General features: G+C 42.0%; 1 protein-coding gene across 2 annotated transcripts; it reads right to left on the bottom strand.

Moving 5' to 3' along the window:
- Nucleotides 1-2,537: 2,537 nt before the first annotated feature.
- On the bottom strand, nucleotides 2,538-102,838 carry LOC137648912 (glucosidase 2 subunit beta-like). Of its 2 annotated transcripts, XM_068382099.1 has the most exons (11): nucleotides 102,666-102,838; nucleotides 91,099-91,236; nucleotides 83,571-83,821; nucleotides 66,669-66,971; nucleotides 65,858-66,019; nucleotides 64,625-64,690; nucleotides 46,345-46,389; nucleotides 25,793-25,931; nucleotides 24,705-24,895; nucleotides 24,394-24,537; nucleotides 2,538-3,398 (listed from the first exon to the last, which is right to left on the bottom strand). In XM_068382099.1, the coding sequence occupies exons 1-11, from the start codon at nucleotides 102,760-102,762 to the stop codon at nucleotides 3,243-3,245; spliced, it is 1,692 nt and encodes a 563-aa protein (XP_068238200.1). In that variant the 5' UTR covers nucleotides 102,763-102,838; the 3' UTR covers nucleotides 2,538-3,242. The 2 variants fall into 2 exon arrangements, with proteins under 2 accessions (XP_068238200.1, XP_068238201.1); XM_068382100.1 differs by lacking the exon at nucleotides 46,345-46,389.
- Nucleotides 102,839-120,000: the final 17,162 nt, after the last annotated feature.

Genomic DNA, 120,000 nt, shown 5'->3' with positions numbered 1-120,000 from the left:
CTTTCGGATGCATCAAAAGAAGGGTGGGAGCTTACATGCCACACCTCACGAGCTCCAGGCTCTTGTCAGAGTCCGAAAGGTACCAGCACATAGATCTCCTAGAGATGAGGGCAGCATTCCTAGCACTTCAGCAGTACCATCAGTTCCTGGCGGGTCACTCGGTGGTGTTAATGAGTGGCAACACCACAGTAGTGGCTTGAATAAACAAACAAGACGGTACTTTTTCTTAGTACCTTTGCCTTTTAGTAGTGGATATGCTAAGATGGGCAGAAAACTTGTCGCTGCTTGTTGGCGATTCTACCTGTAAGCGAGAATATTGCTACTGTAATTTTCAAAGGAGGGCAACTTTACCTCGGAAGGTTGTGTTGCAAGCTGAGCGGCGCTGTGACACTGAATAGTGTCACAATTCTAGGAGTAATGACGATCAGGCCAGCAGACAAGACGGAAACTTGGATGCGATCTGGAGACTGGTCACGAGCTGGTCTGCGCTCTCTCCTCATTAAGTCCTGAAGGGCGATAGAGAACAGAAGGGAAATCACATGAAGAGGAATCATCAGGTGCTGAAAGTGATTGCTGGAACTCCAGAACCTGGCAGGACCTGGCAGGCAATCGCAAGCTGACAGGAGATTGTAAGCTGATGGGCGATTGTAAGCTGAGGGGCGATCACAAGCTGACAAGAGTTCGCGAGATGATGGGAGATTGCAAGCTGAGGGGCAATCACAAGCTGACGGGCAATCGCAAACTGCAGCAAGGCTGCTATCAGGTAGCCTAGATGGTGAAGAATCCCAAGACGTGTAGGAATGAGATGGTGATGAGTCACTCGCTGACACCCACTCATGAGCAGGGGGTTGTTCTCGTTCTGGCAGGTGATGGTGAGCAGCTGGGTCACACGTTGCCTGGATGCTTGCTGGAATCCGCTGGCAAGCAGGAGACTGCTTGATTGCTGATGCGTGGTGGTGAGCTGGGCTGGTTCACGCAGTGAAGCACTCCTGGACCAGGAACACAGAGATTTCCCTGGATCGCAGAGATCGCCCTAGGTGATGCTTCTGACTGCGCTGCATGACAAGGGTGGAGAGCGCTGGGTGCAAGGGGCAGACTGCGCTCAGACGATGATGGTCTGGATTCCCCGGGGGGAACGGCTAGCACTCCTAGACTCGGCAACAGGAACAGGACAAGGCAAGGCTGGAGCACGTCAAACTTGCAGGGCTAGTAACATTTTCTTTATGTTTTGACGGACCACACTCTGAGGGATTAAAGAAAGGCATGGACAAGTCCTTAACTATCTTAGTTCCGTGTGGAGAAGACTACTACAGGGAGGACCGAACCCAGGAATGGGAAAGGTGTCCACCATGAGTAGCAAGAACAATCTTTGGACTTTGCCCTTCCTCCGCCAGCTAAGCAAGCTCAGAACAAGGGAGAGCGCTGTCATCACCATGATGATCAGGAACTGGCGCAGGCTACGAAGGCGGTGACAGGGCAGGAGCAGCAACTTCCACAGGAACGAACATGCTTCCGACTCCTGCCTTAGCTGAACAATGGAGTGTGACGTTAGCGCTTTAGTAAACCACTCGGTAGAAAAACCTAGCTCGTGAATGGGAAAGAGGTCCCCCAAGAGACACAGAAACATGCTTTAGACTTCGCACTCGCTCCACCGGCTGCCATTACAGAACAAGAGAGTGCTTTATCGTCAGCTCTGAAGAAAACCAATAGAAAACCTAACCCGCGAATGGGAAAGGCGTCCCTCGAGAGGCACAGGAACAAGCTTTAGACTGCACTTCCTCTGCCAGCTGCCATTGCTGAGCGAGGGAGTGCGTCGTCATCCGCATAGGGGAACAAGACCTAAATCAAGCTCTGGTTATTGCTATCGAGCTCGCTGAGAGCGAACATCTACTTTATACGATGGAGGTGCACCCACATGGAGAACGACTCCCGAGGAGGAGGACTGAGCTGCTGCACTAGGGGAAGCAGGGAAGTCATCCAGCCTAAGTGTTGTCTGGCATCAAAGGGGAAGAGATCAAAAGAAAGGTTTCTCCGCCCTCGAAGCAAACCCTGCACTAAGCCGTCAAAGGCCAGTCAAATAAGGTTGGGTGGTAGAGAGAGACGAACATCCACACTCTACCGAGCCAAAAGTAAAAGTGACGATAGAACACAGGTGTGTGTGTGTGTGTGTGAACCGGGTAGCCGGTACTACCCCCCCCCCCCCCCCAACTCGCAGTCGGGTAGTTACACCTCGCTAAAAGTCTTATGGCTAGTCCTCCAGCTTCGCCCAAAGTATATTCCCTAATAATAAGCGAAATGGTTTGCACTTTCTTTCAGAACAAACATTAAAATTGAATTTTATTATGGTTCTTTACGTCTATACATAATTCCGTATTTCAACAGCAACACAACTAAAAAAAAGATTGACATCTAGTTTTACGTATGGCTGTCTAGTTTATATACATACTGTATGAACACTGTAATATCCCCACCATCACCCATACAAAGACTATACCAATAAACCAGAAGAAGAAATGGAGGTAAAATGAAAAGACTAATTCTTCATACAAAAGTTTATTAACCATTTCTTAAATCCCTAGGGATGATTTTCAAGGAATGTAATGATAATCACAGGTGCCATGTGTCAAAAAAAAAAAGTGTGGGCATGAATCCATTTCCTCTTTTATCAAAAAGTTCTCACCCAGATTGAAAAAGAACAGGTGAAATAGATGCTATCTTAAAAGATTATCTAGGCGTCATCAGAAGATCATACCAATATGATATATGTTCTGATTTACTAACATTCATACAATAAATTGTGCCAACAACTTTCAAGCAATGTAACAAACTATACACTATTATGTCTTCTTATTTATAAATATATGTCAACATACCTTGGATAAATAAGTTTATCTGGTGATACACACGCACAAACACATACAGCACTGACTTGACTACCAAAGAGCTTTGAACTGTTTGAGCCTTTGTATAAACAATCACATCAACCACGGGGATGGGAAATCCTTCACCTATATTAATAAACCTCAAAATAGAATGTTTCAAGATTGAGAGACATAACAGTATAAAAATAAATTAAAAACTGGGTCCACATCAATAAGAGAAAATGTTCCCTACATTCTGCACAATAGCATGGCAAGAGGCCACTATATAAATCAACAAAAAAAATCAAATAAAAAATACTATTAACATTACCTTATTGTAAACATCTACAAGTTATTTTCTAATAATTTTATTAATGAACCCTACAATTCACTGTGACTATGCTCAAATCCTTCATCACCGCTCGCATCTTCTGGTTTCGAGCAAACGGCCGGAGTGCTCATTACAAATAGATATTCACACCTATTAGGCTCGGTAACACTCATCAACCTTGTTTCCGTACCACAGGTGAGACGTACCTGAAATAAAAAGAAAAAGCAAGAAATTATGTATTGTTCATCCGCCATGCAAGTTTACACATTCATATCAATGACTAATCAGGATAAACAAAAAAGGTTGTCGTTAGTGTTAATACTCCTATGTATAAAAATGACAAAATGATATTTTGATTATAAAATAAATTTTTGAATATACTTACCCGGTGAATATATAATAGCTGACGTCTCCGACGGCTCGACAGAATTCAAAAACTCGCGAGCGATCGCCATGAAGGTAGCGGGTGTGCCCACCAGCGCCGACTATCGGCCAGATACCGCATATACATGTAAAAAGCTCCAGTTCTTCTCATCCCACTGGGTCTCTATCGGGGAGGAAGGGGGGGCCTTTAATTTATATATTCACCGGGTAAGTATATTCAAAAATTTATTTTATAATCAAAATATCATTTATAAATATTAAACTTAGCCGGTGAATATATAATAGCTGATTCACACCCATGGTGGTGGGTAGAGACCAGTATTAATACAATATAGGCGTATATGCTTAGAGTTTTTGACAGTTATATCTAACAAAACCCAAATAAATATAGGTACCTGGTAAGGAAGCTGACTCTAACGATTACTCTGCCTTGTTAGTCCGCTTTCCTCACGAAGCCCAGCGATCCTCTTAGGATGCTGAAAGACTCCCAGGAGCTGAAGTATCCAGGGCGACAACCCATACAACAGGACCTCATCAAAACCCTTAATCTGGGCGCTCTCAAGAAATGACATTTGACCACCCGCCAAATCAAAAAGGATGCGAAAGGCTTCTTAGCCTTCCGTACAACCCAATTAAAAACATTTCAAGAGAAGATTAAAAGGATATTGGAATTAAGGGAATGTAGTGGTAGAACCCTTACCCACTACTGCACTCGCTGCAACGAATGGACCCAGTGTGTAGCAGTCCTCATAAAGAGTCTGGACATCTTTTAAGTAAAATGACGCGAATACCGACTTGCTTCTCCAAACGGTCGCGTCCATAATACTTCGCAGAGATCTGTTTTGCTTAAAGGCCACGGAAGTTGCTATAGCTCTTACTTCGTGCGTCTTAACCTTAAGCAAGCAACGATCTTTTTCACTCAAGTGAGAATGAGCCTCTCGGATTAAAAATCTAATAAAATATGACAAAGCATTCTTTGACATAGGCAATGAAGGCTTCTTAACTGAGCACCACAAGGCCTCAGATCCACCTCGTAAGGATTTAGTCCGAGCTAAATAAAACTTCAGAGCTCTAACTGGACACAGCACTCTTCCAAGCTCGTTGCCTACGATCTCTGACAGGCAAGGTATATCAAATGACTTAGGCCAAGGACGAGAAGGCAGCTCATTTTTTGGCCAAGAAAAACCAAGCTGAAGTGAACATGTGGCTTTATCTGTAGAAAAGCCGATGTTCCTACTGAAGGCATGGATCTCACTGACCCTTTTAGTCGAAGCCAAGCACACTAAGAAAAGCGTCTTGAGGGTGAGATCCTTCAGGGAGGCTGAATGTAATGGCTCAAACCTGTCGGACATTAGGAACCTTAGGACCACGTCTAAGTTCCATCCAGGAGTTGCCATACGACGCTCCTTAGAGGTCTCGATGGACTTAAGGAGATCTTGGAGATCTTTATTATTGGACAGATCTAAGCCTCTATGTCTGAACACAGACGCCAACATGCTCCTGTAGCCCTTAATAGTGGGCGCTGAGAGGGAGCGAACATTTCTCAGATGTAGGAGAAAGTCTGCAATTTGGGCTACAGAGGTACGGGAAGAGGAAATGGATGATGACTTGCACCAGTCTCTAAAGACTTCCCACTTCGACTGATAGACCTTGATGGTAGATGCTCTCCTAGCTCTCGCAATCGTTCTGGCTGCCTCCTTCGAAAATCCTCGAGCTCTTGAGAGTCTATCGATAGTCTGAAGGCAGTCAGACGAAGCGCGGGGAGGCTTTGATGAAGACTCCTTACGTGGGGCTGCCGTAAGAGATCCATCCTTAAAGGTAGACTCCTTGGAACGTCTACCAGCCATTGAAGTACCTCTGTGACCCACTCTCTCGCGGGCCAGAGTGGAGCAACCAATGTCAACCTGGTCCCTTCGTGAGAGGTGAACTTCTGCAGCACCTTGTCTAGGATCTTGAAAGGTGGAAAGGCATAAACGTCCAGGTGAGACCAGTCCAGCAGGAAAGCGTCTATGTGAGCTGCCTCTGGATCTGGAACTGGAAAGCAGTAAGCCGAGAGCCTCTTTGTCAGAGTAGCAAAAAGATCTATGGTGGGTAGACCCCATGTCATCCATAGCTTCTCGCACACAGTCTTATGCAACGTCCACTCCATGGAGATGACTTGTCCTCTTCTGCTGAGGCCGTCCGCCAAGACATTCATTTCTGCACAAATCTCGCCAAAGGAGAGATGTTACTGCCTTAAATGGAGTTCCTTCTGATCCGTGGATCAAAGAACCGAGCCTTCCAGACTGTCCAGTGGAGCTCTCTAACCCAAATCCGCTGCATCTGAAAACAACACATGGTTTGGGTTCTTGATCGCAAGAGAAAGACCTTCTCGAAGTCTGATGTTGCTGTCCCACCAAGTCAGACATGTCTAGACTGAGTTGGAGATTGGGAAAGAGATACTCACTAAGCCCTTCTCCTTGTTCCAATGTTTTAGGTGAAATAGGAAAGGGCATAGGTTGAGTCTCCCCAGAGAGATAAACTACTCCAGCGATGAAAGAGTTCCCACGAGGCCAGTTCAAACTCTTACAGAGCAACTGTTTTTCTCTTGCAAGTGAAGGACTTTAACAGAGCTTGTTCCATTCTTGCGGGAGACGAAAAGGGCCGAAAAATCAGACACTATCTCCATTCCCCCCAAAAAAAATGTTCTAGGATGGGATACTGTAAGTTACGACTTCTCTACGTTCACTATGAGACCTAGCTCCTTGGTTAGGTCTAATGTCCATTAGAGGCTCTCCAGACAGCGATATAATGACGACGCCCTGATTAGCCAGTAGTCAAAATAAAGGGAGGCTCTGAATCCTCAAAAAAAAGTAGAAAGCTTGCTACATTTTGCAAGGGCCTTGTAAAAACAAGAGGAGCAGGAATGAGTTCGGAGTACAGTGCTCGACAGTGGTACATTACTTTCCCGTCCACAAACCTCAGATGTAGTTGAAAGTTTGGATGAATCGGGATGTGGAAGTATGCATCCTGAAGGTCGAGAGAGACCATCCAGTCGCCTTCCCTTAATGCTGTCAAGACAGCTTGGTAGTCTTCATCGTGAAGTTTGTCTTGACAATGAACACATTGAGCGCACTTACATCTTAAGTACTCCTGCAGTGAACGTGGCTGCCAGATCATTGGAGCCATCCCTGATAGTCTTGTTCCTGCAGAGAACGTGGCTGTCAGATCATTGGAGCCATCCCTGATAGCCTTGTTTATGCATGACATAATTGTACAGCAAAACTTCAAACGCTCAAAAAACTCCTAACAGGAGATGGTCTAGCTCTGAAGCCGACCATAAAATCTTGGAGCGTCTCATGGCCAGGCGCCAGGGAGAGTCTATGAGGCTTGAGAAGTCTCTCTAGGCAAAGGCAGGAACTCCCAAGCCGAGAACTTCTCCCGTGTCATACCAGACGCTCGCTCTATAAGCCAGTTTAAAAGGAGGGAAAGCAAAGGCTGTCTCCCCCAAACTCCTCCTGGTGATCAACCAGTCGCCTAGCAAACGTAAAGCTCTCTTAGAAGAGCGAGAGAGCACTAGCTTAGAAAACAACGGCTTCGAAGTAGCTAGGCCTAGTGTAAACTCTGACGTTTAGGCGAACGAGGAGCAGCAGTTACAAAATGGTCTGGACAAAGATCCTTAAAAATCAGCATGATTTATTTAAAGTCCATAGAGGGCTGAGTAGCTTTAGGCTCCTCTCCGTCTGACAAAGTCCCCAAGGGAATATCAGTAGGAGGGGGATCAGCAACTTCCTCATCTGAAGGAACCTCGTCCGACAATTGCTGAGTCTCAAGCAAGGGAGAGACCTGCCGTGGTGGCAATGCTTGACAAGCAGAGTCCACACGCAAAGGAGCATCAGTAGCAGTCAAGGACGCTACGTCATGTAACTGCTTAAAGGACTGACCAGCAACAACAACAGGTGCGGGAGGACGCTCGACGTCAACTCGAGACTGCCTTGACTGCCTAGATAGAGCAGTTAGAACAACTCTTGACTGCGGTGCTTGACGTTCAACGTCAAAACAAGGCAATTGAGCTGGTTGGCGAACGTCCTGAACGTCAACACGAGACTGCGGCAGCGGCTGAACGTCAACACGAGGCTGCGGCAGCGGCTGAAAGTCAACACGGGACTGCAGCGAGTGAGGATCCAAGTCGCGTGACTGACGTGACAAACTACCGACATCACGTTTCATAACGTCAAAATGACGAGTAAATGCTCATTTGGGCGGCTGACGGCCAGAGTCTCGTTTAGTGTAACGGCGACTCGAAAGCGAAGGTTCATCGTGAACCTGCTCAACGTCATACTTCTCCATAAGGGAGGCAAGCTTAGTCTGCATGTCCTGCAGGACAACCCATTTAGGATCAACAGGAGTCGAAACGGGCCGAGACGACGGTAACGTCTGTGTTGGCAAAACATTGCCTTTACCGCGACCCTCGGACCCCGTGTTACGCTTGCGTTTAATAGGCGAACCGTCTTCCGACGACTGCAAAGGGTCAGAGCTGTCCCCATGGCTACAGCCAGGACGCTGGACCTGTCCTGAAGGGACTGACTTCCACTTTAAGGGTCTAGAAACTTTGCTCCAAGTTTCTTTTGCGAGAAGCCTTCGGATGACGAGGAGAAAAACAGCCTCGCTCGTCTTATAGTAGGGGCGATCTTGCTAGACACGCCCGATACCATAGAGGGAACGTTTGTTCGTTGGTTAAAGCCTCTCGTCCCCATAAGTCCTACGACATTACTTCTCCCTGGTAGCATGGGAGCCTGAAAGAGGTCTCGGACTAGGTGAACGACAAGCACGAACAGACGAACCCTCGGTCGCAACACTAAAAAAAACACTTTGCGCAATTATCACTATCACTACGATTTTCTGTTTTTGCACTTACTTCACTGATATCGTATTTTTCAATAATTTCACATTAGGCATGAATAAAACTGATTTCTACCTGAAGCACGCAATTCTCCCTTACATCAAAAGGTTATAATTGCGAAATGAGTCGTATAATGTAAGCACATTAGTACAAGCAAAAATCAGTAAACATATATATCGAATAAAACGGAAATATATAAAGTTAAAAGGATCAGTGACTGGGGAGGAGACTAAACACTAGTTCATTAAAGACTACGTTTTCAATCTCTCACCGTACAGTGCCTTGGGACGAGAATAAAAACTAAAAACGTTTTATCCTTTCTCCCCGTACAGAGACTAGGGACGAGAGTAAAAAACTGAATCGAGAACAACGTTACTCGCTTGGGACGAGAATAAAGATCGGAACGTTCTCTCTTCCTCTCTCTCTCTCTCTCTCTCTCTCTCTCTCTCTCTCTCTTGATTTCAAACAGAAGAGAAATGCCCACTCACCCTTCGTCAATAAACAGGTTATTTGACCAAAGGAAAAAACTGAAAGGACTAAGAAATTGAAAATTAACAAGTTCCTTTAAATTAGTATTTAAAACACTTCAGTTTGAAAGAAGAATGAACAAAACGTCAAAATCGATTTACTCTTTCTGCAAAGTGAAACCGTGATTCTCTCTTTCTCTATCGTAACGATAGAGCGCAAACTGCGTAGCATAAATAAACCAAACGTTAGTACATCTTTGAAACAGCACGAAGACTATTCAAAGAAAATCTTTCATAAAATATCTACTAAAAAATATTCATTTCATAATGGAAAAAAGCAGAGATAAAAGAGCAAGGGAAAACACTTTTACTCTCCTTTCAAAAGCATTTCTTTTGAGGATAGTATTGAATAATCCAACACGGCGAAAGCAATAAAACCAAAACCAAGTACTTCACCAATTCGGTAGAAAACTCGAGTGGAATCGACTTGTCGATGAAACCGACAGAGAAGAACTGGAGCTGTTTACATGTATATGCGGTATCTGGCCGATAGTCGGCGCTGGTGGGCACACCCGCTACCTTCATGGCGATCGCTCGCGAGTATTTGAATTCTGTCGAGCCGTCGGAGACGTCAGCTATTATATATTCACCGGCTAAGTTTAATATTTAAAATTTGGAATTTGTATTTTTACTAATGATACAAACCTGTAGCTATTTATAGGGATTTATACTTTTGGACCAAATTACAAACCCTTGCTATTTATAGGGATTGACTCACTCCTTAGGAGGGTTTTAATCCAGATCAACTGGCTGGTCTTTGACCCAGGGTTTTCCCGTATGTGCTCCGCATGTAACAGTGAGAAACCCTGACACCTTGCTTACTAGCAGTGTTGCTAGTCTAGGTAAACATTCTCAGAAACATAGGAATCTTAGAATCAACCATAGACGTTACCCAATCACACCTTGCCAGGGGGTATAACAAGTATATCTCACTATACCAGATTACACAAGGGAAATGGGTAACCTGCAGACAGTGGAGGTCAGCTTTGCAGAGTACTGTAGGAGCTGTTGTCCTGTAGAGGGATGAAAGAGTCTGAGGTGTTATAAACCATTTTTGGGCTCAGCCATGACATCTTGATGGAAGGTTCCTTTAGCTAGCTTTCTAAGTGATTTTTGGCTACAGTGATACTCCCAGAGAATTAATCACAGGTTCTCAGAATTCTAACTCCTGGCGCAAGTATCTTTAATATAACTTTTAAGGATATCGCATAATATCAGGGGACGTATTTCTTGATACAACACATGGCAATCTTCACCTCGAATAGATTTTACGCTTTGAGGGGGAAGAGTGGCGAAATTGAAGGGGAGCCGTTATCAAGGTTACCTGGTGGATCCCCTCCCAGTACTACTACGGCGTATTATTCCTTTAAACGTAGCCAATTAAGCACGGTGTTTCTCCCACTTGCTCTCGGTGTTGTTACTGTTTTCAAGGAATATTACCAAGCAATCTCCAGCATCTTCATCCTCTGGAAAGTTGAGTATTTAATCTTTCCTGTGTATAATTTTTGGCTCCCTTCTCACAGTTAAATTAACATAATTTAGGTGTGTTAAGCGGAGCAATGCCATCACCGGAGGCGGCTATTTCAGAACCGCTGTCGTAATAAATGCTTTATTTAGTTAGTAGTACGACGTTCCCGGTATATAGCTATAAAGAAATTCTAGCTAGTTAGGCAAAATTATACTAGTGAAGATAAGATTTACACATTACAATTTTCTCTTCCGAATAAACGTTTCTTTCGTATACGATAGGGCCTCGTTGGTACTAACGTAGCCGAGATCCCGACTCAAGTTAGGCTAGCCTAACGCGTTTTAGTATACTTTAGTTACGTTATCCCCGTTTAACCTCTAGTATCGTTTTATCAATTCGGTCGGAGATATAGATATCTCCTAGAATTACTAGCATAATTCGATACTCTTCTCCTAAACCCCCCCCCCCCCCCCACCCCACCCCTGAGTGCCGCCAGCCAGGCGACAACCCTATCTTGTCATTGCCATCGAGTAGTGTACTTCGGCGTGACTGGGATAGTGTTTTCTGTCGATCTTCTTTGCCGGTGAGTAGCCGGGCTTTTAAATACCACAGTAACTCAGGGTATTCTGTCTTGATGCCGACACCGCAACCGGTGGGGGAATAGTCAATCTCCCGCCGGTTACACCGTTGTCGACATAGGAAGTTCAGCTTCTCTAGTCCACAGCCAAAAGTGGGTAGCATAATTGCCGCCACCTTTTTCCCTGGCGGACTAAAAGACATGTCTCATATCCGACAATGTCTCAGGCTAGGGAATCGTTATTCCTCTGCCGCCCAAGATGGTGCCGGTATAGGAACTATGTTTCCTTAATTTACAGCCGAAAGTAGGAGGCATACCTGCCGCCACCTTTCTCTGTAAAATATAAGACCCTTTCCCTTCCCCTCCTGTCCTTTAGTGACGGCTTAGCCAACACGATTCCTGTGGCCGGTATTCTACAATCAACCCGCTTGTCGGGCTGACTTAGTTACCGGCCGGGCTCCTACAAAGGCGGTTAGGTTGCCGCTTCGACCCTCTCCCTAACGGAAGCAAAGCTCCGGGAAAGGTTGAGCCGGCCCTGGCGGTTGCCGATGGGAAACCCATTACGCTTTGAGTATTCTTCAGTCCTTCCTTGGACTGCCATCCACTAACCCTGTAACTGGCAGTATAGCCAGCAACAGAAATTGTGGCTGGATGGAAGCTAGAATCAATGCATTCTCTCCCCTTCCATTTGAATCCTCATTCTGGAAAGCATGCAGCAGAGACAGTAGTCTCTACAACCCTAATTATTGTACTAAACTATAATTATACAGTAGTTCTTCTCTCCATTCTTTCTCTCTCTCTGTCTGCTAGTGCCGCCAGGTGCTAGCCTAACCCGGTAGCATACCGGAAAAACTACAGTATATAAAGATACAGTAGTATGAAATTTCTAACATACTGTACTCTGTGTATCCATTCACAGTCCATTGTTAAGACCGTTTAGAAAATGTTGAGGTGAAGTATTCCTTCAACATTCTGATGTATCCTAGATCATCGGGACACCAATGATTACCCTTCAGTATTAATATTCTACAAGTGGTGGAGTTAGTGTTAGTATACACTGACTCCGGCTCTGCGTACGAGTTATTCCCCTCTGTATTTTCCCTAAGAGGGAAATGAAAAATATTAATATTGTAGGAGGTCACAGCAATTGCCTGGAGGGGGAACACAGACATGTGTCTTTCCTATTTCCTTTCTAGCTTACTATCCTAGGCTATAATAATAATAGTAATGTATACTATTTTAAGCATGTGAAAATTTATCAGTGAGATAAATTACCCAATACTCATTTCACTCTTTCTTTCCTTACAGGAGGAGGCTAAGGTGAAGTGTGCAGTCCTGTTCTCCAACCACGAAAGTAAGGACTCTTGTGGTCACAAGATGTGCAGGTCTCATGCCCCCTGCTCCATTGCAACTGAAACCCTGAGGTATTGGAATCCGAAGGGTTGCACCGTCTGCTCGGCCTTGATGACCGATGGTTTCGGTGATCCTGAGACGACAGAGTCGAGGGATACTGCGAGGGAAACGCTCGGAAATGGGTAAGAGGGTTCCAGAAGAACTCTCCGGGACCTTACCTGCTAAAAGAAGTTATGAGATGCCTTCTGTTCCCTAAAGCCCAATTCGACGCGGTTGTCCCTCAGGCACAGGTCAAGCCTCCATTCATCCAGCTGACGATAGAGGCTGACATCAATAAGGCTCTTGAAGGCATGGACATCCATCAAGAACGGATGTTAACCCTGGATAGGTACGCTCCTCGGACACCCCTTTAAGGGTATACTCGGTCGTGCTTGACCCCGACTCCGAAAAAAATTCAGGAAAAATTTAGTTATGCATGAATCTGTATTGTTTGACTTGCTAAAAATACTTCAAAGAATGCTAAAAACTATTGAAAATATAAATGATACCCATCTACAAAATAACTATTTATTGGAAATATATTAAAAATTTAAGTATACAAAAAAAAAGACTTGATGTAAATATTCACAAAAAATAGAAATATACATATCCACATAAATCCCTTTAGGGACACCTTCTTAGATGGCAAAGCAACAGCGTGAAATTGCTGGAAATGAGTTGGACCCATAGAAGTCGAGATCTGAAATGAGAAAAAAAGGGTAACTTTTTTTGGCCAAAAAAATTTGTCCAAATTTCATGAATTTTTTTGGGTACCCAAATGAAATAGGAAGAGGCTAATTTTTTTATAGAATAAACTCATATTATCCTAGAACAGAAATACATAATAAAATGTGCACTAAGATGTAATTTACTGTTATATCAGGGGCGAAATCTAAAGGTCATTTTTTGACGGCCTAGTTTCACAATGTAAATTTCTTATGAAAATCATTGTATCTCCTATAGAATATGATATTTATGCATTAAAATATACCAAAATATCACGAATTCTATACAGAACAAGAATATATAGAGATATGCCAACTTACCTTTCGGTTATGTCAACAAAATGGCCGCAGACCGCAACAACTCTTACAGCCCAATCTACCACTTGAAATGAAGAATGGGGTTGCAAACTCCATATTATCATCAACGTCTCTTTTTAACTCCAATAGAAGTGTGTTGATGACATCCATGCCGAGGGAATACTGCCTGCTGGCCATTATTGAAGATAAATTCAAAATAAATAGAAAAAAATCAAATTTGCAAAAAATAAGAAAAATTCAGAAATTAGCATTTGAGGGAAAATGGACCTCATGGCAATATATGGCATCTAAGCCAAAACCAATGTCATGCAAGTGGTAGACACACCATCCATCCACACTTTCTAACTATAAAGAACCAAACAAGTATCAACACTGTTCGACAATTTATAATTATGTAATAACTTTGCTGTTTGATCACTTACCCCTATAAAGGTATGTCAGGGTCGAGGTCGCCCCCTGGGGGGTAAAAAAATGGGGAAGGAGGGAAGTTAGACGAAAATCAGTCCTAAAGCAGACAATGGCATGTAGACTAGTCACCCCTTGCAGGTCAATCACTTCCATATTCGAGACAGCTGATGATTTATGGGGAAAAAACAGGTTTTGAAAATGCTGTAGGGGTCGCATACGACCCATCATACCTTTCCAGGGTTAAAGGTGTCCTCAGACAACGAAAAGGATCTTCTGCAAGATCCTGAAGAAGAGGTGGCCCAGCCACCCGCGAAGGAAGAAGGATCCGTATCAACGATAACGGAAGACCCTCAGGTCTCTGTGACGGCTTATCAACCTGTGCCGTCAACCTCTTCGGCCCCAACTCCTCATTTGGACCCGCTGATAACCAAGAGCGAGGCACTCCTTGAGCAGCTGCAACAGATGATGAAACCGTTCCACAAGGAACAACAAGAGAGGAGGAGGGAAGTCAGAGAAGCGAAACGCTTGGGAGTTCTCAGAGGCTCTCACAAACCTATCAAAGTCTCCGATTACCTCAATGCTCTGAAACCAACCCCCTGGAGGTATGCGGAGTATGTGACCATGATGAATGGGAAACTGTACATCTCCGAAAGGATGGGGGCCAAACCCATCGAAGATCTCCAATTATGGCCTAACATTTCGGCTTACCCAGAATGTTACGTGAGATTGCGGGATGAACCAGCATCTCGAGAGGAGACAGAACCTAAGGAGGTCATGATCTTTGAATATGACAAGGCACAGGCGCTCTTGACTAGTACCCTACAGAAAGCCGGCTATACCAACTTGAAGGTTTCAGCTTTGAGCAAGAGGCACCCTACCTTCCTTGCTCCTTCCTCCAGAGCTTTACCGTTTTCGGCCAAAGCTCTCAACTGCGTACTGAAAGCAGTTGACGCGGGCAAACCATGCCCTATGCTAGAGGAGTGCAAACCATTGTCTCTAGCTCTGCCTACCTGCGAGAAGGATTGGAACGAGGTTCATCTAACCTTCTCAGTCTTGAAACTGGATCCAGAGATAACAGGACAACAGTTCAACGAGAACCTTCCAAAGTTGTCGGAACATCTTCTGAGAAGGGAACAAGAGACAAAAGAGAGACTAGCTGCCTCTTTGTCTCTCCAGAACTGTACGGAGATGTGTGCAGGCCTTTCAAATACCCTAGATATGTACATGGTCCTAGCCAAGATGCACATGGCTACCCTTGTTAAGGACATGTACACTTTCGTAAAGGCCAGGAGGGCCTGTAGAGAGCATGTGTTTGCCAATGTAACGGTCAAACACGAGCCCAGGAAGTTGATCACTTCATGCATCTGGGGCAAGGCCCTCTTCCCAAAAAAGTGGTCCAGGAGGTCATTGCTAAAGCCGCCACAGAGAATAGGAACCTTCTCCAGAAGTGGGGCATGTCTTCCAAGAGGAAATCATCCTCTGACGCTGGTCCCCAACCCAAGAACAGGAAGACAAAGAAGCCACAGACCTGTACAACATCCAACTGTCACCATGACCATAGTGCCCCAAATGGTTGCCCAGCCGCAAACCACCTTCCAAATGGTGCCCCAGCAGCTGGTAGCTCAGTCGCCGGTATTTAACCCAGGCTTTGAGTGGCACACCACTACCTTTCGCCCTAAAGGCAGAGGCTCCTCAAGAAACCCCTAAAGGGGTAGAGGAGGATGTGGTCAGGGTAACAAACCCTCTGGAACATCTCAGCAATGAGATGCTCCAGGTAGGAGGAAGACTCTTCCACTTTCGGGATCGTTGGACCTTCGATCCCTGGGCCCACAACCTAATCAAGAATGGACTCGGGTGGAAATGGAACAAAACTCCAACCCCTTTTCCTCAATTCTTCAAACACTCCACCCCCTTATTAGAAGAATATACCTTAGAACTCTTGAACAAAAAGGTAATAAGGAAAACGAAGGCCATCAAATTCCAGGGAAGGCTGTTTTGTGTTCCCAAGAAAGACTCGGACAAACTCAGAGTCATTCTAGACTTGTCTCCACTCAACAAGTTCATTGAGAACAACAAATTCCGGATGCTAACCCTACAACACATAAGGACCCTGTTACAAAAAGGGGCGTACACAGTCTCAATAAGCCTTGCAGATCTTATTGGCACCTACCAGTCAGCCGCCCCCTCTCTTCCTGCCTAGGATTCAGGCTACAGAAGATAAATGGTCTTCACAGCCATGCCCTTTGGACTAAACATAGCCCCAAGGATATTCACAAAACTTGCGGACACAGTCGTCCAACAGATACACTTAGAAGGCATTCAGGTAGCGGCATACCTGGACAACTGGCTGGTGTGGGCAGCATCCAAGACAGCTTGTCTGCAGGCAGCCTCAAAGGTGATTCAGTTCCCTGGATCATCTGGGCTTCAAGATCAACTACAAGAAGTCTCGCCTCTCTCCAGCTCAGGAGTTTCAATGGTTAGGAATCCATTGGAACTTGCAGTCACACCGCCTCTCCATTCCACCGAAGAAGAGGAGAGAGAATACGGGATCTGTCAGGAGACTACTGAAATTCAACAAGATTTCAAGATGCCAACGGGAAAGAGTACTGGGCTCTCTCCAGTTTGCAGCAGTGACAGACCCAGAGCTAAAAGCACAACTAAAGGATGTGTCAGGAGTCTGGAGAAGCTATGCATCAAACGCCTGAAGAGATCAACAGAGATTGGCACTGACCTTACTGCGATCGCTTCTAAGGCCATGGTCAAAGGTCAAGAGCCTGACAAGGACAATTCCCTTACAACCACCTCAACCTTCAGTGGTCATCCACACAGATGCCTCACCGGAAGGATGGGGAGACCATTCCCATCAAAGGAAAGTGCAAGGGAACTGGTCGCACCAGTTCAAGACCTTTCACATCAACATTCTGGAAGCCATGGCAGTCTAACAAATGTGGAAGAAACTATCCCCTCACAGATCAGCCCACATCAGGCTGATCTTGGACAGCAAAGTAATAGTGAAATGTCTGAACCAACAAGGCTCGAGATCGCTTCACATCAATCACGTGATGTTGGCTATCTTTCGCTTGGCAAGGAAGAAAAGATGGCACTTACCAGCAGTTCACCTGCAATGGTTCCGCAATGTGACGGCGGACGCCCTATCCAGGCAAATGCCAATAGAGACAGAATGGTCCCTGGATGCAGACTCATTCTCCTTCATCTTGGAAAAAGTACTAGAACTGCAGATCGACCTCTTCGCAACGAACGACAAAAAGAAACTACCTCGATATGCGGCCCCTTATGAGGACCCTCGAGCAGAAGCGACAGACGTCATGTCCCTCAATTGGAACAGATGGAATCATATCTATCTGTTCCCACCAACAAATCTCCTGCTGAAGGTCCTCAACAAGCTGAGATCCTTCAGGGGAACAGCAGCAGTAGTGGACCCCAAATGGCCCAGGAGCAATTGGTTCCCTCTAATTATAGATCTGAAGCTGAAGCTGTTTCCTCTACCGAATCCAGTTCTATCCCAGCTGGTTCAGAAGTCGACTGTCTACGCTTCATCACTGAAAACCCAAAACCTACAACTCATGATTTTCTCGCCTTAGCAGCCAAGAAAAGGTTCGGGATCTCAAAAGACAACATCGACTTTATAGATGAATACAAGTCAAAGTCAACCAGAAGACAATACGAATCGTCTTGGATGAAGTGGGTTTCCTTGGAGAAAACAAAGAAACCAACAGAAATCTCAATAGACTTCTGCCTTTCCTTCTTCATCTACCTTCATGAACAAGGCCTGGCTTCCACCACAATAACTACGAGTAAGTCAGCTTTGACTAGACCTCTTCTTTATGCCTTCTAGGTGGACCTGTCAAATGAAATCTTCAACAAGATTCCAAAGCATGCGCCAGACTCAAACCAGCAACCCCTCCAAGCCCATATCATGGTCCTTGGACAAAGTCTTTCAATATGCTTTGAATTTGAACAACGAAGATTGTACCCTAAAGGATCTAACACAGAAAGTGTATTTTTGTTCGATATAGCCTCAGGGGCTAGAGTTAGTGAAACTGAATCTTTTCCCCGATCCTACCTTTCTTGCCAAAAACGAGCTTCCCACCAAAAGGTGGGGTCCTTGGAGAATCTGCCCTCTGAAGGAAGATGACTCTCTATGTCCATTAAAGTGTCTTAAGGTCTATCTTTGAAGAACTTCAGACTTCAAGAAGGGAAAGCTCTCCCTAGGCAAAACCTCAGGATCAAACTTATCCCTAAAACAACTGAGGGCAAAACTCACCTACTTTATTCGCAGACCTGACAGTACACCCGCAGGTCACGATCCTAGAAAAGTTGCTTCCTCGTTGAACTTCTTTCAACATATGGACTTTGATAGACTCCGCTCATGTACGGGGTGGAAATCATCTAGAGTTTTCTATAAACTTTACGCGAAGCAAGTGCATGAAATAAAACACTTTGTGGTGGCAGCAGGTAGTGTTATAAAACCTGTCGTTTAGTACTGCGATGAACAGTGGACTGTTTTGGGACTTGACAGTGTATTGGGTGAACAGGTATTAGCACCTTCGAGTGTAATACCTTTTAATGAAAATCACTATGGTGATTTTTGGACTGTTCTATAGGTGTAGAATCTAACCAAAAACACCAGTGCCGTGTGAACATTTGTACAGTGTTGAAACATATCCAACATCTCGGTGAAATCAATCAAGTAATTTCACAATAGTGAGTGGCATTTATGGATGATCTAACACATATGTATTTCTTCCCTTACAGGTTAAAAATATATATACCCAGAGATGTAGATATGTTACAAAGATTCTTTTTATGATACATTTTGCTTTTTGTATTTTTATGTTTATCTATAAAAATAAAATACATATAAATGTATCTGCGTCTTATTCGCCCTTCATGAATACGAATAAATGATCCAGAGCCTTTTACTTTTTCCTAAAATAATATGCTTGAGAGTAAAACCTCTGAAAGAACTACCTGGTAATCTTTACAAGTTCCACATTGTTCCTACAGAAAACAAACTTTAATGCCTTAATAGTCGATATCAACAATTTCACAGCAGAGGGAAGGAAGCCCAAGTTAGTTCCAAACTTAGTGGATATGACAAATAATGGTAATGTCATATATGTGAGGTCTGGGAGACCATTTAATGAATTAAGTCAAGTAAAGGCACTTATAATACAAACCCACAGATATAGTACTTTCAAGTAATTTTCTGGTAAGCTTCCATCAGGATGACATGGTTGAGCCCCAAAAACGGATTTTAAGCAAAGCGAAAAATCTATTTTTGGGTGATATGGCCATGTCGTCCTGATGGACCCTCCCTTCTTTCAAAAGGAGTAAAACAACTATGTAATGAAAAACCCCACCCGAAACTACTCTATCTGCGGCTATCCATGCTTAAATGCAATAAGGAATAATACGCCGTAGTAGTACTGGGAGGGGATCCACCGTGTAGCCTTGATAACGGCTCCCCTTCAATTTTGCCACTCTTCCCCCTCAAAGTGTAAAATCTATCTGGGGTGAAGATTGCAATGTGTCGTATCAAGAAATATGTCCCCTGATATGCGATATCCTTAAAAGTTATATTAAGGATACTTGTGCCAGGAGTTAGAATTCTGGGAACTTGTGGTTAATTCTCTGGGAGTATGACTGTAGCCAAATATCCCTTAGAAAGCTGCCTAAAGGAACCTTCCATCAGGACGACATGGCCCTATCACCCAAAAATAGATTTTTCGCTTTGCTCAAAATCCATTTTATTGTGTATCCACTACAGGGACAATGGAGAATGTCTCCATGTTCCTCTGGGTCGCGTCTTCCATGAAGTGGCCTCGGGATTTAGTGTCTTGTCCATGACCTTGCAAAACCCAACCAAGAACTTATTCTTGGTGACCCTTCTTTGACCTTTCCCGGGCTGAGGAAGAGTGCCGAACACTTGGGGACGAGCTACTGTAGCTTCCTTAAGGTAGAACCTCAAGTTAATCACTGGAATAGTAGCCATTTATGTGGACCATAGACATGCTATGAAGAACTTCCAATCCTTAGAGCTTGAACCCGGGGTCCCAGGTCCGAGCTGTCAGGAAAGAAGCTGAGTGTTACTCGGTTCGTTATCATGGAAGAGACGTTGAGGGTGACCCAAAGTGAAGGGAGACCTGCCCTCAAGGTCAGGCAAAGACCTGCTGCTAGGAGTTCTGGGTTATCGGTGGGTGCCCCCAGGGCCGAAGGAAGCGCATTTTCATGCCCCATGGAGGGGATTTCCTCTCCGACTATGGGCAGGTAGACTTGAAACGCTGAATTAAGAGAGAATGGCGACGTAGAAGAAAGTTAAAACCTTTCGGTCTGAAGGTGGGTCTCAAGGATGAGCAGTGGCCTCTCATCGCCTGAGAGAGCGGCCTTACTCCCACAAGCAAAATGAGGAACTACTGGAATAGTGGCCTTGAGGGAAGAGAAAACCCTTACACGATAGAAAACCAGTCCACTTGGCCTGGGAGACCAAAGCTGAAGAAAACGCGGGTATCCAGCCATCCTCTTCCAATTAGTTGAAGATTGGGTACTCCTTTCTGGAACTGGATAGTCTCCGGGCATGGAACCACAGCAAAGCTACGTTTTGTGAAAGATGTTTACACGTGGCTGTCATAGATCGTGTCGTAAGGGTACTGTCGGGAGTTGGAAACGCGTCTGATGGGCATGAGGAGTGTTGCTGGTGAGGCTAGGCAAGCCCAGTAACTAGACCATTTCCCTTTGGAGGAATCTCCCGAAGGGAGCCTAACAGGTGAAGCAAGTCTTTTCACACGGACGGGAGACGAGACCAACGCCTGTCGCCATTATCAGGAAATCCTCCTGCAAGTAGGGGGACCGCTGAACAGAGGCTGGAGGAGGGGGTCTCCCACAGAAGGGGAGTGGATATATCTCAATTCCGTCTTAAGGTAGAACCTCAAGTTAATCACTGGAATAGTAGCCATTTATGTGGACCATAGACATGCTATGAAGAGCTTCCAATCCTTAGAGCTTGAACCCGGGGTCCCAGGTCCGAGCTGTCAGGAAAGAAGCTGAGTGTTACTCGGTTCGTTATCATGGAAGAGACGTTGAGGGTGACCCAAAGTGAAGGGAGACCTGCCCTCAAGGTCAGGCAAAGACCTGCTGCTAGGAGTTCTGGGTTATCGGTGGGTGCCCCCAGGGCCGAAGGAAGCGCATTTTCATGCCCCATGGAGGGGATTTCCTCTCCGACTATGGGCAGGTAGACTTGAAACGCTGAATTAAGAGAGAATGGCGACGTAGAAGAAAGTTAAAACCTTTCGGTCTGAAGGTGGGTCTCAAGGATGAGCAGTGGCCTCTCATCGCCTGAGAGAGCGGCCTTACTCCCACAAGCAAAATGAGGAACTACTGGAATAGTGGCCTTGAGGGAAGAGAAAACCCTTACACGATAGAAAACCAGTCCACTTGGCCTGGAAGACCAAAGCTGAAGAAAACGCGGGTATCCAGCCATCCTCTTCCAATTAGTTGAAGATTGGGTACTCCTTTCTGGAACTGGATAGTCTCCGGGCATGGAACCACAGCAAAGCTACGTTTTGTGAAAGATGTTTACACGTGGCTGTCATAGATCGTGTCGTAAGGGTACTGTCGGGAGTTGGAAACGCGTCTGATGGGCATGAGGAGTGTTGCTGGTGAGGCTAGGCGAGCCCAGTAACTAGACCATTTCCCTTTGGAGGAATCTCCCGAAGGGAGCCTAACAGGTGAAGCAAGTCTTTTCACACGGACAGGAGACGAGACCAACGCCTGTCGCCATTATCAGGAAATCCTCCTGCAAGTAGGGGGACCGCTGAACAGAGGCTGGAGGAGGGGGTCTCCCACAGAAGGGGAGTGGATATATCTCAATTCCGTCAGGAATTCCTCGAAAGGGAGAACAAAATAGGTGAAGGAAGTCTTCCCGTGGACGGGGAAAGAGACCAACACCTGCTGCCAATTTAGGCGATTCTTCCCGAAAGAAGGAAGATTGCATCTTAGTGAAAAGAGGAGTACTCCAAGCTCATAGGAGGGGTTTATCCACTACTGGAAAAAACTCACTCGAGGACGATAAAGGAAGCGATCCTTAGCGAACAACCTTAGACGAAAGGAGACCTCCGGCTACGGAAGAGAGTCATTGTCCGAGGGTTGACGAACAAGACCGAGTCCAGTGAAAGGTTGGGTATATGTGTCTCTCCGGGAAAGAATTCCGCAGATGGAGGCTGAAGATGCTTGTACAAAGCTCCAAGGATGCATGGGCTGACGGAGACCGGGAGCACGCAAGATGCCACCAATCTCTGGTGTTCTTAGGAGGTCACCCATCCAAGGGTTGACCGGATCCTCCGATGCATACAGAGGATCTGAACACCTAAATTGTTATAGCTGTTGCGCCGGACACCGCTGAATTCAATCCCTTAGAACCGAGGGAATGAAAGAGAGAGTACCCCCACGAGCTTATGTCTCCTAACGCGAAGGAGTACATTAGAGGAATCTTCCTCTACAAACCACGTCTGAGATCCGATTTGCTGCAGGTGCCTGCGCAACTATCACAAGTTCTATCCATGCAGAATCAGGTTGTAAAGGTAGTCATATACCATAACTTGAAACAAGGGAGGTGGTAGCAGCAGACTCATCTGAGGCACATGGTACATAAGCCACTGCATAGTAGGAACAAAGTGTAGGCAAAGAACATACGTTCATCAGGGACGAACGTCCGCGCTGACTAGGATCAATGAAGAATCCTAGCCACGTGTATGCAGGTTCTCCGAACTTTGGAGGAGATGAAAACCTCGGGAACCGAAGAAACTCTTGCTTGTGAAAACAAAAAAAACCAAGAGGTAAGAGAGGTATTAAGCACCAAGGTTTTAACCCTTGTGGATTACCCCGGCTGTTGATGGAGAGTGCTGTGTTAAGTTCCAAGAAGTAAATTCATGCTAAACTTCAACTCCATGCAAAAGGGCTACTGAAACAGCACAAACCAAAGAGAGTTGGGGAAGACGATCTATATTGGCTAGTTGAGGGTACTTTCTGATAAGTAAAAGTGTCTCTCAAGAAGCAGAAGCTTCAATGAAGCGAGGGTCTCAAGTTAGAACAGATCGTAACTACTGGGGACTACGCACTCCATCTGACGGCTGCCGTCGCTGGAACAAAGGAGTGCGGCTTGAAAGAGCTGTATAGACATCAAATCAAATTTCCGAAGAAAACATTTGGTAGAATAACCTAACCCGCAAGCGGGAAGGGTATACCCCACAAAGGATCAGACACTGCCCACGGCACTGAAGGAAAGCGGCAATATCAGCGAGAAGGCGGCAAACGGTCTCCCTCTAAGGAACTCACAAAGGCGGCAGCGATGTCAGCGAGAAGGCGGCAAATGGCCTCCCTCTAAGGAAATTACCGAGGAGGCCCCCCAGCCTACGGAAAGTACAGCGTCAAAAGGGGGAGAGACCAAGGAGAAAGGACTTTGTCCTTCAGAAGACGCCCGCTGACTAAAGACATACTGTAAAAATAGAAGAACTCATAAAGACAAGTAAAAAACATAAGTCAAATACTAGGAAAAAGTCGGGGAGGAGAGAGAGATAGATGTCTACTCAAGCCAAACCAAAAGTATAGTGTCTAGACAACACAGGTCTGTTTGAGCGGCGTGGCCAGTTACTGTGACTACCCCCTGGTAACAGCGGTAAGGTACTTTATACCTCACTAAAAAGTCCCATGGCTTGTTTCAGCTTTGCCAAAATAATAAATCCCTATAAATAGCGAGGGATTGTATTTAGTGTTGGAACAAATTTCAGATTGGTAATGCTTGACAATTTTTTTTTCTTTTTTTTTTTTACAGCAGACAAGATATACCTGAAAAAGAGCAATTAATGAAATATATAGTACTGTTAATCTGTCTGGTGGGTTTACATACTTGGACCAATGCTAAACTGGATTCAATAAGAATAATTGTGCATATGGTTGAGAATCCTAGCTAAAAAAATAAAGGAATTGAAGGAAAAATTTGTTATAATGTGCCAGAAACATCAGCAGTCTGGTAAAAACAGGAATGAGTTATAACAAAGCCAAAATATCAGCAATTTTTTCTATTATTTTTGTCATACAGTACAGTGTATGACAAAAATTTAACACTTTAACACCAACTACATTATATTATTGGGCACCCAAAAAAAATTTTTCCTAACTTAAAAACTTTAGTGAAATTACACTAAATAATTTCAGGAATAAAAGATGTTCAGATGTAAATTAGTATCAAGTTTTACGGTCTAATGTCTGATAGACCAAATCAAAGTACAGTACTGTACAGACAATGAGAATGAACGGACCACAAATTATTAGCTTGTTATAAGCATTTAATTATATTAAGTGAGGCTAGTTTATTCTTTGCTAGGTAAACCTTTACGGCAAATTTTTTAAAACTTCCCTTAAAAAACCAATGGTGGAAAAACCTAAAATTACCACCACAAGAAATACTATTTACAAAAGCAGAGAACAAAATGTCAACTTACATCTGCCGACCTCGTTGGGCCATTCCAGCAAGCCTGGCCATTACTATACATCATTCTGCTATATCTGTCAGTTTCTGGACCACTCCATTCACCCCACTGACCAAGCCTTGTCTCCCCATGTCCTGCTTTTGGTTTTTGAATTGCCTGTAATGATGACAGAAATTAAGTCTTCCTGAGAACATCCACTACTATAACAGCAAACAAGTACAGAATTTTAATATACATTCAGAGCATGCAATAACTTCTAATATTTCCAAATCAGACTCAAACAATACAACTCGATGAGATATTCCAGAAATGAATGAACCAACCTTGTCAAATGGGCAGAGGCGATAAATGTATTCCCTATCGCTGTACTCAAAGCAATTTCCCTCAAGGATACGAAATTCTTCTTCTGGTCCATAATCTTTTTCTTGGGTTTCCTCTAAACTACGGAGTTCCCGCACAAGGTCTCGGACCTCCCTATCTGCTTCGTCATATTCAGCACGAGCGGCATTGGCAGCTGTGGGAAAAAATGATTGACAAATGTTACTAAACTTACCCATATGGCTCTCAAGTCAGGAATGTAAAAGCAGAAAATGCTTATACGATATGGAAATAATTTTAACATGCAATTCCTTCCAAAATTAATTCCGCAGAAAGGAAATTAAATATTCTGTCTAGAAATTAGCTACAGCTTTTAAAATTGTCTAAAATTTGTATAATGTGATATGTTTACCCAGTAGAATATTCAATTAAATTTTTCAAGCTTCAATGAAATTTTATAAAAAAAAAAAAATTCTTTTACAGTAAACACAAAAAAAGTACTGTACAGTATATGGTTTGAGAACAGGTCTTTACAAAACTACTTATCTCTAACACAACTTCAGATAAAACACTCCAATGATAATTGTTCCAAATAAGAGAATAAACTTTGAAAGTACAGTACCAAATTGGAGGTAGCTAATGCTCAACATGGGCAATAGACAAGTCGATGCATGCACTGAACATGCACTACAGTTTGACCAGCACCTTCCCACTCAAGAAAGACCTGGAGAGCCTAGGCATTGGCAACTAAGTCTCAGTAGCTAGACCTATGCAACACCTATCACTCATCTCTAGCTCAAGGAAACAGCAAGGTAGTGTGCCAGTGAAAATTTATCATGACGTAGACTGTTCATACAAAACCTTTTCTTTAAACAGATGAAAACTTTCCCAATAAATAAGAAAGGCTTTTGATGGTTGTGCTGTTTTCAGAAATATTAACAATTGTCTCTTGGACATACAAATATTACAGGTGACATTCGGTGACTAAAAGAGCCACATTATACTTCCAACATATTCATTGAAAACCTTGACAATCAAGTCTTTCAAGGGAAAGAATTTTGTTGTTGTGAAATTTAAGATAAAAGCTACTTACTATCAACCAATTTTTGGGTTTCCTCATCATATTTTGGTTCTTCTTCCTCGTTCTGAGTATCCTCGGCATCTCCATTTGCGTCAAAGTCATCTTCAAGTCCTTCCTCTTCTTCTTCTTCCTCCTCCTCCTCATCTTCATCCTATAATTACAAAATAACATTTTATTAAAAAAAAAAAAAAAAAAAAAAAAAAAAAACTTTTTAATATTTTAGTAGACAGTGCTGTTCATAAAATCACCATGTGTTGAATAACAAAACCCAGTAATTTTAAAATACATAAAAAAAAAAAAATTTACTCCGTAAGTGCTGCATGCACAAGACCTCCGGGTGAATTGAATCATGACAACCAAGCTGTCTGTCAACATACCAGATACTTCAAAAGTCTGATTCTTGATAAGTAACAGACACTATATAAAGTACACATCAAATTTTGGTTCACATATAATAACATACACTTGAACACTCAGACAACACACAACTAAATTACATACATTTTACAAAATTTTTAGACTCAACAGTGCCTTACATGTCATTATTCAAATAGAGGTTTATTGGAAAACTGCATCATTTATGGGAAGGACAAAACCAGAAAAACCATCATTATAACACGTAATTTAATCAATACAAAGAGGCCTGATGGAAAGAATATATAACTACCGCACCAGCATCAAAGGTTGAATACAAATTGTTATTGTGGTCTATGATACTTCAATGCAGGGGGGGGCAATAGTTCCCCTTGCAATGGAAGGTTGCACACCTTGATATCATTATAAATGTCATTTATATCATTAGGTAGTTTAAGCAGACCACCCGATCAAAATAGTCAACTCTCAAAGGGCTAGCTTTAAGGGTTTGTCTCAATACTTAATAAATAAATCATATTTAACCAAATTTGTTTTCTTTTTATAATTACATATGGCATCGATAAATTTGAGAATAGCAGTAACTGAAAAATCTTTTCGTAGCTTTGCAATACAGTATTTATAACTTTTTACATTATGAATTTTTGTGTTTTGTTAATGATATTCTTGATGAATTATATAATTTCAACATGAATACTTTAATATAAGTTGTAATAGATGAAGCTATTAATATGGATACAGCATGTACTTTGATTCCCTTACCCCTTAGGATAAAATCACAAATTTCAAAGTAATTTGTATTTTTCATAATTATAAAAACATATTCTTTAATAGGAGTATTGCTTCAGTGAAGCTGGAATAAACAAGTAAATTTTTAACAAGGTATTAGTAGTAGTAGCTGGTGGGTATAGCCCACCTGCCTGAATCAATGGACAGTGGAGAAGCTCCAACTGGAGCATAAGAAGTTCTTCAGGTTGGTAGGATTTGTCCTTCAGAAAAAAATGGCAAGCAAGAACTGTGACTACAGTGGAACCTCTACATCCGAATTTTCCAACATCCGAAGTAAAATTCGAGCAAATTTTTTACTCTACACCCGAATTTTATTTCGACACACGAAGTAAGCAATTTTCGTCGTACCGGTTGTATCCGAATTTTTCGACACGCGAAGTACAATTCGAACACGTTCCGACTCTACACCCGAATGTTTTTTTCGACACCCGAAGTAAACAATACTCGTACGCGTAGTCGGTGCTCATAGCGCCTGAAGTGTTTTTTATTTCCGCCGATAGAGGGCAGCACATCGACCTCGGAGGGACGCTCAATTAGCGCGGCTTGGGTCAGTCCTCTGTTCTCGTCGGCTTCTTGCGGTTGTGCACTGTGCGTTCTGATATTAACTGTGTTTTAATCGTGATTTTTTACGTGCATCCATTAACGATAATTTACGTAAAGTATGGGTCCCAAGAGGCTTAGTTTTGCTAGTGGTAGTGGTAGTGGTGAGAAAAGGAAGAAGGAAATGCTTTCTATAGAAATTAAGCAGGAAATTATTGAAAAACATGAGCGTGGCATCCGCGTGAGTGAACTTGCTAAACAGTATGGCCGTCATATGTCGACGATCTCGACAATCCTTAAACAGAAGGAAGCTATTAAAGCAGTGAAACCTTCTAAGGGGATCACTATAATTTCCAAACGCCGTACCCCTATCATAGAAGAGATGGAACGACTTCTACTAGTGTGGATTAAGGATAGAGAGATCGTTGGCGACACCATCACCGAAACCGTTATCTGCGAGAAGGCGCACGCCATCTTTACGGACTTGAAGGAGGAGAGCTCTGGGGGTGATGCTTGGGAGAGTTCAACCGAGCCTTCCTCAGATGATTTCAAGGCATCTCGTGGCTGGTTCGAGAAATTTAAGAAACGGTCCGGGATTCATTCAGTTGTTCGCCACGGAGAGGCTGCTAGTGCGGACACAAAGGCTGCAGCTGACTTTGTTAAGAACTTCGAAAAGATCGTGCAGGAAGAAGGCTACGTAGAGCAGCAGGTGTTCAATTGTGATGAAACCGGGCTGTTTTGGAAGAAGATGCCGAGTCGAACCTACATCACTGCCGAAGAGAAGAAATTGCCTGGGCATAAGCCAATGAAGGATCGGTTGACTCTTGCTCTATGTGCCAACGCTAGCGGGGACTTTAAAGTCAAGCCCTTGCTTGTTTACCATTCGGAGAACCCTAGGGCCTTTAAAGCACACAACGTCGATAAGGATCAGCTTTATGTTTTCTGGCGATCCAACTCGAAGGCCTGGGTCACTAGGCAATTCTTTGTGCAATGGGTAAACCAAGTTTTCGGTCCTTCTGTGAAGAAGTATCTTCATGAGCAGAAATTGCCTTTAAAGTGCCTGCTATGCCTTGACAATGCACCCGCTCACCCCCCCAGACTTGAAGATGATATCTTCGATGAATTTAAGTTCATAAAGGTGCTGTATCTTCCACCAAATACCACCTCTATCCTCCAGCCCATGGACCAGCAAGTCATCTCTAATTTTAAGAAGCTGTACACCAAGCACTTATTCAAGCAGTGCTTTAATGTCACGCAAAGCACCAACTTAACTTTGCGTGAAGATCATAGATCAGGCTTGGGTGGGATTAACTCGACGGACCCTCAATTCTGCATGGAAGAAGCTGTGGCCTGATGCAGTTTCTCCCCGAGATTTCGAGGGTTTTAACCCCGAACCTGTTCCCGTGGTCGGTGCAGCGGAAGCCGTAGAGGAAATCGTCTCCCTTGGCAAGTCCATGGGTCTGGAGGTAGACGCAGATGACGTTACGGAACTCGTCGCCGAACATCACGACGAACTGACGACGGATGAGCTCAAGGAACTCCATGCTATGTCGGAGCACATGAGTGATGACGAGGAAGAGAGCGAGGAGGTAGAACATGTGTTAGGTTCAGCGCAAATAAAAGAGGTGTTAGGAAAATATCAAGACGTGGTCGGCTTCATCGACAAATACCATCCAAAGAAATTGCAGGTTTGTCGTGTAGTTTCTCAATTCGATGATGTTTGCCTAACTCACTTTTGAAACATTCTGAAAAGCCGTACCAAGCAATTATCTATCGATGCTTTCTTTAAAAAAAACTGCGAAGCGAACTCGCGATGAAGAGGCTGTAAGTGAACCAAAGAAAACGGCAAAGAGTGAAGTGGAAGAAAGTGAAACACAGAAAACGGAAAAGAGTGAAGCAAAAGAAATTCAGTCAATTTTAAATGTAAGTGATAGTGATTAAAATTACGTAATCATCAAAGAGAAAAAAAGAAAATGTAAAAAAAAAAATATAAAATATAAAAATAAAAAAAAATAAGCTAAGTTATGTTAAAGTTCACTTAGTGTAAGTTAGAATAAGTTACGGTAGTGTTACGTTTATCGTAGTTAACCTCTCTACCTCCTCGCCGTCCGTCCGTCTCCTCTCTCCTCTCTGCGTAGCAAAGACGAACAACACCTGCGCTGGAGTTTCTAAGGTAAAGTGACGCTAAAAACCCGTTTCTTATTTATCATTTTTTTGCTAATTCTTCTTATTTACATGTCTATTCTTCTTATTTACATGTCTATTATCTAATTTAGTGTTCATTATTCTCATGGGAAAATTATGTGTAGTAGTTTATTAAGAAGTTATCATAGGTTTTTGGGCTAAACCACGGATTATTCCTATTTCAATGTATTCTTATGGGAAAATTCGTTTCGACATCCGAACAATTTCTACATCCGAAGTTGGTTCTGGAACGGATTAAATTCGTATGTAGAGGTTCCACTGTATAAGGTTTTGTTAGATGTTTATGGGGTGCCAAAGTGCCATTAGATGGACGTAGGCCCTGCCCTGATAGGCATTACGGTCACCTCCGGAGGTCAATGCACTCATATGAATGCAAAGACTTAATTGATCATAGACTACGTCTTGAAGATCTTTGTCTTATTGGGTAATGGACTAAAGTCAGTTGTTGTAGGCCAATGATTGAACTTCTTCAAAAAATCATTCCTCTCTATAAGACATTTGTGAGCAGAAATAAAAATGAATGCTCTATGACTGGTCTTCTTCAATGAGTGAACTACTTCTGGCTTTAATGCTTTCCGAGGCTAAGGAGCAATAGGTGCCTTAGGCTTTAGAGAAAGAACGGGATTGTGTGGCACTGCGCAGCACGTAGCAGCGTCACTAGAGTGTCTGTCCTTGGTTGGAGAGGATCCATGCCTGCAGCTGGGCGAGCACGATGTGGTATCTCGATGCTTGTACGATTGCTGCCATCAAACCTGAGAAGTAGCTTGTTCCAACCCATATCACACAAACGAGTTGGAAGATCTTGGCATTAAGGAAAATTCTTGGATTGTGGGAAGATCTATTGTGAGTTGTGGAACAGTCTCGTCACGTCAGAATATCTCAACCATTGAAAAATTCATGTGTAGTGGGAGATCTCTGGGATGGGAAAGCTGGGAAGTAACATATGACTGGTGCACTAATTCCCAGGTGACTAGAAAGTAACAATCACCCGAAGAATAAGTTCTGATCATGTGGTTCCAGATAGCGGGGTTCCCAATCACATGGTTCCTGAACATGTGGTCCCCAATGGCATGATTCACAGTCGCCTGACCACCAATTGGATGGTTCTTGATCACGTGGCCAATCCCATGGGGAAATGTCACTCATGGATAACAAGTGTGCGATCTGACTTGCTGTGAAAAAAATTGGAATGTTCATGTAAAGATGAAACACAAAGGGAAAACCACAAGAAAACACTGGTGCTCATGAATGGAAGATCTTTAAGCCTGTACAAGCAATGAGAACGATCATAGGTTCCTCTTCCATTGGAATCATGGACTAGAAAAGTTGAAATAAAGCACGTCTGAAGTTCTGTGACCCGAAAACACTGAAAAACAGGCACGAGAGATACAAGCACAAAGTATCCGATCACATGGTGTCCAACAAGTTCGTAGAAGACTAATCACATAGTGCAGACAGCTCTCGATATTTACAGGTTTTATCTTCATGATACAGAGAACCGTATACCTATTGAATAAAAGATCACATTCACTGTTTCGCGATAAGTTTTCTTGCAGCTCGATGATTTCAAATCGACCGCATTCCTTTGCACCCGGCATGCTTCATGCCATCTTCCTCTCTACACAGCACAGCACCTTATCTCTCGCTCACTCGGCCTCGCTCTTGCATCGTCTGTCTTCGTGTGTGCATCTCCCGCCTCAGTCCCTTTTTTGCAGAATCTTGTTTAAAAAAAAAAAAAAAAAAAAATTTATGTTTAAAGGACAGTACACATCCAGTATGTTTATAGTGATTTTAGTATGAAATGTGATAGGTACATTATGCTACCCCACATGCCAAACCGTCTATGGCTCAAGTTACATTCATGCTTCAGACTTACTGCATAAAACTTCGTATGTAAACTGTTATTGGTGTTGTACCAATACTTTTCTTTTAATCTTTATTGTGTAAGTGTACAGTATTCATTGTATATTAGTGTTATTGTTATATTAACTACTGTGTACAGTACTATAAACGAAATACTGTACTATACAGTAGTAATGTAGATATATGCTACGTGTGTGGTGAGTTTGAACAGTGCGAGTTGAACCTACTGAAAACAGCCATAGTGTTTTGTTGTTACTGTACATACAGTACTGTAACTGGTAACACCGACCCTGTTCAATGGAACAAAATGCTTAAAAGGGTGAAACAAGAATGCATGAACGTGCACTTCAATTCCCCTGAGACCTTCATTTTCTTAAGAAACAGAGCACCAGTAGCAGTTGAGTGAGCACCTGTACAGCTTAACGATATGTCCAATCAGGGAAGGAACTGTTCCCGTTATATACACAGGTGACAATATGGAACAAACTGCATGGAGAGGTGAAGGGGAAGGCGAGCGCATACGCTTCAGTTCTCCAAAAACCTTTGATCTAATACGGAACAGAGCACAGCACATCTGCACTGCATACTGATACTCCAACTCAGGGAAGGGAAAGTTCCCAGTACGTACTACATATCTCACCTTGCAAATGATCTGAGAACGTCCTGGGATTGTCTTCCCGATTAGATGCATGCTTCATATGCACTCAACTATGATTTGTTCACCAAAGATAACAGTGTCTGTAGGAAAGACCAAGTTTCATATGGCGACATTTCTTCCCGCTATGGGATAACTTTCTGGTGAGCAGTGACATCATGGTGATCGTACAGCGGGGAAGAGATAGTCTGGTAACATCATGCTCATGCCGCTCATTGATCATACATTCTACCCCACACGTTCCGTTGAGTTGTTGTCTTCGGAACTCTCTGAATAACGAAGGGAACGAGGGCAGCACCTATCATCTCACACGAGGGTTCGCGTGTTCGGTTTCTTACGAGACAGATCAGAGGTTGCAGGTGTGTGAATGCCTGTACCACTTACCAAACATATTCTCTGGGAAAGAAGCATTCCCGATATGTAACCACTAAGTTTTGGTGTCACCAAAGTGTCCCGAGGCAGGAGAGGAAGAAAGGTGGCTGCCAACATACTGACCAGCAGTGCTTATGCTTGGTCTCGCTCTCAAATGAGCTCTGTCATTGGTAGCAAGAGCACGAGCTCCTGTATTGTACTGAAAAACCTTCCTGTTAGGAGGGTTGGGTTCTAGTACAGCAAGCTCCTCACATGAAACCATGCAGAGGAATTGGTCGATGTCTCATGAGACTCGGATACATTGCTCATCATGTACTTTGGCCGAAGGTTACGACAATACAGTGAGGATAAACCCTTACTAATATCTTCTTTGGCATGCACCACTTCATTCTCTCTCTCGAACTTGACCGGCAGTGCATGTGCTCAGTTTGTACGAGAGATGTAAGTACTGATGATTCTTCTCGCTATGGGACAACTTACGCCACTTACTCCTGGCACGAGAATGAGCACAGGCAAAAGGTATGAACTCCCATACTGAGTACCCAGACACCTCCCTAGTGTTGTGTGCTACTGTTTCTTCCCGCTACAAGACAACTCTCAGCAATCACTTAAAAAGGGAGGTTCCTGATACCACATAGTTTCTCCAATGAGGAGAGAAATGATTGGAGTCACTCATATGCGACTTCTATTGATCAGACTTTCTGGACTTCTTCAAAGACGTCTCCTAAAAGTTGCAGCAAAGACTTGAAAATGAGGCAGGGGAGAAGGGCGTATTAAATATTGGTAGGTAGCACAAAAAAACGTTTCACCATTACAATTATCATAACACACTATTTATACCTGTACTTAGCTTCTTACATTATCCCTCAAACAGGATGATCTGCTAGTATTTAATCAAAAGATTAAAACAGATAGATAAATAGGTAGCGCAGTAGTTCATCTATCTGAACTGCAGCCGAAGTCAAAGTGACTGTTACTGTGCCTGTTAAGTTGGCGAGGCCTACTGTCTACCCGCATTGTAATATTACTACCTCCTTAAAAGTTGAAACACATTTCAACTTCGCTAAAGTCATACTCCTAATAAGGGACCATGCTTTGTATTTGTGTGGGAACAAATTATAAATATTGCTAGTACAACCATACCATTCTTATTTGCAATATATTCTGAATAAAAAAGAAATAAAATTAAAACAGATACATTAATACTGTATAGTATAGTATTACAGTATACAAAACAAAAGAAATTTAACATATTTTTAACAGACACTTTAACAACCTAAACCCAGATTCTTTAGATATGGTGGCAAAAGGCCCTTTAAACATAAGACTGAAAGTGCAAGAGATCTCTCATTTAATGTATTTCCCTGCAATAAACTTTACAGTTAATTCAATGGCTTTTATCCTGTTCTCAAAGAATGAATGTACATCATACATATAGCATGATCATGACCATATTAATAATAATAAACCAAGAAAAAATATAAATACTGAAACCATAAAATATAGAATACATTGTATTCTGATTTCTTGCAAATTTATTTCATTTGGATTCAAATTTTAATTGGGTATCATTTAAAGGATTTTATTTAAATTTTATGTAACTCACTAAAGAGGTTTATACCTGGTTCTAGGAGAAAATGTCTTGTAATATAACTCAAATGGTACATAAATCAGTGAAAAACGTACAACAAAATCTGAAAATGGGAAAATACCCAAATCTTTTTAAAAAACATTACCTACGTCCTCACCCAATTACAAATTCCTAATTCATATAAGCAAATAAAAACCCCTTCTACACTTCCCTAAAAGAAATGAAGCTATAATACATTACAAACTTTATATATTTTCTTTTCCTGTTAATAAAATATGAACTTTCAAGTGAAATTTTAGAAGAATAAATAGTGAATTTGAATAAAAATAAGATTACCAGTAGAACTTTTGAAATGAACGATCACCCTTGGAATATTCTGAGGGTTCAACAATGACAACTACAGTACCGTTATGTCTACAAAGCAATGCTTTTCTATGCTATCAACCAGAAACTAGTTATCAGCACCATTTCACAAAGAAATTTTATCACAATGAAACAAAGTTATTTGTAATAGCATAAAATTTTAAAATAAACTATAACTTTCCCTTCAGACTATCAACTTTTCTTTCAAACTATAAACTTTCCCTTCCAGAATCAACTAGCTTGTGTAGTTATTTTTAATATGAAGCTGTATGTTACTGATATACTTAAGTACAATGTGTTAATGTCTTCTGACAAGTTTTACTTTACCGGATGGTTTATTTTAAGTAAAAGAAAAACGTACAGTATCAATGTACGTGTCAGTGAGAAATTATACAGATCCTCCAAAGACAAGCGTTCTTCCGTCAATGATCAAAAGGCTAAAAGTAAGAGAGGACCCCTTACCAAACTGAATTGTCCTTAATACAGTTATATAGTTTATTAACCTAGAAAACCCACCTCTTAACTGCTTGATCAGAATTTCTGTTCAAAATTCTAAACTTTCCACACACAAAAAACTAAGTGCTTCCCACAGCCAAACACTGCAACAATTATTCTAAACAATACTACAGTTAATCTATGGGAAATATTACCAAACATTCCATCACAATAAAACATACTGTACATGCTTTTTTTCCCCTTATGTGATATAACCTTCAGTAAACCATCTCTAACTTCATTTGCATGTTCCCTGAACTGTAATTCTAGAAAAAAAAGTCAAACCCACCCTAGATTCTTTGTTCCTATCATCATCGTAATATCTATGCTCAAGTTGGTAAAAGCAAGGGCTGAGATTAGCAACATATATATGTATTCATTATAACAGGCAAACTACAATATGTAATAAAGAAAAATCATCAAATTATCTAATACAATAACCAGCTTAAACAATTATTCGTAGGGAGACAGTTCATGCACTGAACTACACGATACAAAAACCACAAATTTTTAAGTAATTTGTATTTTTCCTAACATACTTACCTAGCAATACCTTCTTAGGAGTTACTGGTAACTTCTGTCAGTTAGGTAGTTACCAGTAACTCCTAAGAAGGTAGTTCTAGGTAAGTACCCTGTGTTGGAACAATTACAAATTATGATATCTTGAAAATATTGGAGAAATCAAAGTACTACTGTATACAGTTACCACCAACATCAACACCTACTATATAACAAGATAACGCATAGCAATGCAACATCTCTGTCAATCACATATTACATATAAACTTAATTTCATGCACTACACTGAGCAAAGACATTTAGGGAAACCACTATCAGTCCAGTAATTCAAAGAAAGAATGAAGAAAGTCATAGCACCTTACTCTCTTAATAAGGCTAAGAAAAAATGGGGAAAATTATAAATGTCCACTTATTAAAAAACTCAAAAACTCAAGCCATTTGATTATTTTTTTTCTAATAATATCTATACAGTAGTTTCTCTCTGATAATCATGGATAATAAATTCAGGGTAGGTAATCCAGTCAACAGTATTAAATGCACAAATTCTACTGATAATTTTCTTAAAGTTTTGTTTCCTGCTGTTTGATATTATCTGTTTTTCTCTATTCCAGCTGTGACTAAGTTGTGGAATGATCTACCTAATCAGGTAATTGAATCAGTAGAACTTCAAGTTTAAACGCAGCAAATGTTTTTATATTGAACAGGCTGAGTTTTTTTTTATAGTTTTTATAAGAAATATCTGTTTTGATGTTAATGTTTTTAAAATATTTTATTGTTAATTATATCTCACATCATTTATTTATTTCTTTTCCTCAATGGGTTATTTTTCCCTGTTGAAGCCCCCTTGGGCTTATGGTATCTTGCTTTTCCAACTAGGGTTGTAGCTTAGCTAATAAAAATAATATTCATTCTGTATATCCAACTAATGCTATATTTGTCATGTCACATTACATGAAATTAGAAGAATTCTTTTGTTTTCCCCAATGACTGAGTTTAATAAGTAAACCTCCCGTCTGAAGTTCTTTCAATCCTATCCCTCTTTGGTGCAAGAGAAACTCAATGTCTTACATCACGAGATATTTTACCTTCCGATCTAATAAGTTCGATGAATTCCTCCTCACCAGTACAATATTAAAAATACTTTTAGTTATTAATAAGCAAAACACAATGCTTTACTTTCATGATTTTTTAAAAAAAAATTCATTGATTTACTTTCAAATGGAAAATTTTGGTAAAATGAACAATGAAAAAACATAAAAAAGAAAGGGTCTGACAATGGGAATCATTTCTATTTTCGGTTACAAAAATTTAATTTATTCCTTTACTACGTTACGATTAAACTAATAATACAAGCAATGGTCACTGCAAAAAAATAGAAGATGAATTAAATTTATAATTCAATTATCCTCTCCAAAAGTAGGCTTAAACCTAACTTGTGGTGATTTACAAATTGGCAATGAAGAATTTCTAAATATAAATATAGTAAGGTAAGAATAAGTGTAGGAGGTAAATTGCTTGTCAATGGTTTTCTAAATTAAAAACTACTCTGACCTTATGAGGAACAACCTTTCCCTGTATAAGCTATGCAGCATACATAACACTTACCTTGGACAGACCAAAAGCAGGAAACACATTTCTACCGACAACAGGCTATAACAATGACAACAATAACCTGTGGCTAAGCAGTTATGTCAATTTCAGAATCTGAATTTGAAGCCAAGTGTTCTAATTCAATTAACCCTTTGACCCCCAGGCTATTTGGAACTTTCCAACCCTTAACCTCCAGGGGTTACTTTTTTTTCCAAGCACATTTTGCAGTACAGTATATTTTTTTTTTTATATTGCTCTAACAACCTTAATTTTCATCATAGAGAGGTCAGGTTGGTCTCATTCTCTTGGAAAATGCCTGAAGTTTCTCAAAAAATTCATCAAAAATATGCAAAAATACTTGTAAATAGCAGTTTTTTGCAAGGACGTACTGGTACGTCCATGGGGGTAAAGGGATGTGTTTTGTGAAATGTACCAGTACGTCCTTTGGGGGTAAAAGGGCTAATATTCAAAGGTAGACTTTTCGTAAACCTACAGTAATCTCTAATTCACTTCATTTGTCCATGAGCTTAATGTCATTATGTACTAGTAGTGACAGAATTTCCCACAGTATTTTTCACAAAACAACAATATTATACTAGAAACAATAATAATTGTTTGTTTTAGTATGCAAAAATATACAATAAGAAAGCTATATCAACAAGGTCCAACATCAAAGTTTCCATTAAAAAAGTAACAGGTCCCTCATTAAGCTAGGCCCCTCCTTCCAAGAAAACATAATTAATTTAAAAATAATTATCGCAGTGCTTATTGATTAGTCACTTGTGCTTACAATACAATACATGTCAAACAAGTTGAATCCTTTCATCAAAAAGAATTAAAACCAAAGAATGCAAAAGAACTTCAAGGAACTGCTACTGGGATAAAAAAAATTTCAGATCTAATTAAATGAAGCTCTTTCATCTAATCAAGACAAAGAATATGCAAGATCTACCAAAAGTTTTCAAAATACATACAGTAACCAAGTCATACCAACATCAAATTTAACACATGGGGTACGACCCAAACACAAGGTGATCTGAATTTAAACCATCATCTGCACGTTTTTAATCGGTAGAGAATCTAAAAGCAACTAGATTCAGTCATTGTTTTCTTTGAAAAAAAAAAATATTATGCTTGATAGAAAACCAGAAAGTAACTGATCATTTTGTAGAATTTGGGATACATGGTCTAGCAACAGGGGCTGGGTAAGCTATTTAGCACCGAGAAGCCACTGTGGGGAAATCTCAAGTTATACAATGAAGTATTTCATAGAATTTGGACAGGAAGATGGAAGGAAGGAAGCAGGAAGAGAATACTGCACGAGGAACACTTAGCAGTATTACACATCTACGGAATGAAACTGGCATTTGCAGCATGAAAACGGTAAGACAAAAAGCTGTTGTTGTGTGATTTATGAACACTTAAATAAAAAAGTTTTGTTCATACACAAAAGAATATTCTTAATCTCTTTAAACTACCATTTCACTATTATTTAAAGAAAGGTGCTTTAACAAACAAAACTCATCTACAACACAGTTAACCATAAAAATTCTTATATGAGATAGACTAGATATCATTTCTATCAGTTACATTAAAACTTCCGAAACGCTCAATACAATAATAGAATAATTCAGTGTTATTTGCTATGGAGACATTTATTACAATTGATTGTGCAGGACATTATTTATATTCAGGATTTAGATTATGAAGGGCAACAAAAAGTAATTGAAATTTAGGGTACTTCCAAGATTATAATAAGTGTACTCCTTTTCATGATTTTACTCATTCAATTGTACTTGCAGTTTTCCAGTGAACTCATCACATGTCAGTTATTTATTCCTTATAAAGTACTCAAAAGGATTTCCATGTTGTCACACTCACTCGAGGGAATATCTAATCAAGAGATACATCCACAACTCCATACTGTACTATACTTCATTTAATGGCCAAATGAAAAAATACGGAATCCAACATAGTCCCCTAAGTTCAATATGCTTAGTTACACAAATTTTATTTACACACAAGTACAATATTTCACTAATGTTTTCATGGGAGCTGTAACTGAAAATATGTGATGTAGGTTGTTGGAGGCAGCATGAGGAAGGGCAGTGAATGGTGGAATGAAGGAGTGAAGGTAAAAGTTGAAGAGAAAAAGAGGGCTTTTGAAGAATGGCTGCAGAGTAATAGTATAGAGAAGTATGAAAAATATAGAGAGAAAAATGTGGAAGTAAAGCGCAAGGTACGCGAGGCAAAGAGGGCAGTTGACCTGAGGTGGGGTCATGGATTGGGTCAGTCATATGAAGAGAATAAGAAGTAGTTTTGGAAAGAAGTCAAGAGAGTAAGGAAGGCTGGCGCAAGAATTGAAGAGACAGTGAAAGAAGGAAATGGAAGGTTGTTAAAAGGAGAGGAGGCAAGGAAAAGGTGGGCGGAATATTTTGAAAGTTTGCTGAATGTTGAGGATAATAGGGAGGCAGATATAATTGCTGTGCCAGGTGTTGAGGTGCCAGTGATGGGAGATGAGAATGAGAGAGATTACAATAGAGGAAGTGAGGAGAGCACTAGATGAAACGAGAGTAGGAAAAGCATCTGGTATGGATGGTGTGAAAGCTGAGATGTTGAAGGAAGGGGGTGTGACTGTACTTGAATGGTTGGTGAGATTGTTTAATATAGGTTTTGTGTTGTCAATGGTACCAGTAGATTGGGTTTGTGCATGTATTGTACCACCATATAAGGGTAAGGGAGATGTGCATGAGTGTTGTAATTCAAGAGGTATTAGTTTGTTGAGTGTAGTTGGAAAAGTGTATGGTAGAGTAATGATTAATAGGATTAAGGATAAAACAGAGAATGCAATCTTGGAAGTACAGGGTGGTTTTAGAAGAGGTAGGGGTTGTACGAATCAGATTTTTACAGTTAGGCAGATATGCGAGAAATATTTAGCAAAAGGTAAGGAGGTGTATGTTGCGTTTATGGATCTGGAGAAACCATATGATAGAGTTGATAGGGAAGCAATGTGGAATGTGATGAGGTTATATGGAGTTGGTGGAAGGTTGTTGCAAGCAGTGAAAAGTTTCTACAAAGGTAGTAAAGCATGTGTTAGAATAGGAAATGAAGTGAGTGATTGGTTGCCGGTGAGAGTGGGGCTGAGACAGGGATGTGTGATGTCGCCGTGGTTGTTTAACTTGTATGTTGATGGAGTGGTGAGAAAGGTGAATGCTCGAGTGCTTGGACGAGGATTAAAACTGGTAGGCGAGAATGACCATGAATGGGAGGTAAATCAGTTGTTGTTTGCGGATGATACTGTACTGGTAGCAGACACAGAAGAGAAGCTTGACCGACTAGTGACAGAATTTGGAAGGGTGTGTGAGAGAAGAAAGTTGAGAGTTAATGTGGGTAAGAGCAAGGTTATGAGATGTACGAGAAGGGAAGGTGGTGCAAGGTTGAATGTCATGTTGAATGGAGAGTTACTTGAGGAGGTGGATCAGTTTAAGTACTTGGGGTCTGTTGTTGCAGCAAATGGTGGGGTGGAAGCAGATGTACGTCAGAGAGAGAATGAAGGTTGCAAAGTGTTGGGGGCAGTTAAGGGAGTAGTAAAAAATTGAGGGTTGGGCATGAATGTAAAGAGAGTTCTATATGAGAAAGTGATTGTACCAACTGTGATGTATGGATCGGAGTTGTGGGGAATGAAAGTGATGGAGAGACAGAAATTGAATGTGTTTGAGATGAAGTGTCTAAGGAGTATGGCTGGTGTATCTCGAGTAGATAGGGTTAGGAACGAAGTGGTGAGGGAGAGAACGGGTGTAAGAAATGAGTTAGCGGCTAGAGTGGATATGAATGTGTTGAGGTGGTTTGGCCATGTTGAGAGAATGGAAAATGGTTGTCTGCTAAAGAAGGTGATGAATGCAAGAGTTGATGGGAGAAGTACAAGAGGAAGGCCAAGGTTTGGGTGGATGGATGGTGTGAAGAAAGCTCTGGGTGATAGGAGGATAGATGTGAGAGAGGCAAGAGAGCGTGCTAGAAATAGGAATGAATGGCGAGCGATTGTGACGCAGTTCCGGTAGGCCCTGCTGCTTCCTCCGGTGCCTTAGATGACCGCGGAGGTAGCAGCAGTAGGGGATTCAGCATTATGAACCTTCATCTGAGGTGGATAATGTGGGAGGTTGGGCTGTGGCACCCTAGCAGTACCAGCTGAACTCGGTTGAGTCCCTGGTTAGGCTGAAGGAACGTAGAGAGTAGAGGTCCCCTTTTTGTTTTGTTTCATTGTTGATGTCGGCTACCCCCCAAAATTGGGGGAAGTGCCTTTGGTATATGTATGTATGTAGTAATCTTGTAATCATCTTGACAACAAACAAGACAATAGAAAGATACATACATACATATACCATGGCACTTCCCCCAATTTTTGGGGGGTAGCCGACATCAACAAATAAAACAAAACAAAAAGGAGACCTCTACTCTCTACGTTCCTTCCAGCCTGACAAGGGACTCAACCAAGTTCGGCTGGTATTGCTAGGGTGGCACAGCCCACTCTCCCCCGTTATCCACCACAGATATTCTACAAAAATAGAGCAGTCTCTCAACATGACTAGACATTCTGTAAAAGCGTAAACAATCCGGCTTTTATAAATTCCAGCAAACAGAAAGGGCTTGTATGTTTCATTCTGCACCAATCCTGAGAGAGAGAGAGAGAGAGAGAGAGAGAGAGAGACAACCCCCCTGGCCATGAAGTCGTTAACTTGAATGTTTCCTTGTCACTCGATCCATTCATACAAAACAACTGACATTAATGCCAATCAGGTTACTTCTAATTGAGAGTTGCATATACACTTAAGATGCCAGATTAGATATTCATGGAAAGACACCTTCAATCTCTCGCCGCTTACAAGTATTTAAATGCTTACAAATTAAAGCCACCTCTTCCAGTTTCTAGTGTCTGACTTCATTCACTCTCTCCTGTCCAGGTCTATGTTGCTCAATGCTGGGTCCACCTGAATGGTTTGTGATATCACTCACCTGGTAACAGACCCGACTGTATTCTTTCCACCTCGTTAGAGGCTGGTAAATTAAGTAATTGCTTGAACTTGGCCTGGCTTTCACAGATAACTGTATACCTCTCCCAAGTCTCATTCACACTCATATTTACAAAGCTCCTGATGTTGAAAGTGTCTCCCAAGCTAGACCGTAGCTAGTGATGACATCATCGTCACAATCATAGCCTGGATCCAAAGTGACCAGAAGACATCCTAAGCTCAGATCAAAACAAACCCACCATCAATTGGATAACCATCTTGTATCTTTTGAACATTGTCTGGTTACACATTAATAAAAATGGAAACGGTAATGCAAAAATGCTCACTGTATTTTGTTGAATATGGTTAATTGAGCAGAAACAAGAGTAACATTGCATAACAGTAAATTATCAATTATGAAGTGATGAAGAATACAATAAAGGGGGAAATACCACGTAAAAAATGATGTATAATTTTAAAACACAAGTCCAGAAACAACAACCCATAGGAGATTCAAAAGGCTCCCCCACAAGATGATGATCTGATCAATCTTCCTGCAGCTCATTTGAATCTTTTCTCAACACCATAACTGAACATTACAATCTAGGTAAGGGATAGAAAGTCAAATTTATGTCTTTTGAATGAAAATTTTTTGAAGTAATTTGCATTTTTCCTAACTATACAAACCTTTATTCTTTACATAGGAGTATGACTTTAGTGAACCTGGAAACACTGCTGTTAAAATGGGGAAAAGGCGCAGCCATCGAGTGTCCCAAGGATGTCAAGGAACACCCTCTAAACGTCACCTTCGGTAATGTTACCGGGAATTTCCATGTGAGGGACAACGCAAAAGGTCTACCGTTGGGGAGCCCCCTAAAGCCAATGTGTTCTTGTCTAAGGATATAAGAACCACTTGGATCCTAACTATCTGAGTTTACCTGCCCAGATTGTCTGATAAGCTATTTTTTTTGCCCGAGATGAAGCCAGTTGACAGGGAGAGTGTTGCTCTCTATCCAAAGCCAGATCTTTACCCCTAGAAAGCAAAGCCGCACCTGCCAAGCATGCATCGTCCACTGCACGCTATACATGCACCGTCCCCTTCGCGCCGTAGACTCAACAAGTCTCGCAAGACAGTAGCGGCATGACGGGTGAACCACCAGTCGGCTGGATGATTGCTAGACAGATTCTCTGCAAGCTACGAAGGGGTCAGCTCTGCGACACAAAATAGTATTAACTCTAGCATGTTGATGTAGGCATTCCGATTTACTCCGGACCACTGACCTGACACTTCGTGTTAGAGCCGATGGGGCTTCTCAACCTTAATGTGTCTGTGAACATCTTAAGTTCCAGAAGGGAAAACAGAAAGTCTGCACACCTGCAGAGGTTGGTGTTAAAAAGCCACCTCTCAGGATCTGTCTTTGGTTTCTTCTATCAGAACATCATTCTTGGAGGAACCTTGTTTTGCAACTAATAGGCCTTACATTGCTGCTGTACGGATTGTATCTGAAGTCGACTGTTCGGAAATAGGCGCTAGAGGGAGGCTGTGTGTCTCAAGAGCCCTTGTCACTGATGGGTTTGCCAAGAGAATTGTCTTAAAACAGAAGAGCTAGCTCTTGCAACCTCATAAGCAATCCTGTGAAAAGGGACAATCACTCAGACTGTCTAATTTGAGCCAAGGTATACCAAGATCTGCTTGGGTCCTAGGCTAAAAACCAGAGAGAAGTTCCTGATGAACACCGTGGGGCTGTTGATGACCCATGCCACAACATCCTGAACTGTTATATTCTGTTTGCTACCACAAGCTGAAGGTACTGTTGAAGGTAGAAGTCTGGTAATCTGTCACATACACTTGTAGAGCGGTCCTCTCTACTATGGTCAGTACCTCTTCCCGAAGGGCTGCGCCCTTCACTGATTCCTAATGCAACAAAGGCCTAGCAAGAACACACCTGTTGACTCGCATGCTATCCCCCATTGATGAGATAAGCTCAGCTGATCATAGACGAGCACAAACAAGGGGAGTTGTGCTGGTCAAGTGACAAAGGTGTGACACAGGTGCGCAAGCAGGAGCCTACGCTGCTGCTATACAAGGTAGAACAACCTCCACAGTGTGTGAGTGAATGCAAAGTAGAGGTGGCCAAGTAGAACATACAAGTAGGCAAGCACGATAGCAATCACACTTGGCGGGCTGACACAGACACCTGTCAACGGTAGAGAGCAGAGTGGAGCAGACCTTCCTGTGAAAGCGGGTAAGCCTACTAGTGCGCATGCTGAGGCATGTGAGCAAGCTATGTGTCCCAAGTCAAAGCTCCAACGTATGATCGATCCCTCTTCTATCCAGGCTATACGTATCCTCCCACATATTGTTACATCATAAGAGGAAACCCACCCATAGAGGAGGAGGCAAAAATTGTGGGACATTATGGCCTTTCGTATGCCGCTCCTATCAAGTTGATATGCTAAGCTTGCATGTATTGTTACAATTTCCTTAAGGGGTAAGTATCCGGCCTTAGACTGAGCTGACAGAACATGATCAGTGTGATTGCGCGTATCCCTACTATCCATCCAAAGACTAAATGATAGCAAAAGCTACAGGGAGTAGAAGGGGGAGGCAACAGGGCTACACGCCAAAGGTAAAGAGGGCCCCAGCAAGTGACAGCTGGAAAAAAGAGTGCCTAAGTGTAACTACTAAATCGGCAACATGCCTGATAGGGCCCTTGGGAATTAAATGCCTTTCCTTTATTTCTGCATAACAAAACTGAGTTCCTGCTCAGGTTATGTGTAAGATTCATTCACCTTTCACCTATTAACTAACCCACTTCTTTACTTCAGACTATTAGCCGGAAGAAAATGAGAGGTTAGAAGTGTTACTCCCGTGGGCAGACAAGCGAGAGGGTGTATAACCGATCATGAGGCATTTGTTGACTGAATGCCTCATTTTTGGCACTTTGAAAAACATACATCTCTTTGACATTCGAGGTGAGGATGGCAGGTTCATCCTTGCGATGATTCTTGGACACGATGTGTTGTACAATGCTAGCAGTATTTTTTTATATCAAAAGCAGGTCATCTGAAAGCTATTCAGCTTTTATAAGGACATCCTTGCTTTCAATGCTTTTAAATTAAATTTCCTTTCATTCGTTATTTATAACAAATTATATCGACGTCAATGACCTTCGATATCAGGATGCCAGAAAACTCTAAATCAAGCAATCAATCTATCAAGAATATAGTATATGATTGATAACAAACAAGTGAGCGATCGGTCACAAACAAACCACTTGAGCAATTGCTGAAGGTAAGAACTCACTTCGAAGGGTGAATGTGTTGGGGGAACATTCGCTCCAGTGCTTCCCCGGGCTTACCTGTCCTTGCATTGAGCGAGCTCAGAGTGGTGGAGTGCGCACTAGGAGAACGCTCGCCTGAATGCTACCCCAGGAAGGACAGGCTAAAGGACTTCGAGGAAATGTACCTCCAAGGAGGCAAGATGGATGAGCTTTCACCCTTGTCCAACCTAAGGAGTTGAAAGGAACTAGATATCTGCGGCCCTGCAAAAATCAAGTTCCCGACTCAAAGCGCAATATTCCAATAGATGCTACAGCGTCAATTGGAAACAGAGACCAAGAATAAAGCTGGAACTTTTTTCCAGTGTACAGCCAGAGGGGGACACAAGTCTGTCTCCACCAACTGCTGAAATCAAAGTGGAGTCGTAGTGAGTGAACGAGGGAGGCCCTGTGCTTCCTTGCTTTTCACTGGCAAGAACCTATATGGTTGTTGACACTGCGTTGAAAGTTTTAACAGCACTGTTTCCAGCTTTGATGAAGTCATACTCCTATGTAAGGAACGAAGGTTTGTATTCGTGTCTGAGCAAACAAAATTTGAAATGCTGACCAAGCAATAATCATTCACGACTGACACAGCTATACACATTAGCAATTTAAATCATTAAAAGTCATACAAGCCAAGTATTCAATGTAAGCATACACAACAAAATATAAACATATAATAAATAAGTTTCATAAAAGAAAAAAATTGTAAAATAAGACAGAAAATATCCTTTAAATGCTGTGAACTTTGCCTGAAGCACCTAAAGCCATGCAATCTTACTACTACAATGAAAAGGTGCTCCAACCACGAAAACATGAAATCTCCGTACACCTACTACCGTAATAAAAAATGTCATGCACAAAGCCAAAGCGCCCCTCACCGACATTAGATCCCAATTTGCTCTGGAGTTTATGTAGCGAGAAATCTAGTTTGATAAACCAGTGAGAAAAAAAAGATACCATTAGCATCTTTTTGTTAAAACTTGAAATATCTTTACCAAGCTACATAGATACTAAAGTTATAAGCTTTTTATTGTCAATAAGCATGGCCCTAAATGGTATGACATGATGAACTACCTACCTTCTACCATAAAGGAAAAAATGCAGATATACATTTGACGAGAGTAAAGTATCTATAAATGACAAAAAAGGACAAGAATTTAGTGTATGTCCCTCTATCCCTTATACAGTACAATAAGCATCATCATATACAAGAACAGTACCTATACCAGATAAAGTACAGTGATTTTTAAAGCTACAAATTTACTGTAAAGGTGATTAGAATCAATTAATACTTCCAACGAGAAGGTTCTGCCTCACCTCATAAAATGTAGATATGATCTTGTGAAAAACAGCTTTGCAAAGTGAAGACAAAGAAAATATCTTAATTAACTATTCCCATAAAATAACAAAATTTCCATGAAAAAAAAATTACATCTTAACTTCTGTCTACGACTAACAAGTTAAAAAATATAAACTATACTGACTGGATATGAACAGGAAGATTTTGCCATACAGAGACCAACAAAGAAAGTGACACCCGAAGGAGGTATTAGTACTTAAAAAGTGGAGAAGAGCAAGGAACATTAAAATGGTTGAACTGCTCACAACAGCTGGAGAACCATCTCTTATTGAATTGAGCAGAACTACAACTTCTTCTTCTTCTTTGTCTACTATATAAATGGAAGTGATAGAACCAGAAGACTGGAAAAAAAAATATCATATTCACATACAAGGGAAATGAGTTGCTTGGTAATGAGAAAAGTAGAGAACAGTAAAACTGTTGCAGTATGCTATGGAAACAGATTAAAGTACTGGTCAGAAAAAATAGTGAAAAAAAAAATCATTTAAAACTTACAAATGTCAACAAATTACAATGCCAAAGATTGATTGATTGACTGATTAATTAATTAGGAAGGAGAAGACTAATTGGTAAGGGACCTCTGGTAGTGGTTTTAACATGCCCCAGTTACTATACCGACACCCTATAAGGGTGAGCGAGCTGGGTTTATTCCTGGCATTCCATGCAACTTTTTCTCTGGTATATTTAGCAGTATTTATACCTTAGAAATGGTGCTATAAGGAGCATTTCACGGAGCGACACAGGTTGAGAACAGAAATAGAATTTTCCTTTGTCAAAATCCCTTATCTGGCATCCTTACAATAATGCCAAAAACATGTTTTAAAATCACGCAGCTTTGGTAGAAGACCTACTCCCTAAAAGAAATTGTACTGGAGAATTGTACCTCATTAAGTTTTATGAAAATAAAAGAGGAATCAAATTGTACTCCTTTTATAGAAACAATTAAAGAATATTTCAGAGCACCAATAAGATTCATTCCAAATTAAACCCAATTTGCTCCTGAATCAGGTAGCTCAAAAATTCAGTATGTCAAGAACACTTCAATAGTGGGATGAAGCAATCAGCTTCAAATTGGAATACTGTTCATGTTCATTTATTATAAAAGGTTATCTAAAATAAGTGATTAAATAATAAAACAGGAATGCAGTGTAAACAAATTACTAAAAATGGCACCTTAAAATTAAGAAGTCAATACTGCAATGATAACAAATATGTATAATGATGCAGAGTTCAATTCCTAAATAAAATACAAATAAAATATATTCTGAGGTACAGTACTTGAGAAAAAAAAAAAAAAAAAAAAAAAAAAAGTCAGCAGTCCCATAGCAATACACAAGAGTTCAATTGTGTCTTCTGCTTATGGAAAGGACAACTATAAATGAACCAAGCAATGTTTACAGGACACATGTAAAGCCTCCCAGTCATCATAACTCCTCCTACGCCTATTGACGCAAAGGACCTCAGTGTTACTGTGTAGACATGAGTCATGGTATGACAATGAAACAACATCCAACAGATTTTGCAGATTTGAGAACAAAGCCCTCAGAAGAATATTGGGAGTTAAATGGCGGGACAGGATTAGTAATGAAACTATAAGTGAGATTACTCTAGTGCCATATGTGGACGAGACCATGGTGAGGGGCAGATGGAGATGGTTTGGTCATGCTCTTTGCACTCCCCAAAAGAGATTAGTTCACCAAACTTTCAACTGGGCTCCACAAGGCACTAAAAGAGTTGGAAGACCCAGACCTACAAGGCTGAGGAATATGAAGCGTGAAGTTGGAGATGATGAATGGAGAAGTATTGATTTAAAAGCTCAAGATAGAAACGAGTGGCGAAATCTAACTAAAAGCCTCCCAGTGACACAATTAAATTCAATTGAGACCAAAACTCCGCCCACATGATTTTCCATCAATACAAACCACAAGGGAAACTGGAAAAAAGCAGACAGGAAATATTTTTGCATATGGCACTCTAACAACTAAATAGCATTAAAACATTTCCAACAAGAGTTCTTTTGATAATGGATATCTCTGGACTAAAATAATTTCTGCAAGGTTGCATTATCAAGAAAGCATGACGGCTGGTCTCCATTCAAAGAAAATTCCTGCTGTGAAATTCAGAAAAATAAACCATGCATATAGAATGTATATAAAAGTAAAAAAAAAAACTTTCACCATGATGGAATAAACGACTGTTGCAATTTAACTGCAGTTTTAAGACTAATTTGTTCCTTGAAAAAAGAAAACTTACAATATGGGTAAAAAATCTATAGAAAATAGAAGCAAAATAACTGAAAACACCAGGCTTTGATTCCAACATGCACTTTACATTCAGGTAATCCTCAAACAGGCATTGATCGAGGAAAAAGCTCATGTATTACATCATTGCTACGCTAAGATAATGATTCCCACTTATGTAAAACAATTATTTAAAATTTAAAAAAAAAGAAATTTTTCTCAGAAACTTTGTAACCCCATTAAAAATTGTTTTCCAAAGAACGATAACCCACATTAATGAAAAAGTTTATGGCACTTTTATACAAATAGCAACAAAATTCCTGGACTCCTACCTAAACATTTCAAGAACTAGCCAAGACTGATACCTACTCAATAACATTCAACAAAAAGTTCAGTACCATGATCTAAGAATCGTACAGAAAAGTTACTAAAAAACACTAATTTTATTAATAAAATTACTGATTTCTAAACTCGATTGGTGTTCGTATCGCTTCTCTTTCGAAGTTGGTTTAATATGATATTTTGATTATAAAATAAATTTTTGAATATACTTACCCGGTGAATATATAATAGCTGACATCTCCGACGGCTCGACAGATTCCCAAAAACTCGCGAGCGATCGCCATGAAGGTAGCGGGTGTGCCCACCAGCGCCGACTATCGGCCAGATACCGCATATACATGTAAACAGCTCCAGTTCTTCTCATTCCGCTGGGTCTCTATCGGGGAGGAAGGGAGGGCCTATAATTTATATATTCACCGGGTAAGTATATTCAAAAATTTATTTTATAATCAAAATATCATTTTTAAATATTAAACTTAGCCGGTGAATATATAATAGCTGATTCACACCCATGGTGGTGGGTAGAGACCAGTATTAATATAATATAGGCGTATATGCTTAGAGTTTTTGACAGTTATATCATAACAAAACCCAAATAAATATAGGTACCTGGTAAGGAAGCTGACTCTGACGATTACTCTGCCTTGTTAGTCCGCTTTCCTCACGAAGCCCAGCCATCCTCTTAGGATGCTGAAAGACTCCCAGGAGCTGAAGTATCCAGGGCGACAACCCATACAACAGGACCTCATCAAAACCCATAATCTGGGCGCTCTCAAGAAATGACATTTGACCACCCGCCAAATCAAAAAGGATGCGAAAGGCTTCTTAGCCTTCCGTACAACCCAATTAAAAACATTTCAAGAGAAGATTAAAAGGATATTGGAATTAAGGGAATGTAGTGGTAGAACCCTAACCCACTACTGCAATCGCTGCAACGAATGGACCCAGTGTGTAGCAGTCCTCATAAAGAGTCTGGACATCTTTTAAGTAAAATGACGCGAATACCGACTTGCTTCTCCAAAAGGTCGCGTCCATAATACTTCGCAGAGATCTGTTTTGCTTAAAGGCCACGGAAGTTGCTATAGCTCTTACTTCGTGCGTCTTAACCTTAACCAAGCAACGGTCTTTTTCACTCAAGTGAGAATGAGCCTCTCGGATTAAAAATCTAATAAAATACGACAAAGCATTTTTAGACATAAGCAATGATGGCTTCTTAACTGAGCACCACAAGGCCTCAGATCCACCTCGTAAAGATTTGGTACGAGCTAAATAAAACTTAAGAGCTCTAACTGGACACAGTACTCTTTCAAGCTCGTTGCCTACGATCTCTGATAGGCAAGGTATATCAAATGACTTAGGCCAATGACGAGAAGGCAGTTCATTTTTGGCCAAGAAACCAAGCTGAAGTGAACATGTGACTTTATCTGTGGAAAAGCCGATGTTCCTACTGAAGGCATGGATCTCACTGACCCTTTTAGCCGAAGCCAAGCACACTAAGAAAAGCGTCTTGAGGGTGAGATCCTTCAGGGAGGCTGAATGTAATGGCTCAAACCTGTCGGACATTAGGAACCTTAGGACCACGTCTAAGTTCCATCCAGGAGTTGCCATACGACGCTCCTTAGAGGTCTCGAAAGACTTAAGGAGATCTTGGAGATCTTTATTATTGGAAAGATCTAAGCCTCTATGTCTGAATACAGATGCCAACATGCTCCTGTAGCCCTTAATAGTGGGCGCTGAGAGGGAGCGAACATTTCTCAGATGTAGGAGAAAGTCTGCGATTTGGGCTACAGAGGTACTGGAAGAGGAAATAGATGATGACTTGCACCAGTCTCTAAAGACTTCCCACTTCGACTGGTATACTTTGATGGTAGAAGCTCTCCTAGCTCTCGCAATCGCTCTGGCTGCCTCCTTCGAAAATCCTCGAGCTCTTGAGAGTCTTTCGATAGTCTGAAGGCAGTCAGACGAAGCGCGGGGAGGCTTTGATGAAGATCCCTTACGTGGGGCTGCCGTAAGAGATCCATCCTTAAAGGTAGACTCCTTGGAACGTCTACCAGCCATTGAAGTACCTCTGTGAACCACTCTCTCGCGGGCCAGAGTGGAGCAACCAATGTCAACCTGGTCCCTTTGTGAGAGGTGAACTTCTGCAGCACCTTGTCTAGGATATTGAAAGGTGGAAAGGCATAAACGTTCAGGTGAGACTAGTCCAGCAGGAAAGCGTCTATGTGGGCTGCCTCTGGATCTGGAACTGGAAAGCAGTAAGTCGAGAGCCTCTTTGTCAGAGAGAGTCGCAAAAAGATCTATGGTGGGTTGACCCCATGTCATCCATAGCTTCTCGCACACAGTCTTATGCAACGTCCACTCCATAGAGATGACTTGTCCTCTTCTGCTGAGGCCGTCCGCCAAGACATTCATTTTCCTTGCACAAATCTCGCCAAAGGAGAAAATGGAGTTCCTTCTGATCCATGGATCAAAGACCCGAGCCTTCCAGACTGTCCAGTGGAGCTCCCTAACCCAAATCCGATGCATCTGAAAACAACACATGGTTTGGGTTCTTGATCGCAAGAGAAAGACCTTCTCGAAGTCTGATGTTGCTGTCCCACCAAGTCAGACATGTCTAGACTGAGTTGGAGATTGGGAAAGAGATACTCACTAAGCCCTTCACCTTGTTCCAATGGTTTAGGTGAAATTGGAAAGGGCATAGGTTGAGTCTCCCCAGAGAGATAAACTACTCCAGCGATGAAAGAGTTCCCATGAGGCTAGTTCAAACTCTTACAGAGCAACTGTTTTTCTCTTGCAAGTGAAGGACTTTTAACAGAGCTTGTTCCATTCTTGCGGGAGACGAAAAGGCCCGAAAAATCAGACACTGTCTCTCCATTCCCAAATAAAGAATAGTCTGGGATGGGGTACTGTAAGTTACGACTTCTCTACGTTCACTATGAGACCTAGCTCCTTGGTTAGGTCTAATGTCCATTAGAGGCTCTCCAGACAGCGATATAATGACGACGCCCTGATTAGCCAGTCGTCAAAATAAAGGGAGGCTCTGAATCCTCAAAAAATGTAGAAAGCTTGCTACATTTTGCCAGGGCCTTGTAAAAACAAGAGGAGCAGGAATGAGTTCGGAGTACAGTGCTTGACATTGGTACATTACTTTCCCGTCCACAAACCTCAGATGTAGTTGAAAGTTTGGATGAATCGGGATGTGGAAGTATGCATCCTGAAGGTCGAGAGAGACCATCCAGTCGCCTTCCCTTAATGCTGCCAAGACAGATTTGGTAGTCTTCATCGTGAAGTTTGTCTTGACAATGAACACATTGAGTGCACTTACATCTTAAGTACCCCTGCAGTGAACGTGGCTGCCAGATCATTGGAACCATCCCTGATAGCCTTGTTCCTGCAGAGAACGTGGCTGCCAGATCATTGGAGCCATCCCTGATAGCCTTGTTAATGCATGACATAATTGTACAGCAAAACTTCAAACGCTCAAAAAAACTCCTAACAGGAGATGGTCTAGCTCTGAAGCCGACCATAAAATCTTGGAGCGTCTCATGGCCAGGCGACGGGGAGAGTCTATGAGGTTTGAGAAGTCTCCCTGGGCAGAGGCAGGAACTCCCAAGCCGAGAACTTCTCCCGTGTCATACCAGACGCTCGCTCTATAAGCCAGTTTAAAAGGAGGGAAAGCAAAGGCTGTCTCCCCCAAACTCCTCCTGGTGATCAACCAGTCGCCTAGCAAACGTAAAGCTCTCTTAGAAGAGCGAGAGAGCACTAGCTTAGACAACAACGGCTTCAAAGTAGCTAGGCCTAGTGTAAACTCTGACGTTTAGGCGAACGAGGAGCAGCAGTTACAAAATGGTCCGGACAAAGATCCTTAAAAATCAGCATGATTTTTTTAAAGTCCATAGAGGGCTGAGCAGTTTAGGCTCCTCTCCGTCTGACAAAATATCAGTAGGAGGAGGATCAGCAACTTCCTCATCTGAAGGAACCTCATCCGACAATTGCCGAGTCTCATGAAAAGGAGAGACCTGCCGCGGTGGCAATGCTTGACAAGCAAAGTCCACACGCAAAGGAGCAGCAGTAGCAGTCAAGGAAGCGACGTCATGTCGCTGCTGAAAGGACTGACCAGCAACAACAACAGGAGTTGATGGACGCTCGACGTCAAGTCGAGACTGCCTTGACTGCCTAGACTGAGCAGTCAAAACAACCCTTGACTGCGGTGCTTGATGCTCAACGTCAAAACAAGGCAACTGAGCTGGTTGGCGAACGTCCTGAACGTCAACACGAGACTGCGGCAGCGGCTGAACGTCAACAGGAGGCTGCGGCAGCGGCTGAAAGTCAACACAGGACTGCAGCGAGTGAGGATCCAAGTCACGTGACTGACGTGACAAACTACCGACATCACGTTTCATAACGTCAAAAGGACGAGTAAATGCTCGTTTGGGCGGCTGACGGCCAGAGTCTCATTTAGCGTAACGGCGACTCGAAAGCGAAGGTTCATCGTGAAACTGCTCAACGTCATACTTCTCCATAAGGGAGGCAAGCTTAGTCTGCATGTCCTACAGGACAACCCATTTAGGATCAACGGGAGTCGGAACGGGCCGAGATGACGGTAACGTCTGTGTTGGCAAAACATTGCCTTTACCGCGACCCTCGGACCCCGTGTTACGCTTGCGTTTAATAGGCGAACCGTCTTCCGACGACTGCAAAGGGTCAGAGCTGTTCCCATGGCTACAGCCAGGACGCTGGACCTGTCCTGAAGGGACTGACTTCTGCTTTAAGGGTCTAGAGACTTTGCTCCAAGGTTTCTTTTGCGAGAAGCCTTCGGATGACGAGGAGAAAACAGCCTCGCTCGTCTTATGGTAGGGGCGATCTTGACGAGACACGCCCGATACCACAGAGGGAACGTCTGTTCGTTGGTTAAAGCCTCTCGTCCCCTTAAGTCCTACGACATTACTTCTCCCGGGTGCAGGGAACCTGAAAGAGGTCTCGGACTAGGTGAACGACAAGCACGAACAGACGAACCCTCGGTCGCAACACTAAAAACACTTTGCGCACATCACTTTATCACTACGATTTTCTGTTTTTTTTGCACTTACTTCACTGATATCGTATTTTTCAATAATTTCACATTAGGCATGAATAAAACTGATTTCTACCTGAAGCACGCAATTCTCCCTTACATCAAAAGGTGATAATTGCGAAATGAGTCGTATAATGTAAGCACATTAGTACATGCAAAAATCAGTAAACATATATATAAAGTTAAAAAGGATCAGTGACTGGGGAGGAGACTAAACACTAGTTCATTAAAGACTACGTTTTCAATCTCTCACCGTACAGTGCCTTGGGACAGAATAAAAACTAAAAACGTTTTATCCTTTCTCCCCGTACAGAGACTTGGGACGAGAGTAAACTGAATCGAGAACAACGTTACTCGCTCCTAAACTCCCTTGGGACAAGAATAAAGATCGGATCGTTCTCTCTTCCTCTCTCTCTCTCTCTTGTCACATACAAGAGAAAAGCCCACTCACCCTTCGTCAATAAACAGGTTATTTGACCAAAGGAATAAACTGAAAGGACTAAGAAAATGAAAATTAACAAGTTCCTTTAAATTAGTATTTAAAACACTTCAGTTTGAAAGAAGAATGAACAAAACGTCAAAATCGATTTACTCTTTCTGCAAAGTGAAACCGTGATTCTCTCTTTCTCTATCGTAACGATAGAGCGCAAACTGCGTAGCATAAATAAACCAAACGTTAGTTCATCTTTGAAAAAAAAAAACAGCACGAAGACTATTCAAAGAATATCTTTCTTAAAATATTCTCTAAAAAATATTCATTTCATAACTCTTACAGAGCAAATGATTTAAACTTAACGAAAATAAAAGTTGAATGGGCTCAACGTTGTTTAACTTCGGTTTACAAGTTAGGACCGCCTACATCTCGGAGGTAAAGGCCGCATATAAACAAAAACATAAAATTTATCTTGATGTTTAGTATAAATGGAAAGCTAATCGAAGAGGCCTAATAAAGGCGGGTGAGATATAAAATATATAGAGGAAAATCTATAATTATCAACAATAATTTTTAACGTGATAAAATAATTACTAAAAGCCTAAAACACACTTCCGTACACTGAGGAAAGGGTCGGCCATCTTTACTCAATGGAAAAAAACCAGAGATAAAAAAACAAGGGCAAAACACTTTTACTCTCCTTTCAAAAGCATTTCTTTTGAGGATAGTATTGAATAATCCAACACGGCGAAAGCAATAAAACCAAAACCAAGTACTTCACCAATTCGGTAGAAAACTCGAGGTCATAAAGCGAGTGGAATCGACTTGTCGATGAAACCGACAGAGAAGAACTGGAGCTGTTTACATGTATATACGGTATCTGGCCGATAGTCGGCGCTGGTGGGCACACCCGCTACCTTCATGGCGATCGCTCGCGAGTTTTTGGGAATCTGTCGAGCCGTCGGAGACGTCAGCTATTATATATTCACCGGCTAAGTTTAATATTTAAAAGTTGATGTCTACAATGGAACTAAACTTTTCCAATTTTCTTTCCTTATACAGTAATTGTCCTAATCCTCTAGTGAAGTACTGTACTGGGATGTTATTATCATCATTATTATTACTAGCCAAGCTACAACCCTAGTTGGATAAGCAAGATGCTATAAGCCCAAGGGCTTCAACAGGGAAAAATAGCCCGGTGAGGAAAGGAAATAAGGAAATAAATAAATGATGAGAATAAATTAACAATAAATCATTCTAAAAACAGTGACGTCAAAACAGATGGAGGCATATGGCAATCCTACTGCATGGATATATCATATTCTCTTGTCTTTCAGTCTCGAAGTTGAAGCTAGTTTGAGAACCATTGGACATCCCTAGTTAGTGGAGTTGGGGGCATGTAAAGTAATACCTCATGTAATGAGTAACTCAGAATACAAGCAATTCGGCCAACAAGAATGAAAGTTCAAGTAAGTTAACGATTATTGTATTGGTCAGCAAGTGGTAAACAAGTATGAACAAGATCATCGCGTGATTCAAGTGACGAGTACAATTTTAATAACCTTCCATTAAACCGGACAGGACATAAGGATAAGGTCGAGTGGTTCCTCCACAACTAATGAAAGTGAGCGAAGCTTTCCCTTACTGAGACTTCTAGGGAAGGACCCTCATCATGGTCTTCGATAAGATCGACAGGCCCTGTTGGCAGTGCGTCTGGGGAGTCTGCTAGAGCAAAACCCCAATGAACAACTATTTTTCTAAAAATATTCCCTAATAGTGATAGAAAACTAATCTTGAAAAATAGTCACCAAACTGTTGAGAGGAAAAGAAAGTCTTTGTGACAATGACCTCATTGTGTCACTATGTATTGCGGAGGCTGCTTGAACTACCATATTATCAATTCTATCATGATCTACTAGGAAGAGGGCTCTTTGGATCCAGATTGCCAGCCCAGACTTCTGTCTTGGAATCAAGTAACTGTAGTTGTATCGAGCCAACCGGATCACAGAAATGCGAGTGTTTTGCAATGGGACGACCTGAAGTAATTCTAAAGAGCGAGGCCCAAGGAGAGACTATTGATTCTTAATGTGCCATGTACAGAGCCCCTACTAACTGGTACACCAAAATTGCTAGGCACAACATGAAGAGGTAGCTTAAAATTCAAAACAGGGAAAGTTAAGCTAGGATTTTCACCCTTGCCCGATAGCTTGTTGGCCTTTTGAGTTTGCCCAAATAAAGCAAAATCAGTAAAAGTTATAGAGCTCAGTACTATCAATTCCAACATGTTTGAAAATGGCAGATGTGGCATCACCAACATTGGTTTCACAAACATCAACGTGCCTGTTCTTCTCTGGAATTATAAGACGAATTTCCTTTTACAACCTAAACCTTTTATGTGAACAGCCACTAACTGAAGATAATTCTTCATAGGAGGCATTAAGAGAAGGAACTACCTTTTTCACAACGGTAATTCAAATAACATTTCTGCACCCAATATTTGGTGGAAAGAGAACGAAGATCAATATCAGAAATAACTCCCTTGAACAACCCTCACATGAAGACTTAGGAGCGATCCAGAAGAAGACATCCTCTTAATTTATTAGATAATTTGTTTTTTATAGAACTTCCTAGAAATGTTATTTTGATTATAAAATAAATTTTTGAATATACTTACCCGGTGATTATATAGCTGCAACTCTGTTGCTCGACAGACAACTCTACGGTAAAAACTCGCCAGCGATCGCTACACAGGTTGCGGGTGTGCCCAACAGCGCCATCTGTCGACCAGATACCCAGTTCTCAATGTAAACAAAGACTCAATTTTCTCCTCGTCCCACTGCGTCTCTATTGGGGAGGAAGGGAGGGTCATTTAATTTATAATCACCGGGTAAGTATATTCAAAAATTTATTTTATAATCAAAATAACATTTTTCAATATTTAACTTAGCCGGTGATTATATAGCTGATTCACACCCAGGGGGGGGGGTAGAGACCAGCAATATATATGTTTACACTTTTATGAGCAAAGAGTTTTTATTTCATTTTAGAAGTTATCAAAATAACAAAAACAAAATAAATAGGTACCTGGTAAGAAAGTCGACTTGAACAATTACTCTGCCTTTTAAGTACGTCTTCCTTACGGAGCCTCGCGATCCTCTTAGGATGCTGATCGACCCCTAGGATCTGAAGTATCAAGGGTTGCAACCCATACAACAGGACCTCATCAAAACCCCTAATCTAGGCGCTCTCAAGAAATGACTTTGACCACCCACCAAATCAACCAGGATGCGAAAGGCTTCTTAGCCTTCCGGACAACCCAAAAAACAACAATAAAAACATTTCAAGAGAAAGATTAAAAGGGTATGGAATTAGGGAATTGTAGTGGTTGAGCCCTCACCCACTACTGCACTCGCTGCTACGAATGGTCCCAGTGTGTAGCAGTCCTCGTAAAGAGACTGGACATCCTTTAGATAAAAAGACGCAAACACTGACTTGCTTCTCCAATAGGTTGCGTCCATTATACTTCGCAGAGATCTATTTTGCTTAAAGGCCACGGAAGTTGCGACAGCTCTAACTTCGTGTGTCCTTACCTTAAGCAATGCTTGGTCTTCCTCACTCAGATGTGAATGAGCTTCTCGTATTAACAGTCTGATAAAGTAGGATAAAGCATTCTTTGACATAGGCAAAGATGGTTTCTTAACTGAACACCATAAAGCTTCAGATTGGCCTCGTAAAGGTTTAGTTCGCTTTAAATAGAACTTAAGAGCTCTCACAGGGCATAAGACTCTTTCTAGTTCATTGCCTACCATATTCGATAAGCTGGGAATATCGAACGATTTCGGCCAAGGTCGAGAAGGCAGCTCATTTTTGGCTAGAAAACCAAGTTGTAGCGAACATGTAGCTTTCTCTGACGAAAATCCGATGTTCTTGCTGAAGGCATGAATCTCACTGACTCTTTTAGCTTTGGCTAAGCATACCAGGAAAAGTGTCTTTAAGGTGAGATCTTTCAGGGAGGCTGATTGTAGCGGCTCAAACCTGTCTGACATGAGGAATCTTAGTACCACGTCTAAATTCCAACCAGGTGTAACCAAACGACGCTCCTTCGTGGTCTCAAAAGAATTAAGGAGGTCCTGAAGATCTTTATTGTTGGAAAGATCTAAGCCTCTATGCCGGAAGACCGATGCCAACATGCTTCTGTAGCCCTTGATAGTGGGAGCTGAAAGTGATCGTCCTTTTCTCAGGTATAAAAGAAAGTCAGCTATTTGAGCTACAGAGGTACTGGTCAAGGATACAGATACTGACTTGCACCAGTTTCGGAAGACTTCCCACTTCGATTGGTAGACTCTAAGGGTGGATGTTCTCCTTGCTCTAGCAATCGCACTGGCTGCCTCCTTCGAAAAGCCTCTAGCTCTCGAGAGTCTTTCGATAGTCTGAAGGCAGTCAGACGAAAAGCGTGGAGGCTTTGGTGTACCTTCTTCAAGTGTGGCTGACGTAGAAGGTCCACCCTTAGAGGAAGACTTCTGGGAACGTCTACTAGCCATCGAAGTACCTCGGTGAACCATTCTCTCGCGGGCCAGAGGGGAGCAACTAGCGTCAACCTTGTCCCTTCGTGAGAGGCGAACTTCTGCAGTACCTTGTTGACAATCTTGAACGGTGGGAATGCGTAAAGATCTAGATGCGACCAATCTAGGAGAAAGGCATCTATATGTATTGCTGCTGGGTCCGGGACTGGTGAGCAATATATTGGGAGCCTCTTGGTCATCGAGGTTGCAAAGAGATCTATGGTTGGTTGGCCCCAAGTGGCCCAAAGTCTCTTGCATACATCCTTGTGGAGGGTCCATTCCGTTGGAATTACTTGCCCTTTCCGACTGAGACAATCTGCCATGACATTCAAGTTGCCTTGGATGAACCTCGTTACTAGTGATATGTTTTGACCTTTTGACCAGATGAGCAGGTCCCTTGCGATCTCGTACAACGTCAGTGAGTGGGTCCCTCCTTGCTTGGAGATGTACGCCAAGGCAGTGGTGTTGTCCGAGTTCACTTCCACCACTTTGCCTCGAAGGAGAGACCTGAAGCTTTTCAAGGCCAGATGTACTGCCAGCAGCTCCTTGCAGTTGATATGCATGATCCTTTGACTCGAGTTCCACAGTCCCGAACATTCCCGACCGTCTAATGTCGCGCCCCAGCCTACGTCCGATGCGTCCGAGAAGAGAACGTGGTTGGGAGTCTGAACAGCCAGGGGAAGACCCTCTCTTAGGTTGATACTGTCCTTCCACCAAGTCAGGCAAGACTTCATCTTTTCGGAAATGGGGATCGAGACCGCTTCTAGCGTCTTGTCCTTTTTCCAGTGAAAAGCTAGATGGTATTGAAGAGGACGGAGGTGTAGTCTTCCTAATGACACAAATTGTTCCAGGGATGATAGCGTCCCTACCAGACTCATCCACTTCCTGACTGAGCATTGTTCCTTCTTCAGCATGTTCTGGATGCATAATTGGGCTTGGCTTATTCTGGGGGCCGACGGAAAAGCCCGAAAAGCTAGACTGTGAATCTCCATCCCTAAATACACAATAGTTTGGGATGGGACCAGTTGTGACTTTTCCATATTGACAAGGAGACCCAATTCCTTGGTCAGATCTAGAGTCCACTTTAGATCCTTCAGACAGCGACGACTGGAAGAAGCTCTGAGAAGCCAGTCGTCCAAATAGAGGGAGGCTCGGATGTCCGATAAATGAAGGAATTTGGCTACATTCCTCATCAGCCTCGTAAACACAAGAGGAGCTGTGCTTAGGCCAAAGCACAGGGCTTGAAACTGGTAGACAACCTTTTCAAAAACGAATCTCAGAAAAGGTTGGGAGTCCGGGTGGATGGGGACGTGGAAGTAGGCGTCCCTTAGGTCTAAAGAGACCATCCAGTCTTCCCTTCTGACCGCTGCTAAGACTGACTTTGTGGTCTCCATGGAGAACGTCTGCTTTGTGACAAAGACATTCAGAGCACTGACGTCTAGCACTGGCCTCCACCCTCCTGTCTTCTTTGACACCAAGAAGAGTCGGTTGTAGAATCCCGGAGATTGAAGGTCCGAGACTTTGACCACCGCTCCCTTCTCTAGTAAAAGAAACACTTCCCGTTTCAAGGCTCGTCTCTTGTCTTCCTCTCTGTACCTGGGAGAGAGATCGATGGGAGACGTTGCTAGAGGGGGTTTCCGTACAAAAGTGATCTTGTACCCCTCTCCGAGCAACTTCACAGATTGTGCATCTGCGCCTCTCTTCTCCCAGGTCTGCCAGAAGTTCTTGAGTCTGGCTCCCACTGCTGTCTGAAGATGCGGGCAGTCAGACTCTGCCCTTATAGGACTTGGATCCTTTCTTCTTTCCTCGTTTCCCTTCGGCACGAGCACCTCCTCTGCTGGAGGCTCTGCCAAGAAAGGGCGGAATAAAACGGGACGCTGGAGTGTCCATCCTTGGTCTAGCTGACAAGGTAGGCAAAGGGGGAGCTTTGCGAGTGGAGGACGCAACAAGATCGTGAGTGTCCTTCTGCACCAATGAAGCGGCTATTTCCTTAATCAGGGCTTCTGGAAAAAGGCACTTGGAAAGAGGAGCAAAGAGAAGCTCAGATCTCTGGCACGGTGTAACTCCAGCTGAAAGGAATGAGCATAGGTTTTCACGCTTTTTAAGGACTCCGGACACAAATGATGCAGCAAGCTCATTAGACCCATCACGTACGGCCTTGTCCATGCAGGACATAATGAGCAAGGAAGTCTCTTTCTCTGTCGGAGAGATCTTTCTGCTTAGGGCTCCTAGACACCAGTCTAAGAAGTTAAAAACTTCGAAGGCCCTAAAGATACCTTTCAAAAGGTGGTCCAGGTCCGAAGATGACCAACATATCTTTGAGCGTCTCATGGCAAGGCGGCGGGGAGAGTCCACAAGACTTGAGAAGTCGCCCTGGGCAGAGGCAGGAACTCCCAAGCCGAGAACTTCTCCCGTGGCATACCAGACGCTCGATCTAGAAGAGAGTCTAGCAGGGGGAAAAGCAAAGGCTGTCTTCCCTAAACTCTTCTTGGACTGCAACCATTCTCCTATCACCCGCAAAGCTCTCTTGGACGAGCGTGCGAGGACGAGTCTAGTAAAGGCAGGAGTGGTAGACGGCATGCCTAACACAAACTCTGACGGTGGAGAACGAGGAGCCACAGAAACAAACTGGTCCGGAAACAGCTCTTTGAAAATGGCCAAAACTTTTCTAAAGTCCAAAGAGGGTTGAGTAGACTTAGGCTCGTCCAAATCTGATTGTGGTTCATCTATGTGTGCAGCAACATCATCATCAGAAAGTTCCTCATCCGACAACTGATGAGGAAACTGCAACGGAGTGGGTAACGGCTGGTTCGCTGAGTCCGGTCGCACGGGTGCATGCGTGACTGAGCCGGACGCAATGTCATGGAACTGCTGCCCAGTCTGTGAGCTGGCAACAACCATGGCAGCGCGGGGACGCACAGCGTCTACTCCAGACTGTCTGGACTGATGTGGGTGCGCAGTGGAAACCACACTGGGTTGCGGAGGTTGACGCACCGCGTCAAAACAAAGCAACTCTGACGGTTGTTGAACCTCCAGAACGTCAACGGCAACCTCCGTGCGTCGCTTAACGTCAACATGCGGCTGGCAGATCACACTGGAACGCATGGGTGGAGGAACTCTCTCAACTGGTGTGCGTGAGAAGGTTACCTCAGCGTCCACAGGACGCACAACCGATCGTGTGGAAGGTTGTAGGCTAGGTACTGCACTAGCTGGTGCGGCAGCAACCTTCTCCGCACGAAAGTCCTGCATTAGAGACGTCAGTTTAGACTGCATGTCTTGCAGTAGAGACCACTTAGGGTCTACGGGAGCAGGTGCGGCGACAGACGGTGTTACTGTCTGAAGCGGTACCGCTTTGCCTCTCTTAGGCGGTGAGCAGTCATCGGATGACGGCAGCGAGTCCGAACTGACCCAGTGGCTACAACCGGGCCGTTGGACTTGCGCTGAAGGGACCGACTTGCGTTTTAACGGTCGTGAGACCTTGGTCCAAGGTTTCTTGCGAGAAACACCTTCCGAAGACGAGGTATAAATGGGCTCTCTCGTCTTAGTTAGGTAGGAGCGATCTTGGGTAGATACGCCCGATACCACGGAGGGAACATCTGTTCGCTGATTAAAGCCTCTCGAACCCATTTGTCGTACGACATTGCTTCTCCCCTGGACTTGGGAGCTTGCAAGAGGTCCCGGACTAGGAGGACGACAGGCACGAACAGACGAACCCTCAAGCGCAACACTATCCACAACACTATCACTCGGCACTTTAGCACTTCCCACTGCACTTTTGCACTTAAGCTCCTTCACATCCGCCATGAGCTGATTACGGTCACTAGCAAGGGACTCAACTCTCTCACCCAGAGCCTGGATGGCACGCATCATATCAGCCATCGATGGTTCCTGAGTGCCAGGAGGGGGGTTAGGAGCAACCACTACAGGGGAAGGAATAGGTTGTGGGGCATGAGGAGAGGATATATCAATAGAACGAGAAGAACTTCTCCTAACTCTATCTCTCTCTAGCCTACGTGTATACTTTTGAAATTCGATAAAATCGAATTCCGAAAGGCCAACGCACTCCTCACACCGATCTTCCAATTGACAGGTTTTATCCCGACAATTGGAACAAACAGAGTGTGGGTCGATAGAAGCCTTCGGAAGACGCCTTGAACAGTCCCTAGCATTGCACTTCCTAAATTTGGGGACTTGTGAAGGGTCAGCCATTTTGAATTGGTCAAAGGGAAATTAAAAAAAAACTATCAAAAAGTCATCAACAAAGAATCCGTTATCAAAAAGAGTTCAAGGATTTGTGTGAAGAGAAACCCTGCACAGCGAAAGCTCAAAACTAGAATAGAGTACTTCACCAATTAGATGTGAAAAAAACTCCAGTTTAGCAACAGCGAGTAAGTACGTCTTGTCGACACCTCGACAGAGAGAAAATTGAGTCTTTGTTTACATTGAGAACTGGGTATCTGGTCGACAGATGGCGCTGTTGGGCACACCCGCAACCTGTGTAGCGATCGCTGGCGAGTTTTTACCGTAGAGTTGTCTGTCGAGCAACAGAGTTGCAGCTATATAATCACCGGCTAAGTTAAATATTGAAAAAAACATATTCACAATCTGAAAGACAAAGGGATATAATCTACCCACACGGTCGGATTATCATACAACGCTATTGATCCCGGTACTACACTCCAATGACAGGGTAATTATAAGGAAAGAAAACAGGAAATTTTTAGCTTAAGGGTGAAAGTCAACACTTAACCAGCTTCAAGAGAGAAGCGATATGAATGCCAGGTTACGTAGAAATAATCCGGCAATCAAAATGAATGATAATTTTCTAATGAGGTAACTACAAAGTAGTACCTTGCAATACTATTCCCATATAAAGTATCAAGTATCAATTGAGTTTAAATCTAATGTTACCAATATCTACCTAGGAAGACTTTATCAACCAAATTTTAATCTTAGTTTCCTCCTTTCCAGTGCCTTCTTCAAACCACACCAAACACCAACTCATTCATAAGAATAAAATGTCCATATGGACCTAGAAAACATTGAAAACGTAAAATAAACCTTACTGGTGTTTAAACAAATATTTAATAAAAAGAAACAACCATAACAGGATCAAGACTAAATAACATTAAAATACTAAGACCTACCTCCGGATCCAACTCAGGGTCCAAGTGTTCTAATTCAGTATCTTCATCTCCAGGTGCCTCGGCATCCTACGGGAAATTGATAAAACTATAAAACGAGACAAACTTATAAGCATTGTAAATACAACACCATCTACATATAGTGAGTCTCCTAGATATGCAAGAGAGGGTTCCCAGTTGAAAAGTTCTCAAGTCCAACATAATTATCTTCAGCCACCATACTGTCTAATGTTTTCAGTCAGCTGATTTTGCTACAGGTAGTGAAGTAGCTTACATGTGTCAAGAATTCATATGGATATTTGTACAAAATAAATTACTTTTAAAAATCAAATCAATTTGTTTTTAGTATGGATTGATTTCATGCAAGTTCTTATTTTTAATATCCGTAAGTTGAAAACTTTTCATCCCAGGTATTTTAGGTTTAAGGTCATTCATGAATGGCAGAGGCAATGGACAGTGACAATAACCTTGCAGGGCAATTTCCTAAAAACTAATTATATATATATAATATATGATCAGCACCAAGCCCCTCTCTACCCAAGCTAGGACCAAGGAGGGAAAGGCAATGGCTGCAGATGACTGAGCAGGTAGACCTACAGGCTCCCTCAAACACCCCCCCCCCCCTCCTTAGCTCACAAGGATGGTTAGGTTGAAGACACTACAAGATACTATTGAGCTTGAACGGGGCTTGAACAATAGTCTGGCAGATCGCCAGGCAAGGATGTTTCCAATAGGCCACCACAGTATGTATTGATATAGAAAATCACAATATAATTTGTATAACCACAAATACACTACAGGTAAAATACAAATGAACCTAAATCGTATAAAAGAATTATTCTTTATAACAATGTATACTAAAATGCATATTATCTACCTTGGGTTGTTGTGGCCTGATTGGTAACGTCTCTGTCTGGTGTTTGCCAGACGGGGGTTCGAGTCCCGCTCAGACTCATTAGTGCCATTAGTGTCTGCAACCTTACCATCTTTGTGACCTAAGGTTGGGGGTTTTGGGGGAGCCTATAGGTCTATCTGCTGAGTCATCAGCAGCCACTGCCTGGCCCTCCATGGTCCTAGCTTGGGTGGAGAGGGGGCTTGGGCACTGATCATATGATATATGGTCAGTCTCTAGGACATTGTCCAGCCTGATAGGGTAATGTCACTGTCCCCTGCCTCTGCCATTCATGAGCGACCTTTAAACCTTTAAACATCAACAAACTTCAATGATATACGTACCTCTTCCAATTCTATCGGAGGTGGTTCGAGACCGTCCGAAGGGGGCTCCTGGGTTGGGGGAACAAACATTCTGCGATCATATTTATAAACAGGCCGCACCATCTGCCATCCCGAGGTGATGAATGAATCCAAGTCCATGCTCTCCTCTAGTTTTAAATAGAACTGCAAAGATATTTTCATAAATTTAAAAGAATATACAAGATCTATTTGTAGACTATCATTTAAAAATGCAAGGTATTTGAAGGTAGTGAGCATCATCAACTATAGACTGTAGTCTACCATTACCCTTGATTTTACTTTCACTTTCCCTATCAATATCTTTATGCAAGAAGCTACAAAGTTAATTATTACCCTTGATTCTATTTTCATTTTCCCTATCAATATCTTAATGCAAAAAGGTACAAGGTCAATCATTAGCCTTGATTTTCCTTTCACTTTCCCTACCAATATCTTTATGCATAAAGCTACAGAGTTAATCATTACCCTAGATTCTATTATCATTTTCCCTATATCTTTATGCAAAAAGGTAAAAGGTCAATCATTACCCTTGATTTTCCTTTCACTTTTCCTATAAACATTTTTATGGTGGTTTAGCATTATATAAAACCTTCAAGTACCAACCAACAACTTGGTCCAAAGACGAGGTCCACATGTGGATATTGTTTCCTTGAGTGCTTCCACACTACAGAGTATTGTACTGTATGTCTTAAAGAACTTTACTTGGTTATCCTCTATCATAATAAATATATTTTTCTATCTCTTTCTGCTAAACATATAACATGATCCATTCAAAAGCAGCAGGAACACTAACCTTGGCCTCCTCTTCGGAAACCTCGCCGTCTCTGTTGGTGTCGAAAGTCTGACGAGACTGTAACTCAGCTACGGTTAACAATCCGTCGCCATCGTTGTCTAGATGGGTGAAGGCCTCTCTGGCTTCTGCTTCATCTTTGGCCTTCTGCTCCGCTTCTTTCTGCGCTTTTTTTTCAGCTTCTATAGCATTGTATTGCTCTAGGGCTTGTTTTTCTGGCTCCTCTGCTATTTTCTTAATCTCTTCCTTTTCTGACTTAATTTTTTCTGCTTCTTCTCTCTTCGTCTTCAACTCCTCTATCTTCACCTGTAATAAGGGTTTCAGTTTACTATGTTGTTTTACTGTATATGCTAAATTTTGAAGAGTTTTCCAAATTAAAGTGCCAAGAATACACTAAAATATTATACATATTCTAAACAGTACTACAATTGCAATATCTACATTTCTGTTGGGTGTTTTCAGTTTTAATTTCAGTGTGGTAATGAGGAGCTGGTGATCACTACCAATATCTGCACCTCTATAACTTCTTACATTTCTCAGAGTTAGCCCAATTTCAGTCTAATACTGTACATGTTTTTCATTTATTTCCAAAAAATATGCCAAAATGTTAAACAGGTTCCCATAACTTTAAAACAATTAAAAGAAAACATTTGCAACTTTGAATAAAGTCCACAGGAACTTTCACAATACCAAAAGGTTACTATACTAAAAACTTCAATGGCTTTCCATAAGATCTTTCCACATTCTTAAACAGGTTAACTATGAAAACTCTTTTATCAGAAAAGGCCATCTACGTTCATAGCATATCTTTACAAAGTACGGTAATTAGAATGCTGCATTTTGCTGTTTTTATTATTATTATTAATGGCGAGCGATTGTGACGCAGTTCCGGTAGGACCTGCTGCTTCCTCCTGTGACTTGGATGACAGTGGAGGTAGCAGCAGTAGGGGATTCAACGTTATGAAGCTTCATCTGTGGTGGATAATGGGGGAGGGTGGGCTGTGGCACCATAGCAGTACCAGCTGAACTCGGTTGAGTCCCTTGTCAGGCTGGGAGGAACGTAGAGAGGAGAGGTCCCCTTTTTTGTTTCATTTGTTTGATGTAGGCTACCCCCCAACATTGGGGGAAGTGCCTTGGTATATGTATGTATGTATGTATGTATTACTAAGCTACATCCCTAGTTGGAAACGCAGGATGCTATAAGCCCAGGGGCTCCAACAGGTAAAATATCATTGAGGAAGGGAAACAAGGAAAAATAAAATATTTCAAGAAGAGTATCAATATTCAAAAAAATATTTCCTACATAAACTATAAAAAAAAATTTTAAAAACAAAAGGAAGAGAAATGAGATAGAATAGTGTGCCCAAGTGTACCCTCAAGCAAGAGTGGAAGACCATGGTACCGAAACTATGACACTACCCAAGACTAGAGAACAAGGGTTTAATTTTGGAGTGTCCTTCTCCTAGAAGAGCTGCTGACCATAGCTAAAGAGTCTCTTACCCTTACCAAGAGGTAAGTGGCCTCTGAATAATTACAATGCAGTAACTAGGGACATTTAGCGTAAACAATCAAAATATCAATAGCTAACAAATATTTGTCAATTCATCAGCAAATTATCTCCTTCAACCATATATTGAACTTTCTCCATAAAGACTTGATGAAAAATCTCATCAAAAATCAAATTTCATCGCTTAGTGATAACAAAATTGGGATGGGATTTTAATTAACTAAAAGACTATAAGAAACATAACATGAAAGTTAAAAAACTATGCAACAATGAATACCTATTAAGCTGAAAGTGTTTAAAAAAGGTGACGAAAAAACTACTTAGAAGGTCAATAAGACCTATTAATCAGTCAATTCTTCAAGTGGTTGAAACTCTCTCGTACATAATATCTATCAACATTGATTGATATGCCATTCAGATAATAAATTTCTGATAAAAATCACAAGTAATAAAAATATATATCAACTCGTCCATAAACGTTTTAAACTTCAGGATTAACCACAATAATAATGTAAAGCAATTACACATCATTATTAAGTTTAAAATGTTTGACTCTGATTACAACACTTATAGGAGCAATGTTGGTCTTAAAGAAGTAATCAACCACTTCATCTTAAATAGACAAGGTGTTACCAAAATGCAGACGGTCAAAAATGAAATATGCAGTCACAAATTTGTTATTTGGATGTAAAAGCTGTGGTTCTTTATATGAAATGAGCTTGGGGACCATCAAGCAAATAAATCAATGGATTTGTCTTTTTGTTTTTGTTTTTATTATTATTATTATTATTATTACTATGTAAGGTACAACAAAGCCCTCAGAAAGATATTGGGAGTTAAATGGCGGGACAGGATTAGAGATGAAACTATAAGAGATTACTCGAGTGCCATGCGTGGATGAGATCATGATGAGGGGTAGATGGAGATGGTTTGGCCATGCTCTTTGCACTCCCCAAGAGAGATTAGCTCACCAAATGTTCAGCTGGGCTCCACAAGGCACCAGAAGAGTTGGAAGACCCAGGCCTACATGTCTGAGGACTATGACACGCGAAGTAGGAGATGAAGAATGGAGAAGTATTGAATTAAAAGCTCAAGATAGAGACGACTGGTGGAATCTAACCGAGGCCCTTTGCATAAATAGACGTAGGAAGAGGAGATGAAGCTACAACCCTAGTTGGGAAAGCAGGATGCTATAAGCCCAAGGGCTCCAACAGGAAAAAAATAGGTCAGTGAGGAAAGGAAATAAATAAACTACTAGAAAAGTAATGAACCATTAAAATATTTTAAGCACATTAATAACATTAAAACAGATCTTTCATATAAAAATCATAAAAAGAGACTTCTGTCAGCCTGTTTAACAAAAAAACATTTGCTGCAACCCTGAACTTTTTTAAACATTATAGCTAATAGGATTACTCAAATACCATAATTAACCCTTTTACCCCCAATGAAAGTACTGGTACATTTCACAAAACTCATCCCTTTACCCTCATGGACGTACTGGTACGTCCTTGCAAAGAACTGCTATGTACATTTTTTTTTTTTTTTTTTGCATATTTTTGATAACTTTATGAGAAACTTCAGGCATTTTCCAAAAGAATGAGATCAACCTGACCTCTCTATGACGAAAATTAAGGCTGTTAGAGCAATTTAAAAAACATATATTGCAAAATGTGCTTGGAAAAAAAAAACACCTGGAGGTTAAGGGTTGGAAAGTTCCAAATAGCCTGGGGGTAAAAGGGTTAATAAGAGAAAAATAATAAAAAGCAATTCACTCTAAAGTGAAAATAACATTAGTGTAAATTTTAAAAACAGGAAACACACACAAGTCCCTACTAGAATCACTAGCAACCTGTAAAATAAATAGGAGAAAATGTAACAACAAAGTTCAAACAGTGCTCAAAACTTAACCGAAAAAGTAGGCATACAAAAAATCAATCCAATTCTACAATACCACACACTATTTACTGTGCACTGGCCCACAACCTTCAGACAAAAATCATGATAATTCGCTGTGATGATCTTGCCGAGTTTCAGTTAAATACCTAGATTGTAATACTAGGGGATTCAGCGTTATGAAGCTTCATCTGTGGTGGATAACAGGGGAGGTTGGGCTCTGGCACCCTAGCAGTACCAGCCGAACTTGGTTGAGTCCCTTGTCAGGCTGGGAGGAACGGAGACAGGAAAGGTCTCTTCATTGTCATTTGTTTGATGTCGACTTCCCCCAAAATTGGGGGAAGTGCCTTGGTATCTGTATGTATGTATGTATGTATGTAATACTGGTCATCATCCTTAGCAGATTTAATGTTACAACTGCTTTCATGTTGGGGGGTATAAAATAATACATACATTGGAAAAGCTAAGCTAAGTTGGTTGCAGTTTGTAGGCTACCTGCAAGTAAGGGAGGTCTCTACTTTGATCTAAAGGCGACTATCAAAATATTTCCTTAAAGGCTAAGTACCAAAAAGTTTAGTGATTTGCAACTTCTTTTTATTATAAGCAAGATTTGGAAGACGTTTGGATTGACTAACAAGATTTTGAACTTCGTACTTAACTATCAAAATGTGGCAACTTGACAGGTTAAATCAATCTTCTGCAAAACCATTCTAATTTTAACCATAGGTGATTTACCAACTGTTTCATTGTCCACTGAATGTTCAAATTCTTTTTGTGCAGTGATGGAAAAGGCTTATTGTGTAAATATTACTACACCATCTAAAACACAGTATGCTGAAATGGTGCTAGCAAATGTGAAATCCCAACACATCAGTATTTTCCAAATAAGAATGCTTATAAAAAAAATATAAGAACCAGTACAAATCATCATGTCCTTGTCCTTGGACCTTGTAACAGGGCAATCATTTTGTGTGCATTGTCTACAGTGTGCATCACACATCACAAGAAAAGCAATACTGAAGATTGATTCTACTATCCAATCACTCCGGTGCTTGGAGTCTTCTGGATTTAACTTCTCCTTCCTTTCAGTTTGTTATTCTAAGTGAACTGAAAGTTATTAATGTATGAAACTTTCCACGGATAATTAAGAATGATCAATACTATGCATAACTCATTAAAACAAATGAATTTCCTTTTTTTTTTCTCTAACATGCAAAACCCATTCAGCATAAGTTTATATAAATTCATCATAATATTTAACAATGGTACAAGCCTGCATGAAAGTGAAGGTGAAACTAAAGGTAATATAATATCCTTATGCAATGCAATCAACATCTAATGGCAAACAATAATCTGAAGTATTGCTATGTGTATGCAGTGTTGTGTGACAAATTTTGAAAATGAAAATAATAATGCCGCACGGCTGAGTATACAAACACATTACCAAACTAACATCTTGCTTCTCACACGCATTTTTCAACACCTAGCGAAATTACTCAGAAAAGCTATCCCGTAGTCACGAAAATCCACACTTAGCCTCCACCGCTTGCCAAACCTTAAGAACACCAGGCCGTACATACAAGAGACCTATTTCGGTTACGCAAATTTCTGTAGTCTTGTCTAAATTGCCTTGCTTTTCTTCCTTCCAATACAAAATCCTCTCTTTTCTCATTAGAGGGATGAATGTGTTCTCTTGACCAAGCTTCACTCTTCCTCTTAATTTGAAGTTTACGTCTATTCACAGTTTCCCTGATATTTTTCCTGAAGACCTACTTTTCAGGAAAGTACATGAATAGAGTATCAAAATAATGGCACTTCAGGGTTGTATTACAAAATCTTTTATTACTAATATGACTTTCAGAAACCAAAATTGTTAACGTATGCGTTTCCGGAATAGCAAATTGCGCATTCCTATTGAATTTTAAAAAGATTTAAAAACAAAATTAATAAATACCAAGCAGTGAGTGATATAAAAGTGATTTTTTTTTAAAGGAAATTTTTGTATGTGAGGACAGTCAAGTTCCTTAATAACCGAGAATCATCTTAGATTTACCAGAAAAAAAATGAGAGAGAGAGAGAGAGAGAGAGAGAGAGAGAGAGAGAGAGAGAGAGAGAGAGAGAGAGAGAGAGAGAGAGAGAGAGAGAGAGAGAGTTAAATGAAGACCTCTTAGCCCAAACAATCTACAAATAAGAAAAACTTTACCGAGGACAATTCAACACACTGCAAATGCTATAAGAAAGGAAAACCAGCGTGACAGATATATCAGGTCTGCATAAAAACATATTCCCTTGAGAAATACTCTTGAGAAATAGTATTAATGCAATGTACTATTATCACAACAGATTGCTAAACTATAACCCTAGTTGGAAAAGCAGGATGCTATAAGCCAGGGGGCCCAACAGGGAAAATAGCCCAGTGAGGAAAGGAAACAAGGAAAATATTTCAAGAGCAGCAACGGCACCTAAATAAATATTTTCTATATAAACTAAAAACTTTTACAAAAACAAGAGTAAGAGAAATAAGATACAATAGAGTACCCGAGTGTACCCTCAAGGAAGAGAACTCTAACCCAAAACAGTGGAAGACCATGGTACGGAGGCTATTGCACTACCCAAGACTAGAGAACAATGGTTTGATTTTGGAGTGTCCTTCTCCTAGAAACTCTGCTTACAATAGCTAAAGTCTCTCTTCTACCCTTACCAAGAGGAAAATTGTCAGGTGTATGGGGACAGAGGAAAATCTGTAAGGAATAGGCTACACTTTTTGGTGTACGTGTAGGCAAATGAAAAATGAACCGTAACCAGAGAGATGGGTCCAATGTAGTACTGTCTGGCCAGTCAAAGGACACCATAACTCTCTGGTGGTGGTATCTCAACGGATGGCTAGTGCCCTAAATGTAACATTCTCAATCTTATATTATCTGAATATATGGAAAGGACTAGATTATTCTTGGATAAATGGGATTAAATATTTCAATCACCTATAATCATCTGAATGGAGAATAATTCTGTTTACTTAGCATCATTTTAAAAACCAAAAGTCAACATAAAATAGTAGAGCAGAAGAATATGGAAAAAGAAAAAGAGAAAGATAAAAATAGCATATCTTAACTTATGAAAGAAATTTACAAGAAACCAGACATAACAAAACCAGTAACAGAGATGGTTGTTGAAACATCTGACACTGGGTTTGACCAACCTTAAATAAGAGGGCAGAGAAAATCTCATCTGATTTGTAATATAACTGTAGATATACGAGGCCTGTCGGAAAAGTATCCGACCTTAATCCGGAAAAAATAATTTACATACCTGACAGGTTTTGGACCCTAATCCCCTTCAAAGTAGGCCCCTTGTGCTTGCACACACTTAGTCCACCGATCCATCCACTGCTGGAAACACCTCTGGAAGTCTTCTTTTGGAATGGTGTTCATCTTCGTCGTCGCGTTCCGCATTATCTCTTCTCTAGTCTCAAAACGGGTTCCTTTCAGTGGCGTCTTCAATTTTGGGAACAACCAGAAGTCGCACGGAGCCATGTCTGGAGAGTAGGGAGGTTGGCGAACGACTGGAATTCCATGTTTGGCCAAGAAATGTTGGATCAATTGGGATGAGTGTGCGGGGGCGTTGTCGTGATGCAGTTGCCAATTTTTCGCCCTCCACATGTCTGGCGTTTTGCGCCGAACTGCGTCACGGAGACGACGGAGAACATCTTGATAGTACTCCTTTGTCACTGTTTGTCCTTCCGGTGCGTATTCGTGATGTACAATTCCACTGATATCAAAGAAGACAGTAAGCATCACCTTCATTTTGCTTGGCACCTGTCGCGCTTTTTTCGGCCTTGGAGACTCGGGATGCTTCCATTGCGACGACTGTCTTTTTGTTTCTGGGTCGTACCCGTACACCCATGACTCATCTCCAGTTATCACGGTGTTCAGAAACTGAGGATCAGTGTTGGCAGTGTCCAGGAGGTCCTTTGCAACTTGACAACGGAGGTCCTTTTGTTCCGGCGACAACAACCTGGGCACAAATTTCGCAGCCACTCTGTGCATGTTCAAATCATCACGCAAAATTACATGTGCGGAATCTTTACTCACTCCAACCTCTTGGGCAATCTCCCGCACAGTCGAACGACGATCTGCCATCACCAAGTTTTGCACCCTCTCAACAACAGCTGCACTCCGAGCAGTTTGGGGCCTGCCAGAACGCGGGTCACTCTCTGCTGATACGCGGCCACTTTTGAACCGGTTGAACCACTCCTTAATTTGTGTTACACACATCGCATCTTCTCCAAACACCTGCTGAATCTTACGAATTGTTTCGCTTTGAGAATCACCAAGCGTTTGACAAAATTTGATGCAGTATCTTTGCTCAACACGTTCAGTCATCTTGAGAGAATCGGTAATCCGACAGACACGTTGTGTAGCACCTCACTCAGCGACCGACAGACAGCAACTGACACGCTGGATGGTGGTGAAAAAATTCACGCATGCGCATGAAGGTGTCTTCCTTCACTGTGCCAAGTGGCGCCGCGCTATCGTCTCTAGTTCGCACGTGAAAAATAAAGGTCGGATACTTTTCCGACAGGCCTCGTAGTGTCTGTCATAATTCATTTAACCCTTTTGCCCCCAATGCTATTTGGAACTTTCCAACCCTTAACACCCAGGCATTTTTTTTTTTTCAAGCCTTAATTTTCGTCATAGAGAAGACAGGTTGGTCTCATTCTTTTGGAAAATGCCTGAAGTTTCTCATAAAATTATCAAAAATGTGCAAAAAAATGTAAATATGACAAATTCGAAGATAATTTGTATTTTTCCTAACCATACAAACCTTAGCTATTTACAGAGGGTTTACCTTTTAGCGCAGCTGAAATGACGAGCCAATAGTTTTAACGAGGGTTAATTACCCCCGCGCTAGTTAGCGGGGGGTGGGGAAGGGTAGCTTGCTACCCCTCCCCCCTCCACACACCGGTGACTTGCTTCACTTCACTTAGAGGTAGGACTTGACTTGGGGGTCAGGGATGGCGGGCACATATGTGTAAATAGCTAAGGTTTGTATGGTTAGGAAAAATACAAATTATCTTCGAATTTGTCATTTGTTCCGTAACCGAAATACAAACCACGCTATTTACAGAGGGTGACTTACTCCTTAGGAAGGGTGGCAAGTCCCCAGCCTTACTGACTTCAGCTTGCCCGGGGGCTCGATCCCTCAGTGAGCAGCACTAGAGAGAGGGAGCCCCTGTACCTCACAAGTTCCTAGCATCGCTAGGAACGAGTGGCCTACATAAGCAGTGTGAGGAGGAGAGTGTGACTCGTCCTATGAAGTTGACCTTGAGACCTTCAGATAGGAATTGTATGATAGGACGTTCCCCATACCACCTCGTCAGGGTATGGGAGACGCAACAGTATTAAGCTTAATACTAGGAGCACAAAGAAGCATGGGTTACCTGCAGAGGTCGAGGTCAGCTATGCGAGGACCAGGATGCTGCTTCCCCAAGAGAGGGGAGAATGAAGAAAGAAGTAAGGGTCAGACATACTCATTCATTCACGCAGACTAAGACCGGGTAACAACGCCCTCAACCTACTGCTACTTGTCCAAAAAGGAGCCTGAGGTTAGACCAGCTGTTGTGCAGCCACCACAGGGCCGATAGAAAACGTATCGAGGCTCCTGTGGGTCACGTCTTGCAGGTAGTGGGCTGTGAAGGTCGTTTGACGCTTCCAGACCCCAGCTTGAAGTACCTGCGTCACAGAGAAGTTTCTCTTGAAGGCCAGGGATGTAGCAATACCCCTGACATCGTGGGCCCGAGGGCGACGTGACGGAGGAGGGTCAGGATTCAGGGCATGGTGGATAACCCTTCGAATCCAAGCTGAGATGGTGTTCCTGGTGACCCTCCTCTTTGTCCTGCCTGTGCTCACAAACAAAGCTCGCACATGAGGACGGACTGCAGCCGTTCTCTTCAAGTAGTGCCTCAGACACCTCACTGGACATAGTAGCAGCTGGTCTGGGTCGGTTGTTACAGAACGGAGACTCGCGATCCTGAAAGAGTCGAACCGAGGATCCGGCACTCCAGGATTCTGAGTCTTGGCCACAAACTCAGGGACGAACCTGAACGTTACCTCCCCCCATCCCCTTGAATGGGCGATGTCGTACGAGAGACCATGAAGTTCACTAACTCGCTTGGCCGAAGCCAAGGCGAGTAGGAAAGCCGTCTTCCAAGACAGGTGGCGATCGGAGGCCTGGCGTAATGGCTCGAACGGGTCTCTTAAGAGACCTGAGGACTCGAACCACGTTCCAAGGAGGGGGGTCTCACTTCCGACTGGGGGCAGGTAAGCTCATAGCTACGTATGAGTAAAGAGAGTTCTAGCGATGAAGAAATATCCACGCCCTTCAATCTGAAGACCAAGCTTAAGGTTGAGCGATAGCCTTTCACTGCCGAGACAGAAAGGCGCATTTCTTCTCGCAGATACACGAGGAAGTCCGCTATTGCTGGAATAGTGGCATCGAGTGGAGAGATACCCCTTCCACGACACCAACCACAAAAGACTCTCCACTTTGCTTGGTAGACTCCCTCAGAGGACCTTCGCAGGTGCCGAGACATTCTCTCCGCAACCTGTTGCGAAAAGCCTCTCTCCGCGAGGAGACGCTGGATAATCTCCAGGCGTGAAGCCGAAGCGACGATACGGCCCTGTGAGGGACACCGGAGTGGGGTTGTCTGAGAAGCTCGTGTCGTGGAGGAAGCTCCCTTCGGAGTTCCGTCAGGAATTGCAGGAGGTCCGGAAACCATTCCGCGTGATGCCATAGCGGAGCTACCAGAGTCATGGAACAGTTGGCCGATAGTCTGGTCCTGTTGAGCACCCTTCTCATCAGACAGAATGGTGGGAAGGCGTACACGTCGATGTTGTCCCACCGTTGCTGGAAAGCATCTTGCCAGAGTGCCTTGGGGTCCGGGACTGGTGAGCAGTACAGAGGCAGCTTGAAGTTCAAGGCTGTCGCGAACAAGTCCACAGTCGGTGAACCCCACAAAGTCAGGACTTTGTTGGCTATCTGAGGATCCAAAGACCACTCGGTACTCACTATCTGCGAAGCCCTGCTCAGACTGTCGGCGAGCATATTCCTCTTGCCAGGAATGAAGCGAGCTGATAGTGTTATCGAGTGGGTTTCGGTCCACCTCAGAGTCTCTACTGCAAGATGGGATAGCTGTTGCGAAAAAGTGCCTCCCTGCTTGTTGATATAAGCCACTACTGTGGTGTTGTCGCTCATCACCACCACGGAGTGACCCGCCAGGGACCGTTGGAACTGCTGAAGAGCCAGAAAGACGGCCTTCAATTCTAGCAGGTTGATGTGTAGGCACTTTTCTGATTCTGACCAAAGGACTGAGGCCCTCTGGTTCAGAACGTGCGGCCCCACCCTTCTTTTGACGCGTCCGAAAACAGAGTCAATTCCGGGGGGAGGACGAGAAGACTCACTCCCTTCCGCAGGTTCTCGTCGGCCAGCCACCACCGCAAGTCTGTCTGTTCCAGAAACCCCATTGGGATCCGAATGTCCGGGGAATCGGATCCTTGATTCCACCGGGACTTGAGCCGCCATTGAAGGGATCTCATCCTGAGGCGGCTGTTTGGAACCAGACAGGCCAGGGAGGATAGGTGGCCTAAGAGACGCAACCACGATTGGGCGGGGAGTTCTTTTCGCCTGAGGAAGGGTTCCGCCACCCTCCTCAGCCTTGCTATCCGGTCGTCTGATGGAAAGGCTTTGTGGAGATTGGTGTCTATTAGCATGCCTAGATAAACCAGTCGTTGGGACGGCTGCAGAGAGGACTTCTCGAGGTTTACCACGATCCCCAGATCCTGGCAAAGATCCAGAAGCCTGTCTCGGTGCCGAAGAAGGGTCGACTTCGAGTCTGCTAGGATCAGCCAATCGTCCAGGTAACGAAGGAGACGAATGCCGTTCCTGTGCGCCCAAGATGAAATCAGGGTGAACACTCTGGTGAACACCTGAGGAGCTGTGGAGAGACCGAAACACAGCACCTTGAACTGGTAGATCTTGTTGTCTAGGCAGAATCTCAGGTACTTCCTGGAAGACGGATGGATTGGGATCTGGAAGTACGCGTCCTTTAGATCCAGTGTACACATGAAGTCTTGTGGTCTCACCGCAAGTCTGACCGTGTCTGATGTCTCCATGCTGAACTGGGTTTGTTTGACAAACCTGTTCAGAGCTGAGAGATCGATGACGGGTCTCCAGCCTCCAGTAGCCTTCTCTACAAGAAAGAGTCGACTGAAGAAACCTGGGGAGCCGTCCACGACCTCCTGGAGAGCACCCTTCTCGAGCATGGTCTCAACTTCTGCCCGAAGGGCCAGCCCCTTTGCCGATCCCGTGGCATAGGAGCTCAACGACACTGGATTCGCTGTCAGGGGAGGTTGAGATGTTGTGAACGGGACGCGATAACCTTGGCTGATCACAGAGACCGTCCAAGCATCGGCCCCGTGTTGCTGCCACCTGCGGATGCAACGCTGAAGGCATCCCCCCACAGGTGGACATGCAGGGGGACTGCCACCCCTAGGGCTTGCGGCCGCGGCCGCCACCCCTAGGAGTCTTGCCTCCCCTGGAGGACTTACCGCCCCTCTTGACCTTGGCTGGAAAGGGCTGGGGCTTAGACACCACTTTCTTAGCTGCCGGTGCCTGTTTGGGAGCCTTACGAGGCTGTTGCTGCTGTTGTGGCGGGGCTGGAGGCTTATAGGGCCGAGTTGTAAGGGCCCTGTGGAGGAGGGAGTCCGTGCTGGATTTCCTCCACCTCTCAGCCGTTCGCTCCATGTCTTGAGGCTCAAACAGGCTCTCCCCCAGAAGGGAAGCATGTCGGAGCCTACACACATCTACGGCGGGGACCTTCGGATGGAATCTCTCGGACACAGCATCGCGTCACTTCAACACCGAGTTGGCCCACAGGGTGGTAACCTGGTGCGCCAAAAACTCGATGGAGCGGGTGCCCGAGAGCAAGAAGGTCTCTAGGGCCTTCCTATTGGTCTCCTTGGACAAGTCCTCCGATCGCAATAGGATGCCCAGAGATTCTAGGCAGAAGTCCAGCCACAAAGTGGCCTGCATGGCACACTTAGCGACCTTCTCGTGGTTAAGGATCTCTGCCGCCGAGAACGACACCTGCAGGGTAGAAAGTTTCTCAAGGGGAACTCCCTTCGCCAGCTCCTCCACAGAGTGATGGAGAGGAAGAGCGAGGTTGTGCTCACCCAGGATCTCGAAATACCTCCTCTGCTGGAGGCGAGGAGGAGGGATGAGTTTGTTCCCGGCAGTGGAACGACTGGAGGAGGCAAGAAGTGCGAGCTGAGCGTTGGCCCTAGCCCTGGCACTCTTCAGCCCCCGAGACCAAGGCAGAGCTGCACTGGTCTTAGGGGCCTTCCGAACGTCAAACACTTCATCCAGAATCGTGTCTTTGCCTTCACGGGGGGCGATGACTGGATCCGTAAGCCTGTTAAGTTGCCTTATCAGGCTTAGGACCTGCCAGAAGGCATGTTCAGATTCTTGCTGTTCTCCTCCCTGCGGGCTGGCAGCTAAGTCTCCTGCACCAGGAATCTCTTCCTGGGGTGATACGTGGACATTCCCCCGGGTAGTCGTGGGTTCCTGACGAATCCTTGCAGAGGATTTAGGGACGGTCTTGGAATCCTTGGATTCCCTCCTGGGAGGGATACAGGATCCCAACAACGAGGTTCGAGGGGGCCCTTCCTCACGAGACGATTCTCCTGCATGAAACGAAGTCTCCCCCCCTGGTGCCTAGGGGAAGACTACCGCCCCACTGGACTCACCTGAGGACGGAAAAGCCTCGTCCGCGGGAGAAGGAGAGAGTACTCGTGCAGGAGAAGGGACCTTCGCGACCGACCTCTTGGGACCAACTTCGCCCTGGGGGAAGTCACCAGGAAGTCCACTCCTCTCTTTCTCTTCAGCGTAGGAGAGACAGCCGTTGGTTTGTTACCCTGGCCGGCGAGTGCTGGTTTCATAACCCTCACTAACGCCCGTGCCAGAGGACCAAACCAAGTCTGCTGCTCCAAGGACACTGAGTCCGAAATCCTCGTTAAAGGGAAAGGGATCGGGCGATCCTTTGGAGTGGACACGACGGTACCTGCCTGAAAAGAAGGTGGGGAAGAATGATGTACTAACCTCTCCTCGTCCTGCACTACCAACCTGTGTTTGGATGGAGGTGATCCCGAGTGCCGTCTAGAAGCACGCGTTCCTGCTGCTACCACCAGCTGCGGAATTCGCCGTGAACGATGGTCGCACGAGGGCGAATGGTCGCGCGAAGGCGAGCGGTCGCGAGGGAGCGCGGGCGAGCGATCGCGCGGGCGCACAGGCGAGTGGTCGCGCGGGCGCGCAGGCGAGTGGGCGCGAGGGTGGGCAGGTAAATGAACGCGTGTCCGAGGCGACGAACGCAAGCGTTGGTGCGACGGCGAGGGAACGCGCTGCCGCGTAGGTGAGGAAGATCGCTGGCGATGTAGATCTACAGGCGATCGATGACGAGCTGGTGAGTGCAGTTGCTCAAGTTGGCGATGGCGCAATGTGGTATGTCGACGCACTGGCGTGCGATGGTGAGCAGCATGCGCAGGTGAATGACCGCGTAATGGTAAGCGATGGCGAGCAGCATGCGCAGGTGAATGATCGCGTGATGGGGTGCGATGGTGATCAGCATCCGCAGGAGGGCGATCGTTCAGGGGCGAGCGATGGCGAGCAGCATGCGCAGGAGGGCGATTGCGTAATGGCGAGCGATGGCGAGCAGCATGCGCAGGTGGGCGATCGCGTGATGGGGTGCGATGGTGATCAGCATCCGCAGGAGGGCGATCGTGCAGGGGCGAGCGATGGCGAGCAGCATGCGCAGGAGGGCGATCGTGCAATGGCGAGCAGCATGCGCAGGCAGGCGATCGCGAGCTAGAAGCTGGCGAACCATGTTCCTTCAGGAGCGTTGGAGAACGTTGGCGCGCTAGCTGTCGCTGTTGAATAGGCGATGCTAAGATCGCCTGTGCGCGCTGGCAAGCAGGTGAACGCTGGCGAGGAGGTAATCGCTGGCGCGTAGGTGATCGCTGGCGAGCTGGAGATCGCTGGCGAGCAGAAGGTCGACGCGTGTCATGTGAAAGGACAGGTGGTGCGGCGCGTTCACGAGCAGGAACTGGGAGATCGCTGGCGCGTTGGCGAACATGTGTTTTTGACACACGCGCAGCACGATGTTGCGTAGCCACAGGACCAGGCAGATGGTGAGCAGGGAGTTCAGCAGGAACTAAAGGGTGGTCAGAGACCGCAGGGCGATGGTCCTCAAATGAGCGCTGACGCTCGGAAGAGAGCTGACGAGCAGGAGAGCGCTGGCGAGGGGGGCGAACATCAGGAGAGAGCCGACGAGCAGGTGAGAGCCGACGAGCAGGTGAGCGTCGGCGAGCAGGAGATCGTCGACGAGCAGGAGAGCGCTTGTGCGCTAGCACTGCTCGCATAAGGGAAGGATCCCTTAGCCCCGAAGGGACCATTGCCCGTCGGGTGACGAGTTCTCCAGAAGGCGAAGATCTGGCAGGAGATGGTGAGCGGTCTGCAGAGAGGTTCAAGGAGGGCGGAGCTGTAGGTTGAGGCTGACGAGGAGAGTCCCCCCCGGAGGATGAAGACCCAAAAAGGCTCCTCTTAGTCCCCCTGTAAGGGGAAGGGAGGCCCTTGTGGCGTAGCGGACGGTGAGCCTTACGGCGGAGGCGGCCTCGGGGAAGATCGTCGGGACCATCGGTCCTCCGAAGGGGAGTCTCCGTTAAAGAACTTCCCTCAGAAGGAAGCTGAGCAGCAGCCGAGACCGAAGGACTCACTTCCCCCTTCGAAGGATGTACGGAAGGAGGAGGAAAGCCTTTAGCACCATCACCCGCAACAGCACCTGCGGCGGAAGGCCCAGCCACGTCGGAGGCCTCTATCACCATGACGTCGACAATAGACAGAGGGTCTACCTCTGCTACCGCCGGCGACTGCTTAACAGCGGCCCCCAACGAGACAAGGTCAATAAGAGCAACCCTGGAGGGCAAGCCCTTAAGCCCCAGGGACGACCAAATCTGCAAAAGATCATCACTGGATAAGGCATTATCAATGACCTCCCCCGGAGGAGGAGGGGGAACCGCCTCGCTATGGGAGGCGACGCCCTCTCCCCCCACCGAAGGTCGGGAAACAGAACAAGGGCCTGCGCTCCCACTCGGCCGACTCTCCTTAGGAGGCGGACGAGGGGGAGCTTCGGAGGAGGTTTGGGCAGCGGAAGAAGAGTCCCGAGAACCTTCCTCCTTCAAGGCTAACCCCGGAGGAGAACGGTCTCTCTTGGACTTCTTCTTACGCCGATGGCCAAACCTCTCCCACTGGGAGGCAGACCACTCCCTGCACTCACGGCACATGTTCTCCTGGTCACACCGTCGGCCCCGACATTGAGGGCAGAGGGTGTGCGGATCCGTATTTACGTCCGACATGAAAGTCCCACAAGGACGACCGGCAACTCCAGGGCATGTACGCATTGTAAAGAAATAACTGAAGGTCAACTTCCAACCAACACACACGCTGAAAAGAAAAAGCAGAAAATTAAAGGCTGTCACGAGGGCGATGAGCAGACACGTCTGATCACCGCCGAGCCAAAAGTGAAGTGAAGCAAGTCACCGGTGTGTGGAGGCGGGAGGGGTAGCAAGCTACCCTTCCCCATCCCCCGCTAACTAACGCGGGGGTAATTAACCCTCGTTAAAACTATTGGCTCGTCATTTCAGCTGCGCTAAAAGGTATACCCTCTGTAAATAGCGTGGTTTGTATTTCGGTTACGGAACAAAGCAGTTTTTTTGCAAGGACATACCGGTACGTCCATGGGGGCAAAGGAATGAGTTTTGTGAAACGTACCAGTACGTCCATTGGGGGTAAAAGGGTTAATATCTTATTGAATTAAATGCTCAAGATAGAGACGAATGGCGAAATCTAACCTAGGCCCTTTACGTCAATAGGCGTAGGAGGAGATGATGATGAACATCAATAACATAAATAAAGAAGCACTCAGAAAGTGCAAGACAGTTAGCAAACATTATATGAAATATTTTGCTAACTTAAATCAAAGATGCAAAATGTATACTGAAATGTAATAACACATATTCCCTACTCGAAGACGAAAGATCTACCTCATCACTGTCAAACAGAATGCAACGATTACCATTTTATGCAAGAATGAATATATCACAACTGTCAAAAACTTCAGTGTATTTCCATTGTAATAAACCATCTTTAACTCAATCTTCAAGGGGAAACTACATCTGAAATCATGCTCTATTAAACTATTCTAAGGAGGCAAAATATCTTTGATCGATTGTATCAAAATTGTCACACTAATAGATATTAAATATGCACCAAAATAATAATAAATCATATTACCAGCAGAGATTAAGCAAGGGGAAATTACTGCAGCAAACAATGCAAATAACAAAGGACATTTTAATGTACACAAGTGTGCAGAAGATATAAACAATACAAACCTCCGCTTCTTTTTTCCGTTTACGACCCTCCTCTATCATCGACTTCCGCAACTCGAACCCTTTCATTTTTTCCTGCCGCTGTTTCGCCGCCTCTTCCCTGGCTGCCCGCCCGAGTTCCCGGCAAGTATCGACGCAATTGGCGTCCGATGCATATTCATCAGAGGCGTCACAGCAGTCACAAATGCCATCGTTGACCCGCGACGATGGAATGCTCAGAGGAATGTGTCCAGGATTGGGGCAACTGAAGAAACCTTAAAGAAAATAAATTTATTCGTATATGTTAGTACTTCTTGCAACTAGTATCCATTACAGTTTAGCCAATAAGTTACAATATGAACAGCTCCGTGCGATTTTTGCAGTTTCTTTGTATCCTAACTACACTGTTCTATCCTTTACTATTTTCATATCATTTTAGAAGTAAAGCTTCTCAGCATTCGTTCCAGGGTCGAGCCCTCAATGCAGGAGAGAATTGAACAGGTAATCCTGTCAAACTTAAAACAATAAAACAAAAGATTGATTTACAATATCATTTTTAAATATCAACCACAAAAATTTAAAATTAAAATACCAGTGGCATTACATAATTTCTGCATTAGACCAACTCTAACAAATTTTACCATTTTCAAAATGAAACACAACTGAGAATATTACGCAATGTAAGGGTAGAGCATTCAATTTCAGTCACTTGTTCAACTCCTATTGTCAATGGCAATATACTACATAAATGCACAAAACTGTAAGGATTTTACTAAAATATTGTTACAAGGCTATGTAATTCTGAAGGAAAGAAAATTAAACCTGCAGGACCCTAAAATTTTAACATTTTTCACTTACAAACTTTTAAAAACTCTCCGACTTAAGCCCCAATTTTCTAAATTTCCTCATCTTAAATTGAACTGCCAAGGATACAAATGCAGAATATTCAAAGGCCAAGGGACACAATAAAAACAGGATCAGTTTGGAAAAAATATTTTGTGAAGCAAATGGTAATCTATAAACGAGGAATAAAAAAAAATTAAGTACAGACAGTCCCCAACTTACGAACACAATAGGGACCGAGAGTCTGTTCGTAAGTCGTATTGTTCGTAAGTCGTTAGTGTTAAATTTTGGTCTGGAGTAAGCGTAACCTAACTCAGATGTCTACGATTTTCAGCAGTAGAAGTCAACAAATAGCCCCATTTCATATAAAATAGGTTATTACAAATATTTTACTTTATCATATTACAGTAGTCTGTATAATACTGTACTGTAAAGTTCAGTACAGTATGTTGTTTTATCATCCTGTACTGCACACTACATAATGGAAACTTGCACAAACAATCGGCCATACATATGCACTGCATTTTCTGAATCAGCTGACTTTAAGTAAAATCGTAGTAAATATAGTGTACTGTACATTTAGTACAGTACTGTACATTAATTCCTTTTTAAATAAATGTACTGAAAGATATTTTATTGTTCCATTACCCAATTTTTTTGCTAGAAACTTACGTAAACAAGCGGCCATTTGCATTATGTACTGTACTGTAATGTTTACCTTTTCACGCTTATCAAATCAGCTGACTTGTACCGTACTGTATTTACTGTATGTAACAGTACTGTGCATTTAACTGCTTCATGGTTGTTTTGGTATTGTTAAATAAAATGCAGAAGGTTAGTTTACTGAATTGTTTTACAGTATTTTAATTTTGACCGACGGAATCATTCTTTGTAGAGTATACGTCACGTATCTTGTGACGTCATGTATTTGGCGGAAGAGCGCTGACAAACCGAATGATTTCCTTTCATTATGTTGCCGAGTAATCTTATTACAGAATTCTCATAATCGAAACACCGAGTAACGATATCAAGTGTTTTAGTGGTCTGTATCATTAGTTTTGAGATTAGTACAACTTACCGTAAAGTTAAGAAAAAAAAAGTCTGATGTTATATTTCTTCTGGCGGAAGGTGAGAGGCAAAGCAAGTGATTTTCTTCCGATCCGTTACTATTCCCATAATCGAAACATCGAATAAGGATATAAAGAATTTTTTAATATTTTTCAAAGAAATATGAAGACTTAACTGCATTAAAAATCAAAATACGGAGACACAGAGAGAGAGAGAGAGAGAGAGAGAGAGAGAGAGAGAGAGAGAGAGAGAGAGAGAGAGAGAGAGAGAGAGAGAGAGAGAGAGAGAGAGAGAGAGAGGGGGGGTTGCGTATTCCGTGTATAACTAATAATAAGGTCTATCAACGAACTGTATGGAAAATTTGATACCCTATAATATATTGGCGCTGTTGTAATATTCACTATGAAGAGATTTCGAATATCAAGAAAATTATATAAATCAGTGTTATTCGTACTACAGTATATGTGCGCATAATCGTAATACTGCAGCGTCAGCTGATCTCCCAACCAAAAGTAAATCAAAAGTAATTGTTGATTATTGAAATGCTCAAGAAATTGAAAAAAAATATGAACGTGCTTTAATAAACCATAATTAAACACAATAATGTCTAATGAAATATGAAGGCTTAATATTGAACGAAAAATTGAATACTGTATGAAGCTTTAGAATTAACTACCCATATGCGATTGACAGAGCGAGCACACACACACACACACAGAAAGAGCTACAACGATTTCGCATGATACCTAATAATAAGAACTGTAGGGAAACTGATTTTCTGTAACATATTGGCGCTGATGTAATATTCATCTTGAAGATATCTCTAATATGTTAAGAAATAAAAAAAAATGCCAAAAGTCTGATGACGTTATATTTCTTCTGACGGAAGGCGAGAGGCAAATCAAGTGGTTTTCTTCCGATCCGTTACTATTCCCTTAATTGAAACATCGAATAAGTATATAAAATTTTTTTTAATAATTTTCAAAGAAATATGAAGATTTAACTGCATTAAAAATCAAAATACGGAGAGAGAGAGAGAGAGAGAGAGAGAGAGAGAGAGAGAGAGAGAGAGAGAGAGAGAGAGAGAGAGAGAGAGAGAGAGAGAGAGAGAGAATTTAACTTGAAATGAAATCTACGGATGTTTACGAACATGTTTGGACTTCCTTCAATTTGTGTTCGTATGTACCGTTGTTCGTAACTCGAATGTTCGTAATTAGGGGAGCATCTGTACTATAAACAACAAAGCAAAGAAATTAGACAAATAACTATGAAACAAAAAGTGCCCAATAAAACATTTTATTAAGTTTTAAATTCTACAGTTACAAAGATTTAGCTACACAATTAAGAACGTTCTCCAATATGGTGACTGCGGGAGTAAAACTTGTAGAATACAGCAATATACTAAGTTTGATTGAGCATCTACCTACTAAAGATGAAGCTATTAGAATTAAGGGCTTACTGAGTACTATGTGATAAATAATTAATTTGGGAAGATCTACTGTAGGATGACTAGAATTATGAAATATCTTGCAACTATACATAAGCTATTTCAATAACATTAATAAGTAGAGTAATTAATTTCAATGTAACAAACAGACATGAGAATCAGCTGTTGACACCATTATTATTATTACTAGCCAAGCTACAACCCTAGTTGGAAAAGCAAGATGCTATAAGCCCAAGGGCTCCAATAGGGAAAAAATATCCCAGTGAGGAAAGGAAATAAGGAAATAAATAAATGATGAGAATAAATTAACAATATATCATTCTAAAAACAGTAACAGCATCAAAACAGATATGTCCAAATGGGAAAATAATACTGTATTCATAAAATGGCAGAACAAAAACATTTCTACTGTACAAACAGGTCTCCAAAAATGACAAATAATTTGTATTTTTCCAAACAATACAAACTTTGAGCTCTCTTTAGTAGGGAATATACTTTCGGCAACCCTGGAAGACTAGCCATAAGACTTTTAGCGAGGTATAACTACCCCATAGCTAGTTAGCAGGGGGTAGGGGTAGTACCGGCTACCCCGCTCACATACACACACCTGCGTTGTCTCATCACTTTTGACTATTGATTGCACGCAGGACTTGCAGGGGGATAGGTGATGGCAGACTAAATTTGTATAAACAGCTCAAGGTTTTATCATTAGGAAAAATACAAATTATTCTTAAATTTGTCTTTGTCCTGTCAATAATACAAACATTCTTGCTCTTTATTAAGGAAGGCTCCCCTAAAGGTAGGTGGAAGTCTTAACCCCTGGCTGAATATTGACCTGGGGTTTTCTTCCATGCTACACACATATAAAGAGGAATAGCCCTGACACCTCGCTAAAACTTCATGCAACACCATGCTTTAGCAGCATGAGCAATCCGTGTGATTGTGTGATGCTAGCAATGTGACTTGTCTAGGAAAGAATTCTCAGAAATTATAGGATTCTTTGAACTAACCATAGATGTTACCAAATTCCTACCTCACACAGGGGATATGGGGATACAAGTATATATTTCTATACCAGGATACACAAGGAAAATGGTTATTACCTGAAGACAATGGAGGCTAGCTTGCAGAGTGCAGTAGGTGCTGTTCCCCAAGAGGGTTGGAAGATGAAAGAAAGAAGGAGCCAGTCATTCTTATTAATCACTCCAGACTTAATCCCAGGTAATTTCTACCCTCTACCATCTGCTACTTGTCCATCAAGGAGCTTGAGGTGTTTAAACCACTTATTGTGTAGATACCAAAGGACTGGTGGGTAACATTTCTATGTTCCTGTGTGTTACATCTTGCAAGTAGTGGGCAGTGAAGGTCATATGAAACTTCCACACAGCTGCTTGAAGGACCTGCGCCACAGAGTAGTTATTCTGTCCCAAAGGAAATAACATATCCAGAGAGCTGGTGTGCTGGCTGCACCTGAATTTCAGCCGCCACTGAAGAGATCGAATTCTGAGGCGACTGTTGGGCACTAAACGGATCATGGATGCTAAGTGACCTAGGAGAGACAACCACTGATGGGCTGGAAACTCTTCTCGTCTAAAGAACGAGCTTGCTACCTCCTTCAGCCTGTGTACTTTGTCCTCTGATAGAAATACTTTTTGCAATCTGGTGTCTATAATCATACTCAAGTATACCAGTTTTTAAGAGGGGAACAGGGATGACTTCTTGAGGTTTATTACGATCCACAGATCCTGACAAAACTCAAGCAGTCTGTATTGGTGCTGAAAAAGGGTTGCCACCGAGTCTGGTAGAATCAGCTAGTCGTCGAGGTATCTTAGGAGATGAATGCCGATCCTGTGAGCCCAAGATGACACTAGGTTAAACACCCTTGTAAAGACCAAAGCACAGCATCTTGAACTGGTATCGCCTGTTCTCGTGTATGGTCCGAAGATACTGTACTTCCTTGAAGATGGATGGATTGGGATCTGGAAGCATGCAACTTTGGTTATCCAATGTACATATGAAGTCCTATGGCCTTACCGCTTGTATGACGGTGTCTGCCATCTCCGTCCTGAACAAAGCCTGAAGAACAAACTTGTTTAGAGCCGAAAGATGGATGACTGGTCTCCAGTCTCTAGACGCCATTTTCACAAGAAAGAGTCGACTGAGGAAAACTGGGGAACCAGCGAGGATCTCTTGGAGAGTGCCCTTCTCCAAAATGGTTTGGACTTCGGCCCAGAAGACTAGCTCCTTTGCGAATCCCATCACGTAGGAGCCCAATGGAATTGGATCCCGAGTCAGTGGAGGGAGAGATTAAGTGAACGGGACGCGATACCCTAAGCAAATAACAGAGACTGTCCAAGGATTGGCTCCATGTTGCAGCCACCGACAAGCTCGAGAATTATGATCACGCACTGGAGATCGACGAGCAGGCGAGCAGCGATGTGCATTAGTGACGCATTGGCGAGCAATGTGTTGGCGATTAGCGGGTGACGCGATGGCAAGTGGCGAGCTGGAGATCGGAAAGCAGGGGAGTGGTAACATGGTGAGCAGCGAGTTGGAGAGTGTCGTCTGGCAAGAGACCATCTAGGCGGAGGACGAGATGCCGAACGGAGAGCTGTAGGGCTACACTCTTTGGAATGGTGAGCTGGAGGGCTACACCCTGGCGAACGGTGAGCTGGCGAGAAGTGCCGCTGGTGATCGCAAACTGGAGAACAGTGAGCAGAGGCTGAGCGTCCAGCAGGAGAATGACGATCACAGGCAGTTGAACGACGATCACAAGATGTTGAGTGACAAGCACAACCCGGAAGGAGAATGGCAAGAAGATCGTCAGTCTCTGGAACGGGATCGCTGCTTAACGGAGGGCGAGGGCAAATGTCTGGGTGTGCGTAAAGAACTACGGCCCCTGGAGGACAAAGAGATCTGAGGATGGCATGGGTTCTCTTCGTCAGCAGAATTTCGCCGATGGGGAGGCAAGTGGGAGCGCTGGTCTCATCGGCATGTAGGACTAGCAGGAGCAGAAGGCGAGACGTGGGCCTCACAAAAAGTACAAGCCTTAATCACTACACACACTACAGAAAGGACTTCTACTTCAGAGGCCACCAGAGAAGGACCCTCTGGGCCCCATGAAGCAGAAGTTCCACAGAGATGTCCTTGGAATGCAGCCCTGCAACACCCAGCAATGGCCAAACCTGCAACAAATCAGCAAGTGAGAAAGACTTGCCTAAGAGCGGGGGCGAAGTTGCTTCCCTAGGGGAAACAGCAACGTCCAACGATCCCCGAGGTTGCCCTGGAGTTAGCTGGTCTACACTCCAACTTGCCTGCCCCTTGAAAGAGGTCAAGCAAATAGGAGCTTCGGGAAGTGACTGGGGGTTCAAGGAAGATGTCCGAGGTTTCTTCGCCCTTGAGGAAGAGTCCGAGGTTTATTCGCCCTTGAGGAAGACCCCGAAGGCAAAGAATCCCTCCTAGACTTATTCTTGTGCCAACGCCTAAATCTCTCCCATTGGGAGGCAGACCACTCACTAAAAACTTCACAGGTGTTACCCTGGTTACAGTAGCGTCCCCTGCAGGTTGGACACAACAAATGGGGGTTGGTCTTGACGGAGGACATGAAGGTACAGCATGAGCAGCCTTCAGGTCCTGGGCAAGTCCGCATGCGGACATAGGAGAAGGAACACAAACACCTGAAAAATTAATGGCCAAAGTCTTTTGAGGGATCAGAGAGTGGACACATCCGTTCTCCTCCAAGGCAGAAGAAAAAGTGGCTCGGATTCACTAGTGTGCGAGTGAGAGGGGGGGCTGGCAATCACCACTACCCCTCACTAAACACCCGCTAATTAGCGGTTTGGGTAGTTGCCAGCTTGCTTGAAGTTCTAAATGGCTAGTCCTCCAGCTTTACCAAAAGATAATCACTTATAAATAGCGAAAGGTTTGTAATAAGTGTAGGAACAATCCAAACTTTATTATTGCAGTTTTGGCATCAAATTGTCTAACCTAACAAACTACATGGACAGCATCATTGCATACACACAATATGAAATAAATTATATATGTAAATAATCTGAGAACTCTAAACAATCAAAAGTCAATTTCTATCTAACTATTGCTCTAAGAGTATATGGCAACTTTTCCATCTTTAATCATATCAACGAATTGCATGCATTCCAAAGTAAATCATCAACATGATAAATTTTGACTTACCATTTGGACATGCTGAAGTCCCAGGCTCATCACTGCCATCACGACAATCGCAGTAGTCGTCATTCACGTAAGTGAATGGTATTGCACCAGATCCATCCAGACAATGGAAATCTCTGGTAGGATCATAAAAGGACGCCTCTGAAAATGAAAAATGATATTTTAATTATACAGTAAAATAAATTTTTTAATATACTTACCCGGTGAATATATAATAGCTGAGCCTCCGGCGGCTCGACAGAAAAACACACAAAAACTCGCGAGCGATCGCTATGAAGGTTGCGGGTGTGCCCACTAGCGCCAACTATCGGCCAGATACCGCATATACATGTAAACAGACCCAATTTTTCTCATCCCGCTAGGTCTCTATCGGGGAGGAAGGGGGGGCCTTTAATTTATATATTCACCGGGCAAGTATATTCAAAAATTTATTTTATAATTAAAATATCATTTTTAAATATTTAACTTAGCCGGTGAATATATAATAGCTGATTCACACCCATGGTGGTGGGTAGAGACCAGAGTTAATTAAGTTTACAGCGTATATGCTTAGAGTTTTTGACAGTTATATCATAACAAAACCCAAATATATAAAGGTACCTGGTAAGGAAGTTGACTTAGACGATTACTCTGCCTTATTAGTCTGTCTTCCTCACGAAGCCCAGCGATCCTCTTAGGATGCTGAAAGACTCCCAGGAGCTGAAGTATTAAGGGCTGCAACCCATACAACAGGACCTCATCAAACCCCTAATCTGGGCGCTCTCAAGAAATGACATTTGACCACCCGCCAAATCAAAAAAGGCTGCGAAAGGCTTCTTAGCCTTCCGTACAATCCAATTAAAAAAAAAAAAAAATTTCAAGAGCAGATTAAAAGGATATTGGAATTAAGGGAATGTAGTGGTAGAACCCTTACCCACTACTGCATTCGCTGTAACGAATGGACCCAGTGTGTAGCAGTCCTCGTAAAGAGTCTGGACATCTTTTAAGTAAAATGACGCGAATACCGATTTGCTTCTCCAAAAGGTCGCGTCCATAATACTTTGCAGAGATTTATTTTGCTTAAAGGCCACGGAAGTTGCTATAGCTCTTATTTCGTGCGTCTTAACCTTAAGCAAGCATCGGTCTTTTTCATTCAAGTGAGAATGAGCCTCTCGTATTAAAAGTCTGATAAAATATGACAAAGCATTCTTTGACATAGGCAATGATGGTTTCTTAACTGAGCACCATAATGCCTCAGATCCACTTCGTAAGGACTTAGTACGAGCTAAGAAGAACTTAAGAGTTCTAACTGGACACAGCACTCTTTCAAGTTCGTTGCTTACGATCTCTGACAGGCAAGGTATATCAAAAGACTTAGGCCAAGGACGAGAAGGCAGTTCATTTTTTGGCCAGGAGACCAAGTTGAAGTGAACATGTGGCTTTTTTTTTTTTTTTTTTTTTTTTTTTTTTTTGTAGAAAAGCAGATGTTCTTACTGAAGGCATGAATTTCACTGACCCTTTTAGCCGAAGCCAAGCACACTAGGAAAAGCGTCTTGAGGGTGAGATCCTTCAGGGAGGCTGAATGTAATGGCTCAAACCTGTCTGACATGAGGAACCTTAGGACCACGTCTAAGTTCCATCCAGGAGTTGCCAAACAACGTTCCTTAGAGGTCTCGAAAGACTTAAGGAGATCTTGGAGATCTTAATTGTTGGAAAGATCTAAGCCTCTATGACGAAAGACCGAAGCCAACATGCTCCTGTAGCCCTAAATCGTAGGAGCTGAGAGGGAGCGAACATTTCTCAGATGTAAAAGAAAATCTCCGATTGGGCTACAGAGGTACTGGAAGAGGACATAGGTGCTGGCTTGCACCAATCTCGAAAGACTTCCCACTTCGACTGGTATACTCTGAAGGTAGAAGCTCTCCTAGCTCTCGCAATCGCACTGGCTGCCTCCTTCGAAAAGCCTCGAGCTCTTGAGAGTCTCTCGATAGTCTGAAGGCAGTCAGACAAAGCGCGGGGAGGCTTTGATGAACATTCTTTACGTGGGGCTGACGTAAGAGATCTACCCTTAGAGGGAGACTTCTTGGAAAGTCTACCAGACATTGAAGTACCTCGGTGAACCACTCTCTCGCGGGCCAGAGGGTAGCAACCAACGTCAACCCTGTCCCTTCGTGAGAGGCGAACTTCTGCAGTACCTTGTTGACTATCTTGAATTGTGGGAATGCATATAAGTCCAGAAGAGACCAATCCAGTAGAAACGCGTCTATGTGGATTGCTTCTGTATCTAGGACTGGAGAGCAATAGATTGGTAACCTTTTGGTCAACGAGGAGGCAAAGAGGTCTATGGTGGGTTGACCCCAAGTAGCCCAAAGACTCTTGCCCACGTCCTTGTGGAGGGTCCATTCCGTGGGTATCACCTGACCCCTCCGACTGAGACAGTCTGCCAAGACGTTCAAGTCCCCCTGGATGAATCTCGTCAACAGGGAGATGCCTTGATTTCTTGACCATATGAGAAGGTCCCTTGCGATCTCGAGCAGCGTGAAGGAGTGTGTGCCTCCTTGCTTGGAGATGTACGCCAAAGCTGTGGTGTTGTCTGAGTTGACCTCTACCACTTAGTTTTGAAGAAAGCTTTCGAATTTCATCAAGGCCAATTGGACTGCTAATAGCTCCTTGCCGTTGATGTGCATGCTCTTCTGACTTGAGGTCCACAGACCCGAGCATTCCCGACCGTCCAGGGTCGCACCCCAACCCAAATCCGACGCGTCTGAGAACAACACGTGGTTTGGGTTCTTGACTGCTAGTGATAGTCCCTCTCTCAGACTGATATTGCTGTCCCACCATTTCAGGCATGCCTTTACTGGTTCGGAGACTGGGAATGATACCGTCTCTAACGTCTTGTCCTAGTTCCAGTGAGAGGCTAGATGGAACTGGAGAGGCAGAAGGTGTAGTCTCCCTAGCGAGACAAACTGCTCCAGGGATGAGAGAGTCCCTACGAGACTGTTCCAACTCCTGACTGAACAAACGTTCTCTTTTCAGCATTAGTTGGACTTCGAGCAGGGCTTGTTCTATTCGGGTGGCAGACAGAAAAGCCCGAAAAAACTGGACTGCGAATCTCCATCCCCAAATATAGAATAATCTGGGATGGGATCAGTTGGGACTTTTAGGTTGACCAAAAGTCCCAACTCCCTGGCCAGACTCAACGTCCAATGTAGATCCTGCAGACAGCGAAGACTGGACGATGCTCTGAGAAGCCAGTCGTCAGGCTCGGATTCCCGATAGATGGAGGGATTTTGCCACATTCCTCATGAGCCTCGTAAACACAAGAGGAGCAGGACTGAGGCCAAAGCACAGGGCTCGAAACTGGTACCCCACATTCCTGAAAACAAACCTCAGAAACGGTTGGGAATCCGGGTGTAGAGGAATGTGGAAGTATGCCTCCTGAAGGTCGAGAGAGACCATCCAGTTGCCTTCCATTAATGCTGTCAACAGCCTGGTAGACTTCATCATGAAGTTTGTCTTGACAATGAACACATTGAGCGCACTTGCCTCTTACGTACTCCTGCAGTGAACATGGCTGCCAGATCATTGGAGCCATCCCAGAGGGACTTGTTCCTGCAGAGAACGTGGCTGTCAGATTATTGGAGCCATCCCTGATAGCCTTGTTTATGCATGACATAATTGTACAGCAAAACTTCAAACGCTCAAAAAAAAAAAACTCCTAACAGGAGATGGTCTAGCTCTGAAGTCGACCATAAAATCTTGGAGCGTCTCATGGCCAGGCGCCAGGGAGAGTCTATGAGGTTTGAGAAGTCTATCTGGGCAGAGGCAGGAACTCCCAAGCCGAGAACTTCTCCCGTGTCATATCAGACTCTCGCTCTATAAGCCAGCTTAAAAGTAGGGAAAGCAAAGGCTGTCTCCCCTAAACTCCTCCTGGTGATTAGCCAGTCGCCTAGCAAACGTAAAGCTCTCTTAGAAGAGCGAGAGAGCATTAGCTTAGAAAACAACGGCTTCGAAGTAGCTAGGCCTAGTGTAAACTCTGACGTTTAGGCGAACGAGGAGCAGCAGTTACAAAAAGATCCGGACAAAGATCCTTAAAAATCAGCATGATTTATTTAAAGTCCATAGAGGGCTGAGCAGCTTTAGGCTCCTCTCCGTCTGACAGAGTCCTCAAGGGAATACCAGTAGGAGGGGGATCAGCAACTTCCTCATCTGAAGGAACCTTGTCCGACAATTGCCGAGTCTCAAGCAAGGGAGAGACCTGCCGTGGTGGCAATGCTTGACAAGCAGAGTCCACACGCAAAGGAGCAACAGTAGCAGTCAAGGACGCTATGTCATGTAACTGCTTAAAGGACTGACCAGCAACAACAACAGGTGCGGGAGGACGCTCGACGTCAACTCGAGACTCCCTTGACTGCCTAGACTGAGCAGTCAAAACAACTCTTGACTGCGGTGCTTGACGCTCAACGTCAAAACAAGTCAACTATGCTGGTTGGTGAACGTCCTGAACGTCAACAAGAGCAAGCGGCAGCGGCTGAACGTCCACAAGCGGCTGAGAGTCAACACGGGACTGCATCGAGTGAGGCTCTACAAAAACACGATTGACGTGACTTTGTAACGTCAATGTCAACAGGACGAGCAAAGGCTCGTTTGGGCGGCTGACGGCCAGGATCTCGATCAGCTAAGCGGCGAGGATCATCGTGAACCTGCTCAACAGAACAGTCCTCCATAAGAGAGGCAAGCTTATTCTGCATGTCTTGCCGTACAACCCATTTAGGATCAACGGGAATGGTTGCGGTAAGAGACGAGCGTAACGTCTGTGACTGCAAAACCTTGCCTACAATAAGACTCTCGGAGCCTGTGTTACGCTTTTGTTTAGGCGGCGAGCAGTCTTCCGATGACTGCATAGGGTCAGAGCTGTCCCAATGGCTACAACCAGGACGCTGGACCTGTCCTGAAAGGACTGACTTTCGCTTAAAGGGCCTCGAAACCTTGCTCCACGGTTTCTTACGCGAAAAGCCTTCGGATGACGAGGAGAAAATCGTCTCGCTCGTCTTATGGTAGGGCCGGTCTTGGTGAGACATGCCTGAAACCATAGAGGGAACGTCTGTTCGCTGATCAAGGCCTCTCGAACCCATAAGTCGTACGACATTACTTCTCCCCTGGGCTTGGGAGCTTGCAAGAGGTCTCGGACTAAGCGAACGACAGGCACGAACAGACGAACCCTCGGTCGCAACACTGATAACACTTTGCGCAATTATCACTTTATCACTACGATTTTCTGTTTTGCACTTACTTCACTGAAATCGGATTTTTCAACAATTCACATTAGGCATGAATAAAACTGATTTCTACCTGAAGCACGCAATTCTACCCTCATCAAAAGGTTATACAGTAATTGCGAAATAAGTCGTATAATGTAAGCACATTAATACAAGCAAAAAACAGTAAACATATTAAGATAAAAAGATCAGTGGCTGGGAAGGAGACTAAACACTAGTTCATTCAAAACTACGTTTTCAATCTCTCACCGTACAGTGCCTTGGGACGAGAATAAAAACTAAAAACGTTTTATCCTTTCTCCCCGTACAGAGACTAGGGACGAGAGTAAAAAAAAAACTGACTCGAGAACAACGTTACTCGCTTGGGACGAGAATAAAGATCGGAACGTTCTCTCTTCCTCTCTCCCCCTCCTCTCTCTCTCTCTCTCTCTCTCTCTCTCTCTCTCTCTCTCTCTCTCTCTCTCTCTCTCTCTCTTTCTCTCTCTCTCTCTTGATTTCGCACCGAAGAGAAAAGCCCACTTACCTTTCGTCAATAAACAGGTTATTTGACCAAAGGAAAAAACTGAAAGGTTTTTCAATTAACAAATTCCTTTAAAATAGTATTTAAAACATTTAAGTTTGAAAGAAGAATGAACAAAACGTCAGAATCGATTTACTCTTTCTGCAAAGTGAAACCGTGATTCTCTCTCTCTCTATCGTAACGATAGAGCGCAAACTGCGTAGCATAAATAAACTAAACGTTAGTTCATCTTTGAAACAGTACGAAGACTATTCAAAGAAAATCTTTCATAAAATATCTACAAAAAAAACATTCATTTAATAATTTTTAAATCATTTGTTCTGTAAAAGTTATTTACGATTGAAAGGGCTCAACGTTGTTTAACTTCGGTTTCCAAGTTAGGACCGCCTACTCTCGGATTAGGGGAGGAATAGGTAAGGTCGCATATAAACAAATCATTAAAATTTACCTTTCGTCAATAAACAGGTTATTTGACCAAAGGAAAAAACTGAAAGGTTTTTCAATTAACAAATTCCTTTAAAATAGTATTTAAAACATTTAAGTTTGAAAGAAGAATGAACAAAACGTCAGAATCGATTTACTCTTTCTGCAAAGTGAAACCGTGATTCTCTCTCTCTCTATCGTAACGATAAGAGCGCAAACTGCGTAGCATAAATAAACTAAACGTTAGTTCATCTCTGAAACAGTACGAAGACTATTCAAAGAAAATCTTTCATAAAATATCTACAAAAAAATATTCATTTAATAAGTTTTAAATCATTTGTTCTGTAAAAGTTATTTACGATTGAAATGGCTCAACGTTGTTTAACTTCGGTTTCCAAGTTAGGACCGCCTACTCTCGGATTAGGGGAGGAATAGGTAAGGTCGCATATAAACAAATCATTAAAATTTATCTTGATGTTTATTATAAATGGAAAGCTAATCGAAGAGGCCTAATAAAGGCGGTTGAGATATAAAATATATAGAGGAAAATCTATAATTAACAACAACAATTTATAATGTGATAAGATAATTGCTAAAAGCCTAAAACACACTTCCGTACTAAGGGAAGGGTCAGCCATTTAAAAGTCAAGGAAAGTCCAAAAAAACAATCCAAAGTCATCAACAATTAAATCTATCCAAAAACGAGTTCAAGATTTAAGTTGAAGATAAAACACCTGCACTGCGAAAGCTCAAACCAAAAGGAAGTATTTCACCAAGACTGTTGAAAAACTCCAGGTTAACAGCGAGTAATGGTACGTCTTGTCGATCAGACCGACAGAGAAAAATTGGGTCTGTTTACATGTATATGCGGTATCTGGCCGATAGTTGGCGCTAGTGGGCATACCCGCAACCTTCATAGCGATCGCTCGTGAGTTTTTGTGTGTTTTTCTGTCGAGCCACCGGAGGCTCAGCTATTATATATTCACCGGCTAAGTTAAATATTTAAAAAGGGGATTTTTGGATCAGTATACACAATTTCAAAAATAATTTCAGATGTGAACAGTTCTGTAATTTCACTACAACTATAAAGAATAGTTGTTCTATATGCCTATGTCTTATATGTGTAAGAAAATTTGCAATTGTGTAAACCAACCATTTTCTATGGAAGGATCATAAAAGAATGCCTATGAAAATGAAAAGGGGGTTTTTGGATCAATAAATAAAATTTCAAAAGCAATTTCATTAGTTGAAGGTGTCTGGTTTCAGTTCTAGTTCCATCAGAATAGATGCTCACCAGAACGTCAGCTGGAAAAGCCCAACCCCCCACTGTGGTGTCCTACTAAAGCAGTAGCCTCCCGAGTAAACAGCTTAAACTAACTCACGGTCCCAGGCGGGGATCGATCTGCTGTCATGCGAATGCTAGGCAAACATGGTACCACTGTACTAGCCAGTAGGATAGTTCTGTAATTCCACTACACTATATGGAATAGTTTTTCTATAAGCTTATGTCTCAACATCTGTGTAAGACAATTTGCAATAAACCAACCATTTGATATAAGTTGTAATTTCTATCAAAAGTGAAAAAAAAGTTGATGGCCTATCTTATCATAGTACCAGGCTCCCAACAATAGGTAAAGAATATAACCATAACACCAAGTAAATAATAGAACTAACTACACTTGGAAATAAAAAAAATTTGGTAAACAATTTTTCTTGCACACTTTATTTACTTCAATGGAAAAATTTCAAATTCCTGTGCTATTCATTCATCTAATGAAAAGCTTTATAAAATTAAAACTTCACAAAGATGCATGTAAAACCATTCATAGCCACCAGAGAGACCCTGTGGGAGGCAGTGTTTGCGTAAACCAGGCGAAGCTAGAATTTACCTTGCTCAAATCACTCATGTAGACCTTGTTCAAGCATTTATATAAAGCGTAAACTGGTCTGAATAACATTCTTTTATGAACAATTTTCACAGGTAAGATATGAGTATCATTCTATATGAACTGAAGCAGATGAATTTCTTGAAAACTTGCCCATCAGGATATTTTTGTATTCTGAATTAAAAAACTGAATTATACAAAATGAGGAACAATAACAAAAACAAGTACTGTACTGTACTACAATGTCATGAAGCCCTCTGCTATATGTTATCTAATCATCCATTCATCTATGATATTTGCTGATGTGGGATAACACCATGCGTTGATAATAAACTCAACTGGTTTCAAGTTGCAACAATGATTAAAGAATCCTCATTAAAAGGCATTAGTACAGCCAAGAATATTCTACGAAAATGTCAACTTCTGATACTAATGTCATTAAACCGATGTAAGCCTAGCCTATTTTAGTTGATTAAATTCCTACAGCAGCTAATTACAGTGCTGTATTCAAATAATGATAACTTATGTGATTCTTCCTTATAAATTACGCTTGTCAAGTTATTAATTAGCAGGATATCTACTGATGTTTGTGCTATAACTTTGATAATTTTGAAAGTCCCTGATACTTCACCAGCAACCCAGCCGCTCCTAAAATGTCACTCAACCTCTGCACTAGAGGGAGCACTTGTAACCCTCTTTCGATGCTTAGATTCCTTACATGTGTTCTGTGATTCTATATAATTAATATACTGCATACTGTACTTGCTTAGCATGATCTAGGTTACCTTTACACTCATCATATCTATCTTCTTTTAAGTACATCTTAAGGGTCAAAGGTTTTCTTGAAAAGCTTCAATACACAAATAAAGCAAAAATACAGTATTTACCATTTCACCTCACGCACATAGAACTCTTTAGGTATTTTAGGGTGCATGTACTGTAGTTGGTTGGGACTGACAAAATTTTTACTGTCAAACTGATTTGGGTGTATGTACAATAGCGGCCACCTGTAAGTATTATTATCATGTCTAACTTAGAATACGGCAGTGTAAGGGGGTCCTAGGGGGCGTTAACCCCATTTAGGTAAGCAGGTATGGACACGACTTGTAGGATGGGTAAGGACACGGCTTGTAGGTTAGGTTAGGGGGAAAAGTTTAGGTTAGTTGATGTCCATTTTTAATAAATGCGTGAGGAACTGGCCGCTGATATACAGAGGCTCCAACTGATTTTCTTTATGGGAAAATGTAGAGGAGTGTATTTATGATAGCAGCTACCTGTACTGTATGTATGATGCCTGACTTTGAATACGACAGTCTAAAGGGGATCACAGGGGGAAGGTAATAAGGTAAGGACACAGCTTGTATGTTAGGTTAGGGTGAAGTTTAGGTTAGTTGGTGTCCATTTTATATGCCTGCTAGAGGAACTGGCCGCTGATATACAAAAGCTCCAAATATAGTTTGAAAATACAGGTTCGAGACTCTGTCTTAAGGAAAGCTAAGGATTCAAGAGGTCTATGGGGAGGGAAGCCAGGGGGCATAGCACTCCCCAGTAGGTAAACATGTAAGGATATGGCTCCTAGGTTAGGTTAAGTGGTATTCTTGTGTTTGTCTCCCCTATAAAATATGGTTTTTCAGTCGTAACTTTTGACATTTTACAACAAAGGCTTCAGTATTTTTCTAACACATCTTGTTTTAACCAATTGACATCCCATATAATTTTTCCACTGTTTAGAAAAATCTTTTAATTATGTAATCTCCCTTGCTAATGAAACCCAATAGCACTGCAGAATTACATTTTTGGGGTTCTATTATTAAAATACTAAATCTTGGTTAACGTCTAGGAGAGGGCCGCATGAAGATATCACTGATATTCAATTTATTTTTACTAGAATATGTAGGAATGTACTGTATGTATATAATGGTATACCAGTGAGATAATTTAGTGAAAATCAATAATAGTCGAAATATCGACGATCAAACTCACGCTACTCTTGTCTTCCTCCCAGATTTTTCTAAGTCTGTTGTTATTGTTGACTGTGTCTTATTTTTGCTCAAATGAGCCCTGTAACCACTATAATCCGCAGACAAACTAGTCCACTATGACGTCTTCACGTTTGGCCAATCACAGTGCGACAATACATTTTCTTTCCCAATGACGTCTTCACGTTTGGCCAATCACAGTGCGACAATACATTTTCTTTCCCAATGACGTCTTCACGTTTGGCCAATCACAATGCGACAATACATTTTCTTATCTATCACAGTGCGACAATACATTTTCTTACCCAGCCATTTTATTTTGTTCCTAGACATCGAGGCCGTAGCAAGCACGTCATCTGATATTGCACAAGAAGTTGAAATTCCATCTTCTTGTCCTGACTGTTTCCTAAGTTACAATGAATTTGTTCTTACTTATTCGGGGTTATATTGAAAAACTAGTGGATTTGTGCCAGAGACACAATTTAATTTTACAAAATAAAAATTGTCCTGCATGTCAGGGAATCTTTGCAACGGCTTCACGTTTTCCTCAAAGCAGCAGCACATCTTAATCAACCAACAGGTTAAGGTAAGCTTCATTAATTTATGGAGTATATTATAATGGAGATAATATAACGATGTATACAGCAGTACCATCACTATGGATTTGGTTTGATGGATGTGTTAGGTAGTGTCCTTAAGGGGGGGGGTCGCAGGGGGGCGGAGGCCCCCCCCCCGGTAGGGGTACAGGGCTATTAGGCTAGGTTATGTGGGTGTATTACGTTCGGTGGTGCCCTGAAAATCACTGTGGCCTTAAGGGGGGGGGGGGCCAAGTCCCCCCCCCGGTAGGCCTAGGTAGGGGTACAGCCCCCCCAGGGTAGGTTAGTTGGTTGTATTAGGTTCGGTAGTGCCCCGAAAAATCACTTTTCTCATCCTCCCCCCACCCAAAAAACCCGCTTCCCTCTGGGGTCCCCCATAATTGTAGTAGTAGGTTTATGCTTACATTTTGTGTGTAAGAGTTAAGTCTTAGTTTCTATTTTATTCATTTCCTCATGTTTCTATGCACTGTGCAACAATAATCTGGTTGTTTTTTGCCGTTTTTCGTCGTTAATACTTGAAAAACGGGTGCGGCCTTCTCCTAGACATTTACCCTAAATCTTTTCTTTCACAAAAAGGTTTGATTCCAGGAAATTTGCATGAAAATAATTCATTTAGAAATAAACACGATAGTTATTATTATTCTACCTAAAAACTCATACTGAGGTAAAGTCGTAAATATTAACCTAAAGACCCATGATATGAGGTTAAATCGTAAATATCAACCTAAAGACTCATACTATGAGGTTAAGTCATAAATATTAACCTAAAGACTCATACTATGAGGTTAAGTCGTAAATATCTACCTACATAAAAACAATGACGAAACCGGTGTGATCTACTTTAGGGTCGATTTCCTATTCGGCGGTTAGGCTGCCGTAAATAAAAGCCAAATTCCCATTCAACTTACTGGAAAGGGGGACACCTCTTGGTCTTAAAACTTCGGCCGCTTTCACGACACCCCCGTGGCTCACGTAAAGCAGGCAAAAGGAGAATAGGAGTCGCATTGTGGCCTAAATAACCCTCAGGACCACGAGAAAGCGTTGGCCATCAGCTGGTTTGTGTTTACGTTGCGTTGGGTAACTGCCATTGGCCATACGCATAGAAAACGGGCGTCGTTTTCTTTTAATTCTATTTAGTGGGGTACTACACTAAAATATGTTCTTTTTATATTATGTGATTCATACCTAATTTACTACATCTTAAATCTTTAAATAGATAATTTTCTATACGATAAGGTAAACCATGTTTTTATTGGGTACTACACTAAAATTTTCCCTTTTTATATTATATATTTTATACCTATTTCACTGCATCCCAAAACTTTAAATAAATATTTTTTATATGACAAGGTAAAAGAATATTTTATGGGGGCACTTACTTTTACTTTTTGGGGTTTATTTCTCGCCCTCCACCAAACACTAAAGGTCTGTTCAGGCGGGCCTTGGTGTGTGAAAAAAAAAATAATTTCTTCCCAATTAATATTTTGCTCTGTATCGTTATCAGTTATTTCGCTAGCATTTGTATTCAGGCTTAATAGTTTTCATATCACTATTATAACACTTTCTAAAAAGATAAGTCTTCAGGTTTTTCTTGAAAGCTGCCACATTATTGCTATTCTTGAGATCGAGTGGAAGGTCGTTAAAGAGTCTCGGTGCAGCATAACTGAACGTTCTTCCTCCTATTGCATGATTCACACTAATTTCGAATAGCCTAGTCTATGTGGGTCATCAGCATGTCTAATTCTTACAGCGGCGCTGGTAGCTTCAGGGTAGGGGACCAAGCAATCACGAAGATATTTAGGCTTATCACTTGTAAGTGCTTTGTGAGTCAACAAGCAAATTTTAAATTCAATTCTAGCCCTAACAGGTAACCAATGTAGATCGATCAGTGCAGGAGTTATTCTCTCCCGAAATTTAATGCCTTTTATCAGTCTAGCCGCCCGGTTTTGCACATTTTGAAGCTGTCTTAGTAGTGTATTGAGCAATTTGTAGTACAGAGAATTGCAATAATCAAGCCTTGATATTACATGACTCATCACTAAAATTTTTCTACTGCCCTCTGTTAAATATTTTCTAATAAATGCTATGTTTCTCAGGTGATAGTTACACACTTTCACTGTGTTCACAATTTGGTCCCTCATTGACAAATTACAGTCTATCAGTACACCCAAATTTTTCACAACAGGCACAATCCCAACATCAGCATCACCAATTTTTATACTTTGAATTAACTGGTAATTTTTCAAAGCCACCTTTGTGCCAAAGAACATACATTCTGTTTTATCATCATTTAATTTGAGCTTTTTCCTCTGCATCCATGTTTTTATTTCAGTCATTATCTCATCAATTTTCTTCTCTGTATCTTGTGTTGTTGAAATTGAGAGGTAAAACTGAGTATCATCTGCATATAGTTTAAAACCCACTTTTTGTTTTTTCAAGTTTCCTTTTTTTATATTATATATTTTATACCTAATTCACTGCATATCAAATCTTTAAATAGATAATTTTCAATATGAATTAAAATAGAGATTTTCATGAGGCACTACACTGAAATTTGCCCTTTTTATATCAGATAATTCGTATCTATTTCACTGCATCGCAAATTTTTTAATAAATAATATTCTATACGACACGGGAATACAGATATCTATAGGGAACTAAACTTGAATTTTATCTTTTTATACTATATAATTCATATTTGATTTAATGCATCAGAAACCTTTAAAATTTATAATTTTCTATAAGGGAAAGTATTGATTTTTATAAGGTATTACAATAAAATTTTATCTTTTTTATACAATATTATTTATAACTAATTCACTGCAATGCAAATCCTTAGATAAATAATTTTACATAAAACATGGTAAAACATATTTTAATGTTAATTTATATCAATTATGAACTATAGTAATTAATTAATTTGTATTATATGCACTTCGGCAGTATTTTCTCATTTTGATAATAATGCACCTGTCTTTTTTTTTATATAACTAAGACTCCAAGTATAAAGCTAAGAGCTAGTCTAAAATACTTTTATTTATAGATTTTTCGGACACTAATCTCATAAAGTTGTCTTAAAATTCGTAGGCTATCTTAATGCAGTATACTAAACATATCTAATGGTAAGTATAAGTATTAACTATATTTGGAAGGACATGTCTGAGGCATTTGTCCTGCAGTAAACTACGACTAATGGTGATGATGATGATGATATTTCTATAAAGGCGAGAACTCAAGTGTAATTAGCCTACGAGAACTATTAGATTTAAGAAAATGTGATCTAGTAACATATCAAGATCTGATTCGTAATGAAACGATAAAAGATATCAGAGAGAGAGAGAGAGAGAGAGAGAGAGAGAGAGAGAGAGAGAGAGAGAGAGAGAGAGAGAGAGAGAGAGAGAGAGAGAGAGAGAGAGATGGTAGTTGTAGTGACATTTGTCTTTGCCTCTCTCGAGAGAGAGAGAGAGAGAGAGAGAGAGAGAGAGAGAGAGAGAGAGCATTTTACAAGCTCTATAGTTTCGAATAGTGTCTGCGCCTATATGATTACCTGTTAGTCATCAGAAGCCATTACCTGGCCCTCCATGGTCCTACCTTGATTGAGAGGGAAATCTTTCACTGGTCATATGTTTATATTGTCAATCTCTATTGTATTTTACTTTCCATTGTCTCACATATGAGCAACCTTTGAAGTCTTTATATACGAATAATCTTGGATCAAGGTTTCTTTCTATTTTTGTAATAGTTACCCATTAAATAAAATAATTTCCTTTTCTTCAATAGTAAATGGTTACCATTTTCTTCTTTTCATTAACTTGCAGGGGAGGCTTTAACAATACCGAGGACCCTATCTACGGAAATTAAGGTACAGAACTGGGGTAAGGGAGGTGAAACTCGGGTTGCACCCTGCAATTTCAATATGAATTGCACTGTAAGAGAAGTTTAACAGCAAGGTGGAAATAAGGAAGTGGTAACGGAAGTAAATTTGAAAGGTAAATAGTTGTTGTACCAAGAGCCAAAAGAGATGTTGCTAGTATAATTTTTTTTTTTCATTCAATTTTAATTATCACTGCAATGAGGCTTTATACTTACCAAAATTCACGTGTCTGTTCCATGTCCTCGTAGCAAGATAATTGGAGAAAAGACACGTGTCTTTCACCAGCCACCAAAACTTTATAATCACATAATGTAAGGTATCAGAAGTTTTGTATTACTTTGGGGACTATATTTAGATGTGATTTTCTATGTTAACATTATTTCTACGGATTACTAACGATTACTCAATTCTGATGATGAAAATGCATTCTCATTATTTTCCATAACATATAATTCAAATATATCTTGTCTCAAGAAGAAAGTAGGATATATTCACACACGTAGTAGGTTGGCCACCCGTTGAGATACCACCACTGGAGAGTTATGGGGTCCTCTGGCAGGCCAAACAGTACTGCATTTGGATACTTCTCTCTGGTTACGGTTCACTTTCCCTTTGACTACACATACACCGAATAGTCTGGGCGTATCCCTTCTCGTGTGCTAAGGTACCGAGTGAAGGACAAACCGTGGTTCAATGATGATTGTAGACGTGCTTTTTTGGAGAAGCAGGAGGCCTATCAACTTTGGAAGGGTAACAGATCAGATTTGACCTGGAACAACTATACTCAGCTTCGAGCTTTTGCTCAGAGAGTTTATGCCTCAACTGAAAAGGAGTACAATTTAACCATAAAAGAAACCCTTTCTGGTACAACTCAGGAACATAAATGGTGGTCTACCCTTAAATCTGCACTCTTTGGTGTAGATGCAACAGTTCCTCCTTTACTTAAACCAGATGGCTCAGTCACTCACTGTCCAAAGGAAAAGGCAACCCTTTTGGCTGATGTTTTTGACAGTAAACAGAGCAATGAAAAACTTGAACTTCCTCATTCCTGTTTTCCTGAGGCTAAACTAACTAGTTTAGCTTTTCGATCTCGTGAGATTAAAGCTCTGTTGATAGACCTTGATGCTTATGGAGGTGTAGACCCAAATGGTATTTTTCCTTTGTTTTTTATAAAGACAGCAGATTTCTTAGCTCCAAAGTTATCTGTTATTTTGCGCAAGTTAGCAAGAAGAGGAGCTTTTAGCACTAGTTGGAGAATTGGTAATGTTACTCCTCTATGTAAATGTGTTTGTGGTAGCTCAAGTCCCACTGATTACCGCCCAATTTCCATAACTCCCATATTATCTAAAGTTTTTGAACGTCTTCTGGCAAAACGTCTTAATAGGTTTGCTGAAGGTAATCATCTCTTCCCTAGTTTGCAATTTGGTTTTCGTAAAGGCCTTGGAGCATGTGATGCCCTCCTTACAATCTCCAATGCTGTACAGAAATCCCTTGATTGTGGTCGGGAAGTTCGTATGATTGGCCTTGATTTTAGTGCTGCCTTTGACCGTGTTAATCATGAGGCCCTTTTTTTCAAACTGAAACAGTTGGGAGTGGGTGGGTCGTTTCTTAGCATTATTATTGATTTTTTAAGTAATAGATCTCAAAGAGTTGTTGTTGATGGGCACCATAGTGATTATAGGAATGTGATATCCGGTGTTCCACAGGGTAGTGTTCGTGGCCCATTACTTTTCATACTATATACACATGACATGTGGTTTGGCCTAGAAAACAAGCTTGTTGCATATGCAGATGATGCTACTCTCTTTGCATCAATTCCATCCCCTGAATGTAGATCTAGGGTTGGTGAATCCCTTAATAGAGATTTAGCTGTGGAGAATTTTTATGTGAATGGCTGAGTGGGAACTTAGTCCAGGAAAGTCTCCCTACGGCAATTACCCAAAGCTCAACAGGGGAGGATAATGAGCACTTACTCTCGGGACACAAACGCCCTGCTAATACTTTACTGCCATAGTTCACTAACCTTTCACTCAAATACAAAAGGAGGTAATTTTACTGTCCAGAGGCCGGAGAACTCCACACGTTAATTCTGAAATAATTTATGGCCTACTCTAGCTTTGTCAGGGCTAGAGTCATCTCACTCTAAGGCTCTGTTTCGATTCCGTCCCAGTGACCCCAGTGAGATGCTGTACAGGTATCTTACGTTAATGCAACTAGAGACAAATAAAAAAAAAGGGGGGAACAGTGGAGTATAAAAGTATAAAGTAAAGTTAAATGGGGATCTTTACCTTCAAAGCACTAAGTAAAAGAGCGTACACTCGCTGATACCAACTTACCTGTTTAGAGTAGGTTACTTTCAACACCTTGGGTACTTCTGACCCGTCCCATAGTATAAATTAGCTAAATTCATATAATGTGGTTAAAGATACCAAAATGGGTAATCTATTCCAAATGATTTATTACAGAAAAAGGAATGGAAATAACTCAATGATTTTAACACAACAAAATTAAAAATTGGAAAAAATATCAGTAACTCAATTATAAGTTTTACATATGATAAAATGAATAAGTGAATTTACAACACAAAAATTTGAAAACGTTAAACGGAATTAACTCGTGGATTAAACCTCAACAGAATAAATAAGAGTCAAAAAAAACTCTGATCAACAATTTGTGCGGTGGCTGCTGTGAGGTCCCAACATGTGGTCAGTAACCTCAAGCAAATACCAAGATCAAAAAAAATATGAGTACATTAATTTCCATGCACGCAGCCCGAAAGATGTAATGCCAAAATAATACCTAAACTTAACTTATGAGAAATTGAAACTTATCTAAAGGGGGAATGGCCATTAGTTAAACTCACAAGATTTTTATATGTTGTGGGCGCCCGTGTCCTAAATGTGGCGGTCTTCAGTTTGCTCACTAGGCCTACAGTACTTAATTTGCAGAGTCAACGGCCCCCTCCAAGCTCTCCAACTAGCCCCCAAGACTGGAACCGACGTGCTGTAGAATTAGCAGCTATGCACTAACACTGGTCATTTGCTTGACCTCTTCTACGACGTATTCTTGGCTAATTATTGTGTAAGGGGACAGGCTAGTGATGGAGAGTGGGAGCACGAGGTTGACATTGGAGCCTGACTGGGCAGCTCCGTTTCGTACCGTGGCCTGTATGTTTGTGAGGTCGAGTTCAGGTCAGCTGCGTCCTCCTTCCTTCCCAAAAAAAAAAGCGTATCTTGGTGCGTAGGCCTAGTCTTGAGGTGCCAACTCTCATTTAGGACAGGCTCAAAAACCTTGTGCCTTGTGAATTTCAAGCAACACACTTATTTAGAATACAAGGAGAAATCTTGCAACTCCAGGGGGCAAAGATAATCCTAATTCTAAACAATTGGCATACAGAATAAAAATGAAACTAAAAGGTAATGTAGCAAGTCGGGCTCACGTGTGTGGACAACCATACCTCCTAGACTAGCAGACTTGAGTTGTAATTAAGAGATTTAAAATACTGTACCTAAACACTTACGGTAGAATAATGTATACAAACAACACAAAAGTATTAATCTTGGGACACTCGCTCAAGAAAGACACATTACTCACATTTTTCCCTGCCGTGACGTCACGAACAATAACAAAGTCTACGTATAAACTATGAAGAAGAAGAGTAGTGAAGAAAATTCTTCACATTAGCTAGAATTAGTGCATGGTGCAAATTATGGGGTATGAAGTTGAATCCTAACAAAACTCAAAGTATGATTGTAAGTAGGTCAAGGACGGTGGTTCCTCAACATCCGGATCTCAGTATTGGTAATGTTTCTTTAAATATGTATGACTCTTTCAAATTTTAGGTGTGATTCTCGACAGTAAATTTACTTTTGAGAAACATATAAGGTCTGTGTCTTCTTCAATTTCACAAAAATAGGCTTATTGAGAAAGTCTTTCAAGATTTTCGGTGATCAATCTATTCTGAAGAAGTGTTTTAATTCTTTCATTCTACCTTGTTTTGAGTATTGTTCTCCTGTCTGGTCTTCAGCTGCTGATTCTCATCTTAATTTGTTGGACAGAAACTTACGGTCTATTAAATTTCTTATTCCTGATCTAGATATTAATCTCTGGCACCGTCGTTCAGTTAGTTCATTATGTATGTTGCATAAGATTTTTCACAACTCTGACCATCCTTTACATTCAGATCTCCCTGGACAATTCTATCCTGTTCGTAATACTAGGCAGGCAGTTAATTCTAATAGCCAGGCCTTCTCCATCACGAGGCTCAATACTACGCAGTACTCTAGAAGTTTTATTCCAGCTGTGACCAAGTTGTGGAATGATCTTCCTAATCGGGTGGTTGAATCAGTAGAACTTCAAAAGTTCAAAGTTGGAGCAAATGCTTTTTTGTTGACCAGGCGGACATAGTCTTTTTATAGTTTATTTATGACATATTTGTTTTTGATGTTGTTGATAGTTTATTATATGACATGTCTGTTTTGACGTTGTTTCTTATTTTAGAATGATTTATTGTTAATTTGTTCTCTTCATTTATTTATTTCCTTATTTCCTTTCCTCACTGGGCTATTTTTCCCTGTTGGAGCCCCTGGGCTTATAGCATCTTGCTTTTCCAACTAGGGTTGTAGCTTGGATAGTAATAATAATAATAATAATAATATTCTTTACACATTCTCCTCTGTCCTCATACATCTGACAACACTGAGATTACGAAATAATTCTTCTTCGCCCAAGGGGTTAACTACTGCACTCTAATTGTTCAGTGGCTACTTTCCTCTTGGTAAGGATAGAAGACAATCTTTAGCTATGGTGAGTAGCTCCTCAAAGAGAAGGACACCCCAAAATTAAACCATTGTTCCCCTGTCTTGGGTAGTTCTATAGCCTCTGTACCATGACTCTCCACTGTTCTCTTGCTTGAGAGTACAATCGGGCACGCTGTTTTCTCTCTCTCTCTCTCTCTCTCTCTCTCTCTCTCTCTCTCGCTTCTGTTTTTTTATGTTTTATTTTGATTGTTTATTAGTTCCCTTGTAGATTTTTATTTCCTTGTTTCCTTTGCTCACTGGGCTATTTTTCACTATTGGAGCCCTTGGGATTATATCATCTGGCTTTTCCAATTAGGGTGATAACTTAGCTTGTAATAATAATAATAATAATAATAATAATAATAATAATAATAATAATAATAATAATAATGATAATAATAATAATAATAATAATAATAATATACCGCCGAGTGAGAGTGTCCGTGGTGAGGAAAAAATCCTTTTAAAACACTGGTCTATTTGTTCACATTTAGAATATTTCTAGTACATCTGGGGTATTGCGTACACAATGTTATCTGTAAAAACAAAGGGATTACTGTTTTTAGGTCTATCTTCGTTTCATCGATCTTTCATAACTTTACAGAGAATTACTTGGTCAGGGCTGGAATAAAACTCATAGAGTACTCTGGCCTTCTCCATCATGAGGCTCAATACTACACAGTATTCTAGAAGTTTTATTCCAGCTGTGACCAAGTTGTGGAATGATCTTCCTAATCGGGTAGTTGAATCAGTAGAACTTCAAAAGTTCAATACTACACAGTATTCTAGAAGTTTTATTCCAGCTGTGACCAAGTTGTGGAATGATCTTCCTAATCGGGTAGTTGAATCAGTAACTTCAAAAGTTCAAAGTTGGAGCAAATGTTTTTATGTTGACCAGGCTAACATGAGTCTTTTTTATAGTTTATATATGATATATCTGTTTTAACGTTGTTACTGTTTGTAGAATGATTTATTGTTAACTTGTTCTCATCATTTATTTATTTCCTTATTTCCTTTCCTCACTTGGCTATTTTTTCCTATTGGAGCCCTTGGGCTTATAGCCTCTTGCTTTTCCAACTAGGGTTGTAGCTTGGCTAATAATAATAATAATAATAATAATAATAATAATATAATAATAATGTGTAGTACTGAGCCTCATGGTGGAGAAGGCCTGACTTAAAGTACTTATTTTTGCTGTAACTTTGACAGTACATCTAGTTGAAGGTGGGAGGGCGATATTAGCATATACATAAGAAGGAATCAATGTATAGGAAAAGGATGGTTTTTCAAAACACAGTAGTACAGTTGGCTTCAAGAATTCCGGTACACAATAACAGTTTCTTGGAAGTAACTGTACACTCAAGGTAACAAAACAGGAGTCGTCAGAGTATTTTTTTTTTTTAATCTTAACACTTTCGTTGCTCCGTTATGAATAATATATTGATTTAATTCCAAATTTCTCTTAAAATGTATTATTATTATTATTATTATTATTATTATTATTATTATTATTATTATTAGCTAAGCTACAACTCTAGTTGGAAAAGCAGGATGCTATAAGCCCAGGGGCCCCAACAGGGAAAATGTGAGGAAAAGAAACAAAGAAAAATAAAATATTCAAAGGACAGTAATATTAAAATAAATAATTCCTATATAACTATAAATACTTTATCATAACAAGAGGAAGAGAAATCGATAGAATAGTGTGCCCGAGTGTTCAAGCAAGAGAACTCCGACCCGAGGCAGTGGAAGACCATGGTACAGAGGCATATATTTGTTGTCTGTATTCAAAAAATATCTCTCGAGGATGGACCATCAAATTTGGTGAAAATCGGTCAAATCAATCAAATGGTTATTCATTTCAGTGAATAATTGAATGTAAATGAATGAAAATTAATGTAGAACAATCTCGTAAGTAGATTTCACGCCCATAAAAATATCCATTGAAACCAATACAGGGAACTTAAACTGTTTGTTTGTGTGCGTGTGTGTGCGTGTGTATGTGTGTGTGAAAGAGAGGAATTCTCCTTTTGTTAAGCATCAGGTAATGTCCATCGTATTGGTTGCAAGTAATTACAGGAGACTAGTGTGTAGCATCCTAAATATGTTTCCCTTGGGACCTGAAGTCCTGGACATTCTTTTGAAAAAAAAAAAAAAAAAAAAAAAAAAAAAAAAAAAAAAGCTAGAGTCCATCTCATCAAAAATCACTAGAGAATAGAAAACAGAGTAATGAAGACGTTATATCATCATGGCATAAAGCATATTATGGCATTCTCGTCTCGCTGTGTCAGGGACATACCTAAAACTAGCAAATATAGCCGTTATGATACATCAGCAGAAGGGTTACTATGCTGTATGGCAAGAGCGGAGGCTGAAATGCATAACAAGTAGCAAAACTAGCCTTTATGATAGAGCAGCAGAAGGGTTATTATACTATATGCTAAGGGCAGAGGCTGAAATGCATAAGAGGGAGCATAGACCTTATAGTATAGGGACAGAAGAGCGAGAATGTTAAGCCGTTATGCCCGGAAGTAGGCGGTGACACGCTTGGCTGACCACACAATATAGTCCTTCCGGTGTTCTCCCAGAAGGTGACTGCCGGCTACTCGTGTATACAGGTTCCTTTTATTTTTTTTAATGGGCTTGTTTATTTGCCACGTACTAAGTTGTTGTTGTTGTTGTTGATGATGATTTGGGTTGAGGCGTGTTTTCAGCTATCGGAATTTCACGCTGGTACCTTAAAATCTTCGGGAGAAAAGGCGTGTGGTGAAGTGTATAGGAAGGAATTCGTATAATGTGCACACGCAAACACACATAAATGGGGAAATTTTATGTACAGTATATAATTGTGTGCGTTCGCGTGCATATATATATATATATATGTGTGTGTGTGTGTATATATATATATATATACACACGCGCACACACACACACACACATATATATATATATATATGTGTGTGTGTGTGTGCGCGTGTGCGTATATATATATATATATTATTATTATTACTTGCTAAGCTACAACCCTAGTTGGAAAAGCAGAATGCTATAAGCCCAGGGGCCCCAACAGGGAAAATAGCCCAGTGAGGAAAGGAAAGGAAAATAAAATATTTTTAAGAAGAGTAACAACATTAAAACAAATATTTCCTATATAAACTATAAAAACTTTAACAAAACAAGAAGAGAAATCAGATAGAATAGTGTGCTCGAGTGTACCCTCAAGCAAGAAAACTCTAACCCAAGACAGTGGAAGACCATGGTACAGAGGCTATGGCACTATCCAAGACTAGAGAACAATGGTTTGATTTTGGAGTGACCTTCTCCTAGAAGAGCTGCTTACCAAAGCTAAAGAGTCTCTTCTACCCTTACCAAGAGGAAAGTAGCCACTGAACAAATACAGTGCAGTAGTTAACCCCTTGAGCGAAGAATAATTGTTAGGAAATCTCAGTGTTGTCAGGTGTATGAGGACAGAGGAGAATCTGTAAAGAATAGGCCAGACTATTCAGCGTATGTGTAGGCAAAGAGAAAGAACCGTAACCAGAGAGAAGGATCCAATGTAGTACTGTCTGGCCAGTCAAAGGACCCCATAACTCTAATATATATATATATATATATATATGCAGAAGAACCACAGGGAAAATGAAAATACGGAATATACACTTAAGTCCTGTGTGTGTATATATATATATATATATATATTACAAGTTAAGCTATAACCCTAATTGGGAAAGCATGTGGCTAAAAGCCCAAGGGCTCCAACAGGGAGAATAGCCCAATGAGGAAAGGAAACAAGGAAATATAACACACACACACACACACACACATATATATACATATATATATATATATATATATATATGTGTGTGTGTGTGTGTGTGTGTATGTTTTACAAGCTAAGCTATGACCCTAATTGGAAAAAAAAGATGCTATAAACTCAAGGGCCCCAACAGGGAAATAGCTCAGTGAGGAAAGGAAACAATGACATTAAAAAAGAAAAAAAAAACAATCAAAATAAAATATACTAAGAACAGTATTTTTCCTTTGTCTTTTATAAAGACAGCAGATTTCTTAGCTCCAAAGTTATCTGTTATTTTGCGCAAGTTAGCAAGAAGAGGCGCTTTTAGCACTTGTTGGAGAATTGGTAATGTTACTCCTCTATGTAAATGTGTTTGTGGTAGCTCAAGTTCCACTGATTACCGCCCAATTTCCATAACTCCCATATTATCTCAAGTTTTTTAACGTCTTCTGGCAAAACGTCATAATAGGTTTGCTGGAGGTGATCATCTATTCCCTAGTTTGCAATTTGGTGTTCGTAAAGGCCTTGGAGCATGTGATGCCCTCCTTACAATCTCCAATGCTGTAGAGAAATTCCTTGATTGTGGTCAGGAGGTTCGTATGATTGGCCTTGATTTTAGTGCTGCCTTTGACCAAGTTAATCATGAGGCCCTTGTTTTCAAACTAAAACAGTTGGGAGTGGGTGGGTCGTTTCTTAGCATTATTATTGATTTTTTTTAAGTAATAGATCTCAAAGAGTTGTTGATGGGCACCATAGCGAGTATAGGAATGTAATATCTGGTGTTCCAAAGGGTAGTGTTCTTGACCCATTACTTTTCATACTATATACACGTGACATGTGGTTTGGCATAGAAAACAAGCTTGTTGCATATGCAGATGATGCTGCTCTCTTTGCATCAATTCCACCCCTGAATGTAGATCTGGGGTTGGTGAATCCCTTAATAGAGATCTAGCTAAAATTAGTGCATGGGGTATGAAGTGCAAATTATGGGGCATGAAATTCAATCTAACAAAACTCAAAGTATGATTGTAAGTAGGTCAAGGACAGTGGCTCCTCAACATCCGGATCTCAGTATTGATAATGTTTCTTTAAATATGTATGACTTGAAATTTTAGGTGTGATTCTCGACAGCAAATTTACTTTTGAGAAACACATTAGGTCTGTGTCTTCTTCAATTGCACAAAAAATTGGCTTATTGAGAAAGTCTTTCAAGATTTTCGGTGATCAATCTATTCTGATGAAGTGTTTTAATTCTTTCATTATACCTTGTTTTGAGTATTGTTCTCCTGTCTGGTCTTCAGTTGCTGATTCTCATCTTAACTTGTTGGACAGAAACTTACGGTCTATTAAATTTCTTATTCCTGATCTAGATATTAATCTTTGGCACCATCCTTCAGTTAGTTCATTATGTATGTTGCATAAGATTTTTCATAATTCTGACCATCCTTTACAGTCAGATCTTCCTGGACAATTCTATCCTGTTCGTAATACTAGGCGGGCAGTTAATTCTAGTAGCCAGGCCTTCTCAATCAAGAGGCACAATACTACACAGTATTCTAGAAGTTTTATTCCAGCTGTGACCAAGTTGTGGAATAATCTTCCTAATCGGATAGTTGAATCAGTAGAACTTCAAAAGTTCAAAGTTGTAGCAAATGTTTTTATGTTGAACAGGCTGACATGAGTCTTTTTATAGTTTATATATGACATATCTGTTTTGACGTTGTTACTGTTTGTAGAATGATTTATTGTTAATTTGTTCTCATCATTTATTTATTTCCTTATTTCCTTTCCTCATTGGGCTATTTTTCCCTGTTGAAGCCCTTGTGCTTATAGCATCTTGCTTCTCCATCTTGGGTTGTAGCTTGGCTAGTAATAATAATAATAATAATTAAATTAGATCTTTCATGTATAATAAAAAAAAAAACAGGAGGAAGAGAATTAAGATAGAACAGCATGCCTAAATGCACCCTCAAGCAAGAGAACTCTAATCCAAGACAGTGGAAGGCCACATGGTACAGAGACTATAGCACTATCCAAGACTAGAGAACAATGGTTTGATTTTGGAGTGTCCCTCTCCTAGAAGAGCTGCTTACCATACTTAAAGAGTCTCTTCTACCCTACCAAGAGGAAAGTAGCCACTGAACAATTACATTGGGTCCTTGAGCGAAGAATTGTTTGGTAATCTCAGTGTTGTCAGGTGTATGGGAATAGAGGAGAATCTGTAAAGAATAGGCCAGTCTACTCATATATGCATAGACAAAGAAAAAATGAGCAGTAATCAGAGAGAGGGATCCAATGTAGTACTATCTGGTCAGTCAAAAGATACAATAACTCTATAGTACAGGGGTTCTCAACCTTTTTAATCATATGTACCCCTTGAAGTCTTTCAGTATTATTCACGTAACTCTTACCCACAATGCAACATCAGAAAGGATGAAAATAAATGCATGCTTAATTGGCTTAGTTTAATAAGCTTAATTTGTGACATACATGTTACTGTATTAAAATGCAAGTATAGACAATTCAGTTACATGGTTGGGCATGTTTATTTGCGACTAACAAGTCAATCCTTAGCAGTCTTTGAAAGAGCCACTCTTATGTCGTCTTTGATTGCAAGGCGTGAATTTAAATTGTTTTTAATCAAGCACAATGCTAAGAATGCCTGCTCTCAGGGGGCGTGGATGGAAACATCAGGAGGTTCCGTACACAATTCTTTACCAGTAAGATAAGAACATACTATTGTTGTCCAGAATCTGGTTAATGGCAAACTATCAATAGAATCTTTTGCAGTTGCGTCATTGACAAAGTCGATTAATTCTTCTTGCAATTTATCTGCAAAGGGGATAGGGTCCACCTTTAATTGATTTTGAATGAGATGGCAATCTCGAGTCTGTGATATCAGGAAAAATAATTTTCTAACTCCTGACTGGGAGAAACAAAGTGTTTATGGATGAGACTACTGAACTCATTCACACAAACTTTACACAGAACTGACAAGCTATCGCTCACATTCTCAAAAGCATCATACCGACCCGCTGTGACTTCTTCTTGCCAAAGTATGAGTTTCATCTGAAAAGCTTGGAGCTCATCCACAAAATCACTTGGCTTCTTTCACCCCTTCTTGGAAGCCAGGCCGACAGCTTAGCATTGCAGGGGAACCATCTCTTGCACATCCCACTTGGCTTCTTTCACCCCTTCTTGGAAGCCAGACCGACAGCTTAGCATTGCAGGGGAACCATCTCTTGCACATTCCACTTGGCTTCTTTCACCCCTTCTTGGAAGCCAGACCGACAGCTTAGCATTGCAGGGGAGCCATCTCTTGTACATCCCACTTGGCTTCTTTCACCCCTTCTTGGAAGCCAGACCGACAGCTTAGCATTGCAGGGGAACCATCTCTTGCACATCCCACTTGGCTTCTTTCACCCCTTCTTGGAAGCCAGACCCACAGCTTAGCATTGCAGGGGAACCATCTCTTGCACATCCCACTTGGCTTCTTTCACCCCTTCTTGGAAGCCAGACCGACAGCTTAGCATTGCAGGGGAACCATTCTTTCACCCCTTCTTGGAAGCCAGACCGACAGCTTAGCATTGCAGGGGAACCATCTCTTGCACAACCCACTTGGCTTCTTTCACCCCTTCTTGGAAGCCAGGCCGACAGCTTAGCATTGCAGGGGAACCATCTCTTGCACATCCCACTTGGCTTCTTTCACCCCTTCTTGGAAGCCAGGCCGACAGCATAGCATTGCAGGGGAACCATCTCTTGCACATCCCACTTGGCTTCTTTCACCCCTTCTTGGAAGCCAGGCCGACAGCTTAGCATTGCAGGGGAACCATCTCTTGCACATCCCACTTGGCTTCTTTCACCCCTTCTTGGAAGCCAGGCCGACAGCTTAGCATTGCAGGGGAACCCTCTCTTGCACATCCCACTTGGCTTCTTTCACCCCTTCTTGGAAGCCAGGCCGACAGCATAGCATTGCAGGGGAACCATCTATTGCACATCCCACTTGGCTTCTTTCACCCCTTCTTGGAAGCCAGGCCGACAGCTTAGCATTGCAGGGGAACCATCTCTTGCACATCCCACTTGGCTTCTTTCACCCCTTCTTGGAAGCCAGGCCGACAGCTTAGCATTGCAGGGGAACCATCTCTTGCACATCCCACTTGGCTTCTTTCACCCCTTCTTGGAAGCCAGGCCGACAGCTTAGCATTGCAGGGGAACCATCTCTTGCACATCCCACTTGGCTTCTTTCACCCCTTCTTGGAAGCCAGGCCGACAGCTTAGCATTGCAGGGGAACCATCTCTTGCACATCCCACTTGGCTTCTTTCACCCCTTCTTGGAAGCCAGACCCACAGCTTAGCATTGCAGGGGAACCATCTCTTGCACATCCCACTTGGCTTCTTTCACCCCTTCTTGGAAGCCAGACCGGCAGCATAGCATTGCAGGGGAACCATCTCTTGCACATCCCACTTGGCTTCTTTCACCCCTTCTTGGAAGCCAGACCGACAGCTTAGCATTACAGGAGAACCATCTGTTGTGCATCACATCATGTTTGCCCAAGAAAGCTTAACTTTATTCCACGACAGCTTTCTTTCAAGTGACATAACTCCAAGATTTTCCTTGTTGACATTGTAACTTAAACGCTTGCTTCTAGAGATCACATCTAGCCTAGCACATAAAGGCCACTTCTAAAAACAGGTTTGTAATTACAGCATGATTATTTAAAGAAACCTGTCACGTACCCCAAATTTCCTCTAATGTACCCTTTGGGGTACGCGTACCCCAGGTTGAGAACCCCTGCTATAGCGTTATTATCTCAACATGTGGTTAGTGCCCAGGCCAACCCACAACCTACTGCATTGATTATCAACAATGCTATAGAAAATATTAAATACCCTCAAACTACCTTGCATAGAGAGAGAGAGAGAGAGAGAGAGAGAGAGAGAGAGAGGGTTGATCTCATTTGCCATCTTTGATGGGCAAGACGTATATACCGGAAATCCTTCAAAGTAGTCTCGCCCTTGTCCAAATAGAATGCAAGTTATGTGCCATTGGATCGAGTTTGGTGGTGCCATGGGCAGTGTAATGATTGTGCACTTGGACATTCTCCTCCATAAGAAATCTACCCCCACATACACATTTATGTATGCATGTATATATGTATGTATGAGAGAGAGAGAGAGAGAGAGAGAGAGAGAGAGAGAGAGAGATTATAATAGCTATCCTAAACTCGCTAGTATCATAATTCTTTAACTTTTGACCAAACTCAATAAATCCAGTGCTACGTGTGTGGAATGATGGAAAATTGGCTGTGATATATATACATACATACATACATACATACATATAATATACTACCTAGTATCGGAGCCCTGGCTAGTACAGCTTTGCTGATCATGGAGATGTGAAAACCCTTCCACCACGTTAAGGTATCACCATATATATATATATATATATACACATATATATAATGTATATATATATATGTATAGATATATATATATATATATATACATATATATAATACATATATATGTACATATACAAATATATATATATATATATATATACATATATATAATGTATATATATATATGTATATATACAAATATATATATATATATATATACATATATACATATATATAATGTATATATATATGTATATATACAAATATATATATATATATATATATATATCATCATCATCATCAAAACACCTGTACTATAGTCAAAACAGAATGAGTAGGGACATGGAGTGCATTTGGGACGTTGCCACA

Source organism: Palaemon carinicauda, chromosome 10 (assembly GCF_036898095.1).
Source record: "Palaemon carinicauda isolate YSFRI2023 chromosome 10, ASM3689809v2, whole genome shotgun sequence".
NCBI lineage: Eukaryota > Metazoa > Arthropoda > Malacostraca > Decapoda > Palaemonidae > Palaemon > Palaemon carinicauda.
Note: the sequence above shows the minus strand (reverse complement) of the source record. Positions and strands in the feature narration are given on the sequence as shown.

What these genes read in the sequence shown, in the direction of transcription:
- LOC137648912 (XM_068382099.1), bottom strand. Translation starts at nt 102,762, where the DNA reads ATGCGACTCCTATTCTCCTTTTGCCTGCTTTACGTGAGCCACGGGGGT. An exon ending in AACGGAAAAAAGAAGCGGAG is followed by an intron (nt 66,972 to 83,570) that starts GTTTGTATTGTT and finishes CCCTTATTACAG; the next exon opens with GTGAAGATAGAGGAGTTGAA. An exon ending in TTTCCGAAGAGGAGGCCAAG is followed by an intron (nt 66,020 to 66,668) that starts GTTAGTGTTCCT and finishes ATATCTTTGCAG; the next exon opens with TTCTATTTAAAACTAGAGGA.